The sequence below is a fragment of the Pseudorasbora parva genome, chromosome 21, assembly GCF_024679245.1.
Source record: "Pseudorasbora parva isolate DD20220531a chromosome 21, ASM2467924v1, whole genome shotgun sequence".
In the NCBI taxonomy this organism is placed as follows: Eukaryota; Metazoa; Chordata; class Actinopteri; order Cypriniformes; family Gobionidae; genus Pseudorasbora; species Pseudorasbora parva.
In genome coordinates, this window is record NC_090192.1 from 18,250,096 (window position 1) to 18,388,226 (window position 138,131).

Sequence of the window (138,131 nt, forward strand, 5' to 3'; positions counted from 1 at the left end):
CTAGCGGCAGCAAATTTAATCTGCCCGCAAGTGTCGTCTAGGAACTCTCATTACCCTTCTGAGCTGTATTCCCCTCACTTTGGACGGGCCAATCACATCGTGTATAGAGTCGGCGGGCGGGGCCATAATGACGATGGCCGAGTTGCGTTTGCATGCTTCTAGTAAACACAGAAACTGGCGAACGGCGGGGGTCTTTCGAATCAGCTTTGACTGCGATTCTGGAAGACTTGGAGTTAAGCTTTTCTCTGAGAAAAGAACAAAGAACGGCACTGAAGTCATTCTTAAAAAGGGAAGATGTGTTCGGAGTTTAGCCGACCGGATACGGTGAATGTTTAATCTATTTACAAGCTCTGTTTCACCTTCGTTGCTCTGGTTGGTTGTAGCGCTATCCTATTGCGTGCAGAGGGAGTTTGAAAGACAACCATTTATCCCGCCCCTCGGATTGAGCCCTGTCAATGGTGAGTTTCCAGACCAAACAGCTTGATGTGGGTCTGGCTTGTCAGGCTAATAAAACTAAAGACTTTTCTGAGACATGAAGGATGCAATACTACTCTATAGGTACTCAAGATTCACTTGAGATTGACTGAAACTGAGTGCTTCACCTCCCCTTTAACATGTACAATCTGGCAACCATATGCACGAGAGCTCTCTCTCGTGCGCGGATGATCTGAAAACATCAATAAACAAGTAGGCTGCATTTGAACTATCTCCATTTGAGATGTTCTGCTTAAAGTGTCATTCAGTCGGTCTGTGTTCTGTCAGGACGGTTTAGGACTCACAAGCCACTTCGCTGAACAACTGAACTGCTTTGTGCTGCTGAAATAAGCTAATCAGAGCAGAGCTCAACATTAATATCATAACTCTTCCAAATAAGGCAAAAACAGAGCATTACATCCTAGGGACAATTTATAGGGTTGTAAATGGACCCGTAAAACTGTATCTGGACAATTTTTGCCCTAAAATAAGCCACATACCCTCTATGAAGATATCTGAGAACTATTGTTTCAAATCATTCTAGGGCACCTTTAAGTATAAATAAATTAATAAATTAATAAATATGGAAATGCAGAATTAAATAAATAAATGTAGAAATACATAAAAAAATTAATTAATAAATATAGAATTAAATATAGAAATACATACATTTATAAATGAATGAATAAATAATTAATGAAATGCTAAAATAAATAAATAAATCCAGAAAAAACATAAATAAAGAAATGCAGAATTAATATATAAATAATTTTGTCAGAAGTATCACTTTTATTTGTACTATTTTTGTATCATTGAGTGTAATATTATATTTTCTACATATGTATTTCTATATTTATTTTTACATTCTAGTATGTTTCTATTATGAATAACCACGATTTACCACATGGCATGATTTACCATGATTTAGTCAAAAAAAGGCTAACTACCTCATCTTCGTTTCAAATAAACGGTTCTGACTGGTTTGTTTGAGGTTAGGACTGCCTATCTTATTAACATACGTACACACATAAATAAATGTATAAACAATTTTTTTAAAAAAACATAAATAAACGTAATAACAAAAATGATACAAAAAAAGCACAATTTAAAATTATGATTTTGACAAAATTATTTGTTTATGTATTCAATCATTTATGCATATCTGAATTTATTTATTTCAGAATTATTTATTATTTATTATATATATATATATATATATATATATATATATATATATATATATATATATATATATATATATATATATATATATATATATATATATATTTATTTATTTATTTATTTATTCATTTATTTATTTCAGCATCATTTCCCATCACTGGCGTTCTGATCACCTGTGCACCATCACCAGCATCACTACTCCTCACCTTCACACTCACTGTCTGGTCTTGCACCGATCCACCCATGACTACCTGTCCTTCATATAAGCCTTCACCTGTAACCCTCTTCATCGTCATCTTCTTCTTCACCATCATCCTCGTCTTCACCTCCATTGTCCTTCATCTGAGTGTCACCATCCGTGCGTCTCAATCAGCTCCCTAGTTCAGTTGTCAGGGCACTGATCAGGGAGTCAACCCATTGACTTCTTTCCTGATCAGTGCCCTGACTAGTGAACTAGGGAGCTGATTGAGACACAGGGTAAGTATCACCTGTGTCCGTTACCTCTGATAATAAACTTTGCACTTGTACTAATCCATCTGTGTCCTCGTGTGTGTCTGACAATTTATGTATTTCTATATTTAATTATGCATTTATTTATTTATACTTAAGTCATTTCTCGTCCTCAATAGTATGATGCATGCCAGATAAGTAATTTGGCAGGCATTTTGTAAAGAAAAAATATGCGCATGCGGCGTGCGCAGAAAGACACTTGCCTTTAGACTTAACGTGTATGTCGTCACGATTCACGTTTTTTTGAAGTTTACATGAAGATGACAAAGGTTTCAAAACTAATTCAAAACCTATTTCAAAATGTAAGTTTGATGCTATGTCATGGTATTGATGGGATCACTTGAACCAATGTCTGAAACGTGTGAGCACATGCCAATCTTTTGGTTGCAGGTGACATCACATGCAGCGGCATAGCACTACATTTTAGGCCCTGGATACAAACCATCTTGCTGGGCCCCCATACCTAATAAAATGGGTGGGGTATTACATTTTTATCATAAAAACACTTAAAATATAAACAAAATAAGCCATGTGTACATCAATTCTATACAAATGCTAGTGCATGTATATGTATGTATAGAAAACTGACTTCTAAGGGCCCCCGTCCCTGACTTGGGCCCTGGGTACTCGGTACCCTTTACCCCCCAGTCCAACGCCCCTGATCACATGCACATCGATGTGGTTTAAAAGGGCACATAGAAAACTCGTCATGAGGAGCCAAGCATCTGTACCTTGCAAGTTGTGTCCTGTAGCTACCACGGGGATGAGGTGACGATGGAGAAGACTGAGGATCTTCAGAGGGGTTTACCTTTGCTCTTTTATAGATATCTGTAAGGTTCAGCTTGACAGATGGGTAGCTGTGTTCTTTCCAGTTGGAAATCTCTGATTACTTCTCTGGGAACCAAGCTAAGTTTCACATCCAGCTATTGCAGTGTTACTGAGGGTACACTTTTGTTTTCCCTGATGCAGAGAAGCGTTAGCAATCAGCAATCTCTGTCCGTGAGATGATGCGGTGGGGGTTTGGAATTGAGCTTGCTCCCAGTCTCTCTGCTGTCATCCGGCACCCGGAGAGAGAAATCTTTATCACTGTGTTTCTTTCACATACATATAGACTGCTTTGTATGAGACAAGCGGTAATAGAATATCCCACTTTTTTTATCTGTTTGATTGCAGAGACTATGTGCTTCCTTTGTAATTACACACTATACATTTTAAGTAATTGCATTAACATTGGTGCTCTACTTTTTTAAAAATATTTGTAATGAAGATTGAGTGTCTTTTCGTATAGCAGAGCAGTTTGATCACCATAAAACCATTCTACTTCATTATCTTTGTGCTTTGTGTGTAGTGGGGTTATCTGCACTGATATGTCTCCTCTGTACAAGGGCTGATACAAATAATGGTAGAGGTGTAATTTAGACCACCCCCTGATCTCATATAACCCTAGTGGTGGATGGAGATGATATTGATGGGCTTCCCTTGTATCACATATCTATATAGCACTGGATGAGAGCGACATTACCACCCCTCGTGTCCCACTCTTTATTCTGCCTTCTTTCTAATACAGGGCTGTTAAAGGCACAATATGTAAGATTTTTAGATTAAAATATCCAAAACCCACTAGAAAATTGTTATATATTTTGTTTCGTTTTAACCAGTGTAATGGCATGTGTCATTGAGTCGCCTGTCAATGACGTCATACGTTACCTTTGATATCCACTAACACCATGGAATCAACAAAGATACTTCAATATTGCAGCAGAGTTCGTAGATATGGGAAGAGGTGGGAAGAAGCGGGAACCGGCGAACATTCAAAGACTTTACTCAAATCAATAAACAAAACAAAAGTAACAGGGGCAGCCCCTCATGGAGAGCAAACAACAAAAAGGTAAAAACCATAAACCAGTGGTGGAATGTAACGAAGAACAAATACTTCGTCACTTTACTTAAGTACATTTTTCACGAATCTGTACTTTACTTAAGTAGAATCAATAGTGCATACTTTTTACTTTTACTTCATTACATTGTGCAGCAAATATTTTACTTTCTACTCTACTACATTTCTACAAAGTTTCGTTACATTTTCGTTACATTTTCTGATCAGTTTCAGGGCTCGAGATTAAGGTTTGTTCGGATATTCATGAACGAACCGACTCAATGACTCACTCAAAAAAACCTGGTCTTAAAACTGCCGCCACCTACTGGTAGTTTAGTTTCATGTTTAAACATTCTTTCCAACGTTTATTATTGTATTAGGTCTGCTTGATTGTTCCTGATCGATTGCTCCTGTCTGCCTGCTGCTGCTGCCTGCCTGCCTCAGCGTTTGTTGCTCCAGCTGCGTTTGAATCTCTATTTGATATAGTTTCTTTGTTATCTACACTGTTAAATATAACTTACTCATCACCATATAGTGTTTAATATAGCCTATCAAGTTAAATTTGACATCCCTAGCTTTTAATCTAAATCACTACCACGCGTTAGCTTTTCGCTAGCCTGGTAGCTTTCCATCCCGGCATCTGGGTCTCCTGTTTTCTGAGTTCATTAGACAACTGTGGTGAGTTGGATTATTAAATAGACTTCATCAAACAACTGTGGTAAGTTTTGGATTCATCAACAAATACGGTAAGCCATGTCTTCTTCTCCTGTCATTGTCACCTGCACTGCATGCTACATGTTTAGCATATCTATCTCCGTTGGCGAACAGGGCTTCACATGTGATAAATGTAAGGATTTCAGATTTAGAGGCACGCATCCAAGCTTTATGTGAGAGTAGTGAGAATGTAACAGCTTTAGATACTGCTTTGGATGCGACTAGCTTAGTGAATACTCATTGTTTGGTTCCGGCTGAGCCCGCGCAGCAGGGCTGGGTGACGATGAGAAAGCATAGTCGCAGATCAAAAAAACACTCTTCCGTTCCAAATAGAACATCAAACAGGTTCTCCCCACTCAGTGACGCACTGAGGATCTTGTTGAAAGTGCCCTAGTTATTGGCGATTCTACTACACGGAACGTGAAAATAGAGACACCAGCCACCATAGTCACATGTTTACCGGGAGCCAGAGTGCCTGACATCAAAGCAAATTTAAAAGTGCTGGCTAAAGCTAATCGTAAATTCTCTAAGATTATTATTCACGTTGGCACTAATGATGTTCGACTTCGCCAGTCGGAGATCACCAAAATTAACATTAAAAAGGTGTGTAAACTCGCAAGTACGATGTCAAAGGCAATATTTTTCTCTGGTCCCCTCCCTGCTAAAAGGAGTGATGAAATAGTTAGCAGATTATCATCACTCAATGGCTGGTTGTCTAAGTGGTGTCTGCCAAATAACAGGGTTCATAGGCAATTGGAAAAGTTTTTGGGGCAAACCTGACCTGTTGAAGATGGACGGCATTCATCCCTCTGGTGCTTCTCTTCTCTCTAGTAATTTGGCACATAGTCTTAGAGCTAAACCTTGACTCACTGGGGCCCAGGTCAGGGAGCAGACAAACTGGCTAAACCAACCATTTGCTAGCTGTCTCACGTCACCAAAGTTAGCTAAATCCCAGCACATAGAGACTCTTTCACCTAGATATTATCACATAGAGACTGTGTCTGTTCCCCGAATTAGTAAATACAGAAAACCATCAAAACCATTCAACAGTAAAAATTTAATTGTTGTCCAACAAATAAACAACAGATATAAAACGGATGAACAATTGATAAAGCTTGGGTTGCTGAATATTCGATCCCTTTCTCCAAAAATGCTTATTGTTAATGATATGATTTAGGGATGGGACGATACACTTAAACTCACGATACGATGCACCTCGATATGCCAGTGTTACGATACGATACGTCACGATACGATATCAAATTTTATTTTTATTTTTTTCAAATCTGTGATTTTTTTTACCACCAAAGTAATGTACTTAAACGAAAGGTAGGATTTTTCTATTTTTTTGCATTTTGGTTCTATGTTGTTTAAAAAAGAAGAAGAATTTTTAGAAGTCCGCGACCACATCTTAAACAGGGGTGCCAATAATTGTGGAGGGCACTATAGGGCTGTCAATCGATTAAAATATTGAATCGCAATTAACTGCATGATTGTCATGAGTTAACTCGATTTTAAATCGCACCTTTTTAGCAATTGTAAATGTATCTTAAATTAAGTTTAAATTAAGTTTTTAATACTCTAATCAACATAGGTATGGACAAATATGCATGCTTTATGGAAATGTACATTTATTATTAGTGAAACCATACTTATTCAATAATAATCAATACAGTATGAAGACTAGACATATCAAAGGTCATAGATATGTTTATCTAAGAAATTGTTCTCTTAAGCCTAAACTTAAAAATAATGAGTAAGTAACTGTTAGTGATTTCTCTCATTTTAAGAATATAAAGGGAGTTTTTACACTGGCAGTTTAATTCAGAACAGGGCAAAGTTCGTATGAAAAATTGTTAATGTGTACCAGTGAGCGAACCAGAACCACACCATACCTGGAGGAGGTCCATATTACACGATTAGGAATATAGTACGGCCCCTTTAAGAGATCCGCATTTCCTGTTGAACTAACTGCCGGTATTTTGCGCGTGTGCGCTGAACTGGGCCGCGATTCACGTGGACAGTGTGAAGAACACGGACTCGGGAGCGCGCTTGTTCAGGAAAGTAACCTGTGCATTCGTTTTAGCCGATTGTAATGTATTTAGTTCAATAAAACAGGTGTACTGTAAGCGGTGATGGTGTTAATGATTTACCTCAGACATGAGTGAGAGTGAGCTGCAGTGCATCGCGCTCAGACTGCAGAGAATGTGCTCAGTGAAAAAACGCCCTTTTCTTTCTGGAGTCTAATAAAAGTTAAACAGAAAATATGGTAGTTTATGTAGGCAATAACTGCATTTTTGGTTTAGAATATTAATGCTAATGTCAACCCTTTTCTTTCCCTATTAATGTTTGCTGCTGCACCCCACCCTCATTCTACGCAAATCATGCAGCAGTGCCATCTATCTTTATTTCGCGATACATTTTTTTCGACCTCGATGCATTTCGTCACGTTTTGTATCGCGATATTTTGTCAAACGATATTTCGTCCCATCCCTAATATGATTATAGATCATAACTTAGATGTGCTGTGTTTGACAGAAACCTGGCTAAAACCTGACGATTACATTACTTTAAATGAGTGCACCCCCCGAGATTATTGTTATAAACATGAGCCACGTCAGAAAGGTATAGGGGGAGGTGTTGCTGTAATTTATAATAATATTTTCAGTATTACTCAGAAGTCTAGTTTCAAATATAATTCCTTTGAAGTTTTGGTGCTTTATGTAACGTTGTGTAGTGTAAATGATAAATCCCGTTTGACATTTGGGTTGGCTACTGTATACAGGCCACCAGGGCACAATACAGACTTTATCAAAGAATTTGCTGGTTTTCTATCAGAGTTAGTATTAGCTGAAGATAAAGTACTAATTGTTGGTGATTTAAATATCCATGTAGACAATGAAAAAGACGCATTGGGATTGGCATTTAGAGACATTCTAAACTCTATTGGAGTTAGACAACACGTATCTGGACCCACTCATCGCCTTAATCATACTTTAAATCTAATAATTTCACATGGAATAAATGTTGATACTGTTAAAATTCTGCAGCAGAGCGATGACATCTCAGATCATTACCTAATATCATGTATACTTAATTTGCCTAAGGCTGCAAAGCCATCCCCTCGCTTCAAATATGGCAGGACGATAACCGCTGCGACTAAAGATTGCTTTGTACATAATCTTCCTCATCAGTTCCATCTTCTCAGCATTACAGATAGCCAAGAGGAACTTGATGTTGCAACAGAAACTATTGACTCTCTCTTTACTAGCACTTTAGACATAGTTGCTCCCTGGCGCTTAAAAGAAGATTAAAGCAAATAATCCAACGCCGTGGTACAACGAGCACACTCGGGCCCTTGGAGCGAAGCTGGAAGAAAACAAAACTGGAGGTTTTTCGCAATTTGTTGAAAGAGAGCATGATTGCATATAGAAAGGCCATAAAAACTGCTAGATCTGCTTATTTCTCAACTCTTTTAGAAGAAAACAAACACAACCCTAGGTATTTATTCAATACAGTGGCTAAATTAACAAAGAATAAAGCTTCAACTTATGACGTTTCCTGCAACTTAATTCAGATAAAACAGAATTTTTAATTATTGGACAGAAAAGCTCCACAAGTAGTAACCGAGAATACTGTCTAACACTTGATGACTGCTCTGTCAAGCCCTCGTCGTCACTGAGGAACCTCGGTGTGCTCTTTGATACCAATCTTTAATTTGAAAGCCACGTTTCTAGCATCTGTAAAATCGCATTCTACCATCTTAAAAATATATTTAACAGCCCCCTGCTGCGCCCCATGCTGGCGAATGGAGAGGCACCTGAGGGTGTCAAGGCATGGGAGCATCGAACACCGCCAAGCACGCTCTGTTGGCACCCAGAGATTTTGGAAACTGCTCTTTTTGTGAAGTTTTGGGGACAGATGTGGGACAGATGTAATTGTCACAAGGGAGCCCCCCAGCCCTCCTCCGGGGGGAGGAAGTGGTGCTGCTGCTACTTCCTGTCGAGCAGGATCCTCCATCTCTGGGTGGCCCGTCTCAGGGTCTCTTATGACGACGCTTGCCACCTGGCTAGGCAGCGCCCTGAGCGGGCTGGGCATCCTTCCCGCGGCCGGCTCCATGCCTACGTCTGGGTGGAGGCTGCTGCTGGGCGGCGGGAGCGGGGGCGGCATCGGGCGGGCGCCCTCGGCGACGGGCAGGCGGAGGTGCTGCCGCCGGCGGAGGGTGGAAGGAGCAGCGGACCGGCGGGGCAGGATGGCCTCCGTCTGCTTCTGGGCGGCCGAGAACTGCTGGGCAAAGCTCTCGACCGCATCGCCAAACAAACCAAGCCAACGAAATAAGGAAGTCCAGGAACCGGGTCTTATCGGTCTCCTTCATATCGGCCAGGTTGAGCCAGAGATGCCGCTCCTAGACCACCAATGTGGACATCGCTTGGCCAATACTACGGGCGGCGGTTTTCGTGCCTGTGCTTGATGCACCTGAAGCAACGCCATGGCTTGCAGGGCGGACGCGGCCTGGCCACAGGACCTGTAGGCTTTCGCGGTCCGGCCGGAAGAGACTCTACAGGCCCTGGACAGGAGCTTCGGGTCCCTGCGCCAGCTAGAGGCGGACGTCGGACACAGTTGCATCGCGACGGCCCGCTTCACTGGTGGGAGACCCTCATAACCCCCGTCAAGGGTAGTGAGGAGGGAGGAGCCACTAGATCGCCCACGGGCGCCAAACGGTGCTTTCCACGATGTGGTGGAGGGTTCCACTCAAGCCCAACCTTTTCGGCGGCCCGGGAAAGCATAGCGGTCAACTCCGGGTCTGACTCGACCGTTACCACTCTCCCAGAGGGAGGCATTACAGCCGAATCTTCATCCCCAGAGGACTGAAACTTCCGCGGTTACACCACCAGTTGCACTGCTTGTGAGGGATTAGGGTTCCGCGGAGGCTCACTCGACGGGTTTGCCCTAACCGTGATCCTCAGGTCACCTCGGCCATCCGTCAGAGTAGGTCTATTCCTGCCCAGCAAATCGAGCTATTGGTAGGGGGACTCCACCCTCCCGAAGGTAGTGAGAACACGAGCTATCCACAAACGCCGCCTCAGCATGCTCTAAGCCCAGGCATGTGATACAGCACTTGTGACCGTCAGCTGGCGACAGGAAAGGACCGCATCCAGAAATGCATGGGTGAAAAACATCCTGAAAAGGACAGCACGTCCCCCGTGTAGCTCTTTTGTGAGAAAAATTTGCTCTTTTAGTGCTGAAGCACCCAGGGATCGACCGCGGCAGAATAACAGATTTTGTGTGCAGCCTGTTTCTGCTCTCACCAGAAAAGGAACACACCCACCGAACCAACTGTGTGTGGTGTGTGTGTGTGTAGTGCAATTTGCTCAGTTTATCAGTTTGCTGTGAAAACAGCAGCTCTCTCAGCAGCAGTGAGATCGCGGTCGCACTGTCTTGTGCCGTCTGGCCAACACCAGAGCAATTTCCTCCGGCACACGCTTTCTCTCTCTCTCTCGCAGATAGAAGGCAGTCAGATGCTTCATCAACGCTGTTCGGCTCCGAAGTGAATGACAACAGTGCGTGGCTATCGCTTCCGCTTTATACCCGTGCAGCGGAGCGGGGTGCGATATGCAAAGCACGCACGGCAATGTTTATTGGCCCGTTTTCTATATCTCAAAGCTGATAGGGGCTTCCAGAAGTGATCCCAATTCGTCGGTCACTCCAACGTACGTCGAACGTGACCGACTGAAAGGGAAATGAAGATTTAAATAAATCAAAGCTAATGAAAATGTTACTTCTGAATATTGATATTTAACTCTGCAGATCACCCTGATCTTGTGAGTCAGAATGTAAACTGGGCAACAGATGATACGCACAATTAGCCTACATTAACCCAAAACTAACTTAATTAAAACGCCACAGCCATACAGTTTTCTTCTTTTTAATTATTAGAATATAGACATTAAGAGAATAAATTGTTATACAAGTACTTGTTATACAAGTACAAGTACTACATGAATTCTGGGCAGGTTTAACATTACTGTGTAGTTTGGTCGTGTGACCACACACACTTATTTCTTGGTACTGCCATCTTAGCACAATGACAATGTGAAAGCACAGAAATGACAGGAAAATTTAATGAATTAATCAAAGTTAATTTTTAAATAGCTCATTCATTTTTTGCACACATCATCATGAAAGGGTCATCTCTACATACATATTGACATTATATGAATACATAGTTTATTCTGCTGTCAGGATGCAGATAAAAGAAGACGGTCACAATTGTGACCGGTAGTATAACACAGAATATGTCCCCTCTATGTCATTCTGTGTTATTCATATGAACTCACTCACAGATTGAACTGAAAACTATCCATTCGTCCATCCATCCATCCATCCATCCATCCATCCATCCATCCATCCATCCATCCATCCATCCATCCATCCATCCATCCTTCCATCCATCCATCCATCATACTTCTGTCTGTACTTCTGTCTGTCTATACCTTTGTCTAGCTATACTTCTTTCTGTCTGTCTGTCTGTCTGTCTATCTATCTATACTTCTGTCTGTCTAACTAACTATACTTCTGTCTGTCTATCTATAATACTTCTGTCTATCTGTCTATCAGTCTATACTTCTGTCTGTCTGTCTATCTATATCTATGAGATATACCTTATAAACCTTATAAGATATACCTTGTAAACTTCCAAATTTCGGATTCACCAATTGGTGCTTCAATGTTCAAAGTTGCTCTTCCTAATATTTAGGAGTAATAACTACATGTATGTGCCTAGATCTTTTCAAGGATTGTTGGTCACCTCTTCCCCTCTTTGGCAAGACACGTTATTCAGTGAAGATTAACGTGTTACCTAGATTTTTGTATTTATTTCAATGGGCTGCAATTTTCATACCCCCAATTTTTTTTTTATTGTGAATCATGAACAATAGAAATAGTTTTGAAGTAAATCCTAATCATATCTCATTCTTATATGTTGGATATTTTATTGTTATTTTAAGTTTCAAACCGGTAAATAGGTCTAATAGAAGAATTTGTATGAATTCTGTCTATGCTGTTTCCCACCGGTCACTATTGTGACCGAGTATAAAACCTAATATTTCACTAACTTAACCAACATAAAATCAAAGAAGGCATACCATTTGTGTGTTAGGGAGGTCTAAGGAGTAAATTGCATGTAAAAATTTGGGATTAAACGGGTTAAGTAGGATTGTCGTTGTAGTACTTCTACTTTTACTTAAGTAAATATGGCTCTGGTTATTTGTACTTTTACAAAAAAAAAAGTAGAGCTCCTGACAGAAATAATTTGACAAAACTTGTATTGTTTATATATGTACATCTGTACACTTAAAGTTTATGTATTACACAAACAAAAAGATAAAAACAGTGCAGCTCCTCACTCCACCATAATCGCTCGCCCAAAAGCCCTTTGAAAATTTTTCTAAACAATCAACCATTGTGTCCCTTTTTTTTTTAAATTCTCTTTTTCACATTTAAAGCTTTTTGGTGCCCCACATCCAGTTGATCTTGATGACATGGTCTGTAGGGTCAGACAAAAACAGATGGCGACGAAACGACACAAACTGCAAAAGAATTAAGGTGAAGATTTAAGTGCCCACTTAATACGAATCACAAGTGAATGTATTGTTAAAAAAAAAATAATAAAAAAAAAAAAATTTGGTTATGGTTTCAATCCTGTCTTGGCGTGCCACCAGCCCTGCAGATTTTGTACGTCTCACTATAGCTGACACACTCAGGTTTTGAAATCTCTACTAATGAGCTCATGAGTTGAATCAGGTGTGATTGATGATGGAGACATACAAAATGTGTTAAGTATAAAGTAAAGATCCTGGTGTAACCTATTAACAATGACTCAGTATTACCTAACCCTGCAGAAGACATTCCAACTTATTTGGAACATTATTCTAAAGCCATTACTAATCGGAAACTAGTGGTTCTGTTTCCCTAAATAAAATTTATTAAAGATTTATTCAAAATTAAACATTTGAGAAAGGAAATATTTCACTTAATGTGTACACTTTTATAATAAAAGCTAAAATGGTCCCTGTATGGCACTGCTCTGTGATCACAAAATAAACCAAATAAAATTGCTATTGTGTTGGAATTTTTAAATTTTGATTAGATTAAAGTCACATTAATTGTGTTCAAGTGTCAAAATAGCAATACATTTTTTTCAAGGGTGCATATTTGTGTACTATCTACCCATGTAATCAACCTTTGGAATTGACTGTGTTTGCACATGTCTTGACTGTGAATGAATTAGACCACTGAATAGCCCATTTTCCACCCATGTTCTCATTTCCCATTAGTGAACCAACTAGGTCCCACATGAAGAGCCCAGCTGGGTTTGCCCATGTGGGACCTACTTGGTTCACCCAAGTGGGCCCCAGATAAGATGCCCATTTTGAGCCCATGCCCACTCTGTACCCCTGTAGCCCATGTTTAATCCACGTGGGCCCCACATACACGTGTTGGCTGGGTCGCCTCGCTGCTTGCCACAAATATTTTACATGTTTTAAAAGACATATAAATGTTTGGATGCATTTATCAACAGAAAACTAATCATTGTCATATACTGTAGCTCAACATGGTTAGTCTTGTTTGAATCGTTTACCATGAGTACCATGTTCCCTTTCAAAAGCTACACTTAAAGGGTTAGTTCACCCAAAAATTATTTCATTAATTACTCACCCTCATGTCGTTGGACACCTGTAAGATCTTCGTTCATCTTCGGAACACAAATGAAGATATGTTGTTGAAAGCTGATGGCTGAGAAAGGCTTCGGATTGGCCTCCATTGGCATTCAGTACATTCCCACTCACAAGACCCATAAAGGTCTTGATTCCGCTGTCATTCTGGAGAAAATGGTGATGTTATCAGCTCATTTAAATTGATCATATAGTGACAATGTGGGCAGATCAGTAATAAAGTTAATTACTAGTAATACAGATAATTTAGTAATAAAGTTTATTTGGATATTTAGTTGAAATTTCAGACCACTCTGTGTACTAAACAATCTCTTTCTGAAAAAATCTCTACCTTTCAAAACTTTACTTGAGAACTTTGTTAGGAGTTCAACTGGCAGCGTGCAGATTTCTCACTTTTTCATTTATGTTGCAACATAAGTGAAAATAGTCAAAATAAATCTAAGTCAGCAGTCTAAGCATTGTGCTACCCCATGCTATTGCCCGATGGCAGATGTGTATACACACGATTACATGTAAGAGCATATGCGGTCGCTGTATTGGAGTCAGGCGAGTGCCAGCATTGCAAGCTGTTTACAGCCAAAAATGCTGCATGTTCATCTCGGCTACTTTAAATCCTCCTCGCCCACAATGCCATCGTGGGGCTCTAGAATGGATCTGGCTAATGAGATGGGTCCGCCCCTTTCACTTGCATGTTCACCACATCCACACATTTCCTCGCGTGATCTCGAAGCTCGCTCCGGTGCTTCTTCGGTTTCTTCTTCTTCAAGGAATTATTAGAGGTGGTTACTCGCACACTGGCCAGGATGCAGCTTGACTGGCCCTGTGATCCCCAAACACAGTAAGCTAGAATGGATACAAAATTCAGTTTATTCGTCGTCCTTCGTGTTTCAACGGCGTGGTCTCCACTTCTGTAAAGCCAGAGCTGGCACACATACTGTTACAAAAGCTACAAACTCTTCTGAGCAAAGGGGCCATATAACATGTTTCTCTTCCAGAGAGAGAGAGAGAGAGAGAGAGAGAGAGAGAGAGAGAGAGAGAGAGAGAGAGAGAGAGAGAGAGAGAGAGAGAGAGAGAGAGAGTCAGGCTATTACAGTAGATACTTACTGGTTTCCATGATGGATGAGGGGTTGTGTCTAATCTTAGATCTTTGAGGCTTAAAACTTTCAGTCAAAGAACTCAAGTTCAAGATGTTAACCATAAAAACAGTTGTGTCGCAAATTCAACGTCATGATTGGTTTGTCACCATTGATCTGAAGGACGCATAATTTATATAGATACTGCAACGACACAGGAAGTTCCTAAAGCTGGCAGTCAGCCAGTACCAGTGCAACAGCGTTCAGCCGAGGCTGGCCCAATCAGAAAAAGCCGGCAGTCAACCAGTACCGCTACACCTGCGTTCAGCCAATGCTGGCCTATTCAGAAAAAGCCAGCAGTCAGCCAGTACCGCTACACCTGCGTTCAGTCGATGCTGGCCCAATCAGAAAAAGCCGGCAGTCAACCAGTACCGCTACACCTGCGTTCAGCCAATGCTGGCCCAATCAGAAAAAGCCGGCAGTCAACCAGTACCGCTACACCTGCGTTCAGTCGATGCTGGCCCAATCAGAAAAAGCCGACAGTCAGCCAGTACCAGTACAATTGTGTTCAGTAGATGCTGGCCCATTCAGAAAAAGCCGGCAGTCAGCCAGTACCAGTACAACTGCGTTCAGTCGATGCTGGCCCAATCAGAAAAAGCCGACAGTCAGCCAGTACCAGTACAATTGTGTTCAGTAGATGCTGGCCCATTCAGAAAAAGCCGGCAGTCAGCCAGTTCCAATATAACTGCGTCGGCACGGGTGTGGCTCATTATCATTTCACCGATGCCGACAGTGGTGGATTTCAGCCAGAATCGGCCCAACTGTACTTGCTATCTAGGGCGCTATTGCGTTCAAACGTTCACTCGCTTTCCCAGCAAGTATATTTATTTTTCATCACCACGGCAACCGCGTGCACGTCCTTGATGAACGTACTTCTTGTATCTGTCTATACTGTAGGAACTTACGCAGAGGTGGCAAGAAAAGCTTAATGTGTGCCTTATACATCATCTTTAGAACAAGAACAAGAACTGTTTTTGTTCTGCCTGTTGCAAGTCTGTGCTATGTGCACTCACACTGTCCGGACACTGCTCACACAGCTGCCTCTCTCATCAATGCACTCCTTTATTAACAGAAAATCACTTATTTACGTTTATTAGTCGATTAGACATGTTAGAAGACATGTTAGAAGACATGTTAGAATCGCGATTGTGTATCATGGCAAATGACACAACAACATCTCGAGAAAAGCAGAATTTTTTTTTTTTTCCCATGAATTCGGATGGAATCTGCCTAAAAGGTAGCCTGACAAGCCAGACCCATATCAAGATGTTTGGTCTGGAAATTCACCATTGACAGGGCTCAATCCGAGGGGTGGGATAAACGGTTCTCCCTCTGCACGGCGTGCACGCAATTGGATAGTGCTACAACCAACCACAGCAACGAAGGTGAAGCAGAGCTCGTTCAAAGATTAAACTTTCGACGTATCCGTTCAGCAAAACTTAGAATACATCTTCCCTTCTTAAGAATGACTTCAGTGCCGTTCTTTGTTCTTTTCTCAGAGAAAAGCTTAACTCCAAGTCTTGCAGTCACGGTCAAAGCTGATTCGAAAGACCGCCTTTCGCCAGCTTCTGTGTTTACTAGAAGCACGCAAGCGCAATTCGACCGTCATTATGTTCAGCCCCGCCCACCGACTCTATACACGATGTGATTGGCCCGACCAGAGTTTGGCGTTTACAGCTCAGAAGTGTATTGAGAGTTGCTAGACGACACTCGCGGCAGATTAGATTAGCCGCTAGGGTGCGTGTACATTTCTAGGCTACCGAAAGGGAGTTTATGGTAGCGTATAAATATGAAATTAAATATATTAGCATTGTAGAATTTCTTCGAGCAGCGTGTAACCGGAACCTGCGGGAAATGCCGCCCATGCTGATAAACTCCCTTACGAAACAAAAATATATTCCAATATATTTAAAAATATCATGCAATATATTCACATATATGGGATTTAATATTTATATTTTCCAATATATTGCAATATATTGAAAGCGGCAATCATTTGTATATTTTGCAATATATTGCATGAATATATAATATATTTTATAATACCATCAATATATTATTCCATATATTAAAATATATTTTAAGAAAATATATTGGTAAATATATTTTCCTTTCGTAAGGGCTGTCAACAAAATGGACAGCTGCATATAGAGGGAATGCACGTGACGTCATCGTCAGCTGGAGCAACTAGGATTATGCCCTACTGAGTGGCAAAAAGACTGAGAGGCAGCACTGGTTTACAGCATGAATTGAGTGAAAACACAAAACCAGTCTCAGAGCCAGAAGGGGGGTAGGGGAGGCTTGTCCACATACCGCATGGACATCGCTGTTCCGGACTAGAGATGGACTTGATAATAGCGTGTAATTTTCTTATTCAAACCATTGCCACCTGTTACTGCTTCTGCTTTTAGAGTGAAAAGCTGCCCATAACTGCTTGTCTGTGATCTGTAATACTCTGTAAGAATTTGTAATAATAGCATATTATTAGCGAAAAGGAGCTAGCAAAAAATCCAGTGTGTATCTGTATTTGCACTCGTCAAATGATGTTTTTGCTTAGGATAGTAATGTAGCCAATCCCAGACATATTTTTAGACTTCTACAACGCAGTTGGCCAATCACAGGTGTTTAATTTGGAATCACTCACCGCTTCAGTTTGCCCAGGTGCTGAGTTCAGTTAACACATGCGTCAATCCTCTGTAAGTGCAGACATTGTGAAAATAAGAGATTAATTGTATACCAACTTCACTGTGGAACTTTGTGAGATTACGTTTATTCAATGAGTGACAGCTTTTAGTGAATATAAAGTATATTACCACCACTACACTCGCTTTAAAACACTGTCCCATCCGCATATGCATGCAAGGTTCACTCGAACAATGTGATGAGTGACAGTTATAAACATTCATGTCAAAATCTGGCTCATAAAAATGTCAGGAAAACACGATTCCTGGCTGCATGTCATTATCCATGGATCACTGAATCTTTGGTAAGTTGTAAGGATCATTTGCTCTACTCGCGTTTTCCTCTATTTAATCCAGTCAGCCAGCCGCTCTTCTGCCACTCAGCCCCGGCTGAGGGGGCGTGTTACGTCGGGAAAGTGATGATGAATTTGATGAATTCCCTCCATATATATATAGATATATACCTCTTTTGTTGATTAGCTGAGTACTCTCCACTTGTATCAATTATCTGAACGAGCTCCTCCCGAACCTTGTTTAATAAAAACATAATTTATTTATTTTTCTGTAGCAGCAACAGAGTTGTGCAAGTGTTTTTTGTTTGTTCCCTGCATTTCGGCAATTAATGTTTTATAAACAAGCCTAATTCGACGCTCTAGAGTTAAACTGCTTCAAATGTCTGTGTTGTTGTTGGCTATCGTAAGTAAACAAGAGAAGGACAAAATGCACCTCGTCTCATCTGCCAGGTTCTACTTAAGAAACTCCACTGTCACTGGGGAAGAGCAGCTCAAACCTGACCTAAATAAAGCTTATGCAAAAGGGGTGCCATATTTGTACTTCAAGACCCAACAGTAGTTGAGGAGGGAGGTAAACAAAATAGAGGTGAATCTCCATTGCCCACATAATTTCATTGACACAGCCTCAGCCCCTAAGGTGATCTGTCTATAGGGAGCAGGCTCTCCAACACCTTGAATGCAGGAGCATGCCAGTATAAATCATAACGTTTTATTGCCATTATCGTGACAGAGATGGTGAAGAGATGGTTTTTTTATTTTTTTTTATTTTTTTTAACATACACAAAATTTACCTTTGAGAACACAGCAAGGTTGCAATAAAGTTGAAAAATTCCAAACTTCCTCAAAATATGCAAAATAATACCTGCCCGCAGGGAGGACTTAACCCTCTGGTGCTCTTCGTTTAGGTGTTGCATTGGTTGTCTTTCTGGTCATAAGTGACTGGACACCTAAAAATAAAACTTCCTCCACCCAAGTAAAACCAATGCAATTTATTTTTCTTTAATAATATTTTTAATATTTAAGAAATTATGCAACCATGGGTGTAATCCTCTAGAGGTCTCTATGGAGGGGCTTGTCAATTCCCTAGTTCACTTTTAAACACATTTATTATTTTATTTCTTTTGATGGATTTAAAAAAAAAAAAAAATAATAATAATATATATATATATATATATATATATATATATATATATATATATATATATATATATATATATATATATATATATTATTATATATATATATATATATTATTATTATTATTATTATTATTTTTTTTTTTTTAAATATATATATATATATAATTTTTGTGTTTTGCTGATTCCTATATGGGGGTCATTTTTTGACCAAAGAGCACAAGTGGAAGTAATTTTTTATGACCACTTAGCATGCCTGAATCATGCCCTCAATTTTTCTGTGTGTTTACATATATGTATACCTACTGCTAGAAAAGTAACCAATTTTTACAATTTTCAGATGAAGCTGTGATTTTTCAAAATGTAAAAAAATTCAAAATGTGGTTAATAGTTTCAGTTTTTCATAGGTGTGTGTGCGTGCGTGTGAGTGGATGTGTCAATATCACACTCTTGATGTTTTAGAGTGTCACCCCTTTACTGCTGTGTACTTTTTCCAGCATTGTGGTCGAATTGTACACACAAATATTCTGTGAATTTTTGTGTTTTTGCCAATTTCTCATTATTTTCCTATAGTCAGTCATTTATGACCGAAAACAATGAACGCTGCTTTTTTTTTTTTTTTTTTACGACCAATTAGCATGCTCGAATCATGACCCCAATTTTTGGGTGTGTTTACATACCTAATGCTAAAAAAGTCACCAAGTTTTGCGATGAAGCAGTGATTCTTAAAATTTTAATACAGAAGATTTTCTGGTCAGAAATGACCGAAGAGCACCAGAGGGTTAAGAATACACATATGACCCGAGTACAAGATGTATATGCAACACTGGTATCCAGCCCACAGGGTGGAATGTTTACAGCTAACAACCCAAGGCAATTGACATGCCATATCTGCTGGGGTCCTGTCCAGTGCTGATTTAAAAAAAAATAATAAATAAATAAATTGGACGTTAGATGGAGTATTTCTGTGCCTTTGGAGATTTTTATTGCTTGTTCAAATCTGTGCCTTTCAAGATTTTTACTGCTTGTTCAAATTGCTTATTTAAAATGAGCTAAATCAACACAATTGCTATACATTTTGTCAAAACTTAAATTGATTGTGTTCAATCCACTTAGATATAAGTCAAACTGAAGTTTACTTAATCCATTTGTGTTGTGTTACATGAAGGATTTGTGTTGCATTAACTGAAACTGGATAGGGCTTGTTAGTTCCCAGCATGCTCTGCATATGGCTAAATCAAGAGAGAGTAAATGTTGTCATTTTATATGTAAAAGTGTTATATTATGTTGAGCAAGATGAGAAAGGGGGAGACTTGATAGACTTAATAGAGTTTAATATTCAGTTATGTTGGAATTAAAAGAACAATTTAAATTACAGTGGGTTACCATTGTGAATAAGAGTTGGAGCATTTGCTTAGGCTGTGGACTAATACAATTAATGTAAAGGTTTTAATGATTAGCATTTAAGATGCTAATGTGTGCTATTGCTAATTAAAAGTTTGTCAACTAGCCAGTGCAGTATTATAATTTAGTTGTGTAACATTAAAGTATATGGAATCGAAGTGGATAAATGAAAAATAAAATTGAATGTCTGAATCATGATAGGGTGACATATAAAATTCACTTTGAAACTACTTAAAGATGCACTATGTAGGATTTTTGCAGTAATATATCCAAAAACCACCAGGCCAGTGTTTTGTATATATATTTTGTTCAGTTGAGTACACTGTAAATTCTAACAAGTTCAGTTTACTTAAAAAAAAGTTTGGAAACCGATTGCCTTATTTTTGCAAAGCAAACTTAAAGGGAAATCTGAAGTTATTTTAATATTCAGCTAAAAGTAACGAAAGCTAACACCTCCCAAGTGAATTATGTAATACATATCAAGTTAGTCTAATGCCAATTCTAGTTAACATACTCTAGATATTTACTAATCTTACTTAAGATTTAATCGTAAGAATACTAGTTCCGTTTAACTAACAGTGTTATATTTTGTTCTACAAACATCTTAAATACTATTATACTCAACATAGTTTTAATCTGTCATTTTCAGATATGATGACTTAAAAAACTGTAAAAATCGTTTTCCACGGTTTCTTTAAATAAAGTGAACATATTTTTCACCTAGCATGAATGCGCTTAACACTCAATTAAGTAAGCTTAATTGCATAAAGTTGTTTTTACTTAAACCATTTGTGTTGACATAATTCTATCCATGATCTGAGGAAGTGTAATCCCAGAATGCATTGCAGCATGAATAAATTAATTGAAATGAAAAAATAAGTGTGTGTGTGTGTGTGTGTGTGTGTGTGTGTGTGTGTGTGTGTGTGTGTGTGTGTGTGTGTGTGTGTGTGTGTGTGTGTGTGTGTGTGTGTGTGTGTGTTTGTGTGTGTGTGTGTGTGTGTGTGTGTGTGTGTGTGTGTGTGACTTATTACTTCCTTTCCTTTAAAATCAGATGTGATTTCGTGTTGCATCGCTGAATCAAAACAAAGAGATTTACAATAGTATAAATAAAGTTTATTCCCAACAAAAGGGAACACTAATCACAATAATGGTGAGAAATTTTAGGAAATTAACATACATTTATGAAGTCAGCTTATGTGACGCTCTCCCAAAGTATTTAGTTGGAAACTGGAAATTGAGTGAATGCAATTAGAATGATGACTGCAGAAGTGGAGGAAATTAGTGAAAAGTCGATTAAAGGACAACTCCAGGGAATTTTTACGTTTATCTTGATCGATATACCTTTGTGAGTACAGTCTATAGAAGAAAAAAAATGAACCAGATTGGTGCTTGCAACACGGAGCTATTACAGTTAATGCCCAGAGCCCCCACTCGGCTAAAACTGCAGCTATGGGGGCATAAATGTAAAAGGTGTCTTTGTGCCTCTTAACAGACGCAAAATGTCCCTTACATGACAACGAGATGCGTTTAGCCACTTAGCTATTGTTTAAATTCACCTAAATAGTGTTTTAGATGGCTCTAGTAGTCTCGCGCTGAAGTCCCGTGGGAACACAGTTGTAGCTGGGAAAAAAGGCAAATAGTCCAGTTGGGAAGAGCGTTGTGTGTGTAAAGCATGATTATTTTATTACTGCACATCTTTCCTCAAGCCGTGTGTGCCAAAATGGAAGGATAAATAAAGTTTACATTACCTCCACAGTGGTTGCACCCGTCTTCGACCACGGAATGGCATTTTTCTTCAACCGGCCCACTGTGTTGTGTCTGTGTAAGTTAGTCAAAAGGCCGTCTCAGTGTGAATGGATTGCCAAAACAGAGAGAAAAAGCAAACAAAAACGTTTTATTGTGGACATGGCCTGATACAAGAATGTCTGCTTACTAACATGGTGAAGCACATGAAGATTCTCTACTGGAATTCACTAGTGTAATATTTTCACCCAAACATATAGATCAGTCAAAACATACGTTCCATATTTTCTGCTTTAAGATTGTCTGCTCTTCTGTGCCAAAGCAAGAAAGATGTGCATACTGAATCCGCTGTTAAATGCACTGAAATCTCACTCTTTGGTGAAAGCAGATCACTTTTATGACAGGATGGAAAGTTCATTAAGAAAGCAGTTTCACAGTCTCTCATATACATGCAGATGAAAGAATGCAGAAATACTTACTTTTTATTTGAGTCACTTTGGTCCACCACTTGTTTTCTTGATGGATTCAACTAATGATTCAGTCTAAAATAAAAATAACAATCATAATAAAGTTTGGAAATTGAGAGAATGAAAAAAGTCCAATTGTAATTATGCCAGTGATCTCAGTGAGCTTTCTCTAATTGGGATTTTAAAAATCCTGAATGTTTGACTGGCAAATGTCAGCTAGCAGAAATACGCTAGGCCCTTAGGCTTAGGTTGCTGATGATAACTGGCATTAAGAGACTTAATACTGAACACTGATGATTGACTATTCTTGTGCAGTGCTATATATTTGACTCTATGTGAAGTTTGATCTTTTTCAGCCCTGACCTTGAGAAGTGTTTCCAAATGTTTATTTAATACGGTACAGTAAAACACTGAAAAGAGCCTCAGTTCAAATTGTGGCATAAATGTTTGGTTAAAGATTAGGGGAGCCAGCACAGACATATAAATGCAGACAGCTGAGCAAATAAAGACACTAATTAGGCCAAACTGAGATGCCAAACTGCTTGCACAAGAGTACAACATGGTGCAGTTTACCTGCTTGCAAGGAAACCGGAGGAATACCTTTGATTAAAAAAAAAAAAAAGGCACTTTATTTGTATATCCATTCAATTTTGTGTGTGCTCCAATCTAGTTTGATCCATGGACCTCTTTCAGACACCCACATCACATCGCTCTACAGATTGAAAAATAAAAAGCCATAGCAATATCTAAAACAAACCAAGTGTAATAATATAATCCAAATGATAATTCATATAATTGAATATGGCATATATACCATAAAGTCTTTTTTGATATTTGAATTTATGTTAGTGTGCATTTTTTTATTTAATCAAAAACATACATTATATATATATATATATATATATATATATATATATATATATATATATATATATATATATATATATATATATATATATATATATAAACAAACATTTAAAAAAAAGATTAATAAATGATGTAACAAATATTTTGCTCATAGTTCATATTAACTAATGTAAACAAACGAGACATTACTGTAAAATGTTACCAGTGTATTCTATGTATATTTATAGACAAGCCTGGTGTATATAAAATAAATAAAGAACAGACAATATATAGAAGAAAGTCCTAAAATACATTACATTTTGATTGATATTTTCCAGTAAATGTGTGTATTATAACACAGCATTTTAACAAACAGTTATGCTATTTGGGTTGGCTATCTTGTCAAAAGCACCAGGCTGTATCACCACCAAATTTTTGTATTTTCCCTCCTCTGAATTCCCATTTATCTACTGTTCACCTTTGTGGGAAAAGGCAGCAAAAAGACACAAAGGTTCCAAAAAAAATCTCTATTGTGCAGATGGAGAATGCATTTGGCACAGGTATAGGAGAGACAGAAGAAAGATGAGAGGGCTCTTGGAAAAACTGACTGGCTGGCTATGACACAAAGTAGAAATCCAGAAGTGTTGTGACTGACCTTTAGAAAGTATAGAGAAATCCACTTTCATGAGCTCAGTCCAGGCAGTCTCTCTGCAGAGCGGTACATCTTTCAGAACATCAACTCCCAGGAAGCAAAGAAGTGTGAGCCACAGTCTGGTGGGCCTTTATGAACATGATGCTGTATGACCATCCCAGTTTAGAGACTGAGGAGTGATGCACGCACACACACGCACGTTGTGTTTTTGTGAATTGTGGGGACTTTCCATAGGCATAATGTATTTTACACAGTATACAAACTGTAAATTTTATTCCCCTACACTGCCCCTGCCCCTAAACCTACCCATCACAGGAAATGTTTTGCATTTTTACTTTTCCAAAAACATAATTTAGTGTGTTTATAAACCTTTTTACATTGTGGGGACTGCTGGTTGCTCCCCACAATGTAGGTGATCTCAGGTTTATATTACATTGTGGGGACATTTGGTTGTAATACCTGTGTCATACCCATGTCATTATACACATTTGTGTCCTCATATTTCACAAAAACACGCCCCCACACACACACATACACACCAATCCCTCATCAGTCTTCTAAGAAAATTAGATAGCTGACTCTTTTTTATGATCTTTTGGCAGCATTTTCTCCACGGCAGTGAAAGCCGAATCACTTGAAAAGTTGATGGATTTTGGCCATGGAGAAATTCTAGGCTTGGCAGATGAACCTTAGATGAAATCACAGAGAAAATATGAGGCTGCATATGTGTTGCCGCACCCAGAGCTCCACACACACCGCTGTGCAATAAGACCATTCAGGAGGGAAATAGAATTGAATCATCTGTAACACATTCAACATAATAAACACTGCAGTGTATTGTCTCTTTATCAGCTTTAAATACCATGACATAAGTAAGAAATCAAAAATGGTATATGGAGACCAATATCACAAATATTGTGTATTTTTCTTCTGAACAAAGACACACAAATACAATAACTCTCATATGTTACATACATTTCTAATCTCTATAGGAATCACCTCAGGGACTTAACATTGAAAAATAGAATATTCCAAGCAGCATTTGATGTTTGTCACATACAACATATATTTCCATTTCCAAATACTTTTCCAAAATAAAATATCTACAGGGCTTCTTACAAAAATACATATTGATCATTGCAGTACAAGGACATTCAAGGGTCTATTCTAAACAAATATTATTCAGCTTCCACTATTTAATTTTTCAAAGTCAACTTTTTTTAAATGTGAAAATTGCAAAACATATTTTTGTTGATCAAGATCAAATGTTTGTGATTATTTTTAAGTAAATTTGCAGGGAGATTTGTAAAAACATGGAAAAAGGGTAAAACTGGAAAATTAGGTAGTTGTTCCATGCTCAGAAATTCAAGCTTTATCTTTGCCACATGGCCTCTTTGAGGATAGTTGTAAGGCAAGGCAAACTGTATACGCCATGTGGTCAGATGCTGTCAAGTGTCTTTGGTGTAATATGACCAAATTAATATACTGTTTTGTGGCCCAGTAAATCCCTTAGTTCTATTTTACAATAATAAACTATATTTTCTTCCTTTGCTTTGACGTTTCTTTCTTTGGACTACTTGATTCAGGATTTATTCTGACATAAAACAGGCAAGCATGACTCAAAAGCTTTGATTCAAGACTGCAATTATGAACATTATACCCATGTTTCTATAAATCCGAGAAACTAAGCCAGAGTATTACAAATTGTGAGGAAGTTTTTAACTCATTACCTGCCAGCCATAAACCACAATAATGACACAATGGTAAAGCTCAATTCTTTCTCAATTAGATTGCCAGGGCAGTATGATGACATTGTAAAACCTCTATTCGATGTGTTTAGCAAAGTTAAATTCAACTTGATTTATATATATATACATATATTTATATATTAGGCACATATGCAGGCCACCAAAACCCTCAAAAGAAAAGGCTCTTTTTTTTTTGTGAGCACAGAGGTATGGCCTATAATAAATAAAACCCCTTAAGTGGGCAAAATCAAAAACAGACCTTAAAACCCTTAGAGGATGTTTGAAGTTCTGATCAAGCCCGGAAGCTTTAAACATCAGGAGCATCAGGAACATCAGAATTAAACCACTTAAAGTGACCTAAAAATTCAAATTCTCTCCTTCCTCTGTCCATGAAACACAAAAGGGAACAATTCTGTAAAAACACCTCTTAATAAACTCAATGTCTGTCGAAAGCTCTTCATAAGATGATATATAATGGAAAAGGCACTGCCATGTGACATTTTCAAAGGGAGCTACCATCATACGCAAATTGCTGAAGGCCTTTAAACATGACTTTTTTGTCACTTTGGTAAATAAACCACAACATAGGAAGAGATATAAATCACATTGTTGTAAATGACAATCTTTTCACAAAAAAACTACTGAAACTAAACAGACAGGTAGAGCACATCTTCAGAACTTGACGTCCATTCAATTCGCTGTCTGTTCATAAGATGAAAATAGTGCAGGGTTTTTCAACCTATCCAAAGTCAATGCGTGGTCGATATTCAAGTACCATTGGGTATACCTGGAGAAAGAGACATGTTATAGATGAGTGTAAACTTGACAGTTTCCTTATTGATCATATGCAAGCTTTAAATTCACATGACATGGTCTGTATTTTCAGATTTTGCTTCTTTATTGTGCTCTTCTCTTTATTAGATTTTTTAGGTTTTTTACTTAATGTGAATTTTTACCATTCATTTTCCCCATAGTGTTTTCCAGTAATATTAGAAAAGTTGTTAGGCATGAACTAAATCAATCAGCTATAACATTACAACATGGCAATGTTCCCGGAGCTATTCACATCCTCAGACAGCACTATCAACAGCAAAATGAATCTGTAGCAGTCAGGTGGTACAAGTAAGTTCTTAAGTAAGTTGTTAACGTTCATTATAATTGTAATGTTATGTGCTTTTAGACATGAGTTAATGTAACGCAGTCTCTCGTCATGCTTTGCAAAGTGTGCTGTGTGTGTTCATGTCTTTTGGAGGAGGCGTGGCTTTGAAAAGCAGTTTCAGGTGTGACAACAACCCAAAGATTAGTCTAAAGAATGTCCTGAAATTTTAACTAAACCACTGTCAACAGAGGCATCGTGTTTTGTTCATGCTTAGGCGGCTACTTTGCATAGCATAGCTTTTGGGCTCGCTGTATGAGCTTTGTTTAGTTATTTTATATATAACTGAACATTTACATATACTTTGTATTGTTATTAAAGTCGCCATGAAACGGATATTGCAATAGTCTTTTCTACCCTATTGTGACATACTGTCTATCTAAGTCAAACAATTTTTTGAACAAGAAAAAATATAGGGCGTAATAAAAATTATGAGGTCACATGAATTAAAAAAAAATGATATATGATATGGATAAATCGTTTATAATAAATAATGCCCTATTCCATAAAAAAATATAAGAATGATAAATTTTGATTTCATTGTGATTTCTTGTTTGCTGTTTTTTATAGCAAGATCTGGCGGCATGAAATTCAAGGCTCTTACATTTTTCCCTGTGGTATTCTTAGGCCGGAGACACACTGCAAGCGTGGCATGAGCGTGACGTTTCTGTTACATTTCAGCCGCGGGGCGCCTGCCTGGCGTATTCTCTGTCTTTGCACACCAGGAGTGTGTCTGATGCGGCGCTGCTGCTCATATTGATGTACACGGACGCCCTATACTTCATGGTAAATATAAATATATTGCCTATTAATACAGCAAAGACAACGTCGGCAGTAGACTATTGGCCATACATATCTATGGTGTTGACAACAAAATAGGCTACAGAATATTTTGTTCTGTATTGACACGTCTAATATTTCAAAATCAATAATTATGTTGTTTTTATTATTACAATTAGTCCTATATCTGCATTTATGTTAACCCAGAGACTTTCAAACTTGAAAATGTTATTTATTAATATGTATTTTTGTCAAAATGACATATAAACAATTTACCTATACTATTTTGCCAGGAAACGCTTCCAACACGCTCGCGTGTAAAATAGCGCGAAAATAGCTCTTCTATTTCAAGCATGCACGCGTTTTCCGCGCATCACGCAGCCAGTGTGCAAGCTCTAACCGGTTAACATTCATCACGTCTATTGCGGTTCATCACGTCAATTGCGGTCTCAAAACTCTGGCCAGTTGATAATACCTAGAATATCTAAATCAACTGCAGGCGGTCGATCAATTTCCTATTTAGCTCCTAAACTCTGGAATAGTCTTCCTAGCATTGTTCGGGAAGCAGACACACTCTGTCAGTTTAAATCTACACTAAAAACACATCTCTTTACTATGGCATACACATAGAACACTTTTAACTTTCATTATTCAAATCAATTGACTGATTGTTAGGCTGCATTAACTAGGTCAGCCGGATCCGGGAACACTTCCCATAACACCTGATGTACTCGTTACATCATAAAAAGAGTGGCATCTACGCTAATGTTAGTCTCTCTGTTTATCCCGAGGTTTATCCCGGATCTGGGCCCTGTCCGGATCGGATGGTGGACCTGCCTGGACATGACCAACGCATCCTGGAGGTTCTGTTGAGACCGTGTCAATTGGTGTCTCCTCTGAATTTGCCTCACTCACATGCTCAAAACCCGTCTTTGGCGCAATAATTCCGATCTTTCATGTATTCATACTCTTGTGTAATCGACGCCCCATCCTAAATAAACCCGTCTCTTGCGTGATACCCAGAAATTTTGAATATTACAATCTAATATGATTTCTGACCTGTAAGGTTGCCAGAATAATAATCTTACACGGTGTGTTAATAGGCCAGAGGAGAACTGGCACCCCGACTGAGTCTGGTTTCTCCATTCTGGTTTATTTTTCTCCATCATGCCCCGATGGAGTTTTGGTTCCTTGCCACTGTCGCCTTTGGCTTGGCTTGCTCAGTTGGGGACACTAAAATTATGAAATTATGAAGTTCTTCAACTAAATATACAAATTAAATGTATTAAATAGGTCATATTTAATTCTATCCAAATCAAACTAGCCAAATCAAATTTTGTTTTTGGTTTTTGATGTCTTATTTAATTCTATAAACTATAATACTGATCTCCCAACATTGTCTCTATATGATAATTTAATATAAGCTGATAACATCACTATTTTCTCCAGAAAGACTGTACAGCCAAATCAAATTTTGTTGCAATATTGTCCTGTTTAACACTGTGAAGCTGCTTTGACACAATCGTTATTGTAAAAGCACTATATAAAGAAAGATTGGATGGCTGTACCGCACAGACAAAAAGTCATACACATATCAACAGAGCAAACAGGGATCTTCATTAAGATGAGGTGAGATGCAAAAGGAGGCACTTTGGAATAAGAACAGTGGGGACCCTTTCGGTGGAGCATCTGTAACCCCATTCACCTCAACAGCGATTTATTACACCCTGGACCTCATTACGTCATACTCCATGACAGCCTTGTGTAAAAGTTAGTCATAATGCTAGATTAATGAAGCACCTGCTCAGTTGAGCAGGGGGTGTGGGACTGAACCAACATGTTTTGGAATAAACCTTAAAGTTTTATGACTGTCTTAGTGTATTTGCTCTTCATTGTAAATACCAAGAAGAGCAAGGCCACAGAACTTGCTATGAAGCTGCTTTAAGTAATAGGGTCTGCCGCACTGCTCATTCAAGTAGAAAAGATGAGAGGTCTTAGATTTCACACATGAGAGGAAAGGAGGAGATACTGGTATTCTCATAGCTTACATTTTCTCCCCGAAGCCTCCAGCGGGTCATGTAGATGAATTCCATGGTGTGGTCTTTACCCATGATCTCACCATTGCATAGAACATCTAGCTGCAGAAAAAGTTATCGATTATCAGATCTGTTTAATTGTATGGTAGTACAAAACAGCAAAGCAAGGATCAAACTAACAAAACATAAACAGCAGGAATATGCTGGCAGTGGTATTAACACATGCAATGAAGTAAAAGAAACACGCTTGAGTCCTAGAGTTTCATTTGTAGTATTCATCTGTCATAGTTATGTTCTGTTCAGTTAACCGTTTCCTTTCTTCAAGTTTTTAATCAATCATTATTTGCCATGGACAACCATTAATGAGCATACTTTTCTGTATTTAGTTCATCACCTTGTCTATTTAAGTTCCTCATTTCCTTTCTTTCCTTGTCCAGTATTGTTTGTGCCTTTCACTCTGTATCGTGTTGTTTGCTTTTGTTAAATAAACCTGGTTGTTATTTTGAACCACTCAATTTGCCTTCCTCATCATCACTGGACTTGAATCGTGACAATATCACTAGCAATGCCAAATTCATGTCTAATTACCATGTACTACTAAAAGTATAAGTTTATCACACTATAAGCACTATGCTTTGCATAAATGTGCCTGCAAAATGCATAACAATGTATTTATATACATGTGAGATTTAAACAAAATGTAAAGACAATATGTCATTTTTCAACAAATCATTCCATCTTTTTACTGGAAAATGGTAAAGACACAGACTAAAGATATCAAAACGTTACCTCATAAGAACTGGGAAGCTTTAACTTCAGACTTAAAAACTTCTTAATTGTTCCAACAGTCACTCTTGTTGAGCAGTGAATAAACTTTTTCATTAAACCCTGAAAAACAATGCAAAAAAAGGAAAAAGACAACAAATTCAAAAATGTGAATCCATCAGAATATTAGAATGAGAATTTCTGCTTTAGGGAAATAAAAAAATGACTACAGATGAAAATTAGCCCGTATGGCTAAATCTGACACATTTACATAGTGGACTTAAGTGATCATGTTAAATATTGTGCATGTTCCCTTTTAAAATAAAGAAATAGCATCAACCCAAGTGGTGTTACTGTGGCTGAGGATGCCCTATGCCCCAGGAGCCTCTAAAAATATTTCAGTGGTAACGCTGTCTTGCAGAGCTTAGATCGGGCCCAAAAAAAAATCAAGCCAAACCTACCCGAGCCTGTGCACGTTGTATCCGAGCCCGGCCCGACGCATTAATTGTAATTATGAGCCCAAGCCCAATTTAAAGCTCAAAGTTGGGCTTGGGCAAGTTTGGGCTCAGGGTCAAGTTTGGGCTCAGGCAGATAATCTAAACTCTTCTGTCTTGCACTACAGGTTCAAGCAGTTTATCACTAACCAAGCATAGTCCTGTGAGAGATGTGTTAATTTCGCTTGGCTAACTGGTCCGCCGAACACATTTCCTGCATGAATTACGGCTCAGAACTTCCCTCATGAAAATCTTTTATTGTCTTGGCCTGAAAGACAGCCATGGCATGCAGGACAGAGGCAACCTGCCCAGATACACTGTAAGCCTTCTCTGTTAAGAGATGTAGTATACTTATATATGACAGGAGGGAGCCTGGGACGATTTCGCCAGGTCAGTTCATCCTCATCTGAAGCCCACGAATAAGAAATTAGACATGCCACAGAACAAACCATCTAACTCCTCCATGAGCTTGACTAGAGATAAGCATGCAGAGTAATGGGAGGTCCATGATTTTGCACCCGGCAGAAATGCTTCCATTGGTACCCTCAGTGCTTGATGCTGAGGCCTCGTACCCGGAGGTAAAAGGACCAGGACAGGAAATGGGTGAGGTGATTCTCTGCCTTTTCGAAAAATTATGACCGAAAGTCATTACCGCAACATTCCCATGGCTGTGCTCTCGCAATGAGAGCATGAACCTCCAAATTCCACTAGCCAATTCTCATTGGGAAATATTAGCCCAACCTGGCCCGCGGGTCGGTTCGGGTCAAGTTCGGGCTCGGGCAGAGAATCTAAACTCTTCTGTCTTGCACTACAGGTTCAAGCAGTTCATCACTAACCAAGCATAGTCTTGTGAAAGATGTGTTAATTTCGCTTGGCGAACTCAGTTGCCGAACACAGTTCCTGCATGAATCCCGGCTCAGAACTTCTCTAATGAAAATGTTTTATTGTCTTGGCCTGCAAGACAGCCATGGCATGCAGGACAGAGGCAACCTGCCCAGCTACACTGTAAGCCTTCTAGGTTAAGAGATGTAGTATACTTACATATCACAGAAGGGAACCTGGGACGATTCCACCAGGTCAGTTCATCCTCATCAGGAGCCCACAAATTAGAAATTAGGCTCGCCATAGAATGAACTACCTAACTCCTTCATGAGCTCAACTAGAGATAAGCATGCTGAGGAATGGGGAAGGTCCATGAACTTGCACCTGGCAGAATGCTTCCATTGGTACCCTCAGTGCTTAATGCAGAGGCCTCGTACCAGGAGGTAAAGGACCAGAATGGGAAATGGGTGAGGTGATTCTCTAGCCTGACAAGCCAGACCCACATCAAGATGTTTGGTCTGGAAACTCACCATTGACAGGGCTCAATCCGAGGGGCAGGATAAACGGTTGTCTTTCAAACTCCCTCTGCACTCGATATGATAGAGCTACCAGTGCTACAACCAACCAGAGCAATGAAGGTGAAGCAGAGCTTGTTGATAGATTAAACATTCGCCGTATCCGGTCGGCAAAACTCCAAACACATCTTCCCTTCTTAAGAATGACTTCAGTGCAGTTCTTTGTTCTTTCTAAGAGAAAAGCTTAACTCCAAGTCTTCCAGAGTCGCGGTCAAAGCTGATTCGAATGACCGCCAGTTCACCGCCAGTTCGCGCCAGATTCGCCAGTTTCTGTGTTTACTAGAAGCATGCAAGCGCAACTCTGCCATCATTATGTTAAAGGTCCTGTTCTTCGCGCGTTTTCAAAGCTTTGATTACGTTTACAGTGTGCAATATAACATGAGTTCATGTTTCACGTGTAAAAACACAGTATTTTTCACACAATTTACTTATCTGTACACCGCTGTTTCCTCTGTCCTAAAACGGCCTGATGATTTCCTTGTTCTGTGAAGTCCCTCCTTCAGAAACACGTAATGAGTTCTGATTGGGCCAGCGCTTCCCGTGTTGTGATTGGACAGCAGCTTAGCGCACTTTGCCCGGAAAGGTCCCGCCTCTACCATAACGGGGAGATGCAAGCGCTGAATGCTCGCTCTTCTCCACATGGGAGAGCAACAAGACCACGCCCCCTTTTTTTGCGTGTTCTTGTGGGCGGAGGGTTAGTCAACAAGCGGTTCTAGTGACGTCATTCCTGAAGGAAGTGCAGGGGTGTAGTCTAAACCGGCCGTTTGCTGTATTCTTGGAAAGGGAACTTCTGTTAAATAAAATATCTCGCTTGGCATTGAACTTTGAGCTTTATAATTTTACAGGTATTATTTATGCTCTAACAGGAACATTTCAAACAAACTAAAGTTTGAAAGATGGAATCACGAAGAATAGGACCTTTAAGCCCCGCTCACCGACTCTATACACAATGTGATTGGACCGTCAAGAGTTTGGCGTTTACAGCTCAGATGGGTATTGAGAGTTAGATAAGATTTGATTTGCTGCCGCTAGGGTGTGTCTAGATTTCTAGGCTAGTGATTCTCTGCATTTTTGAAAAAATATGACAAAGTCTTTACCGCAACATTCCCATGGCTGTGCTCTCGAAATGAGAGCATGAACCATCCACAAAATCTTGCATACCCATGCATATCTGCAAACATGGATGAAAACAATGTCCTTTTATAGCCACATGTCCAGGGGATTGGCTGGCATGCAAATTCCACTAGCTAATTAGCCTTTTCTGATGTATCAGAGGTGTTTGGTAGCCTGGATGCCAGCTGAACTCAGCCTTGCCCACAACATTTGAGCTCGGGCAGTTCGGTCTGGACTTGATCTATAGAGGAGTAATTATGCCCAAACAGAAACTGTTCGGACCAATCAAATTGTCAGGGCGGGCTTTAGACGATGATGGACAGATGATAAACAGTAACGTAATCATCCACGTCATCAAATGTGCACCTTCGCTATTTCTCTCAGAAATTATGATCATGTTGGTTAATACTCTGTGTATCCTTAAATTTTTCTTTTTTTTTACAACACCGGCAAAGATCATTTACACTCATCTTTTTCTTCTTACGTTAAGTTACTTATTCCAGCGTGCATGGAGACAGGGTTGCCAAGTTTTTAAAACAAAACCTGCCAACTACTAGCCCAAAACATGCCCAATAGATTTTCGGCTTTTCGGCACCTAAAATGGCGTTTCGCAGTCTCGACATCAATGTCAAAGTGACAGACAGATAGGGAACATATATTTTAAACAATATTATTTTTTTACTATATTTTTTGATTAAATAAAATGGCCTTAGACTATAGGCATAAAATACTTCTTTTAAAACATTAAAATATATATGAAATAAAGCTGTATTTAGTTGCAAAGAATAAACATGTGACAACATACATGTTGTCAAAGAAAGAAAGAAAGAAAGAAAGAAAGAAAGAAAGAAAGAAAGAAAGAAAGAAAGAAAGAAAGAAAGAAAGAAAGAAAGAAAGAAAGAAAGAAAGAAAGAAAGAAAGAAAGAAAGAAAGAAAGAAAGAAAGAAAGAAAGAAAGAAAGAAAGAAAGAAAGAAAGAAAGATAGTTATTAGCAAGTGTGAAGATAATGGTAAAGTGTAAGATAATGGAAAGGATTGAACCTTGGAGTCTGATTGATAACAGGCTTTAGTAAAGACTGCAGATCAGCCTCATCTTTAATCTTAAATGTCAAACACAAGGATATTATGGGAAAATTCTGATCCCGGATCACCTTTCCCAAAGAAGGAATGAGGGGGCAAGACCAATGCAGAGAGAAGATAAAGGAAGCATAAGACATGGAGGTTTACTCAGAAAGGCTGATAGGAGGAGGAGAAATATATATACTGCACAATTCAAGATGGCTAACCTTAACATTGTTCTCTCCCATCTGCCCATTGTTACGCAAGCAGTCTAGACAGATGGCTATCTGAGGATCACTCCTGTGGTAGTCCCCATCACCTTTATCATCATCCTCTTCATCTACTCTGGCTTTCTTACATAAAGGGCCATCCTCTGGAAAAAGACAAAACAGTGGTGCTCATGTTAAAGGCTTGTCATTTAAATCGTTTTATGAAGGGTCTGAACTATTGAGCTTATTTACACTATTGTCTTTTATAAACTTGCATAACATAACATAATTGAGGATTTTTTTTCTTTCTGAAAATGAACACTGTTAATTTTGTGTGTGAAGCTCCTTTGAAACTACCTTTATTGTAAAAAAAAAAAAAAAAGAGCTATATAAATAAATTGTTAAAAACTATTTTTATTCCCAAATATTGTTAAGACACAAAATCCCTGTATTCAACAATCTACACATCTTATTGAAGATTTACTTGAGGAAAAAGCTCAACAGACTTCATATGGATTTCGTAAAAATTACTACAAAAATTAAATATGGGCTACATTATGAGCTTCTCTGACGATGTGGGCACAAAAGCAAAACATTTCAGACAAAGCTGAATAGATATGCAAAACAGCATCTGCATCTTTTTTCAGACTTTCTTTTATATGAAATAGATAATATTCAAAACGACGCTCTTAGGAAAATTATAAATGTGGTAATTATCTCATCATTAAGAACTGCTTACAGCTGCAAGCACTTACAAGTTGCCTTGGAGACTCCAACTATTATGGAAGTCTTTCCTTTCGACGCATACATAGATCATGCAGATTATTATTTAATTTTCAGCAGCCATTCACATGATCCTTAAAAAATATTGTAATATGCTGCTCAAGAAACATTTCTTACTAATGTTAAAAAAAATTGTTTTTGCTGCTTAATATTTTTGTGGATAGTAAAACAATATTTTTAACATTGCTAACAATGAGAAGCACAGATAATAAGTGAGCACCAATAATAATTGAATAACTGATAATTATTCAGAATATTAGATTTCTGAAGGATCATGTGACACTGAAGTCTGCACTGAAGTAATGACTTCTGAAAATTCAGCTTTGCCATCACAGGAATAAATGACATTTTAAAATATATACATAAAAATTATAATAAAAAATGTGTTAAAATAAATAAATAAATAAATCAATCAATCAATCAATCCTTGGTAAGCATGGTGGTGGTAGTGTAAATAACTAAACAGTTACTAATATCCTTAAGCACAATTAAACAATCTAAATTTGACAGTACTGTTACACTTTCTGCGAATCTATATAACCATTAAAGTCTATCAGTTTTAAAGTTGTAACTGTATAAAATAGCTGCAGAGTGATTCTGTGGTTCCCTCTGGAATCAAAGAAGCAGAAAGACATAGATAGAGTACACCTACACTGATGACTCACATCATTCTACCACCTGTGAGTCAAGGTCACAGAAACAGATTCTGGCACATTGTAAAGACTTTACTTGATAAGGACCAAAAAGTATACCAAAAGTCTGATGAAAGAAGTTTAAATGCTGCTGATACAGCAAAGTAACCTGTACCACGAGGTCACAGAGGACTGATTCATAGCCACGAGAGCATAATGTGTTGGATTAAAGGGATAGTTCAGCCAAAAATGAAACTTTTGGAAACTGACCCTCATGCGGTTCCAAATCCACAATCCCAAACACTTTTACTTTCTTTCTTCTGCAAACCACAAAAGGAGATGTTATGCAGACTTTTCATGCTGCTCTTTTACAAAGCACATACAATGAAAATGAATAGTGACTAGGGGCCGGTTGCACCAGCTAGCTGTGTGGTGCACAGTAGACAAAAAAATAGTGTGTGAAAAGAGTAGTATGGTTGAATTCGCAGTATTCATAAAACTGTTAAACATATTCATAAAAGTTCCCAGGCAACCTACTACTTCTTGCAAGATTGCAAGAAGTCTGCATCCAATGGATACTTCACAATCCCATGAGGCTATTGGAGGGGATTTGTGAATAGGCTTGTTCAAAATCCATGTATGACATCAAAGTACCGCGACTCAAGATTCAAAAAGCATAAGGAGTAGTTTGCTCTACAATTGTTCTCACGGTTTTCTCGCAATTGTCTTGTGGACTTACAATGGCCATTGCATGCGCGTGTCCGTTAAGTCCACAAGACCGTAGGGTGTCCCATTCATCATTTGAGCTTAAAGAAGGGTGCTCATGAGCTCCCCTTTGCGGCCATTATGTGCCTTCGATGCGCACTTCAGCTGAGCCCGCAAGTTTGCGAGCTATGCAGAGGACTTCTATACGGCAGTCAAAGCGGCATTACGTTGTGAAAGTGCGGACTCGGAGGAAGACCGTGAGGGTTTAGGGTGCCATTTGGGACAGGGCCTAAGTCTTCTAAAGTAGCACAAATTCAATTTGGGATATTTTTTGGTGCTTGACATCTTATTGTTTCCATTCACTTTCATTGTATGAAAAACAATAGTCAGCATTCCATTCAAATTCTCTCACATTTCTTTCAAGTTTGGAATGAGTCTCTATATGAATGAAAAATAAATATATTTATTTTCAGATGAACTATCCCTTTAAAATAGTCGGGCTCTGTGGTAACATGGCTATCACGTGAGTGCAGATCATTTGTGAGTCATTTACCATCAGGATTTATTTTCGATTTGTTTCTTCTCCAAAATTCAACCTCTTGCTTCTTTTCCTCTGGAAGGAAAACAAAAAAAAAATGGGGTAAGTAAATGCCAGTCGATATTTGTATCTATATATGACACACATGTAACTTAAAATGGCTCAGTAATATACATACTTTCTCTAAGACCAGGCACAAGTTTGAATATGACTTCTTCAAGAGTGTTGTCCAGCCTTTGGAGAAAAGAAATGTGAGCTAACAGAACACATGAGGAGAGACAGATTGTCCCTGTCCCTCTTTTAGCAAGTTCAAGACAGGCTAATGCTGCTCTAGCTCTTGTTATCATGTTATCGTTCTGTCTGGGGTTGGGGTGGAGATGCATCACTGGTGTGGAAAGGCAATCCTGCGCCGGGTCATTCGCACAGCTGACACTCGGGCTCCAGAAAACAGCCCGGCTGTTGCCTGGAATGCCTCCCAACCAGGATCAGAAATCAAGTAGATTAATCTGATTAAACCATATCATTGTTTGTATTGCGGTGTGCTCTACAATGCTGCACTGAATCAGATCCTAAATCACTTGAAACAGATTTGCTGAAGAGGTTTTGTCTTAGTAGTAGGATATTATGCATCAGTGTGGGTTACCTTAACATCTCCAAGGGATTTGTTTCATGAACCTGGATACCACATTTTGGGCAATCATTGCTGTCCTCAAAATGCTGGACTATACAGCTTTTACAAACTGTTCAGAAACAAGAAAACAGAAAACATTATTCTTAGAGCATTCTAAATCAAACTGCTCATTAGTGAGTAGGGGGTGGGGGTGGGTTGCCACTGCCCACACACACATAACACACTGATATTGATACACGACACAATCAGGTCATCACTGTGTGGAATAATTGGTTGGGTAGAGCTAAAATATAGTGCATAGTTCTAACAATTGCATAGTACGTTCAAAATACGGAATTCTTGTTATGCCATTAATGAACATATATATATATATATATATATATATATACACACACACACACACACACACAGTATATATATTAACTATCTGTACTAAATTCTACTCAATTAAACATTCTTGTGGTTTGCATATAATATGCCTCAATCAAGCAATGAAAAGCATAAATCAAAAACTGATTCAACAAAGAATATCATAGTGAAAATATTATGAGTGAAAATAGCTTATGCATTGAGGAGAACAATGGTGGTCATAGTGACTGATCAACAGATGACTGTGATACTGTGTTGGTCATGTATTTTAAAAGAGTGGGAGTACTCACATCTTGTGTACATCAATATGACGCAAAAAAAGGAAAGTATGTAATTGACGCCTGACTGTAAAATTACAATAAATTAACACAAAATCCTGATTTTCACATACTCTTTGTGGAAATACATAGGTGCCTAATCAAGCATTATGCAATTAAAATGTCCCTAAATCAAATAATATCTAATAATTTATAATAGCAGTTGTGTCATTTATTAGCCTAAAAAACAGAACAAATGCTGAGTTGTGTGTATTAGCGGACGCAGTTTCAGAATTAGGTGTGGCAAAGTGGCTCGATAGTGCCACCTACAAAATTTTAATTAAGCAACATTTTTGCAGTTTTTGCCATTTTCAGACATTGTGCTATAACAAACCCCTCCTGAAGATTTTATCTGACAAACATCATATTTGGACAGTCTAATCTAATTGATGAAGTTAAATTGTGAGGTTCTTGAATTTTTGTTGAAGGTTGTGTCTGTGGTGGCTGGATAAAATTCGATATTTCATTATGAAAAAAGCAAGTTGTTGTAACTTGGGCATACAATGTCTGCTCTTAAAATAATTTAACACTAGGCAAGTGCTAATTAATGCGATTAAAACCACAAAAGAGGAAGTTGTTGTAACTCATGCATACAATGTCTGATCTGTCCCAAACTTCATGTTTGATAGTCCTGAGCTGAAAGCAACTACACTGTAAAGAATATTGTTGCTTTAACTGAAAAAAGTAAGTAACCTGGTTGTCTTAAAAATTTTAGTTTATTTAAAAAATTGTTTTAGTTGATACAATGAAGGAAATTGGTTTAATAAATAAAAACTCAAAATATTATTGTATCTGAATTACATAAAATAGCACAATTTAGCATGTTTCACTGCGTCATCACAAATAAAAAACACAATTACCCAATATGCTTCTTTAAAAAAAATAATATTTGAATAATATTTGAATAAATGTTGTTGATTCTACAAAAATGTTCATTGTATTAACTTGTTTTAAAGGCGCCCTAGAATTAAAAAAAAGTATTAACTTTGCCATAGTGAAATAATAAGAGTTCCGTACATGGACATAACATACTGTGAGTCTCAAACACCATTGCTTCCTCCTTCATATGTAAATTTCGTGCATGACAAACACCACAGAAAAATAAGTAATTCTCAACATAAGGCCAACCGTGACACAAGGGTTGGGGATCATTTATATGTACGCCCCAAACATTTGCATCTGTCCAAACATGTTCATTGTCAGGTGGAACTGATGGAGCCGAATCATCACTTTAGCCGATGAATAAGCGACACTGGAGGATAGCAAAAACGGCAGCTCTAATGGACACAACTGTCCTGTTCAGGCTGTGCAGGGGACGTGAGGACTTTTCATATGTCAAAAGTCATGGTTGAGGTTTATCATAATCGCATACCACAACAATTTAATTCAAAATCGTTTGTTTGTTTGGCCCATTTCAAGCAAGCTTCGCTCAGCATCTTAAACTGAAAAAAGGGGCAACTATATTCCTGCAAGCAGTAAGTAGCAATTTTATCCACTTATTGGCTGTTTAAACAATTTCTGATTAAATTGAAAGTTTCTTAGAGAGACAGCATTGTCTCGATAACGCAAGATGCTAGTACAGTAACAGTAGGAAACTCCAAACATCATACAAAACTTAATAGTGTGTGTCTAATGTCAAAGGTTAATATTATTTTGTATTACAAAATACAACCGTAGATACGTTGCTCACAGATCGTTCACTCGATCCGTCTAGCAAACGTCTCCTTTTCCACCATATAAGTTAAAACGACAGTCATTTGATAAGGCTATTAATTTTGTAAAAATATAAGTTATATAGCCTTTTTATATTTTTGAGAACTGAAGTAAGTATAATGTTTTTGCATATTTCAGAGTACATCACAGTCACTGCGTAGCCTACATTGTGACTAACGTTATATAAACATGCAATATTGTTTTGAATTATTGAATTTGAATTATATATATTGATGAAAAAAGACAAGTCTAAAATGTAGACTGAATGGCCCTCATTTATCAAAAGTGCGTACACCAAATTTCCAGCGTACACCTTGCGTACACCCAAACCCACGGTGACTTTGAGATTTATCAATATGGACGTTGGCGTACGGCACGCTCAAATCCTACGCCAGCTCAGGAGGTGGTGTACGCACGTTTGAGTTAGTGGGAAAATGCGCAGAAAAACAATTCCTAACACCACAAAACGCACTGACAAGATATGCTATATGACCCACTGTTAAAAACCACAAAAACAACATTCATAGTTTATTTTTGTGCAACATGAACGTCAATGTTTAATTTTTGTGACTTTACCAAAGCGTTTGATTTGTAGGCATATGTATTCCTCCAGTCACGAGCCTGTGCGCTTTATCTGACGTTTCAGGCCCGCGCCTGGCCCAGCAGCTGCGCACGGACTGGGACTAAAATAATTCAGACTGACAAAATAATAAAAATGACCTTCTTCTTTTAAATAATAATAAAATCAATAAAAACAACATTCTTCTTCTAAATAACAAGCGTCATTAAGAATAATAATCATAATAATAAGCAGAGGTGTAAAGAGTACCTGAAAGCCATACTTGAGTAAAAGTACAAATACCTTACTGTAAAAATTACTCCACTACAAGTTACAAGTCACCAATTTAAATACGACTTGAGTAAAAGTCTTAAAGTATCCCATTTTAAAAGTACTTAAGTATTTTACTCGTGCTGAATGTTGGCTCAAATATGCAGTAGTTCAACACAAAGAGATATTGTAAGTCAGTGAAAAACAAGAGTTTATTTATGAGGTTTTACTTCCTAATATCGAAAAGAAATCGAACACCTCAGTATGTTGACATGACAGAACAAAAACACAGATTAAACAACTCTGTCCAAGTCAAACTCAAAACATTTTCAAAAAAGGTCTTTTCAGTAAAATGGACAAACAAAAAAGTCAAATCAGAGCTGACTTTGATATAATGTAGCCTACCTCTCAGTCTCAGAGAGGGGCAATATTTTTATTCAACTTTAACAAAAGTTGGTTCTCAAAGTTCTTGGAATTTATTCTAGCTCTTTTTGGACTGAAAATGAGGCCAGCAGTGCTAAAGAGTCGCTCGCAAGCAGCAGATGCAGGTAGGGGAGTGTTGAGCCTTAATGACAACTTTAATAGCGGTGGGAAGGTTTTCAGGACACCCATGTCATCACCAGCACACGTCAGATAGCCATCAAGCACTGCTGGGCCTTGTTGTGCCTGGGATGACTTCAATGGCTTGAAGAAATCCTCTTCCTCTGAAGAAGTGGCATCACTTGTAAGCTGAGAGGTCTCCTCCATATTTTTCTTTATGAAGTCAAGACCTACAATATAATACACATTTAGTAATGTTTCTGCAACAATTTAACTCAAAAGCATTTGTGCTTTTAAAATTTTAAAGCTTATATGTACTTATACAGTTTAAAATATTCAGCATTCCACAGCTAAAAAACAAAAACAAAAAAAACACTTTACTGATAACAGTAAATAGAAAATTCTCAAGTGTCCTAAAAATTATATGCAATACTAGAACACCCATTATTCCATCTAAAAGTTTATTAGTTCTAAAATCAGTTTGCGGTCAATTAAAAAATTTAAAACAAATCTGCACTAATAAGCATTTCACTGCTCTTCATTTAGTTTAAAGGTCTGTCAACAAACCGAGTTTGAGGATGGCAGCATCAGTTGTCCAATAAGTTTTAAACTTTGGAAGCAGGATTGCAGCCGCAATCAGCTCAGGATCATTGAGCATGTCACCAAAGCGTTTGGTCACACCTGCAAGGATTGCATCTACTAGGCTCTTGCACAGTTTCATGGATATCTCGGCTCGTTTTAGTTTGGAAACCATGATGTTGAGTGTTGGTACAAGCCAGCCCATGTGCACATTGTTTTCACCCTGCAAGATATTAATCGCTTTGGCAACAGGGGCCATAGCGGTGACATATTCCCCAAGAAAGGCCTTTTCTGCAGGAGTAAACCTATAAAAGAAAAACCTTGTTTAAGACTATTTAAAGTAGCTGATTACTGTAAAATATAGATGCTACTCAATCATTATAGACATGCATCATAAGACAGTAGAACATTTTGCAGTGGTTTGAAGTAATTTGCTGCTACCCCTCCTTCATCCCATTTTTGAATTAACATTAGAAAATATCCATTATTTTATCTGACAATTCAGGATGCCTTGATGGCATAAAAATATTCACTTTTGCTGGTGGAAAAAGGCATAAAGTTTTTGAAAGAAACTTTTCTTTTAAAGTCATTACATTATAACATTACTCACATGGGGATTTTGAATTCCGCACAGAGGTTCCGGAAAGCACCATCTCCCTTTTCCTTCATGATTTTTAGGATCCTCTCCACTGAAAGAAACAAAGAGTTCCATCGTGTGGCATTTGGACGAATTAACTGCAAACTACATTCCTCTTCCATCATCTCTGCAGCTTTGTTGGACCGGCCACTCTTGTTCCACAAGGCCCAACATTTGGAGAAGGATGATCTTGATAACCTTTTGTACGTTTCATCCGTTTGAGCAGCGTCAACATCCACGGCGGAAACCAGGTTCAGAAGATGGCAAGCACAACGCTGGTTTTTGGGCAAATGAAATTCAAGATCATCCAAGGCTAGAATTTCACTAACCTCAACATATTCAATCTCCTCACATTTCTCCTCATCTTCAGTGTCAGATGCATATTCATCCTCTGATGTGGTTGCTGTTGCACTTTCTGCATTGTTGCCATACTTGTTCTCACCGCCATAGACACGAAACGCTTTCAAAAAATTTGATCCATTGTCTGTTGTTATACAGACAACTTTTTCATGGATCTCAAATTCAGAGTGTATGTCATGTATCGCAGCTGCAAGTACATCAAATGTGTGAGACCCCTTTAACTGTCGACAGGCAAGTGCTGCAGAGCATCGATGTAGATTGTTAGGGTCAATCCAGTGTGCCGTCATACCTATAAAGCTGCGACGTCTTGAACTCCAGCAATCAGTGGTTGTACAGATGTATTCCACCCCTCTCATGGCTTCTGTTAAACTTTTCTTCATTTCTCCTGCAGCTTCCTCGATCTTGGCACAGATGGTTGATCGTGACCGTACAGCAGATTTAGGCTGCAAGTCATGAATCAGGCCCTTAAATTCATCTTTTTCAACCACGCTGAAAGGTTGGAGACCATATACAATGAATCGCAGTACAGCTTTATCAACGGTTGCTTGAGAAATGATCTTGGTCTCTCCAATTTTGAGTTGTTTTGTTAGGGGCTCCATGTTTTTGCTTACATTCTTTCTCTTCTGAGAAGTCGAGGTCAACTCTGAGTAGTTATTTAAGTGATTTGGATGTTTTCTCTGTAATAAAATGAAAGAAAGAGGAGCAGTGTTATTTTTCAACTTATTAAAATACATATAAATTCACTGATAAATACAGTCACAAATTCACAGCTAAATACACCTGATGCACAATTTATAATCGGTTAGCAGACTTCCCATACAGATCATTTGATTTCAGTGACTACATTCATTCACCTTGCACTCAAATTTTAAACTAAAATAGTCATGTTGCAGTGTTTTTGTTTAACAATATTAGTAACTGTATTAACTTTTGGTATTGCTAACAAACAGCAAACTTATGTTAACAAACATTATGCTTAAAATACCATTGTAAAGTCAAACATGATCTGTATAGATTAATTTGGCTAAATTGGCATTAAATTGACTCTTACCTCAATGTGTTTCCTCAAATTTGACGAGGAATTCTTAAAAGCACTTATTTTCGTGGTTCGTGGCAAACAAAGTAGACACTGCATCCTGTAAGAGTCATTCTGTACACCGGCAAATGAAAACATTTCTTTCAAATAAGGCCAGGGGTGGTTATCATCGGTGCTGACATTGCATGAAGTGCTGGCTTCGGCTTCATCAGTGGCTGCAGCCATCGCTAAAATGTGAAACACCTGGCGTTCGGCAGGCTGCTAATTCACGTTCACAACGGAGTAACGAATATAGGCAAATAGCATCCAGTACCTTCAATAGCCTGCAGATGGCGATATCGCCTCTTACACCCAAGAAATAAGCCACGACTTGACGGTCATGGATGACGTGCACAAACACAATGTAGCGAGTAACGGTCAGTGTCAGTTCAAATGTAGTGGAGTAAAGAGTACAAATATTCAATCAAAAATGTAGTTGAGTAGAGAGTAAAAGTTGCTTATATTTTTTATACTCAGTACAAGTACAAAGTAGCCAAAAAAATACTTAAGTACAGTAACGAAGTACATTTACTCAAGTACTTTACACCTCTGATAATAAGAAGAAGAATCTTACAAATTGTCATGTAATTATTAATGTGAATGAATCTTACTCCACATCACATCATCATCACTATTGTACCCCAATACATGTGCCGTGATACAAAATTAAATGCTAATTTTTTCAAAACGTGCTGTAAAATAATGCAGTGATGGTAATTTATCATCCAAACAGCTATTTAAACTGCTGGAGTGCGCTTCTCAATCTCCACACTATTAACAGTACTCGTTATTTGTGTCCATATTTTGTTTTTGTGGGTGCCTTTAATTCCACTCTTTAAACTCCCAAATAAAACAATTTCGGGTTTTTTTTCCACTTCCCTGGTGATCTCGATGGGCGCGCGTCTCAATCATCTCAATAGGATCGTCAGTGATCAGGGAGTCAGCCCATTGACTTATGCCCTAATCAGTGCCCTGACTAGTGGACTAGTGAGATGATTGAGCGCGCCCGATCTCCACGTCGGAGAAGTTTCGCTTCTTTGCCGTCTTCTGTTTGTCCATGGCGTAAAATGAGGGTGCGGGGGAGGCGGAGACTTGAATATATAGGGGCGTATTATTCTAATGACGATCGTTTTCAGCCGCCGCATTTATCAAGGGCAGGTATTGCGTACACATGGATTGCAGAGGTACGCACAGCTTCATAAATCAGGCGATGAGAGGAGTGTAAGCATAATCTTACGCCAACATATACACCAGTTTCTACGCAAGATTGATAAATGAGGGCCAATGAAACTAAAGCAGAACATCTCTAATGGAGATTGCTAAAATACAGCTTACTTCTTTATTGGTGTTTTCAGATCATACACACGAGAGAGAGAGAGAGAGAGAGAGAGAGAGAGAGAGAGAGAGAGAGAGAGAGAGAGAGAGAGAGAGAGAGAGAGAGAGAGAGAGAGAGAGAGAGAGAGAGAGAGAGAGAGAGAGAGAGAGAGAGAGAGAGAGCATATGGTTGCCAGACATGTTTAGGTAAAACACAGGATAGTGTATGTGTTCTTTTCACAGAAAAGCTCTGTTTAGGGGATTTAAATTACTGAAATCTGGCAACCGCACACACGAGCTCTTTCTCGTGCACGGATGATCTGAAAACACCAATAAACAAGTAGGCTGCATTTTAGCAATCTCCATTTGAGATGTTCTGCTTAAAGTGTCAATTCAGTCGGTCTGTGTTCTGTCAGGACTCACGAGCCGCTTCGCTGAACAGCTGAACTGCTGAACTGCTGTGCTGTGAGCTGCTGAAATAAGCCAATCAGAGCAGAGCTCAACATTAATATTCATCCTAGGGACAATTTCTAGGGTTGTAAATGGACCTGTAAAACTGTATCTGGACAATTTTTGCCCTTAAATAAGCCACATACCCTCTATGAAGATCTCAGAGAATAATTTTACATATTGTTTCAACTCATTCTAGGGCACCTTTAATTAGGGATGGCAAAAACTAAACATTTTCTTGACCAACCACCGAGCATCATTAGCCGGTTGAAACCGGTTGAAACCGGTCAACTGATTAATTTAAAATATGCTGCGCTCCTTGAAATAACAGTCGCGAGCCGCACCTGCAATTTCGCAAATCTGCCCCTCTGCCTCCCGCTCTCACACGCACACTATCCCGGCGCTGCCGCCTCCCTTCCACTCACGTCACTTTTTAAAATTCCCAACAGCGCGAAACATTAGTCCCGCAACCACGGCGCCGAGGAGCTTGTTTGTAATCAAATGGCAAATGGCTCCTTAGTTTCGAAATGGTTTGGGTACAAGGTGATCGCGTTGAAAATAAAGGAATTTGTCTAGCGTTAGAAGCTCATTTGAAACATTGCCGCGGCTCATTTAAGAAAATGACAGCTCCAAAGAGATGCCGCTTTAGTTCGAGGTATTGCTAACAATAATAAAAAAGATGATTAATAAATTTGATTTGTATATTTAGTTGAATAACTTGGATCATAATTTTAGTGTCCCCAACTGAGCAAGCCAAGCCAAAGGCGACAGTGGCAAGGAACCAAAACTCCGTCAGGGCGTGATGGAGAAAAATAAACCTTGGGAGAAACCAGACTCAGTCGGGGTGCCAGTTCTCCTCTGGCCTACTATTAAACAGTGTATAATTATTATTCTGCCAACCCTGCAAATCATGAATCATATTAGATAGAAATATTCGAAATTTTCGGTATCACGCAAGAGACTGGTTCATTTAGGATGGCGCGTCGATTACACAAGAATATGAATACTTAAAAGATCAGAATTATTGCGCCGGAGACGAGTTTATTGAGGATTTAGTCATGATCAACACCTTATGTGTTACCACTGAAATGTAGATGTAATATACCGGTATTTCCAAATGTAAGCCCATCTTATGCGGAATGCACGCTTCATACTGGCTCTATCCTCGAGTGTTTTAGCCTGTTTACTTTTTTCTTTTTTGCGCGCAAACCCAAACGCTGTGACCTCGCGCCAAATGTTTTTATTGGTATATTAAGTACAAACAGGCGAGTTATGAAAAATTGAGTGTGAGGGATTTGTTCACTTCACACAAAAAGATTTTGGAATGAGATGGCCAACCGTAGTAGCGTTTAGTCCACTGTCTATAATAGCCTAATTTAGAGATCACCTTTTTTTTTTTTTTACCGACAACCGACAACTTTGATCGGTTAACATTGATACGGTCAACCATCTGTCAAACGGTCATCGGTTAACATCCCTACCTTTGATAACATTGTATTAATTGAAATTAACTCAAAATTTTAAGGCAACCAGGTAACTTATTTTTAAAATATGTTTTTACAGTGTACATGCCAATATTCAGTTATAGCCAAAGCTCCACCTGCTGGCAGCAGGAATATTCTTCTATATTTAATATATTCATATTTAATTGCATATTGTACACTATTCACGGTTTTCCTGAGGCCACCGGGTGGCAGTGGCCCCCGGGAGCGAGAGCCCTTTCATCACTGCTTGCAGCTTTAATCTGTTTTATTATTTGTTAGAATTGCTTTTAGCACCTACTGTGCATCAAGCAATCAGAACATACCATTCTGGGTGAGGGCCCATTGGATGAGAAATCATCAATAAACATTTCACTAAACTTTCACAAAGACTAGATACTCACATGTGTGCAGGCACTCTGTCACTGTGGTGGGCTTAATCAGGTACCCTTTACAGACATAACAGGTGATGAAATGGTTGAAGTCCCTCACCAGGTGTTTCCTATGTGATGTCATTGTCAAGGGGGGATGGAGGGAAAACAGATGGTGTAAGGATGAAGGAAGAATGAAGAGTCAACCACTCTGTGGCTCAACTGCAGTGTTCTGCTGAAGGGCCCCCGGCCTTCTTGTCCTTCATGACATCATGGGTAATTAAACATGTCTTTAAGACCTGTGGATGTGGATTCAACAATTACGCTTTGAAACAAACATTTTATACATATTTATTTTAAATACTTTTATTGCTTTTGAACATTATATCATTGTGTGTGCGTTTTCAAGTGTGTTAAATGTGCATTCAGTAAGGCTGAATTCAAAAATCTCAGAGTAGGAACTTCTTTTAAAAAACACTTATTTTCCGACTGTGGAAAAGTATATTCTATATAGTATGAATGTGTATAGTAGGCCTATAAATGTAACCCGGATGTACTACATTCATCAACATGTCATTATTGTAGTTATGCGACCTAACAGCGTCAGTTGCATCACTTCATTCACAAATCCTCTTATGTGGCCTCATGGGATAGTAAAGTGTCCATCATATGCACAACTCAGAATCACCCTAAGTAGGTGGTCATGATCCAAAGGACTTTTCACTTACTGTTTATGAATTCTGAAATACTCTTTTCACATACTAATTATGAATTCTGAAACACTCTTTTCACATAGGCTGTTTATGTTGTACAGATGTGATTTTTGATGATCCCTAAAATTGTTTTAATCTCTTATTTATGCCAAAAGTACTGACACTACTGGCTTTACTGAAGTATGTTTACTAACTGCACACAGATGCTTTCCATCTTTCTTTTGTGTCTTATTATACTACTACTACTACTACTACTCCAACAACACGTTTATATAATGGACATTCCTCAATTCATTTTTTTTTCCTGTATATTTTCCTATATGGCTCATCCTTGATCTGTAGTGTGAGAGCTGCTTGTTTGGACATTTATTTTTCCACTAGGCCGGTTAATCACACATATACTGTTAAACCACCACTCTCTGGACTATGACTCTGCCGCCTAGTTGTTTAGGCCTATCTATATTGTGTTTGTTGTTATATTGTCATGGTTTCCTTATCTTAGGTGTTTTTTTATATTATGCTTTATACAGAAAACTGACTAAAACAGCAATATAATTTGAAGACATGATTTATTATTATCAATAATTCTGAGTGCACCTTTAATGCTTCAGAAACTGCATGGTTTACATGTCTGAGCGATCTACAGGTGCATCATGACCATAGACTGTGAAAAAATATGGACGAAGCGTCCGTGACGTCACCCATAGGATTCTGATAAGCCGTTCTGAAGCTTAAAGTATGGCCGAGCTGGGCGTTGCCATCTTGTGAGCGAGTCAACGCGTGTCACTCCCGGATAACAGAAAATGGGCAAAAAGGCGGGATGTGCGCGGAGCTGAGGTGACGCAATGACTATAGACGGCGGATAAATGGCTATCCACTTGTAACCACGCCCTTAATTATGCGGAACCTTAAGGCTTTATATAACGGAAACGAATGAGTTATAAAAAAATTCACCCTCCTCAGAGTTGTCATGAAGATCAAAATTAGCCTTATAAGCCAAAACCACAATTTGTACCAGGCTGTAAACATGTTTTTTTCTGCTTTAAAGTTGAGAATTTTAACATGGGGCTCAATGAGATTCTGCTCCCTTCTGGAGCCTGCCCCTAGTGGCCAGTTGAGGAATTGCAGTTTACATTACTTCCGTATTGGCTTCAAGAGAGATCGCGGGAGGTTGCCGCTTGATCATGACACATGCGAATTAAGCCCCGCCTACTGCTTCAAAGCGAAACCATTGGATTAAAGTATACAAAGGGGACTTCAAAAATCAGCCTGCATTTCTAACTCATTCAATAAATGTCTAACTACGTTTATCCTTACTAAAAATATTGTATAAAGTTGCGGAACTCGTGTTATTTTATTATAATAGCCCTCAACCGACACAAAATTTGGGCCCGTGAACGTATAAGCCTATCGTCTTATTTTATATTAGTTTGACACCCCTTATGTTGGAATCAAACGTGAAAGGTTTTGACAGATTAAATGCGGGTTTGTCATAGGCTACTCAAAAGTTAATTCAGCTAACTCAGTCCTTATTAGCTACGTCGCTCATCATGACATCTTCACGACAATACGTGTTTTTTATTTTGAATTCTACTGTCAAAACTAGTCGGTATTCTCACTTGGTCATCGTCAGTGTCATTCTCTGCGTCATCTTCCTGTAAAACCACTGCGCTGCGTTACGTCGATAACGAACAAACGAGGAATCAGCACTGTAGGCTACTCGTTTTAACTTGCTGCCATTTGTACAAGTGTCCCTTTCCGTAAACGAGGGGCGATCGTATTAACGTCCACCAGTGCGCACTAAATAACCAACTGTACCCTGACAACTATCCTACAGAGACATAGACATGCTGACGAACTTGATATATGACACGAGACTGCATTCCCATCCCACCCGAAACTTTACGATGAAGGGAGAGCGTGAAAACGACACGCAACTGCAGACAGACAGCAGGCTATCGACCGACCGTCTCTTACCTTCTTCACATGATGGGTCCATGTCGATGATGCGCATTGATTTTTACAAACGGGCTTGAACGAATTTGGGCTATTGAAAGTGATGGTTGTAGTAGCGGCACGGAATACGGAACTGCTTTCATTTGAGATGTTATGGGGAAGGGGGCGGAGGACTTTCCAGTTCTTGTTTACGCATTGCTGTTTTATTCATCCATGGCAGATTGTCTCTGATTGGACACAAACTAGGGCGCAGCCTTCAATTACCAGCTAGTCCAGTAACAGTTTAGAACCAGTTTATCAATGAAGACACAGACATGGGGCAGTCCTGTCAAGCTGGTGGATTCATTAATATTGCGACCTGTACAAGGCAGGTGCTATTATAACTAGGCTGGCAGTTCACATCAGACTGGTTTGCATTAATAAGGAGAGGCATGAGTGATAGTGTTTTAACATCGTCCTGCTCAAGCCCTCTACATTTATTTAAATTGCCATGTTAATTCACAGCATCACAGAATAAAAGATAAAAGATATTTCAGGTAGGCAAAACATATGGGATGAGTAAAACAATTACTATACACAGTAGCCTACACACAAAACAAAAAAGGATAGACTTATAAATTAGTGTTCACGTGTGGACATCACATTACATTTCTGACAACATGGAACTATAGACCTAGAAATGTGTTTATTAAATTTCCACAGTTGATGGCAACAGGAAATTGAAGATTTACAAGAACTAGGCAAGAAATGCATTTCAATTAATCATAATATGGCCCTGATATGTCACTAGACATTAAGAAATCATGGTTATTTTAAATACTTATATCACTGACAACAGTCTGGCAAGCTCTACAGTAATTTGAAAGTGATTGCGGTACCAGTTTTGGCCACAATCTTACATACACATCCTTTAATTCCACAAAAGTGCATAAAACCATAATGGAGCTGCAAATGTGAAAAATAATTTAATTTCTAAATTAACCAAATCTGATAAAGAGCAGGATTTATGCACAGTCCTTAAATCACATTTAAAAATGTGGCAATGAATGATCATCTATTCCACTTAATTATATACACTATATTGCCAAAAGTTTTGGAACGTCTGCCTTATTAACTTTAATAACATCCCATTCTTAATCCGTATGGTTTAATATGGAGTTGGCCCACCTTTTGCAGCTATAACAGCTTCAACTCATCATGGAAAGCCTTTTTCCACAAGGTTTAGGAGCCTGTTTATGGGAATTTTTGACCATTCTTCTAGATTTCTAGCATTTGTGAGGTCAGGCTCTGATGTTGGACTAGAAGGCCTGGCTCGCAGTTTCCGCTCTAATTCGTCCCAAAGGTGTTCTATTGGGTTGAGGTCAGGACTCTGTGTGGGCCAGTCAAGTTCCTCCGCATTAAAGTCGCTCATCCATGTCTTTATGGACCTTACTTTGTCCATTGGTCTACAGTCATGTTGGAACAGGAAGGAGCCATGCCGTAACTCTACCCAAAGTTGGGAGCATGTACCTTTTTCCTGGATTGCCAGACAGAGAAACGTGATTTGTCACTCCAGAGAACGCATCTCCACTGCTCTAGAGTCCAATGGTGGCGTGCTTTCCACCACTGCATCTGACACTGGTTATGTAAGGCTTGGATGCAGCTGCTCGGCCATAGAAACCCATCCCATGAAGTTATCTACTTACTGTTTTTAAGCTAATCTGAAGGCCACACTAAGTTTGGAGGTCTGTAGGTATTGACTCTGCAGAAAGTCGGCAACTTCTGCGCACTGTGCGCCTCAGCATGCGCTGACCCCACTCTTTGTGATTTTTCTGTGGGGTGCTGTTGTTCCCAATTCCTTCCACTTTGTTATAATACCAACAGTTGACCATTGAATATTTAGTAGTGAGGACATTTCACAAATATATTTATTGCACAGGTGGCAACCTATCACATACCACGCTTGAATTATTTCCCAGCTCCTGAGTGTGACCCTTTCTTTCACAAATGTTTGTGCAGCTTGATTTTATACACCTGTGGCCACGGAAGTGATTGGAATACTGAATTCAATTATTTGGAGGGGTGTCTTAATAATTTTGGCAATATAGTGTATATTTATTGCAAATTAATTTTTAAATCCTAACTCCTAATCGTAATGACAGACATGGAATTGAAAAATGATGAGAAGTATTGTATCATGTAAATTAACAAGCTGTAAAAACAGCAGTTTAGCTTTGAAGAATCTGAGCCTAACTGTGTTCTATGTTCTTTCTAACTAACTACTTGTTGGCAGACTGATGTAGAGAAAGTTCTCTGAATCCCTCTCTGCGGCACTGCTCATTAGGAGGCATACCACACATTCCAGTCCCACTGCTGTCTTGCTCACTCAGCACCTCACATCCATCACACTGTGGAAATACAATTACAACCATCAGACAGTACAAATGTGCACATATCTGTTACTCGAAAGAATTGGCCTACCTGAGAACTCAAAAGCACACTAATGCAGAAATTATCAGATTGTTGTATATTGTATCATAGAAGAACACTTTGCATAAATAGAGTACAAAAGAAGACCTGAAAAATGAATGAATAGGTTGCATGCAGAAATGTGGGACACAGCTAAATGTATAAATCTTACATCGATAGAATTTAATTTAATTTTAAATTTTTTGACATTGTGGTAGGCTATCATTTTAATGGCTGAAACTGGGGCAGGACAAAAACACAATTTAAAGGGATCAAATGAGAATGTTTCAAACTGATTGAATGCAATTCCACTCATATTTGGTCTTCCTCACTCTTAGGCGTGATACACAATTTTCCTTTATGGGGACAGGAGATTTCACCAAGACATAATCGATTCATTATTATAAATAAATGTAAACAATATACATTTGAATATTCAATATTTACTGCGTAAAAATGTGCTGCTGTCATTTCTGCTACAAGCAACACTTTTGCTGGTCTTAATTTTTTTTTTCTTTATATGTTAATATACTTGTTTACAGTGTCTATAAAAAAACTGAAAAATGTTTAGTCAAGCTGTATTTTATTCAAATGATGCAAAAAGTGAATATTATAGGCTATTTAAGGCAAAAAAATTACCTGTATTTATATAAATAGAATAAATAAAATGCTATAGCTATTAATTTAGCCACATAAGATGAGATGTAATGTTCACTATTTGACATTATTATTAGAAAAATGATGACCGCTAGAGTGTGAAAAAAAAAAATCACCTGTTTTAGTAAAGGATCATCTATCTTCACAAGCTGCAGTCTCTTCCCACTCAGCTGCTTTCAAGGGTCTCATGTGTTTAACACAGGAGGCTCGTGACTTGTTGCTCAGCCGATTACTCAAATGCTCCACTTTTCAGTAATATGACTGTTAAAATGTCATGCATCAACACTGAGTAATATTTTATTTGACATTAAGTGTCAATTAATGTGATGAAAGGTTTGAAAGCCTGTCTTGCATACAGTATCTCTAATATAAACATGTATCAGCGCGAGGTTCATGTTTCATATTCCATGTTAATATTGCTGAAGGTATGCTGTACCAGAGCTGGGTGGTGACAAGTTCAACACACACACGTGCCATTTAATAGATAAATCAGTCAGAGTACCACCTGACTGAGAACTCAAAGCATGAAGTTCACGTGAGACATGCCTTCAGATTAAAGGAACACTAAACACTGCAAAGAAAAGGAGAAAAGTTGTTAAAAAGTTTCGTTTTAAAAACATGTTTTGGAAATACAATTACTGATTAAAAATACTGTTTAAAAAAATGACAAAAGATGACCAACAAAATCACACGGTTTAAGAAAAAGACTAAAATGGTAACGCAAAGCCACAGATCATTTCACTCTTTACTGAAAAACTGTTTATAGCTTTGCGTGTGGCTGTCAGACTGGAGTCATTAAACAGCAGGTAGAAGTTGTTACGTGGTCCAGAAATGGTTGCTGTAGGTATTCAGGCAATGTGTTAAGTTACAGATCATCTTTTACAAGCATTTTAATAACAGGACAGATAAAACACAAGGCATGAAGCTTCACTTCACATATCAGATATCTGACCTATGGCCTAATTACAGTAACAAATTATTAGATAAATGTAGAAGTTTCATTTTTATCTGATTGGATTGATTCCCTTAATGAAACCTCAATTTCACTCAATTTTAAATGCTTTGTATGTCTAAATGTGTAAATATACGTAAAATTATTTAACAACTGAGACAGGAACACATTTCACAGACATTTGACAAACAGAAATGGAAGGGGGGAGTCGATTTCAAAAGGAGCATGCAGTCAGTAAATGGAGTGGCCACCAGCTGCTTTAAAGCACATCTCATCCTTATGGACTGCTTTGCCAGTTCTTGCAGTGAGATCCACTCTTCCACCAAGGCACCAAGGTGTTTTTCTAAGTTATTGTAACCTTAATCGCCTTCCGTCTGTAAACATTTGGTGTGAAGACTGCTCAACAGGTGCATGTACAATAATTGTTGCCACATTATTAAATTATTCATATTATTGAGGTAAATGCTGGGTAGATTCAAGACCTTATTTAAAGTGAGCATGAAACAAAAGTAGCGATAGTCTTTTCTTTCCTGTATGTAAGGTATTGTGAGGTACATCCTTGTGAAAATATTCCTTGGATCATTGTTATTTGCTATTGCTCGTCAGAGAAGAGACACGTATCATTATTTTGATTAAAGATTACAAGGGTTCATGATAAAAGAAAAAGAAAAAAAGATGTGCACAAATAATTAATTTATAATGAAATATTCAATAAAAAAGTCAATTTTGATTACATGTTGATTTGAATAGATGACGGATTAAGCAGTGAGAAAATTAAATTCACAAATGTTTTAGTTAACAGCCCTAAAAAAACATGGTTATAAAATACATTTTTCTTTTCTCTCAAATTACCTGAATACTCCCTTTTCTGTAGCACCAACATTATAATTTTACAATGTTCAACCTGATTTAAAAAACATAGGGCAGGGTTCTTAAATTTGTATTTTCCTGAGCTGCCATGAGCAACATTTCTAAATATCACACAGACATATCACACTTTATTTCTTGTCGATGCACTCTCAATTTTAAATGAATAAATGAGATGCATAGACTCCAATGACAATATTTTGTCCTCTTCAGGATGCTGATGATACAAACATTATGGATGGATCTCTCTGGCTAACACCGTTGAAATAATCTGCTTGTTAAAATATGCTATATGTAGAATCCCACAGTGCTTATGATAACTTTGAAAATGGTACTCAATTAGACATGGTACAATGTCACTAATATTAATTTTAACAGATGCATTCTTTACATCCTGCTGCATCATTTCGCAGGTTTATGGACCCTGCATGTGGAGAACTAGTAAAATGGCAGCTGCCATGCAGTCAAGCACCCATGTGACTCATTACTCTAAGTGATTCATGGACAGCTCCATTAAAAATAGTCACAGGGTGTGACAATTTCACCTGCTCTCATAACAGAAGTACTGTTAGTGATGAAACCCAAGAAGAAAATAGCCTCATAAATGAAGACAACTCCCCTAATATATGAGACAGTCAAAGCTGATTATGATGTTATGTCTCCATATAACTTCATAAACATGTCGTGTCATCTTTTGTGTGTTATGTGGAGTGGCGTTCTGTGGTGTCAGCTCTGTGGCCATGCAGCTGTAAGTCATCCTTAGATAGACAAGAGGCTCTGTGGCGGCACCTCGAGTTCCCCTCAGGTTTCATTTCCATTTCGTCAAATGTTTCCCAAAGGCATTTGACTTCTGAAAATTGTGCTTTTTCCATCCTCAGTACATCCCGTCCCCCCACCCTACCCCCCCAACCTGTGTCATCACATTGACATGGGACACATCAGATGTGGGAGTCACTGAACAACAGGACCATGACCTCCTCCTACTGTCGCAACCACATATATAGGTGATGCTTGGCTCAGATGCTATAGTTTTGACACAAGGAATTTTCAGTTTAAATCATGGGAATCCTACAGGTAGACGAACTGGTAGGCGCTTCTAAATGTCTGTTGAAAAAGGAATGTTTTTTTTTTTGTTTTTGTAAAGTTTAATTTGATTTGATTTCAGTTTCTTTTGTGCATCTTGAAATTTTCGGTCCTGCTTTCCTGATATCCCTGCTCATTTTTGCACAAAAGACAGGGCAGTTGTTGCATGTGTGTGTTCACTACTCACTGCTCATAATGCACTTGGATGGGTTATATTCAGAGGACAATTTCTGAGTATGAGCTATCATAGTTGCCCTTACGAAAAAAGAAGTATAAGTTAAGTTCAAGTTAATTTTATGAAGTAGTCTTCAGTAAAGTTCAAGTATATTTTATGCAATGAGTAGGCCTACACTAATATTAATGTACTAGTGGTAAACTTGTGATTGCACTATTTTTATATAGCTTGGGACTGAATTGAATTTATTATTTTTTTGCACTTTTCTATTTAGGTATACATTTTTATAGGCCTATACAATTTACCTTTAAAGTATAATGTACTTTAACTCTTTCCATTTTGAAAACATTTTATTCTAGCTTAGTGCATAATTTTGTTTTATAAAAAAAAAAAGTTTAAACCCAAATCAGAGAAAAATCTAATCTTTTTGACAAAGACTATGTCAATAGTCTTTAATAGTCAATAGTGAAGATGATCAAAACATAGACGGAGTAGATTAAGTCCATCAACACCCCCAATCTTCACAATAGTTTCCTTTTCATGGGTTCTACATTTCAATTTGTAATATTAGGCAGTTTTGATTTATATGCTGTTTATTGTGTGACATGGACTGGCCTACACAAAAGAATTAGGAACCAGTGTTGGGAAGTTACTTTTATAAGTAATGCCTTACAAAATTGCATTACTTCCTAAAAAAGTAACTAATTGCGTTACTTTTTATGGAAAGTAATGCGTTACTTTTTCTCACCTGGGTGCGCTTGCTTGTTTATATTTTCTATTTTTGGCAAATGTTAAAGGGTTACTTCAGCGATTAAGCATATGGCTTTGTATCAGTAGAAACCCTATTCAAATTATTGTGCATGGTTTTAATGTAAGATATAGATTTGTCAAGCATGTATTTTCATATCTCAGCAATTATGTGAACTGTATTTTCTTTGACATACTGAATACATTTGCAGACTGACAACAGCACAAATGACCTCCAGGAGATTCTACAAGGGAGTCAGAAGATAGAAAGCAGTACACCAGTCTACAAAGCAGAGTCGGAACAAGAGATAGTGGTAAACAATGGTCATTGTGCTTCAAAATAATTATTATTAATAAGAGATTTCAAACCCTAATCATATCTCACGTCTCATAGAATGATTTTGTTGACGAGGATGACTTCCTGAAGGCTGCGGTGGATAACAAATTGCCAATGATCAAGAGTTACCTCGCCAGAGGTGCAGACCCAGATGCATGTGATAATGTGAGTTTCTTCAACATTTGAATAAAAGTCAACTGGTAGCACTAAAGGACTAAAACACAAAATACTTTTTTTCCCCATAGTTCAACCGTACAGCTCTACACAGAGCTTGCTCACAAGGAAATGTAGAAATTGTGAACGCGCTGCTAGAGGCTGGGGCTTCAATTGAAAATAAGGACAAGGTATAGCCTACTGAATGATGTTTACATGTAATTTTTCTATGGATATAAACGCACATTAGTGCTTGATAAAAGTGTGCAAGACAAAGACATGGACAAATATTTTAACAATGCTGCTTAAAATCCATGGACCAAGTTCTTAGATTTGTTTTTATTTGTGTCAGTGTTATGCTTTTGAAAAACTTTTATACCATTTTAAAGAAAAGTCTGACATGGTGTAACCAAGTAAAAGTATGCCATTTTTTCCTTACTCTTGGAAAAAAACATGAATGTACACATCTAGTATTCACATTAGTATTATTATTATAAATCTAATTTAAAAGTATTTTAACAAATATTATGCATTTTTAATCCATAAACATTCTGGCCACACTTTAGATTAAGGTCCATTTCTCCCTATTAACTATGACTTTTGCCTCCATAAACTCATAATTACTGCTTATTAATTGTTAGTAAGGTAGCAAGGGTTTATGATGTCACCAACCCAGGAAGAAGCTCGTTGTAGTCCAAACCGAGCGTTTTGCAATAAACTGCCATAACTTTAAAAGACAAAATCTGTTTGCATTGAACTTTCAGCACTGTAACTTTGCAGATACTGTTTATGCTCAAGCAGCAACATTAGACACTAACTAAAGTTAAAAGAGTGAAATCGCATGCCACCAGTCCTTTAACATAATATGGAGGATCACAATTTAGTCAACTGTTAATCATAATATCATCAAAGAAACAACAAAAATAGAAAAGAGGAAGTTCTATAAAAGAGTGTGTGTGTATATATATATATATATATATATATATATATATATATATACATTTTGCGCAGCAAAATTTGCAAAATATGGTGAGCAAAATTTTAAGGGCCTAAATATATAATTAAATATAAATAAAAATAACTTTTGAGCCTCAATTATCTTTGTCATGGGGGTCAAGGGTCTCACTATTATTTCACTTCCTGGTTTTTCCAAACTGTTTTCAAAATGTATATTTTCAACAAAACTGCTTATATAAATTTTGATGCATTTTATATATATATATATATATATATATATATATATATATATATATATATATTCATTTTACTCCATTTTCATTAGGTGTATGTGTTAATTGCATTTATTATTATTATTATTATTAGGATAATGTCAAACTTCTTACTCTCATGATTGTGTTTAAATAGCTTCAAGAATCTGAAGTTCACTGGGCTTGTCGTGGCGGCAGTTTGCCAGTGCTGGAAGCGCTACTTAATCACGGGGCAAAACTGGATTCCAGAGACAAGGTAGAAGTTATTTGACTGCAAATGTGTTTTAATAATATAGCTGGTGTGGTCTGACATAATGTAAATGTTTTTTATTTTCACATTTGACATCCTCAGCTTCACAGCACTCCCCTTCATGTGGCAGTCAGGACAGGAAATTATGAATGTGCTGAACATCTCATACACTGTGGCGCAGACGTCAACGCAAAAGACATAGTAAGAAACATGGCAACATGGACTTTTTTTGTCAGTAAATAGTAAATTAACACTTTACTTTGAATGTAATTTTGTATCAGGAGGGTGACACACCAATGCATGATGCTGTCAGACTGAATCGCTTCAAACTCATCCAGCTTCTTCTGATGCACGGAGGAAACTTAAAACTCAAGAATCGTGTAAGAATTCTTAAATGTAATGTTTAGCCTATTGTATACTATTATTCTGTTGCTGATGTATTTGGATGCTGATACTGATTTTGGCTACTATAATGTACTGTGTGCAGTGCCATCTTCTGGTAATTATGTAAACATTAATTTTACTAGTGGGGAAAAGCTCTCTAAAATTATATTAGCTGACATTATATTAGCTGATATTAAATAAAGAATTTAATTTAATTTTTGTGAAGTCTTTTTACTATTGTTTGATCACACTTGTCGTTGCTTTGTCTTCTCCAGGAGGGAAAGTCACCGATGGACAGTGTTTGTGAGTGGCAGAACGGAGCTAAAACAATCTTTGAAAACTTTAAGGATGGTAAAAAATAGAAGAAATACTTTGACCGGCAGTAACACTTTGAGCTCAAAACCTGGATTTTTAGATTACCTGCACATAAGAACATAATATTTAAGGAAGGTATATTATTGCGATCTAGATTATATATTTGTAAAAAGTAAAGTTTTCTAAGAGTTTTGGAAAGCAAAGCCCAGCATTTTTATTTTTATTTTATTGAAGTATAGATAAGGCAGAAAGGAATGAGAAATTTGAAAATAGAACAATGCTCTCTTTTTCACATGGAAATGCATCACCAGAAATATCTCTGTTGCCAAGATTAATACTTGCCTTCTTGCTAAAGTTCTGATTATGACTGATTTTATTTCTGAATGTATTTAGTAAGACATGAGCAATTTTGTACTTTTATTTTTATTATTTTGCTTGCACTTCTTCCAAACATTGATGAAATAAATGATTTTTTTCCATGACTGTATTCATTTTTGAGTAGATTGCAAGAATTTAAGGAACAGAAGAAAACATTATATATACAATTTTTTTTTAAACTAGTTACGGTATTATACTTGAATACTTCAATTCTAGTGGAATTACTGATACTGGCTACACTAATTCAATTTTGGCCTTTTTAGATGCTGGAGTTTCCTCTTCTTGCTTCTCGGGAGATTGTGGTTTCTTCATAGTGTGAACAACACCAAACGCAGTAGCTCTCGTCTCTGTAATAAAGAATCATGAAAATCACCTATGAACATTCACAATTTTAAACAAATGTAATATCACAAAGAGATGGACTGAAAGATCAATAAAACCGCTCTCATGCCGACCAGTGTAAATGCATACTCTAAAATCAACGAGCAATCTAACTGCAAACCGGACAATGGTCCATGTAGCATACTTATAGCCTAGAAATTATAGTTTCTTAGCACCATAGCGGCAGCAAACCTAATCTGCCGCGAGTGTTATCTAGCAACTCTCAATACACTTCTGAGCTGTAAAAACCAAACTCTAGTTAGGCCAATCACATCGTGTATAGAGTCGGTGGGCGGGGCTGAACATAATGACACCAGAGTTGCACTTGCGTGCTTCTAGTAAACAACTGCAGTCTTTCGAATCAGCTTTGACCGCGACTCTGGAAGACTTGGAGTTAAGCTTTTCTCTGAGAAAAGAACGGCACTGAAGTCATTCTTAAAAAGGGAAGATGTGTTCGGAGTTTTGCCAACCGGATACAGCAAAAGTTTAATCTATCAACTAGCTCTGCTTCACGTTTCTCTGGTTGGTTGTAGTTCTAATCCAATTGTGTGCAGAGGGAGTTTGCAAGACAACCGTTTATCCCACCCCTCGGATTGAGCCCTGTCTATGGTGAGTTTCCAGACCAAACATCTTGATGTGGGTCTGGCTTGTCAGGCTAATAGACTTGCTTATACAAGCTCTTTCCAATCTATTTACCTCCATGGAGCAAGACAGATCGACAGTTAGTAGAAACGGCAGCTTTGGCATCTCCCTCAGACAGGCTGAACACAATCCCCCTAAAATCTCAATGAAGGAACATCCGGTGCCTTGAAAGTACCTTGACATTGTCAGACAACTTATTCATATATTAATTAAAAAAAGGATACAAATTGGCAATGTCATATGGGCCCCTCAACTCAAGAGGCTAAGGAAAAGAAAAACAATAGATGGCAACGTCATACAGACTATACAATACAGCAATATTGAAAATATATTTAATAATGAACAAAATACTTTTTTACCTTTTCTGCTCCACTGGACACTATAATATTCTATGAGAGGGGAAATGCAATTTCAGAATGGGTGTAACATGTTATAGGCATCTATGTGTAAAAATGAACAACATACTTTTCCTTTGCAGATTTCCATGAGCATGAAGGCATTGGATATGGTGTATCTTCTCATAATGCTGTCTCTGATGGCTGCTGCATAACAGATCTCAAAGAAAATCCCCCTGTCAATAGCCTGAAGTGACAAACAATATAACAGGGAGATAGTTCACACACAAATTACAAGTCACTTATTTCTGAATGCTCATGTTGTTTAGGGCGAGTTCACACTTGTAGTTCGGCTCACTTGGCCTGGAGCAAAAAAAACTAAAATTTAGTCTGCTTAGCTTTCACATTGGCAGTTTAATATTAAACCTAAAGATATGCCCCTAAGGCACAGGGATGTGTTCACAATCTTCTTGATCAGCTTTTATTACATATATTTCATGAATAGTTTTTAATATAATATTGTTGTGGTGTGTTGTATGTTGTGTACTATTGCAGCTTTGAGCCTACGACAAATTTCCTGAAAAGGCCAATAAAGTTTAGTAATAAATCTTGGTGAGAAATATGTCCTCTGTGATAGAAATATTTTATATAATGGCATCAGAAGTCGTAAAAGTGTTATTCAACATGAAACTATAGAAAAATACAGACTAAGGAAGCTCAGGTCAAAGACTGTAGACCAGGGGTCCCCAAACTCGGTCCTGGAGGGCCATTGTCCTGCAGTTTAGCTCCAACCCCAATCAAACACACCTGAAACAGTTAATCTATGCCTTTATAGGACCTATGCTATACGTCCTAAAAGTATGTACTCTTTTTGTGAAGAAAGAGTATATACTTTTGAGTGTGTAGCAGAAAAGTATGCAAGCTTCAGGAAATACTACTTCGCCATCTTTAACGGACTCTGTCGTAACTCTGTAACTACGCTCGTAACTCTGTATGTTACGAGCATACCGTCACCGTTTAACTGCCCTCCTTGTAAGGCATCTTCAGATTAAGCCCCGTTTCCACCAAAATTACCCGGAACAATTTGTACCAGGAACTTTTTTACAGGAACTTTTCTCCCCCCCAGACCTGCAGCTGTCTGCGTTTCGACCGCGATAAAGTTCCGAGAAGATTAGGCAAATTAGTCCGGTGATGTAGGACTCGCACGACTGCTCCTCCAAATCAGTGAAGGACATGTAATCATTTTTAAGTGTACCGATTGAAAGGACTGTTTACATGAGACGTTATCTAAACCGATCTGATGTTTACATGTGATGACTTTCAATCGCAATCATTTTGTCACATGCAGTTTGTCTGCCGCATCAAAAATGTCAACGCTGTTTTCTCCAGCAGCTGAATGTGTTTACTGCAGCCATAGCAACTCTTAACGGCCACCAGGACTAATACAGTATTATTTATATCTATTTGTTGTAAAGTGTAATAATCATCCCAGAGAAAAAATTCTTCTGTCAGGCGCAGTTAAAGTAAAAACTGCCCGGGGCAATATACGTTGTGTCATTACTCCAACATTATCTTCATAACTTACGAAATAAAAAGTTTACCCCTCAGAAAAATGTACTTTCCTCTCTTGTCAACATGAGCGCGGCACGCGCCGTCACGTCATGTAAGGACACACACTTAAAAGTAATCGGTCAGGTCGTTTACATGGTGAAAAAAAATTAATAACGAGTATGGAAGAGTGCTGCTTTTGCTGGTTATGTATAGGTTTACGAGGTAATTAACAACGACAGAAAAGAGCACTAATATGCAGATTCAGCAGCATGCAGCATATTCAGAAAGCTTGTAAAGCTAGATTTAAAATGACAATATATTATTTTTAGCTATTACGGACATTGAACGTGAGATGGCTGAGACGACCGCGCGCCACCAGACAGAGAGCAAGACAGATATTTATTGAACGTAGAACGAACCTCACAAAAGACTTTTAAAAATGCCTGTTGAACTTAAAAATGCTGCGTGAGCTCAACCAATCAGCATGTTCAGCGCCCAAGTCCCGCCCTCGAAAGTTCCTGAACTTTGAAAAAGTACTACCTCGCGAGCAGGGCCGTTTGGAGGGGGAAATATTTACCCGGAACTTCATTTATACCCTGGTTCCTGCGGTCTAAACACACGAAGTACCACCCAAAGTTCCTAGTTCCTGGGTAAAGTTCCTGTGGTGGAAACGGGGCTTTATTAGTCAAAGTTCAAATCCTCCACATTCAGTTTAATCTCCTACCGTATTGGAGAGAAATGTAGCCGCTTGTTGATCTGCCATTTGTTAAATGCAGAGACTCTCCTCATGTGTTTGCAGTTGAAATATAATGATGCATTTAAAGTTAATGGTCAAATGTGTCGTTATAAAAGTTCACAATGCTGCTGCATGTGAAATATAATGAGGACAACACTGAATAAATATATTTTTGTCAGGTTAAATATTGATAGTTGGTCACTCAAACCCCTTTATCTAAACTTCTCTACTTAACCGTCAGACTCGCACATCCGTCATGTTTGTAGTTTTTTAACTCTTTTTATCCGCGTTTGTAGTTCTAATCGAATGAATCAGCTGGGGACCCCTGCTGTAGTCTAGACCAGAAAGTGGATTCCCCTTGCATTCCCTCAAGCATTAATCACGCTTTCAATGCAGGGAGCACTCTCCCCATGCTTCCTATGCCCTGCCTCTCCCGCTATTAATGCAGTAGCCTATGTAAGAATGAACCATCTAAAATGCTTTGAATAATCGTACTACTAAAATTAAATGTGATCTGGTGATGTAAATTCACAAATGAGTGCCGCTTTAAATGGTGTTTGCGTTTTGACTTTGGCGGAGTGTCGCTTTAAATAATGTTTTTTGTCTCACTTTGATGAGCACCATTCCGGCAGCGCGCGCACTTCAGATGATCAATGCAACCGGTCACAGTTCTAATCGCAAGAAACTGTGTACCGCTCTCAAACTGTCAATGTTTAGCTCATCCAAGCATTTTAATTCTGCATTTACTCCCTTTTCTCGCGTCACGCAATCATCTGAACATCCGTGTTTACTTCAGTATGTTTGTCGTGTTAAAGCTACACTGTGTGATATTTTCCCCCATCTAGTGGTGAAAAGGTATACAGGGTATATACAGCAATCCTTAAGTTAAATTTACTACTTTTTAATACCTTTTTTACTACCTTCAGAATATTTTTTAAAACCATCATGACACTGAATTGCAAGTGTTAATCAGCGACCTTTCTATTATTTACACAGATTTTGACATATATAACATACAAAAAAGAATAGATTTAGAATTGACACCAGGAGGAAATAAGGTTATAAGTTAATAAGGAGGTTATACGTTATTATTCTGATACAGTAAAATAGATCTCAACATTCACAAAGGTTGGTTAAGGAGAAGCATTACTGCATAAACATTTGATTTCAATTAATAATTGGTAAATCAGCAATTCAATTATTTAGTGTTTTTTTCCCAACAACAAAACCTGAGCCAAACATTACATTTCTATAACTGTGATAAGTTGTTGAATTTAACAAAATACTAAAAACTAGTGCTGTCAATCGATTAAAAACTTTAACTAGATTAATCACACATTTATTCTGTGATTAGTCGCAATAAAAAAAGAAATGTTTTTGTACGTTTTTAATATATTTTTTAATATAATAATTTCAGTTAATCAAAATAATATAGAAACAACATAAAGACAGTATATTTTAAATACTTGTTTAAATGGCATCTTTTTATGAATGAAGGCCAGTATTACTGATATTAATACAGCTACTGATTTTTTTCATTTTACATTTATTATTAGGCTTCAAAAATATAACAGTTTTTAATTTAAGTAAACTTAAAACAATGCTAACATAAACCCATAATAAATACCATGTTTACTCCTGCCGTTCCTGTCTTAACAGTTAGGAAATATACAGAAATTTAATAAAGTTATCAAAGTTACATGCAGTCTCCACTGCATAAACTATAAATTAAATAGTTAATCCTTATTAAAGCTACAAAAGTTATTCAGTCAAGAGCAGCGAGTCATTTTCTCTGTTCCCTTTGTTCTTTAACTTTACTGACAGGAAGCTTTATTGGCTGCTGTCCCTTTAAGAGCAGACAGACACGCGGATCTCCCTGTTTATATGGATCGCGCCTCATTCTCTCACAACTCTTTTTGTTCATTTTAGACTTTATATAAATCATTTAAGATTGCTCTTATGGGGACAGTCGTTGAAGATATGCCTTGAAGCAAGTCTAAAATAAAACGTAAGCCAGCCACTTCTGTTGAGCGCGCTGTGCTCTGAGATGATGCCGAACGACCGCTGAATATGACGTCTGCATCAAACATACGCCGAGACGGAGACGAAAGATCTTTGATTATGTCCCCAGATGTGCTAAAGCCCATATTTAAACGAACTAACGCGAACGCAGATAGAATTTCAATCAATCAGAATAGGACACCTGATAGTCTGAAAAAAATAATACCTAATTTGGAAAAAGTAATACCTCTGAGACCACATTTAACACTTTTAATGGCCTTAAATTTGACAATTTTGATTTATCACTTTTTAATACTTTTTAAAACCCCGCGGACACCCTGGTATATGACCATCCAGTGAAAATTAGTTTCTGTTCCTCTCAATTGTGATTTCGTTTTAACTCCTACGGTGGACAATTTAGTCCAAGATAACAAGGCAATCCCCCTCTTCACATTCGACACGGTGCCATCGAGTGTTAAAACGTGAAAGGCGAAGCTTAAATTTACAGGTATGCCCCTCTTTGGCTACTGTACTTTCAAGATGGAGAGGCAACATGGCGACCGACATCCGAACCCCTCACCCGTATGTATTTTTAATGGCATATTATAAACTTACGAGAATACTTTATTACTTGAAAGAAGTAAATATACATTAATGAGCACATATATTTTTGAAAGAACTAAGTGTTTTTAGCTAGGAATAAACTAAAAAAGTTACACAGGGTTTTTCCTACATTGAAATTTTTTTGCCGGCCGCCAAAGCAAATTTTGGTCCCGCCAAAGCCTTATTTGATGGGTTATTGTGATTTATAAATTGATGTAGATTACTAACGCGCATGACTCTCTGCTCGTTCTGACAGTTAACGTGCGCCCTCGTTAACTGAGTGAAGGAGAACGAGCAGAGAGCCGCGCGCTCTCTCTGTCTTCAAAACCATCACCGTTCTCTTTCTTTCTCACTCATGCATATCAATCAAAATCAACAGAACTGACAAAATGGTAAAAGGTCTGAAGACTGAATCCGTGCACCACGTGGCGCGTTCGCACAATATTTTCCCTGAATTACTGCTGGATGTGAATTGTGCTCAAAAATCGCACCTCTTTTAACAGACGTTTTGCACACGCAGCTGACATGAACCATACTTTCAAATAAACGGAAAAATATCCTTATGAAGTATTTTCTGTGATCAGTCTTTTGCGTTGTTTTAAGAGTCTGGGTTCACACATAACGTGTCCGCTTTTGTCCGATTCGCGAACTAATGACTCATTTGAACCGATTAATTTGAATGAACCGATCTGTCCAACACTGAACTCACGAATCGTTGTGTAATCATTTACTCACAACACCTCTGAAATGATAATTAAGTGTGCTTACCCCATTAAACATGAGGGGTTAGTAAGAATTAGTCTTAATAATCCACAGTATTTTCATGTATTTATTTTGAGTATTTAAATTGATAATGTGTAATAAATTACCACAAATTTTTTTTGTTTAGACTGGAATAAGGTGAAAGCAGAACTACACAAGTTAAATAACTTATGGCAGAGAATTAGACTATTTGTTATTAAATTTTTAATGCTGCTTTATAATAATTTTTGCCAAAATAATGAATCAGTAAACCATGCAAACTGTGTAAAAATGAGGAACTAAAGAAACAAACATCAAGACATCATACAAAATGAGATATCAAAATTAGATGAGCAACAAAAAGCAAAAAAAAAAAAAAAATGTTTGCATTTATTTTACATTTATTGTCAGTATTGGGCTCACAGATCACGCGGGTAGGTACTTTTACTGTTGAGGTGTGTGTGCGTGTGCATGTGGATGACCATGACTGGTCAGCCACCACCGAAGACCATTTCTGACCCAGGAAAAACCCTGTTACACAGTGTAGCTTTAAATATATTCATCATATAACGCCATTGTGTCTCTTCAAAAGACTTGAAGACTAAAGAACATTTGGATTAGACTACTAGTTATTTTTACGATGACTATTTGGCATATTTCCATCTTTTAAGTTGGAGAGGAAATTTAAAAATGGAGGAATAGAAATCTCTTAGGTTTCATAAAGAATGTCTTCATTTGTGTTTGGAAGTTATGATGGTGAGTACATGATGACAGAATTTACATTTGTGGTAACCTACATGGTAACCTACATTTGTTAATTTGTGTTTGAGTGAATTATACCTTATAAATAGGCATACTACAAGTTGAGCCTTGGATAAAACAACTATATATCGCGAATCATGTCGTTTCCATCAACGATACATATCGTCACATTTTCATATCACGATATATCGTTTGACGATATAGCGTTACACCCCTAGCAACAACAGAGCATTACATCCTAGGGACAATTTCTAGGGTTGTAAATGGACCTGTAAAACCGTATCTGGACAATTTTTGACCTTAAATAAGCCACATATTTAGATATCAGAGAACAATTTAATATATTGTTTCAAATCATTCTAGGGCAGCTTAGGAATAGAAGTACTAAAAAAGTACTCTTAGCTCAAAATATCACAGCAGAGACAGTGATAGTGTTGGAAGACAATAGTGCCATTCTCAGGGTGGGCTGTAATACTCAAAGTTAATATCAATGATCCTGCAGAGACCAGCGTACACCTGAGAAGAAAGGAAAAATTGTATAGATGCTAAAGACCTGTGCGTTCATGTGTCTTTGAGATAGTGATAGTAGCTTCTAGATGGGACGCAGTCACCTTACTTTGGGAGGGGAATTACCCAAAAGTATTGAATTGTATTAGAATTTTCCAAGAAGGGAATTACCTTGAGATACTGTAGTAATATATTAACAACTGGGAGTTGTTTTGAATTACCCGTGATGAAGTCAGATATTCGTATTGAGAATTTCCACGACACCTCACATTCACACATTGTTGTTTTGATTATTTTATTACCAAATACCGGTATACTTTAAAATAAATGCCAAATTGCTGCTTGAGATCATCTGGTAGATATGGATATAAAATCAAAACTCACCCCATTAACTGGAGCCCTTTTAAAATGGAAAGGCTGTTTTTCAGTCACTGCAATGCAGATAATGTCAACATCAAAAGTCATGCAGGCTGCCTGGCTCAGATGAGGGAAAACATACAGACATTTTAATAACACAACTGTTGGTTTTCATCAGAAATGTAAAGAAAATAAATAAACTGGAGCTAATTCAGAATTGCAATTTCACTTACATGAAAGAGTTTTTCTGTCTTGGGGTACACCGCTACAAGATCAAAGTGTTTGTATTCATTGGTTGGTCTCTAAAGAGAATAACAAGAAGAGAATATAGATCTCACTATATGAATACAAATGTAACAAAAATGTTCCCTTTACTATACTTACAAAATGAGATGCATCAGAGGCCACAATGGTCAATCGATTCAGTACTTTAATCTGTGAAGATTTCCCCTACGAAGAGAAAAAAAAGCAAAGACTATTCTTTAAAAAATATCCATCAAGGTTAATTTTGTTCTGGAAACATACTGAAGTAATTTACCTGTACTATTGGAAATGTATCAAACATGTCTGACACACTCTGTGGCTTAGGGATTTCCTGTAATTCAATAAAATAAGAGCATCATCACCACATGAAGTCTCTCAAAGTGTAGATATGTGTAACAGCTTTATATCATACCGTTTTTTTCTTTTGTGGTTCAACTATATAGTTTATTGCGACTGTTGAGTAGCCAACTGAAATATAAAGGGTAAAAGATAACAGCATTAAAGGTTTCTCTTTTTTAAAAGTAACGTTACAGCAGACCTATGCTTTTGTTTTTAATGGTTAGAACGACTAAGCCTACACAATCAAAATTATTTATTAGTGAACACCTTATGAGTTAAAGTGTTGTTTTTAAACAACAGTGAATATAACTATTACCACTGACACTTACGGTGAGCAGCTGTCTCGATGATGCTTTTGAGTCTGTTCTTGTCATTACTGCTGATGATGTTTAAATCCACAAACAACGACATCTTTCTTCCACTGACCAACAAAGTTTGTACAAGCGCAAATTAATACTTTACTTCTTATTACACAAATCTAAACCATTTCAACTAACCTAGCCACATGCAACACACTTGACTAGTACACTGAAGCGTGGACCACGTGAGTGTAGCGGAGCTTTGTGGGCTATGTAGTTCAAATATGCAATATCTTGCCTTATTTTGCTAATCCAGTCACGTACCAGAACTACAATACATTTACTTCCTTTTTGGAGGCGGAGCTACGTCGATAGCGAGCTTTCCGATTGGTCCGATTTGAACAGAGAACCGCCACGGCAGGAAAGAAGCATGTTAGCAACGTAAAAGGGATAAACAAAAGGAAATAAAAACAAGTAAGTCAAATTAGCGATAACGAAAACACACAGGGAATACATCTATGTTCTTACCTGTAATTCAAAATTGCTTCTTTGTTTAATAGGATAATATCTTAGTTATGAGCTCATTTAACACGTTCGACGGTCGATGCATATTTATTGTTTTAATTTAGCTTGTAGACGCTTAATTACATCTTTATTGTCATATAATGACAAAATGTTTAGCTAAACGTCAAATATTTTAATAGGCTTTCTCAAGATGATGGAATCGTGTTTAAATAACAAGCCTGAGAGAGTTGGATCTATAACGGTTGAAGACCTCAAGAAAGATCTCTTCACCGAGTTCTCCAAATTATCACGGGTAAAGTTAACGTTTAGTTATTTATTATTACCAGACTTTATTACCATTTTTTTTTTTTGTGGCAGTAATTATAATTTTATTTAGCATATTTCTGTTTCCAACAGGACTCGGTATTGCTGGAAAAAGAGCATTTGCAGGTCTATCTCCGTGTACGTCCATTCACTTCTACAGAGAGAGCAGAAGGGGAATCACAGGTAAAGCCTTAATTACAATTAACGTTACATTTAATAACATTTTATCTTGGTTTGGAGCAACATCATTCATGACAGAATTATAATTTATTTTCTTCGTGAACTGTCAGTTTACCTCCGGTTTCACAAACAAGACTTAAGCTAGCCCAAGATTAAACTGGATATTTGAGCTATTTTAACTAAAAAACCACTGATATATCTTAAAATATGTCAGTGCCAATATTTTGTCTCAAGATGCACACCAGTAATATTTTTTTCTAAGACACATTTATAAAAGCGACTTAAATGTATTAATTTAACTAAGGCCTAATCCTGGCTTAATCTAAACCCTGTCTGTGAAACCGGGACCCTAATGTGTTTTTTTTTTTTTTTTTACTGATTATAATCTCTACAAACAGGAGTGCATTTCAATCGAGCCTCCAGATACTGTGATTCTGAAGGCACCTAGAGCGTCTCTGACAGCCAGACAAAGTGAAAGATTCGGCCCACAGCTGGCACAAAGATTTCAATTCTCACAGGTATTAGGGCAGCCACAGTCCCCTCTAGCATTATCATTTATTGTGAACATGCTTCAAAACATGTAATGTGTTTTCTGCTGTAACAATGCTGAATACATTTTTAGGTGTACGGTCCAGAAACAACTCAAAGACAGATATTCGATGGAACAACTAAAAGCCTTGTGAAAGAAGTCTTGGAGGGAGGGAATTCCTTAATCTTTACTTATGGAGTTACCAATGCTGGGAAGACGTTTACTTTTCTTGGTAAGGATTTTATATGATATGTTTATGTATGTATAGCTGTCTATTAATACATTTTAATGTCTATTTATTCTATTTTTATGTTATAGGCCCTGAATCGGATGGTATTCTGCCCAGGTCATTGAATGTTATCTTTAACAGCATAGACGGCCGAATTTATTCTCAAAACAACATCAAACCTCACAGATGTGTCGACTTTACAAGACTCACTAAAGAGCAGCAGGATGAGGAAGCTACAAATAAGAGAAACCTTCTTCGTCGATTTAAAGATGTACATTTTTATATTTTTTTAAATATTTTTATATATCTTTTTTAGTACAGAGAAGAACATTACTAATACTTATCATGACTGTTTCTTGATGTTTATCAGAATGACTCCCAGAAAACTCTGTCCAGCATGTCCAGCTCTAGTTGTTCGTCATTTGACAGTAAGCGTTATCAAATGTTTTATATTTTTCTCTTTGCCTTTGAGCATTGTGCCAGTAAATGTGAGCTTACACTTAACATTGATTTCTTGTTCCAGGCTCCACTTCTAGTGATACAAATGGGGACAGTATCTGTTTGGATGAGACCTCTTATGTTAAATTCTCAGTGTGGGTCTCTTTTTGTGAAATCTACAATGAAAGTATCCATGATCTGCTTGATCTTGTTTCAAATGGCTCTCACAGAAGAAGTGTTTTGCGACTAGCCCAAGATGTTAAAGGCAATGCTTTTGTCAAAGGTAACCAAACAGCTTAGAAGACAAAAAGTTCACTTGTTTTGGTGTGTTGAAAATGTAAAAGTGAATTTTTAAAATAATAGTTAAATATTTACATTTCAATATTTTTTCAGTTTTTAAAATATAGGTTCTTTAACAGGATATCTTTATAGTTGTACGTCTATAGCTATTTGGTTATTTATACATTTTATCTAAATATTTTTTCCCAGATCTAAAATGGTTTCAAGTTAACAGTGCAGACGAAGCATTAAAAGTTGTGAAAATTGGAAGAAAAAATCAAAGTTTCTCATCAACCAAGCTCAACAACATCTCAAGCAGAAGGTACTTCTTTTTTTAACCACTTTAGCATATTTGTGGAAATACTTTATTTTACAGTGTCCTTGTTACGTAACAGTAAATTATGCATAATCACATGCAACTAACCCTAAACCAATTCCTAATCCTACCCTTACCAGTAATTACATGTAGTTAATTTTTATTAAATGTATAATTACACTGTGTACAGTGTGCATAATTTACTATTATACTACGGGCCGTTGAATGTTTAAATCTGATTGGCTGATGAACTTTCTGAGGTGTGGAGTTATTTTCTGAGAAACGCACAGCGAACGTAGTTCTAGGCAGCTCTCTTGACCGCATTACAGTTCCATATCACTTCGCACTTAGTTAGCTGTAATAACTGAAAAGTACAGGACAAAAAAAAAAAACATAAAGTAACTTAAAGGCTACAAATATTTTTTTTTTTACTATTGAGGTAATAACAATAGATAGGTAATAATAGAGATGCACAGATGTAGCCTAACTCAGACAAGCTCTCTCTCTCTCTCTCTCTCTCTCTCTCTCTCTCTCTCTCTCTCTCTCTCTCTCTCTCTCTCTCTCTCTGTTTGTGTCTCTGTTGCTCTCACTCTCTTTCTAATAACTTAATTAATAACTGCAGTAGAATGCTATCAACGGCTCAAGCCAGCTGTTACCAGCTTTAAAATGTAGTTTCGGAACTAGCAAAAGAGCCTTTGGATGAGACGCAGAAGAAACTGTCCTACTCACAATAGCGATTTAAGTACAAATCCCTTTAAATATATCATCGGATTGATGTCTTGAGGTGTGGTAACCGTAGTATAAGCAGAATAATTGATTCCGGGCCGTTGAATTGTTAAAAAATATCCATCACCACCTCGGGTGTGCATTATTTTTCTAATAATTTAACGGCCCGTCGTCAATTATTCCTTACTTATGTTATGCCAAGTATATGTAACATGTAATAAGGACAGTTTAAAATAAAGTGTTACCTTACTAATTAACTATATATATATATATATATATATATATATATATATATATATATATATATATATATATATATATATATATATATATATATATGTATATATATATATATATATAAGAATTGCATTTTTAAAGTGATCAACAATTAAAATATACATTTTCTCCATAGCCACAGTATATTTTCCATTCGAATCTTGCGGATTGAAGATGTGGGTGTTCCTCGAGTTCAGACAATAAGCGAGTATGTGACCTTAATCACACCACTGTTACCTAAACATAGAATCAGTGATTTATTCATTAATTGATTTCTTTTTAAAGGTTGTCATTATGTGATTTGGCTGGATCTGAGCGATGTGCAAAGACACAGAACCGAGGAGACCGTTTAAAAGAAGCTGGAAATATCAACACTTCCTTGTTAACTCTAGGAAAATGCATCAACGCTCTGAGGCTCAACCAAACACAATCCAAGTGAGGCAATGTTCACTTTTAAAACAATTAATTTGTTTGATGGGCTGCACTGGATGCAAGTTTCCTTGACATTGAACTTTTTGTGTAGGTTTCATCAGCATGTCCCCTTCAGAGAGAGCAAGCTCACACATTATTTGCAGGGTTTTTTCTGTGGCCGTGGAAAAACCTGCATGATCATCAACATAAACCAGTGTGCCTCAATGTACGATGAAACCCTGAATGTCCTCAAGTTCTCAGCGGTGGCTCAGAAGGTCTGCAGGGACCATTAATCTTGTTTACACTGACAGCTTCAGATTATTAGAAGCACTGATTAATATCATTTTTTGATTATTTGCTATTTATTTATTTTGAACTTTGACTTTGTTCTCTTTTAGGTAGTGGTTCTCAACCCCAAACCAGCTCCTAGCATTATGCTCAAGAGATCTGCCCGAGATGTGTCCATGATGATCAATAATGCTGACAAGAAGGATTGGACTAGGAGAAGCTCACTCATGGGCTGGGAGATGAGTCTAGAGGATGTGCAGGAGGATGAAGATGATGACGACGATGATGATGATGGTGAGGAAGATGTGGAGAGTGGCGATGACAGCATGGAGAACAACACTGTGCTAGAGGCTGCAGAAAGTCAAGAGCTGTGTGAGGTATTCAAAGTCTCTCTTCAGTTTTAATGAATGCATGTTCATAGTGTCCAGTGTTATTTTAAACTATGAAATACTAATATGTTATATTCGCCACAGCTTCAGGTGAAAATTGAAGAGCTCAAAGAGAAGCTGTCCAAAGAGGAGTCTGAAAAATTAACAATGGAATCTCGTATTCGTGAAGAAGTCACCACAGAGTTTATGGAGCTGTTTTCTAATATGGAAAAAGACTACAAGTAAGTCAAACACTGTTTTATTATGGTGAACTGATGAGGTATCACAGATGTAGCATTCAGATTGAGCCTGCGAGTTGGAGAATTGTACAGCGCAAATTGCTTTCAGCAGAGATTTTATTGCAGTGCTCATTCTTTTATTTGCATAATTCTTTTAGTGCACTATAACAATCCAGACCGCACAGAACTGTCATGCAATTTATTTTGAGTAAAATTCTCTAACTTGAAAATGCACCAATTTATGTTGCTGTTTTTCAGTGAACGTCTCCAAAGAGAGAAAGAAATAGTTGAGGAAAGAGCAGAAAGGAGGCTGGATATACTGAAGAATCTGGTGAACAGAACATTTGGGGAAATGGCCGCTGTTAGCACTGACGAGAGTGCAGCAAAGGTGAATGCAGATTGTTGTCATATGAAAGAATAAGAACAAGTGCCATTAATATCCACTGTTACGCCTGTGTGCATTTTCCGTAGAGCTATATGATTAATCATTAAAAGATCGTAATCTTAATTCAAACACCCACGTGATCTTATTCCTAAATGACAACAATTCCGCTGTCTTTTACTCCTGTTTCACATCGCAAGCGTCAGCAGAGCATGAGCAGCACATATTTTGTTGCTGTCCATGTTAATGAATGAGAGGGCCAGCCATCACTCTTCCGATGTGAATGCGGTATATTGAGTTCGTACAATATAACACTTTTTTTTTTATAGACTGTATGAATTTAACAAGGTTATATCGATATACAGTCGTTTTATATTAACACATCTGAAAAATAGTGGAGGATACAATGTGAGCAGCTGTGTGGGAAAGGTAGAGGTTTTCCTTAGAGATTTGTGGTACCTACATCATTTCCAAACACTGACCTGTGTTTATTTCTGTTTACCTCTATCATTTGGTTCAGGGTCTGAACTTTCTTTAGCTTACTTGTAACCCAGGATCTTCAACCCAGATGGATCTAATGGAGTGGGTTTTTAATAGCTTATGGTTGGATTTTATGACTCAATCTTCTACATTGCAAGTAAATTTTCACTCTGGGCGACTGAATAATATCTATCATTAGCCATTGGCTAATACACGCTTAGATTTTACTCACTAGTGTGTGAGTCAGGGGATAAAAATATGTTTAGCATAGATATGTTTTCATTCGCTGAACACTCAGCGAAACAGTTTTGCTCTGCGTAAACCGATCTATTTCAGTCCAGCTCAACAGTTGCACAGCGCTCCTGTATTTGACGCACAACCTGTCGCATTACTGAGAGTGCTAGCTGCTAGCTGTCTCTCTCTCTCTCACTCACACACACACACACACAAAAAGAGACAGAGATAAGCACCCTTTCACACTCCGATTCCGGCAAATACACGGATAATGCGACCCGGCATTTGTTCCCGGGCCGCTAGATTTGGCCTATTCACACTGCCAGCGAAATACCGTAATATGTGCGCTTTCCGGCGCTTTCACACACAACCCGTAACGTTCCCGGGTCGAGTTGACTCGTGACATCCTGATGTGACGTATAATGGCGAGCGATCTCAGCTTCAGCGCGGATAGTAAGGAGTTCCGTGGTCTCGACTGTCCAGTTTGCGCACATTTCTGCTTGTTTAATTTTAGTTTCTTTTGTATACGAACATTCTGCGTTTAAAACACCGACTAGCTGTTCTGGCACTGCAGGGTTGTATTATTGAAAAAACAAGCTCTAGGAGTCGCACGATAACTACGTACACGTTGCAGCATTAGTTTTGGCTTTTGTTCACACAGCGCTCGTCCCGGGTCGAATCCCGCAATATTACTAGGTCCCCGACCCGGGTCGAATTCGGTAATCAATCCCGGGACGTGGTTGCTTTCACACAGAAGGCGACCCGGCAATGTTCCGGGAATATTGCGGGTCCGACGTGCAGTGTGAAAGGGGCTACAGAGACACATAAGCCCCTTTCACACTGCAATTCCGGCAAATACACGGATAATGCTACCCGGCATTTGTTCCTGGGCCGCTAGGTTTGGTCCATTCACACAGCCAGCGAAATGCAGTAATATGTGCGCTTTCACACACAGCGCTTAACGTTCCCGGGTCGAGTTGACACGTGACATCCTGATGTGACGTATAATGGCGAGCGATCTCAGCTTCAGCGCGGATAGTAAGGAGCTCCGTGGTCTCGACTTGTGTCCAGTTTGCGCACATTTCTGCTTGTTTAATTTTAGTTTATTTTGTATACGAACACTCACTGCGTTTAAAACACCGACTAGCTCTTCTGGAACTGCAGGGTTGTATTATTGAAAAAACAAGCTCTAGGAGTCGCACGATAACTACGTACACATTGCGGCATTAGTTTCGGCTTTTGTTCACACAGCCCTCGTCCCGGGTCGAATACCGCAATATTACTAGGTCCCCGACCCGGGTCGAATTCGGTAATCAATGCCAGGACGTGGTTGCTTTCACACAGAAGGCGACCCGGCAATGTTCCGGGAATATTGCGGGTCCGACGTGCAGTGTGAAAGGGGCTAGAGAGAAGAGAGAGTCGAGTCTTAAATACCATGCAGAATCGACCCACCACATGTAAACCATATTTTTGGTTTACAGCTTTTAAGAACAAGCAGAAGATATACTAGTGTCTCTGGTAGTGGGCGGAACCAATGCGCAAACTGCAATCTCATTGGCTGGTGCTCATCTATTACCGTCTCTGTTTTGATTTCAGCAAATCACTTTGAGCAACGCTGACAACGTGATTAATATTCATAAACCCAGCAGCTCATCAATCCTTTAGTGCATTGTATATTGTTCTTAGTAGTATAATTAGTAGTAGTATTATTATCTTATTAATAATTACTATTAACTATTACTATTATCATTTTTTTTACAGAAACATTGAATGACCAACAATATCTTAAGCAACAACACAAGTCCTCAGTTCAATTAAAATATCAAATATGCATTCATACACATAATTATGTATATTTGAAAACACACACATGCATGTATATTTTTAAGAAATATTTGCATGTACTGTATATATTATTTATATTATATTACATATAAACATATAAAAGTGTGTGCATATTTTTATACACAGTACAAACACACATATTATGTAAAGAAACTTTTATTGTTGATGTGGTTAATCATGAATAATCAGTTTGACAGCACTAATACTTTAGTATGTCATTCTGGCGCGACTATAAACAGACAGCGTACATTTCAAAATATAATGTTTTTCTTCTTAACATTCTAGGAGGCTAAGATTGAGCTTTTGGACAGCATGATCGAAGCTATGCGAGATGATCTAGTTAAGATAAAGGGAGATGCAGAGGCTGTACACATGTGTCTGACGAATGTCCCTGAATCACCTGGAACAGTCAGTCGTCTGAGGACACAGCTGGAGGAGATGAAAGAGGAGCTTCTCAAAAGCCAACAACTTCTCGGTCTTAAAACTAAAGGTGTGTTCATTTGCCTTAAAGGGGAAATCTCTTTTTTATGACATAAGTCTAATTATATTTATCTTTTTAGAGTTTGAAGCGATGTGTGTTCAGGCACAAGAATCAAATGACCAGCTGCTTCAAGCTAATAGGGTAATATGAACTTAAGTTTTCTTTTAAATATCTGAGGTTATTGTAAATTGATTATTTATACGTGGTTTCTGCTGTGTGTTGATTTTTTTGTTTGTCTCTTTTAGAATTATGAAAACCAGAAAGTGAGATGTCAGGAACTCATGTCAATCTGCCAGGAGAAAGATGGCATGGTTTCCATTTTACAGACTGCTTTGGACCAAAATGTTGAGGCAGCTACTAAAGATGTGAGTTTATTTACATACCATTTTTACACTTCCTTTATTTTATATTCTTGGTGAATAAAAATATTAATTTCTTTCAAAAGAAACAAATCTTACTTACCTAAAATCGTGCATGTTGACTTGTTCCAGTTCAGTCAGGCTTTCTCTTCATGGAATAATCTCTGAGATAGAGTGGTGCTCTTCAAATGAAACTAATAATTTACTGATTTCATTTTAAACCTGCAGGCTGTTTTTTCTGTGAACACAAAAGGAGAATGAAATTTTCTTTTTTCAACCAACAAATAATACAAGTGGATAAGATATGAGCATGGTGAATTATCCATTTATTTAAAAGAATTGTTTGAAAATTCTTATATTCTCCTCTTGTGTTCCAAGGAAAAGTAATATCTTTCCTTTAACTTTTATGATATCGAATATATATAATATATATTAAGTTATAAATTGGCACTGTAATGACCCATGTTTTTTTTGTTTTGTTTTGTTCACATGTACAGAGGGCCTTAATTAACACTATCAAAGAAGAAATCCTACATTTCAAAAACAACTGCAAGTGTTTGCTGAATGAAGATTCTGAACCTAGAGGGGAGGAAATGACAAGTCAGGAAACTCAACATCTTTTGAAAGAACTGAAAATGAAAGATGACCAGCTGAATGAACTTAAACTTGAGAACTGCTCACTTGAAAAAACTGTGTGTGATATCTCTGATAGACTGGCAGAGCTGACTGATGCACATGAAGCCAATGTGGCAAAGGAAAGAGCAGAGGTCATCAAAGTTACAAATGAGAACAAGACTCTTGCCAATGAGTTACAAGTACTTCAGCAGGCAGCTAATGAGATGAGCTCAAATCTCAAAACTATTCAGATGGAACTGAGCACTCAGACAACGATGGCCAATGATCTTTCAGAAAAACTTGATGCAGCCAGAGCACTGATTAAGGAACATCAGGCAGAGTCTTGCAGTCAGTCCAAAACCATTGACTCTTTAATGACGGAGGCAGATCATTTACGTCAGGAACTCAGTACCTGCCAGCTCTCGCATGACAAAAAAGAAGAAGAATGCAAGAGGGTGGTGGAGTTATCTCAGGAGAAGAGCAGACAGATCAGTGACCTGGAGCAGGAGGTCACCCAGACCAGAGCAAATATTTGCCAGCTGAAAGAGCTCTGCGGTAGTCTTAAATATGAGCGAGATGCCCAGGCACAGGAATATCAGAGCCTACTGAGCCGTTATGAAGCTCAAAAGCTTGTTATGGCCCAAATAAGAAGCAACTCTGAGCTGCTGGGAGAGCTGACCGCTCTGAAACAACAGCAGGGGAGAATGGAAGAACAAGAGCAAGACTCTAGAGATGATTGCTGGAAAACTCTGCAGGACAAACTCATGCAAACGCTGAGCAAACTAAACCAACATGAGGAGGTTCTGAATGTAGTGAGAGAGATTGTAGAGAATGAGATCTCTAAGGCAAGAGATGAGGCCAAGAGGAGAATATCTGCGATGGAGAAAGATCTGTCTCATAAAGATGCAGACCTAGAGACTAAAGCCCAAGAGCTTTTGAAGTAAGTCTTATCCAAACTTTCTCATAACACAAAAAGTAGGTCCTCAATTCTGTCTTGTTTGATATGCACTAGATCTTACACAATACTCTTTCTTTTCAACTGTTTATTTCTAGTTGCTAGAGCACGGAAATGAGAAAAATGGTTTATTACACAACAGCTGGTCTGAATTACCTTTTGGTCTTTTTACAGGTCAAGAGAACTTGTGACCGATGGACTCAATAAAATCAAGACCATGAGTTGCAATTTGCAGCAGGTGGAGAGGGAGCGATCTGATGTCAGTGACCAGTTATGTCAGGCTAACTTGCAGAAAGAACAGTTAGAGAAACAGGTCACCACTTTTGTCCATTGTTAGTGTGCCTACTGTGATTTAAACAGTTTTTTTTTAAACAGTGCTTTTTTATTCCTTCAGATTTTGATCTTGAGTGAAGAAAACAAAATGTTTCTGCAGAGACTATGTGAAGCAGAGGAGATGAAGGATCAGGCCGGACACAGTTTGAGCTGCACAGAGCAAACTATTGATCCAATTAAGACTGTGAGTGCTGCTCTTTTCCTCAGCTTTGTTCAGTTTGTGATGCTATCATGTGTGGATTATTCCACTTCTTTTCACTCACAGGTGCAGTCAGACCTTGCAATAGAAGAACACATAGAGCCTTTCAAAACAACCTGTCAAGGTAACCTATGTGTCTTTTCACTTATACCCTTTTTTCCACAATACTATTTGGTGTTAACAAAATCAGCTTAAGTTTTGTGCTCAATAAGATTGATTTTGCTTCCAGGCCTTTTGGCAGAGCAGAAGCTGATTGAGGAGACGTGTGTTAACTTAAATAAAGAGTGCACACAGACTGATGAGGAGGAATTGCTGGAGGCCAGGCTGAATGAGATTGAAACCATAACTGAAGGTGACTGAGTCTGTTCTAATTGTAATTCCTATAAATCTTTCCTAGGCAGCACATTGTGAGAAGTCAGTAAAATCCAGTGTAGGATTTCAAAATTATACTGTTTATTACTGTAATTATTTTATTACCAAATGAATACAAGAATAAACTTCTTGAACTAATGTCGTTCTTCAGTATTTGCAGAATTAATTTATAATTATACTAATCAAATCTGTTAATATTAATTAAAGTTAATTACAGATTCATTTTCAGATTCATTTTTCCAAAAACACCTAGAACAATGTTATATAATTTTTTGACCTGTGTTTTACATTATCGCAAATGTTTACCACTTCCCTTAGTCACTGCCGTTTGGGGTGTGTGCAGTGGGTCATGTAGGTTGGTAACAAACCGGAAGGTTGGTGGTTCAATCCCTGGTTCCACCTGACCAAGTGTTGAGGTGTCCATGAGCAATACACCTAACCCCAGCTGCTCCCGTCAAGCTGGATGGTTTACATGGCCTTACATGTCTGTGTATGAATGGGTGAATGTGAGGCAATATGTAAAGTGCTTTGGATGGCCATAGGTTCTATTGAAAGTGCTATACAGTCCATTTACCGTTTAAATCCAGAGAAATCCGCTAGTGTAACCAGTGTTATTTCGGCTATTTTATATAAATAATGGATGTTTATATTATAACTGCAAACAGGTGTAGCGATTAGCTCCATATAAAATGATAAATATAACATGTTTTAACATCACCATATGAATGAAATCCCCATTATATCGTGACAGGAAACTAATACAAACACTTGATGGTGGTCTAAAGGGAAATATAGAGTGAAGGTGTAATTTTAATCTTTTAAATTGTGTTGTGTAGTTTGATGCTAACTGAAGCTCTAATGTACCTGTTGGACCAGGAGCGTTGTCTATTTTGTTACAATAATTCACATAATGTGCTTTTAGTTTAGTTTTTTCTTTTTCTTTTAGAAAGACTAGATAATATCGACTACTAAATGAAATACTGCACTGTTAATGGGCCATTTAGGCAGGCATACATGTTATAATGGATTTGAATAATGGCTGTTAAAAAAACACAAAAGATTCATAACAAAAGAATAATGAGGATTACGTCTCAGACATTCAAAAATGTGAAACGGTCATCGAGTGAGCACATTGAAATATTGAGCTGTTCTCCTTGCCACATAAAAAAGACAAGTCTGCAAACGTGTCTTCAGGCCAACAAACTTATTTGATAAAAGCATCTAAAAAAATAATTCAGACATGGTCTTAGAAAATGTTTTATAAAATTCATAGTTTTGGACATAACAGCCTCAGATTTTAAATAAAGCATGACCACACTTGTGCCTTCAATTTAGTTGTTGTAAGTTGTTATACTATATTCATATAATATTTTTATACATGAAAACAAATATTTAACATTTTTATTTTTGTTTTAGCGTATATATCTCTATATTAATAGATATCTGAGTATTCAGCTGTAAACTCTCAAGTGTTGGCTTTCTAAATATATATTGGTTGTGTGTATATTCAGAATAACTTATGAGCAGCTGTCTTTTTACTATGAGTATGTCTAAATGCTCCATTTGCCAAATCGGGGGGGTGACAGGCAAGAGGTTAAAGTGCATTAGGCATTAACCGATCATCTATGCTAGATTTTTGTCCCTTACATCGATTTCGTTTAACATGTAAATGTATTCAACCTGCTTTCTGTCAGCTTATTGAAGTGCATATTTTAATGTAATGTGCTCTCACATGGCAATTTAAAATTTTAGTCCATGTATGTAGCAAATAACTTTCATAAAACATAAAATTTATATTTAAATCAGGTTTATTTTTTAATTGCAAGCTGAAATAATCAGTGGGGGAAATTGTGAGTTAAGCTTGAAACATACTCTGCAAGAACAAAGACATTTGTTCGTTTTCTCAAGGTGGCAAGAACGTTCTTGCCAGTACATTTCATACTTCACGAGAAAAGCAGGTGCCGATCATCTGCGTTTCTCCGCATTAACCACGCCCACTTTAAATGTATGACCAATCACACAAAAGTTTTCGGACACCCGCAAGAAAAAAGTTCTGCTCAGGCGATGTGTCGAGAACAAGCTGCGAGAACTACATACCAGGGCTGCGAGAACAAAATTACGGCATTTTGTTCTCGCAGCCCTGGGAGCGAGAACTTTTTTTCTCTGTTCTTGCGGAGTATGTTGTAGCCTTTACTCGATTCTGATTCTTAAGTGTATTTTTTAAAGAGAAAACATCCTTTGACATTAAAACAGTACAATGAATGCACCTTGAAAAGAATGAACTCTGCTTTTTTACATAAAATTGTTAATGTACAATGCTTTAAAACCTTTTTTAATTAAACGCAAGAAAACCTCTACAGAATTAGTAGTTACCAGATTATTGGTTGCTTTCTCAAATATTGCATGGCTATATTTTTAGTGCTAGCAGTCAATAAAAAAAGAAAAAAAGAAATAGACCAAGAAATATTGAAAGACTGTTAGTGATATCATGTTTTTTTGTTGTTGTTCTTACTGAGAATCATCCATAAAAGAGTAAGCTGCATTTTTAATTTGCAGGGTATAAGGTGGAATAACAATCAAAGCATAATACTCACTCTTGAGTACTTTTAAAAGGGCTATTTTTTACTCCTACTTTGAGTAGTATGTAGGACTTTTACTCTACTAGAACTACATTTTTTGACAAGTAACAGTACTTCTACTTGAGTATGCTTTTTCAGTACTCTTCTCAACACTAAGTAGTGGTGGCTTTGGGAGTGGCCTATAGGGCAGCGAAGCAGTCTGGGAATTGTTGTCTTTCATCCCCATGAGACAAAAATAAATGTTCTGCCTTTTCTCAGTCTAGAAAGCACCAAATTCAAAAATAATTTCATATTTCTACTACATTAATGACCCAGTTTAAATACAGATTCATCTTCCCAGTGCTGAATTACTACCCCTTTAAGCAGTAAAATTTGATAATAATAAGAATTATAGTAAGAGATGTTTCTTGAGCTTCAAATCAGCATATTAAAATGATTTTGAAATCATTGAAGTATTGAGAACTGAGCTGGACAATTGCATCACTATTTCTGCAGAACTGCTCTATAGATAACAATTAATTAATTTAATAGTAGATTAATTAACACTGAACTGACCTCAGCTGAACAGCTGAGATGGTGTTGTACTGCCAAATGGAATTCTTGCATAATTAAATAATTGTCCTGCTTTTAAAAACTATTAATATTGTATGGTGCTATATAATATTTTTTTAAACAAACAAAAAAACTAAAACTTAATACCACAAACATATCTTTGTTCTTCTCAGATTTTGCTAACCATCAAGAGATGTATCGGAATCCAAGTGTTGGTCTCTCTGATAAACCCCAGCAAGATGAACAGAGAGCCTGCAAACCTGCAGAAAGCATGAAGGTAAGAACCTGGAAGTCTTTAATCTCTTCGACTTTTTCACAACTGGGGTTTGCCAGCGGTAGAATGATTTCTTTTGATGTTTCTGCAGCCTAATGAGGAGCAGGCTGATGATAAGCAAGAAAAGGGGCAGGGAAAGAGGCTGGATGGAGCAGCCATGAGGGAAGAGGAAAGAGTGGCTGAGGCAGCAAGGCAACTAGAAGGCGACCAACAGGACAGGCTGCAGCTTGAGCTGGTAATAGGATCAGTGTTTCCATCTCTTGTTATTTTGCTTGAGGGCATGATTTAGCTCAGAATAGTACTTTATTTACACAGCAGGTTTCTGAGTTAATATCACTTCTGTGATTCGAGTGGCTTGCCAACAGGAGGAATGACAGGACTCCACAGGTGTATAAAATCAAGCACCTAGTCATGCAGACTGCTTCTACAAACATTTGGGTCGCTCTTTGCAGCTCAGTAAATTCAAGTGTGGTACTGTGATAGGTTGCCACCTGGTCATTATTTATTTGTGAAATTTCCTCACTGCTAAATATTCTACAGTCACCTTTAAGTGGTATTATAACAAAGTGTATGCAATTGGGAATAGCAGCAACTCTGCCACAAAGAGCAGGCTGAGCGCGGTCAATGCATGCTGAGGCGCACAGTGTATATATATATATATACATACATACATACATACATACGCACGCATGCACACACACACACACACACACACACACACACACAAGTTAATCTAGATGAACTATAATGATTTCTATAGTCAATATTGTTAGGAGAAGGTTGGCCGGTACAATAATAGATGAATGCAATATTTGCTCAAATTCACTAAATAATAGTAAAATATCAGTAACACTTTTCAGTAGTTAATGTATTAACTAACATGAACTAACCATGAGCAATACATTTAGTTATTAGTTAATAACATTAGTTAATAACAAATACAGCTGTCTATGGTTTGTTCACAGTGCATTAACTAATGTTAACAATATTTTAATAAAGTTTTAGTAAATGTTGAAATGAACATTAACAAAGATACATCAATTATTTTTAGTTCATGTTAACTAATGTAGTTAACTAATGAACCTTATTGTAAAGTGTTGCCAAAATTGCACTTCTCTGATATTGGTTTTTGGAACCATAACCAATAAGAGGAATGACCATTTTATTTGGTAGTTGGTGAGTGTTATTGACCAAAGCCTATTCATTTCAAAATGATCAAATACTGCCTCGTTGATCATTCTGACCAGTGTAACAGTCTATCACTTCACTTGTTAGGATGTAGTATATTTTATTACTTTAAATCATCTGCAATGTTTTGTGGTAGTGCTATAGTATATTGAAACATATTTTTCTCTTCCTCCACTTCCATGCATATTAATTACAGGAAATGTTAAAGCAGCAGCTGGTTGAAAAGCAGGATACCATTGTAAAATTACAAAGGGAAAACGGTAATTTGGCTGCTTCTCGGAAAATTGGCAGTCGAAAACAGACTTCAAACGAGAAGACAAATATTGAAGACGATTCATTTAGTTCAACACAAGAGGTCAGTAGAGTGATATTAATGTAAAATGCATGCCACTGATAAGAAGTATTAGCACATGCAAAATGGGAATATTTCTGGTCTGAATGAAAATTGGTTACTGTGCATATATAATATGTGTTGGCGATCACTCAAAGCAGGTTGCAGTACTGGAGTCCTCTGTCCTTTCCACAAAGAGTCTCAGAGATGAGCGCTTTCCCAAACCTGAGCTAGAAATCAGCTTTACACCACTTAAACCTGACAGAATGAATGTCAGGAAACCGGGAGAAGAAGAGTCGGTCACAATCAAACTCCGACGTACAGCCAGGAAGCGAAAGAGCCCAGAGATGCAGGTATACAGATACCATTTCTAAACCCGTTGTTGTGATTTCCTAATCCAGGTTCTGACGGTCCAGGAAAACTTGGAAATGTTAGTGAATTTCAAGTCGTTTTGTGAGTGAGAAAAACATGGACATTTACTGGTTAGAGCCTTTAACTAGTCCTGCAATAATTTCCTAACTATATATTCATTTATATTTTAAAATACATATAATTAGAACTATTAATTCATTACAAATTTTAATAATTTATCATTATACTTTTTACTTTTTAAAGTGATTTCGTAATTCAATGATTCTTCATTCCAATGATAATTATGTTTCACAATCAAAAGGATGCAAATAATTTTACTTATGTTAAATGGTTGGATTTATAAGTAAATTGTGAAGAAGGTCATTGTGTTGTGTCTACTGTTGAGATAAACTCCGAAGGTTCCAGTCAATTCTCAGATATTACATCCTCAAATTTAACAAATTTACTTCAAATTTAATGGCATTAATGACATTTAAAAATGAACTGCGAAACAAATAGAATTAAATCATGTGCACTAAAATATTTACTTTGACATCCTTAGCCTTACATGTCATGCAACACAATGTCATATAACTTATATGTTTGTTGTTCTAGAACTCAGTGGAGTCAGAAAATCGGAAAAATCGTCGGCTGAGGGTGAATAATTGGGATAACATGCAGTCTGTTGAGGTGACTTTTTTCTGTCAATTGACACAAGATACCTGTGACATCTTAAATCTGTCTCTGTAATGTTTGTTTGTTAATATTTGTTGCTCCTTACCAGACACCCACAGTGCAAGGAATAAAGTTGAGTCGATTAAAGCAGAAAGACTCTCCTTCCAGCCTGAAAGGTAAAAAAGACGGAACCCTCCAGAAGATTGGTGACTTCATACAGAGCTCTCCAACCCTCTTTGGAAGCAAAGGTCAGCTCTGGCTCTTAATTTTACTCTTAGTCAATAGTAACGATTGGAGCTCCCTGCCAAAAGTGTTTTATAATATAACTCAGCATGACCAATCCTTTAACTTCCTCCTCAGCCAAGAAGATCATGAGCATGGTGAACGTTAAGTCTCCTGTTCTGGCAAATGATTCTGAAAACAGCAAACCCAAGAGATCCAAACGAAAGCTTTTTAAAACTCAGGTTTCCTCCCCGCTGGACATTCCCTCTGTAAGTATTGTTTCTTTTGCGTAATTCATGGATGAATTAATCAAATGCATGTAGGAATGAATGAGAAGCATGCCTTATGTTATTGGTAATGTTACGACAGCTATGTAACATTTAAGCCCCCAAGAGACAAAGCTTTGTTTGAAAGCTTTTCAGTGTAAATATACAGTGCACTAGTATTAAATTTATAAAATCATTTTACAGGTCATTGGAGGCTGTGAAGATGATAAAGAGAGTGATCATCTCATAATCAAGAGAAAACTCAGAACAAGAACTGCCAAGAGATGATACAAACATAAATTTGATGGCCAGGTGTAATTTAAGGCCAATTGTATGGCCAATCCAAATTGTCATATTTTGTTTGTCTAATACCTTAATTTTGGTGGACAAATTCATAGTTGTTTTATTAACACTTGGAATGGTTGTAAATATTTTATGTATGTGGCTTTTTTCTGTGGTCATTGGACAAAATGTAAAAAAGAAATTAATAAAAAAATTACCTAAAAGCAGATATTATTTGGGTTTAATTTCTTATGGTTAAGAGAGAAATATTATCTGAATATGCTTAAAGCATTACTGTCCCTTCCTGTTGGATTTCACATGATATCCCTGTAAAAAAGGCTCATATGAGGAAGGCAGTTCCAAAGAAGCAAGGTGAATGGGGATGAAGAGAATGTTCCAGATGAATGTTTGGGGGGTCAACTTGTTGTATGATACTCATTTATTTCCACTGTCAGTAAATGGAGGGTGGCTGTCATCAGAGAAGAGTAAGTAATACATTTTACCTGCACCTTGTGATCTCGGCACTAACACAGGTCACAAATGCACTTCTCACACTAATACACAATTTCACTGAGGTGAAATTAATGTGACATTGAAAACACACCTTTTGTGGGTGTTTGCTTACATGTCATCAACGTAGCAAATTTCAAGTTGCTTCATGGCATTCGGTTATGAAAGTTTTCTGTCCTGTCCTAAACGCACACGATGACGTTTTGTTAAATACATGTAGAAAATACGAAATACATTTTTTTTGTGATAGTCTGACTTGTAGGTCAGGACATGTTTTTGTCCATCAGGAATTGATTGCATTGTTGGATCAGTGTGGTTTACTATTACTCAAGTGGCAACCTCCCCAGTTTCTCTTGAAGCCATTACGGAAGTAACTTAAACTGCAATTCATCGACTGGCCGCTAGGGGCAGGCTCCAAAAGGGAGAAGAATCTCATTGAGCCCCATGTTGAAATGCCCAAGGGGGTAATCTAGCGCTCGGAAAGCGTTCCCCCCCTAGGGGCTACCATTGCTAACCAAGCCATCACCTGCTGTTAGCATCCCATTGACTCCCATTCATTTTTGAGTCACTTTGACAGTGAATAACTTTACATCAGAGGCGTTTAAAGACTCCATTTGTCTATTGTTTATTTCTAAAGAAACACGACAATGCATAAAAGGCTCCATTACCTTGTATCTTACACTATCGCCCCGCAGAATCTGTTTTTGTAAAAATAGGCTAACGATTGCGTTATAACCAATGCGACTGTCGCACAGTTGAGAAATTACCGTATAGACCTGAGGAGGCGCTCGCAGGCAATCTTTTACTGTCTATGAGGCAGTCGGGGGGACGACGTGGAGACATAAAGTCTGATAAAGTCAAGGGGGAAGAATGGGGAGAAGCCCATAGTGAGCCAAAAGCAACGGGAGAAAATATTTAAACAACGTGATTCAGCTTTCACTTTCCACAACTACTAGAAGACCTACAGCTGTCAGACAGGAGGCTCACGTCACATCTACGTCGTCAAGCTCAGTCTGAGCCTGCGCAGTTCGCTCAGCCATCAGGAAGTGAGTGCCCCTAGGTTGACTTCATTTTTTCGCCATTGACGTCAATGGGATCGCTCTGTCCATTGCTTTTACTGTCTATGGAAATGCCCAACTTTACAGTAGAAAAAAATAAAACCCTTCCTGACAACTGTGAGGGGGCGAATCCTTTTATAACTCATTAGTTTACATTATATAAAACCTTATATATAAACCTTATATAAAAAAGTTCTGCTTAATTAAGGACGTGGTAATCTGGCATACCGGGCAAAATTTTATTATTATAGTTATTATTATTATTTGAAGGCATGCCGCAGGGAACTGCAAAAGGTGAATATCCGCACACACAGCTGCTGACAAGCGTATGCTGCGTTTCTGCTGCTCTATGAACGGAACTTTGACTCCAAATTTTGTTTTATACAATCGTGTGAAATGGGAACATTAATGGGAACTACAATGTACCTTGCAGCTAACAGTGAAGAAATACGGTGTTTTGGAAGAAACATATTTTTTAAAAGTGTTTCTATTATTACTTACATTAATATTGCGGAATATTAATCACTTTTATACCTAGAGGCTGTTTTCGTATTTTCTACATTATTTATAATTTTTTTTTTTATAATTCAATAGTTTATTATATATGGTTTATATATTTTAGAACCCATATAGCCATGGTAATGAGGAGCATACCTGTGACTACCATGCCCGCACAGTTAAATGAAATTGGCCTACAGTTAAACTCCTACGGTTAAAATGTCATTATAATTCAATAAAATAGCTTTAAAGCCTGGATCCCACAAATTAAGGACAACGCTTTTTTCTCTAAATGTTTTATGAACTTTTTAATACATCTAATGACATTTAACTAAATGGTATTTTAATGAGAAACTCTTGAAAGATACATATCATTGTCTTACATAAATTAGGGGTTTACTCTTGAAAAATATGATTGTTTTTAAAGGGGTAGTTCAACCCAATGTGACCATTTACTCATCCTAATGTCATTCCAAACCTAAATGAATTTATTTCTGTGTAACATAAAAAAAAATTAAAAAATTTAAGTCTGTTTTTTTTGTCCAAATAATAATCAATGGTAGCCTGACCAAAATGGCTTGGTTTCCAACATTCTTCAAAATATCTTCTTTTGTGTTTCAGGAAAGAGAGAAAGTCATACAGGTTTGGAAGGACGAGATGGAGTAAATGATGAAAGTATTTATTTAAAAGCAGTAAATTTACTGCATCCTTGCTCAAAATCAGTGCTTTACTGTCAAGTGCATTTCTGTGTGACAAAAGTGCAAAATTATTAAGTTTGTTATCTGCATTTGTCCATTGTCACTTATTGGAGAGTGACACACGATGACGCGCTGCCAAGATGGCAACCTTGACCCTATTTTACGCTTCAGAACTGCTCTTCAGAATCCTATGTGTGACATCACGGACACTACGTCAATATTATTTTTACAGTCTGCTATTACTGCGATTTCATGTGAGTGACAACTTGTCCCGCCCTTACACATCATCATCAGAGAAAAGGGATGAGGCAGTTCATTTGATTAAAGATTACAAGGGCACGAATGTGCAAAGGATAAATTGTTTATAATAAATACTGCAATATTAATTTTAAAAAGTCAGTTTTAATTTGATGGTGCTTTAAGTTGCAATGAAACAGAAGATCTTTTAGTAATGGTATTGACCAACAGAGGGGGCAGCAGCCACTACCGCTACTTTATGCAACATTTCAGCTGGACGGGAGCAGAGAACTATTATGATTATTTATGAAAAGAGACATTGTGATTAGTATCATCAAACAGTCACATACCTTCATGGTAAAGTAATGCTGCTTGTATATAGCCTACTATATAACAGGGCTAAGCAGGTTGCGAGAATAATTGTTTTGCAAATAATTTTAAATGCCCTTACAATCACAATTGCACAAGAGATACAGAACTTTTGAGATATACAGAAATGTGGATTTAGAATCGTGCACGTTATAAATAGGCATCGATACAAAAGCAGCGACCTTCTTTACACCAAATGTAATCGGTCATACTCGACCCTCTCAGAGTGAGATTTGAAACAGTGTTTCCGGCGTGGGGGCACTAAAAAGGAAGCTAAAGACTGCTTCCTGTTAATGAACCCACCTCCCACAAAGGAGGCCTCATTTCAACTCCTGCTCGGAGCAGTTACCATTTGGTGTAAAGCTAAAAGGCAGCTTTAGGCTCCAGGCGGTTCTCCATACATACTTTATCCAGACACAAAGTAATAAAAAAAAAACTTTTTAACAACTTTATTGCTGCACACATTGAGCTCAGCTCCGGCATTTGACGTGTAATTTCTAATATCTAAATTCTAAAGCCTGTATAGGATTTTGGTCAGACAGCTGGCGAACATATACACATCATTTCTCTTCTCAGTTAGCTAAGCTATCCTCTTATTTGTCAGCTCTCACAAGATGGTCCTCACCTCAGAACACGAAATCCAGGGGGCATGATTGGATCCAGACCCAACTCAATATCCCTAAACCTATTGTCTACTTGCCCGCTGGACCTTTAACCATCTCTACCCCCTGGATCTGGATCCAACTCCTCCCACTTTACATATCCCTAAACCTACCTGTCTTCACCCCCTGGATATCATGTTCTGCTGTGAGGGGCTACTGGCTCGCACACCATACGGTATACATATCTGAAGCATGCACCCAGAAAGCGGCTTATGACAATGCGTGATTCAGTAGCGGCTCTTGACCATAAATTTAGTTAGGTCTAGGTCTTAGCATTAGTTTATGATAACCTATTTTGTCAGCTTTATATTCTAATCAGGAATAGGCTCCTTGCATGGGTAAAAAAAAGCTAATTTCTAATGTTCAGAAATTAGTTCAGTCTAAAGTTGCCTGGTCATTCAGCCACTTGATTTTGGTACAGACCCCTCTTCGGCTGAGAAGCTATGTCATCTGCAGTGAATTTTGCCAGTTCAATATGTGATTTTGTGGCTCTAAGTGTCTTATGGCTGTAAATTATTGTTTTTTTGTTTTGTTTTGAGCAAAAAGAAGTACAAGTATAGTTTATTTATTTACAATTATATTAAGCACCTCCAAATTGCAAATTTAAGTTCCATTTTTCACCACAGATTTACATTGGAAAATGGTGGGGCGCTGGGGAGGGCTCAGGAACCCGCTGCCATGCCTGGTATCTTAAAGGGATCCCATGGTGTTGAGACTTGTATGGCTTAATATAACATAAATGATGTCTCTTACTGAATTATGTGGTAGAAAACCCATGAAAGATCTACGTTATTTAAAAAATCGATTTTATATTTGGACCATGGGCGGCGCCATTTTGTTTGCGTTCTAGGTTGATGACGTAGAGTGGTTGAACTCCTCAATCAGCTGGCGTTACCCGTTGCTATTTTTACCACAACGCAACTCGAAAATTGTTTCAGAGTTAAACAAAACAAATGAATTGCTTTGTAATTGTACTTAAAACACATTCAAACATACATGTGCACACAAACTCACCTACACAAGTCACAAACAGATCGGCGGGCGCGCACACACACACCTCTGACAGACTGCTCTGTCTCAATCGCATGCATCATCACCAAAACATCCTGCCTCTCTTCCTCACGTTACTTTATCCCATCGTCCTACCTAGATATTTCCCTCTGCTGGTCACATTAGGCATTATAGTTAATCTACTATCAACAGTCTATCTAGGGAACAGGATGTGTTGAACAGGATATCAACACAGGGAATAGATTGAGGGTTATGTATGCGCGCACGCAGTGCGTGCGTGTGTGTGTGTGTTCGCGCCGATCTGTTGGGGTGTGTGTGTGTTCGCGCCGATCTGTTGGGGGATGTGTGTGTGTGTGTGTGTGTGTGTGTGTGTGTGTGTTCGCGCCGATCTGTTGGGGTGTGTGTGAGTCTGTGTGAGAGAGAGAGTTTGTGTGCACATGTATGTTTGAGTGCGTGAAGTCGGACAGCTGTTTGTAAATCGGCTTACACTCGTTATTGCAGTGGAACGTGAGACTGAATGACTGCACTCGAACATGTCCACTATGGTGTCGGACAACACTACAAATGTCCGTCCCTTCAAATAATGCCCTATTTAAGGGTATAGGGTCGATTTCAGATTCAGCCCCTGTCGTGGAGACTGAGCAGCCCAACATCTCGATTGAGACAGAGCCTGTCGTGTGCGCGCCCGCCGATCTGTTTGTGACTTGTGTAGGTGGTGAGTTTGTGTGCACATGTATGTTTGAGTGTGTTTTAAGTATAATTACAAAGGAATTCATTGGTTTTGTTTAACAATTTTCGAGTTGCGTTGTGGTAAAAATAGCTACGGGTAATGCCAGCTGATTGAGGAGTTCAACCACTCTACGTCATCAACCTAGAACGCAAACAAAATGGCGCCGCCCATGGTCCAAATATAAAATCGATTTTTAAAATAACGTAGATCTTTCATGGGTTTTCTACTACATAATTCAGTAAGGGACATCATTTATGTTATATTAAGCCATACAAGTCTCAACACCATGGGATCCCTTTAAGACATGCTTTCCAAAGCCAATTTAATATATCCTGCTCACTTTGCGACTTAAAATAGTCTAAAAAAATCTGAAAAATATTTGTTGCAGAATGCTGAACAATTTACAATTTATTATTGATTCAGCTTATATAGAGGTCTATGTTTTGGATGAATATGTCCCCTTGCCCATTCAGATGAACCACGCCTAACATGAATACTGAATTAAGATCTCTTTCACATCTTGCTAGTAACAGTTGGTTATGCCTTGAGTGAATGTAAAGTCGAAAGAGAAAACTCATGTGTACAATATATGCTCGATCAGTGTATTGGATCCGTGCATTATATCCCTAAGTGACAGCAGCCTAACAATCCTGCTACTGCCTGTGTTTTTTAAATGTTAATCAAACAACAGACTTACTGCAATTTCACAATTCGCTTTTGACTGAATAACTTTTGTAACTTTAATAAGGATTCAATTATATTTCACTTATATAGTGAAACTATTATTTTACATTTGATTACTTTATTTGATGTCTGTACCTAACCTACATAAAATAAACTACATGTACTCAAAAAAGAAGAGCTAGTCAGTTCTCAGGTGTGTAGAACAAAAGAAGTTTCAATCAAGTATAACCAAAGGTGTCTGCACACTGAAAAAATGCACTCAAACCAAAAAAAATTCTACCAGAAATGTATTTTTATAATTTAATTATGCATGTGAAAATTGTTTTCAGTGCTCATAAAACAAGAGCAACATTACTCTTTTGTAAGCACAATTACAAATTGTCACCAGCTGAGCTTAATCAAATTGGGGAAATACCAAAACCAATTCCAAGAATGAAAAAAAAAAGTATTTTACCATTTAAAGTATTTTATTTCCAATAGGAGTTAACGACTTCATCTCAAACTTCTAAAAAGATCTTTGTAATAGTTTTTTGTCACTGTTACTCCTTCTCAGACAGAACCCTCTCAATGCCCAGGGACTTGAAATCAGAAAGATAATGTTTTGCAAACTCAAAATGGCAGAAGAGGTGTAATCTTATCTCCTAATGACTCTCATGTGCTCTATAGTTCTAGCGCGCAATGCACTTTTTTTTTTTTTTTACCAACGTACAGGAAAGGGCAAGGAGGACTAATTATGAATAGCACGTGTGTAGTTTGACAATCAATTGCTTAATTGTGTAAGTTTTGCCAGAAAGTGAAAGATTGCATTTTAAATAATAAAAACAGGAAGTACAATTATTACCCGGAAAGTTTTTACCTGGATCTGCACGCATGAGATCCGAAAAAATCTCCAATGAGATCACAGTTACTAACATGACCTAACAAAAAGTAAAAATTGAGGATGAGGTACTGCTCATTTAAAGTGCATTGTTTATTATAAATTATTTATCAGTGCACATGATAAACATGGCTTATCGAACAAAAGTAGGGGGGGGGAAGACATTTAATTTAATATATTTATTAATTTAATATTTAATATGCGACAAAACGAAAGAACAGATGGTCATAATTTCTATTTCATGCTGCCTGCAATAAATGTTCTTCCTAAAGCTTTGTTAAAATCAAATCAGTAATCTGAGTTGTAATTGATTTGTTTACATTGTTTCATACATGCTTGTTGCAATTTATTAATGCGCCTCTTTCTTTCCTTTTCGGTCCACTGCCACTTCACTTTACGTTCTCACTCTGTGTTCCAACTAGACATCAGTTTGATGTTTGTGACTATCACCTGAGGTAGAGAGCTTCAGTGACTCACTGAATTCCCTGCGTTTTGCCAGAAAGGTGAGTGACCTCATGTAATCGCACGTCAATGTTTTTATTTTTTGAGAATTATAACTATATTCACACAGTCTATAACTAGTGTTTGCAGTGTTGCAGGTGAACGACTGCGTAATCAATTGCATATTGTACTTCAACTTGTAAAAGAGATCAATACCATTTTCATTTAGGCACATTGTTGGAGAGACCGAGGGTGCAAGGTTTGTTCTCTGCAAATAGAGTTTGAGGTAAATAAATAATTTTGCAATGTGCTGCTGTGTTTCTGTTTGATAGAATTGTAAATATTTCTATTAAAGCTACACTGTGTAACTTTTTTAGTTTATTCTTAGCTAAAATCACTTAGTTCTTTCAAAAATATATGTGCTCATTAATGTATATTTACTTATTTCAAGTAATAATGCATTCTCGTAATTTTATAATATCCCATTGAAAATACATACGTGTTGAGGGTTCGGATGGCGGTCGCCATGTTGCTCCTCCATCTTGAAAGTACATTTGCCAAAGAGGGACATACCCTTAAATTCAAGCTTCGCTTTTCGCGTTTTTACACTCGATGGCACTTTGTCGAATGTGAAGAGGAGGATTGCTTGAGGCTGCTATATGATGATGGAGGATCACTCTAAAGGGGGTCGCACACCGGACGCGGAGCTCGGCGACTCGCCGCGCAGCGTCTCAAGTATCGCACACCGGACGCGCACATTCTAAAAGGATTTTAAAAGGCTACGTTTATTATACATTTCCCCAAAATATGTTTAGACTTTATTCAAGCTGTTGAACTCAGAATGGAAAACGTCTCAGGTTACGTATGTAACCCTAGTTCCCTGAGGGAACGAGACGCTGCGTCGAAACGCTGTGAGAACGCCTCTGCGTTAATGCGTCGTGAAGCGCCTGTAGAACCATTCCATCGGAAAAAAGATCGATCGTCGGCGTGATGACGTCATCGACCGGAAGCTATAAAGCGTCCGTGAAAACAAACAGGAACTAACTTCTGATAAAGCCTGAAGTAAGTGATCACGGACACGCCGGGAGTATGGCAGAGCGACGCAGCGTCTCGTTCCCTCAGGGAACTAGGGTTACATACGTAACCCTATGATGTAGCGTGGGCAGGGATGTACACACCTCTTAAAGCTGCTTTCACTCGCCATTTTACTCTATCTATTTTATTTTCTCTATGTTTGTTAATATATACTGCAATATTTAACAAAAGGGTGGAAAATCTCTGGATATAGACAGACAAAAACACCAAATAGACAGACAGGTTCACACAGATCGCTTGCTGAAGGCTCAGAAGCTAGTTCCTGTTTGTTTTCACGGACGCTTTATAGCTTCCGGTCGATGACGTCATCACGCCGACGATCGATCTTTTTTCCGATGGAATGGTTCTACAGGCGCTTCATGACGCATTAACGCAGAGGCGTTCTCACAGCGTTTCGACGCAGCTCGAGTTCCCCGAAAGGGAACAAATGTGGCTTGTAGCAAAGGGTGAAATCAGTATACCTTAACGATAATATACTTTTAATATAAAGCCTTGAAATGGCGCTCTGTGGCGCGGCAGGATTTAGAACAACTTCCTGAGTCGCCGCGGACAGGCGCCGAATGCCGCCACCGGTGTGCGTACACTCATTGAAAACAATGTGTTCGAATTTTAAAGACGTGGCGCGCCGCCGAGCTCCGCGTCCGGTGTGCGACCCCCTTTAAGCCCCTTTCACACTGCACGTCGGACTCGCAATATTCCCGGAACATTGCCGGGTCGCCTTCTGTGTGAAAGCAACCACGTCCCGGAATTGATTACCGAATTCGACCCGGGTCGGGGACCTAGTAACATTGCGGGATATGTATCAGAGTCGCCAAGGAAGCGGAAAAGAGAATTAAGACGGCAACGCAACGGGCAAATCAACAAGACAAAAGTAAATATTGGAGTGGCCTTTCCAAGATGGAAAGAGCTCATGAAGAGCACCGATTTTAAAAAGAACGCCGACGTTGCCTGCTTTCTTCTCGACAGGTAATATTAATTCAGCCTATTTGTGTATATTGGAAGTTTTATTGTTGCTTGGCTAATTATATCATGGTGTGCTGTGCACAACACTAGAACGACGTCTAGGATAATTTTCCTCGCATCAATGATGAAAAAGTATTGTTTACCTTATAACATAAATCCGTGTTCTATGACGTATAACATGAGATTAATATTTTAATTGCATTATAATTTGTTTGCCTTACGCTAGTGATGTCGTACAATATACAGAATAACGATAGCACTGATAAAAGTTACTTTACTAAGATAAGCTTGCATTCGTCTGGGAACCTGATAGCTGATGTTAGCAATGAAATGGTAAAAAAATAACGAAAACATAAAACTATTATTCATTTTACATAGATTAATTTGATCATAGAGCATTTGGCAAATTAAATAACTGCAAATTATAATAGTTTTCAAAAGTAACCTCATCACTTTCAAAAGCAACACTCACCGAAGAGGTTGAACTGGAAGCCATGACTAAATCGGCCACCGTAGGAGTTGAAACAAAATCGAAATTGAGAGGAACAGAAACTATTTTTCACTGGATGGTCATATACCTTTTCACCACTAGATGGGGGAAAATATCGCACAGTGTAGCTTTAAAATACTGATATTCTGGTCTACAACTCTTCCCTGAACCTCCCGCTGCCCTGTATCTCACTCTCTCATTGGCTATCGCCGATGTAATTTTCAGTCAGAACTCATTTCACACTGCAGAAGTTTGAATCGCAGACAGGTCCAGATATTTAGCATGCTAAATATCTCACGGGCGTCGGCGACTCGTCAGCGATTCTCTCTGATCGCATCTTTGATCATTCACACTGCGTGATTGTCACACGGCCCGCTCCTGAGCGTGACGTCGTGGTGGTCAGCCTCTGCCTCGAGGTGCAGGTCTGTTGGGGTGAGAGGCATGGAAGGTTTTTCCATTTTGCATCTGTGCAGGGCTCGCTGGAGTTGGTGGTGAGCAGCGTCCCAGACCCTCTCGCTCTCTCGGAATCAGTAATCAACTGCTGGAACATCCAACGGTTCTCCGGACCACTGGTTCCAGAAGTTCTGGTGGCCATGGCAGAAGGTTAGGAGGAAGCGGCCGATCTCCTGGATCTTCCTCTTCATCTGCCTGTCTGTCTGAGGGTGGTATCCAGAGGAGAGGCTGTTGGTCACACCTAGGAGAAACAGGAAGGCCTTCCAGACCTGGGAGATGAACTGTGGCCCTCGGTCAGACACAATATCCTCTGGAATTCCGTAGTATCTGAAAATCACATTAAACATTAATTCAGCAGTTTCCATGGCCGTAGATCGTAGATAGATCTCTAAATCTACCCCTAGTTGTGACCATGGCCGGTTGGGAACGGATCCGGATGTACCAGGAGGGGAGCATTGGTGAAGGCTCTCTTGAGATCCTCAAACGCTTTCGTGCAGGAGTTGAGTTAATGGACAGGAGATGATGCTGTAATTGTAAATGAATCTGAGGTAGAAATTAGCAAAACCTAGGAATCTCTGGAGTTCTTTGATGGTTGAGGGGGTTGGTCAGTTCTTGATGGCTTCCACTTTCCCCTTGTCCATCCGGATGCCACTTCTGTCGATGTTGTATCCAAGAAACTGCACTGAGGGCTTATGGAAGGAACATTTTCTCGGCTTTGAGATAGAGCTGGTACTCCCTCAGGCATTGCAGGATCTCCACAGCGTTGTGGCAATGTTCGGCCAGGCTCCGGGAGTAAATCAGGATGTCATTGATACAAACCAACACAGACTTGAGAAGGATCTCCCAGAGCACCTCATGGATGAAGTCCTGGAACACAGAGTTGGCCAGGCCATAGGGCATCACCAAGTATTCATAGTGGCTGGTGGGTGTCACAAAGGCGGTCTTTCTCTCGTCCCCCTCACGTATCCAGATGAGGTTATACGCGCTGCGGAGGTCCAACTTGGTGAAAACAATGGCATCACTGAGATGTTCCAGCGCCGTTGGGACGAGAGGAAGAGGGTAACGGAACTTTACTGTTATCTTGTTGAGTGCACGGTAGTCAATGCTCCGTTCTTCTTGGCCACGAAGAAGAAAACTGACGCAGCAGGTTGACGTGGATGACCGGATGTAACCCTGGTCGAGTGCCTCCTGGATGTATTCCTCCATGGCATTCTCCTCCGGTATGAACAGGGGTTAAATCTTCCCCCGAGGCACTGGCTCAACCGTAAGCAGATCAATGGCACAGTCCCTTGGCCGGTGAGGAGGCAGCTTGGAAGCGTGGTGAGGGCAGAACACTTCACTTCATGTAACATGTTGGGACTTCCACCGAACGATAGGACTCTATATGGACGTGGCACACACAGGAATCTTTCTGGAACGAGACATGGAGGGGACAGGGAGAGCAGAAAAACAGCTTGGGAAGCAGCTATCGCCCCACTTCAGGATCTCACCGGTCTTCCAGGAGATGACAGGGTTATGCTGCTTCAGCCATGGGTGCCCTAAAATCACGTCCGCGGTGGATTCCTCCAGAACCAGTAGATGGATTTGTTCAACGTAAAGTAGGCATACTTGTAGTTGAATGAGACCGGCAATGGAGTGCACCTGCCTTCGGCTTAATGGTCGGCCAGTTATGTGTTCAATTTGGTAGGTGGATGGAGTAGTCGTTTTGAGCTTGAGCTGACGGCGGAGGGCGCCGGAGATGAAATTCCCAGCGGAACCGGAGTCGAGGAGGGCAGAGACTGGCACGGAGACATCGGCAGTAATGAGGTTCACAACAGTGGTTAGAGGTTGACTTTTGTAGTTAGTAGGATAGATCACACTCACCAGAGGACGAGGAGGACGTGTGGAACACTTGGCAATGTAGTGATCCTGAGCGCCGCAATATAAACAAAGGCCCTGACTAAGCCGTCTCTGCCGTTCCGCTTGGGTTAACCAGGTGTGTTTCAATTGCATGGGTACTGATACTGGTGGTTAGGTGGTTAGTAGTGACTGCTCGTTCCATCCGAGGTCAAGGTCCGAAACTGCAGGGCATACTCATTCACAGAAATATTATTTTGTTTTAAATGATACAATTGCTCACCCACGGAGGCATCTCAGGCCGGCTTTCCGAAGTAATGAAAATCGTCATCGAATGCACGATTAGATTATTCTGGGCCCACAAGGTTTCCGCCCAGCGCAGGGCCTTGCCGTTAAGTTGGGACACGATGAAAGCCACTCGGGAACGATCGTCGGGATATAAGGGGGTTGCATCTCCAGGACCAATGAGCACTGCAGAAGGACCCTAACCCTAATCCAGCCATCGGATTGCCAGAAGCATGATTAGTCAGTCTAGAGAACACGTCTTCACTGTTCTAGAGTCCTTTACACCACTGCATTCGAAGCTTTGCATTGCACATGCTTATGTAAGGCTTGGATGCTGCTGCTCGGCCATAGAAACCCATTCCATGAATCTCTCTACACACTGTTCTTGAGTTAATCTGAAGGCCACATGAACTTTGGAGGTCTGCGGCTTTTGACTCTGCATAAAGTTGCCAACTTCTGTGCACTGTCCCCCTCTTCATGCGCTGACCCCCCTCTGCGATTTTACATGGCCTACCACTTCATGGGTGAGTTGCTGTTGTTCCCAATTGCTTCCACTTTGTTATAATACAATTAAAAGTTGACCATGAAATATTTAGTGAGAAGGAAATTTCACGAATGAACTTACTGCACAGGTGGTCCCAAAACAGGGATGTCCCAATACTTTTGGCAATATAGTATACACAAGGATGAATTGTTCACAAATAAGATCTATAAAATAGATGGCAAAAAGAAGGTGAATTTTCAATTCATGCCAACATTAGTTATGGTGCAATGTGAGTTTTAATGTGTTTAAATGTGATTGCAATGCTCTATGGTGTCATTACATTTAACACCATCAAACATAAGAAATGGATTATAATTGGCCAACCTGAAGAGGGATTTGCTTTGGTGTCTGCCCCTGCCACAGTGTGATGAATTGATTGACATCTTCACTCTGTCATGGCAGTTCATCAGCCCACTCTCTAGGCAGCAAGTGGTCCAGTAACAGAATTTGCTTATGTTTTTGACCACATTTTGTCCATACCACGTAACAGAGAAAGGGCAACGCTGCATGGTGCCGTTTGCTAATATGGTCATTTGAAGGTTGAGCCGCTGGCTAATTTCAATCTAGTCTGACTTTCATTTTAAATAAATAAAATCAGTGTGACTTTTCTTGTAACTGCTGAGGATTTCTGCAATAATTTCAGTCATCGGGTATTGTGTGATGATTTTGGTTGTCTGTGGGTGATAAATGTAAGGGAAAAACATGGTTATTAATTCAGAGAAATGGTTTTGACAATTGGTAATAGTAGGAAAAGCTCATCTACATCCATAAATCTGACAGGATTTAACAGTATAGTGAGCTCACAATGCTTTCATGTACAAGGCACTTTGGTGCCCTAATGTAAACACTGTCCGGATGCCCAATTTTAGAGACAGCAGCAGGCGAAATGACTTATGAAAAGTGCCATTAAATATTGAAATCGGTGCTAGCATGTCAGCTTTCGTTTTCTACTTCATTTGTTTCAGAGTGAAAATCTCATACTGCTCCCAGCCTCCTTCTGAATGTTTTCAGCAGTGCCATATTGAGCTTTATTACTCCCTTATTGGACGGGTCACTGCACCAGCCCAACAGCTTCACTCATCAATTACTGCAAGATCCCTCAGCAAAACAAGCAACCCAAGCTTTTTAAATGCAACAGAATATCTAGTATTTATCCTTGTTCAATATTACGTAAGCAACTGTACTGATTATCATTAAAGCATGTGATATTGCTTTCATACGGTTCTGTAAACAAGCAATTACCATTTATCCATCCTTATAATTTAATTTATAATTAACCTGTTTACTGTCAACCCTCTTTTTGAGCATAGGCGTGAAAATGCAGTTTAATCCGAACTTAAATGTTTGCGATAAATTGTTGCTTTGGAAGTTTGGTCTCTATTTAAAGAAGACACTCAGCAGATTATTGCCAAAAAATCATTGGAAAAATGTAGACTGTAATAACTGCAGACTGATAGGCATATTCAAATATGCCTACATTTAGTTAGCAATGCCCAACTTCCTACAATCCAATCAATTCCCAAGGATAAAATTTACCATATTTGGTGTGAAGTTTGCATGATTAATCTTGTTCTTTGTTGTATAAATCACTATATGAATAAAGGTCACTCAACTTAAAAGTTAAGTAGAAGAAAATATCTGTTGCTACTTATGTTTCATCGTAAACAGCTATTTGACCACTGATATGTACTTAATTTAAAATATCTAAATATTATATTTTTGTTGTATTATATAAATGTTTTGGTAACTTAAAGTATTTATGCATAATGCTTTTTAAAGGTATTCATAATGTAAATTAAAATGTATTACCTGTATATTTTTTATAAACAACTAACCCATGGTAAAATGCATTATAACATTTGCAGATTCCTTGTTACAAATTTGTCATGTGTTTTAATACATATTTTTAAAATTATTATACATAATTATAATAATGAATAGATAAGTATTATAATGTATTATAACTGTAGTTACAATTATTAATGAGACCATACAACGTTATATGTTACATGTTATACGGTTCATTTCAAGGCATAATTAATGCATTAAAATACTGTTATGATTTATTATAAAGTCTTTAAGTAAAATGTTACCATTTTTCCCCTTTGTGGAATGGAGAGAAGTGGCAGAGAGAATCACAGAGTCACCAACTTCCTGCAGAGTCAATAGCTACAAACCTCCAGACTTTGTGTGGCCTTCAGATTAGCTCAAGAACAGTGGTAAAGAGCTTCATGGAATGGGTTTCCATGGTTGAGCATCCAAGCCTTACATCAAGTGCAATGCACTTCTTAATTATTTATGCACTTATCTTAATTATTATAAACCATCACTGGAATGATCTAATTTTTACGAAGAATGTTGAAGCATCATAATACGCCTGATTCTGTCAGTATTTACCTGTATTTAAATGTTTTTTTGTGATAGCTCATAAATTATTACCTAATAATAACAAATAGGTTACTTAGGCTGTGTGCTGACAGGACACTCTTCATTCTTGTTAGCTAATATGCATATTGAACACTTTTTTGATGGAATGGCACCAAACAAGTACGATGCAATGAGGAGAGCATGTTCTAATAGGCAATGCTGAAATTGAATTAGTCTGCGGCTGTATGCCACACTGTTCTTGTGCATGAACATTACTGAGAATTCGTTTTAGTTTTGCAACCTCAAATGTCAGCACATCACCTCTCTAAAAAAGCTGAGACAGCAGGCACCAAGGTTTTTTCTGAATTTCTGAAAGAAATAGATTTAATCAGTTTCAGTATGTTTTTGGTTCAACCATTGGCCATTTGAAATGAGGGTCTCAGCACTGCAAGGGTAATTGATTTTAATAGAAATGGTTTCCATTCATTTAGCTGCTGCACAATCACTGAACTGCCATTAACCTATATTTTCCCCCCATAATTACCCATCCAAAGTAATCAATTACCACTCGCCAATAAAACCTCTGATGAAAAGGAGCTCAAATCACATCATTTATAAATTAATAAAGTGATGTTAAAAAATTAATCTCTGGCATTGCCTAATTTATTTCTTAGAGTGCAGCAGTCTTGCCTTAACTTGCCGTCTGCCTTTGCTGAAGTTCAGAGATTGACTTACATAAGCATCTATGAATAATTTTTGAGCAGTACATGACTATGATTCTTGCCGTGAGGTCCATCCTATTTAGATGTAAAATACAGCGAGAGAGGATTGTTTGACCCAAAGCATCAGTCAGTACTGGGAGGTTTCAAATGAAAATAAAATCTAGCCTGAAGCAAGAAATTTGTTTTGCATATTGCGAACAAAAAGATCCTCTGATTTTAAATGCATTTTGTCATCAGGGAGCTTAAAGTGATGGAATTGACGAATAAGATGTAACCTTGAAAAGACAAAGGCAACTGTGTCATTTGATTGCAATTTGCACCCTGTGTTTCAGTCTGGCACCCCATACGTTCTGACTTCAATCATACCTCTCACACATATAAACAAAGACAACCTGCAAGAATAAATAATAAGAAGGTACAAGGATCCTTATTTACCAAAAATGTCTCAACAAACAGAGCCAAGTTGAATTTCAATGATAAGTCGCCCGTTGATTGATTATAGATTGAGCCTCGCTGAAGTAATGCATGTTTGAACACCGAAGAAAGCTTGTAAGATGACCTCTTTAGTATTTATGGCACTGCAGGCTTCATTGAAAAACATGATGTGAATAAATCTTCTGAGGAATTCCAATTTAGACAATAAACCTGACACCTGACATGCTGTCCAGAAACCCTTGGCACCTTGCTGCCTGATGAAGGGCCCTTGAAATGTGTTTCCCTGGTGAATAACTGTATGTCAGCAGAAGGGTATGCTCTGCACGTTTATTATTTATTATGAAATTGGCCATGTTCTATGATCACATGTCAACTAAAACCTGAATTTTTCACCCATACCTTAAGTTTTAATTAAATTGTAATTTAGAATCTATAGAACAGTTTAAAATCAATTAATGTAAGTGTTTACTTATTATAAATCATTTAGTGTGTATTCATTACTAAAAAATACCAAGATGGACAATTTATAAATGACATGCAGTCATGTTACATAAGAAATATTTACTCACTACCTCAAAACAATAACGTGTGGTTTGCATGTGAGAGCTATGTCTCTAGGTGAGATTAATACAATGGTGAAAAAAAAGTGAAAGTGAAAAAAAAAATGTCATAGAAGTTTAGTTTACTGTAAAACTATAATTCTAAAATAAACTAAATGAAATACTTTTATTTTATGGTTTTCACAAGATGAATTTTGAGTATTTTCGAATTATATAATTTATGATGATTGCTATAAAATATGGCAATAAAAAAGCATGCCAATTGTCTTGCCAGAACCTCAATTGTCATGCCTGAACCTCACTTAATATTTTATTAAATATATTTAATGAATTTTTCAGTGCACTGTTCATGACATAATTTTATTTATTTAAATATAAATTATGTTAGCCTTGCAGGACAACATTTATTTTTTATACTATTATTATTAGAAAGTATGGAGAGAATATTAATTATGTGTATTTGTTCGAATTCCATGTATGCATGCACACACACACTTAAGTTATCGATCAAAAGACAACTTAGCTGAAATGCAAAATACATTGCAACGTTTCAACCACTAGTGGTCTTTGTCAGGCTGTTCACAGCCATTGTCACATGCATCTAAGCCTTGCTTCTTTTTTTTTCTTTCTTTCCTTACCCCCCTGCTGCTCCTGTTCCTGCAGTGACATTCCCATTGGGAACATTTGGAAACATTTCACAGTAACTAGTAAATGAATGGCATTAAACAGTTGAACAAATCAATAAGCATCTACAGAGTTTGTTCTCTCACTTTTATACCTGGTCCTAATTGCTGTCATCCATTAATCTATTACTTCTTGTTAGTAATGGTACCTGCTATGGAGAAATCTCTGGGGTGTTATTCCTGACCGATTGTGAAGTTCTGTTAAGGATTTTGTCTGATTGTACCAAAGGGCAATACTTGAATGGCCAGGACAGCTGGTCAATTACAGCTCCAAATCAAGGAAGGGCTCCTGGAAATAGATTCTGCTTGTCAGGTTAACTGTAACATTCATATTTTTAAAAACGTCCAAAACATGCAAAGAGGGCTTAATGAGAATTTCGTGTTAGCCTGTATACGTCCAGTTTGTGTGCCAAAGCCCCGATGATGTCAGGCTAATAATATCGCCTCCTCTCACTTTCAGCGCGTTTGGGACTGTCCTTCAGGACTGTGTGATTTATTAGTCTTGAGACTTCTTTGTTTCAGAGGTAGCCACGGAGAGCATGTTCACATGGAGTGTGGCGTATTGTGTGAAAGCTGCTCGGGGCTTGCGGTTTATTGAAGTACAACAGACGGTAGGTCCTAGCACTGGCAGGGTTATTCTTACTTTCCTTTGTAAGTTTAGGCTGCAATTATAAGTGATGCCAGATGGAATTAGTGTCATTAAAGGGTTACTTCAGCGATTAGCATATGGCTTTGTATCAGTAGAAACCCTGGAGAATATTCAAATTATTGTGCTTTCCCCCCTCATATCTCCCTGAGACGAGAGATTTATGCATTTTATTTCTGGAAAAATTCCTCCTATGATGCAAAATGACGATTTTTGCATCATAGGAGGAATGCTTGCCCAAAGGCTAAAGACTACAGCCAGCAGAGGGAGCTATTTCCGCATGTTTTGAACTCGCGCATGGGGGATGGGAGATAACACTCAGCTGGCAGGGAGAGCTCAGCTTGCAGACAGGATCATTTAAACGGAGCTATGGTGAGCAATGTAAGTCTTTTAACTTCTCAAATTCATTTCTATGAAAGTTAAGCTTGCAAAGGCATGAACTGAAACGCGTGCCAGACTGAACTGGCGTTGTGAATGTATGCCGCGAATGTAGTCGCGATTACCTCAGCTCTCATCACTCGTGCAGTTAGTGCTCAGGGCTGTGACACTCGCGCGGTGACTCACTCATTATATTGAACAGACACGTTCAGTTTTTAATTATAGTGTCTTCTCTAACTCCGTCACAGTAATGAAGTTGGTGGTGTTGGGAATGGCCTCACAGGGCAGCGAAGCATTCTGGGAATTGTAGTCTTTCATCCCCATGGGACAAAAATACATTTTCTGTCTTTTCTCAGTCTAGAAGGCACCAAATTCAAAAATAATTTCACATTTCTACTGCATTGATGACCCAGTTTAAATACAGATTCATCTTCCCAGCGCTGAAGTACCCCTTTAAACTAGTATTCAAAGACATCAGGCTGATAGAGCTTGCTTATATGATAAACCAAACCAAAAGAAGCAAAGGTAGTGTGATCAGCAGGATGTAAAGCATGAAGAATGTAGCTTCCCCAGCTCGGTAACCATGCAGAAGATCAGTATCTGAAGTATCTTTTCAGGCTGGTAAACATCACTCTTTCCTTCTTTGTACATGGTGTAGGTTGAAGGACATGTTTCTCTGATTAAACCGATATGTGTGCCGGTGCTTTTGAAACTGCTAGCAATAGATTAACCTTGAAATCTTCTCTCCAATGGGGTGTTGTAATAAATTCCATATTTATTTATGTACTTATTTGTTTGTTTGCAGATGGCCGAATTTAAAATATGATGCAATACGTGATTGGTAAGTTTTCTTGTTAGATTATTTAAAAAAGATAACACTGTGAGCCATGGATTAAAAACATAAATATTATATGTTCCGCAATTAATAATAATCGTATTATTAGTGGTCACATTTATTTATATAGAGCTTTGTACAATACAGATTATTTCAAAGCAGCTTTACCCACTGTAAAAAATTATATGCTCAAAAAGTTTTGACAACATGTGTTTTTACATTGTTATAACTCATCAAAATAAGTTAAGAAATGTTAAACTTTGTTATACAAGATGAAACTATTTTTTTTAAGTCAGTTTAACATAATCTAAGGTAAAATAACTTAAACATCCAAGTCGATTGTACATAAAATTTTCAGGCTGTGACTTTTTTTTTTTTTTTACAGTGTAATTACAGCTTGAAAGAAGTGTGTTTGAAATCTTTGACAATGTCTTAAAGATAAAAATAAATCACATCACAATGCCATGACTCTCAAAATTGAGCTCAGGTGTAACCACCTATGTTTCTACAACTTGATTGGAGTCCACCTGTGGTAAATGCAGTTGTAGACCTCCGAGACAGGATTGTATGGAGGCACAGATATGGGGAAGGGTACAGAAAATTGTCTGCAACATTGAAGGTCCCAATGAGCACAGTGGCCTCCATCATCCGTAAATGAAAAAAGTTTGGTCTGGTCACTCTGACTGAGCTCCAGCATTTCTCTGTGGAGAGAGGAAAATCTTTCAGAAGAACAACCATCTCTGCAGCACTCAAACAATTAGGCCTCTATAGTAGAGTAGCCAGACGGAAGCCATTGCTCAGTAAAAGGCACATGACAGCCCTCCTGGAGTTTGCCAAAAGGCACCTGAAGGACTCTCAGACCATGAGAAACAAAATGTTCTGGTCTGAAGAAACAAAGATTGAACTCTTTGGCCTGAATGTCAAGTGTCATGTCTGGAGGAAACCAGGCACTGGTCATCACCTGGCCAATAATATCCATACAGTGAAGCATGGGGGTGGCAGCATCATGCTGTGCGGATGCTTTTCAGCAGCAGGAACTGGGAGTCTGGATTGAGGGAAAGATGAATGCAGCAATGTACATCCTTGATGAAAACCTGCTCCAGAGACCTCTGGAGCTCAGACTAGGCTGAAGATTCACCTTCTAACAGAACAATGACCGTAAGCACACAGCCAGTATAACACAGAAGTGGCTACAGGACTACTCCGTGAATGTCCTTGAGTGGCCCAGCCAGAGCCCAGACTTGAACCTGATTGACCATCTCTGGAGAGATCTGAAAATGGCTGTGCACAAACACTCCCTATTCAACCTGATGGAGTTTGAGAGGTCACGGTAGCCTCAGGATGAGGAAGAGACAGACTTATATTAGCATAGATGCAGATTAAACCGACAGTGTTTCTGCCTCCCGAATAACTAAATAGGAAAAGGATCTACCTCCTGCAGTTGATTTTGATATTCTCAGTTAATTCGGTCCAGAATTATGCAATAGGAGCTTGCTCAAGTAATAAGCAGCTAAACTATTCAGGACTTCATGAGTAATGAACGAGATTTTAAAATGTATACAATATTTAATAGGGAGCCAAATGTCAAAAATGTGTTTTTCAAAAGAAAGATTGCTATAAAAAAAAGCACACCCAGGTTCTTAACAAATGATGAAGAGGGCAGGGCAGGGCAGGGCAGCCATCAAGTTTTAACCTGAATTCTAGATTACTATGTGTGGAGGTTTTTGTTCCAATGATTAAAACCTCTGTTTTGTTTTCATTTATAGTAGTAGGAAATTACTAGTCCTCCATTTTTATAGAATTAACTATGCATTCCATTGGGGCATTAAGAAATATAGAGCTGAGTATCATCAGCGTAACTGTGAAAGCAGATGCCATATTTCCTAATGATATTTCCTAAGAATAGCATGTACCTCACAGTGCTGAATTTGTGATCGATATGATTCCTCTTCATTTACTGCTAAAAAATCATGATGGTCAGATAAGTATGATTTTGTATGATGTCAGAGTCAAATCCACTAATTCCAACATAATATTTGAACCTATTAAAAAAAAAAGTGTGGTCCATATAATCAAATGCATCACTAAGGTTTAGTTACAGTAATCCAACCTTGATCAGATGATAAGAGCAAGTAATTTGAAACTCTGATGAGAGCGGTCTCAGTTCTATGATACGGTCTAAATACTGACTGGAAATTTCTGCAGTAATCTTCCTCTAGGAATGAAAACCGGATACTGATTTTTCTAGTATTTTTAACAGAAAAGGTTGATTTGAGATTGGGCAGAGTTAACTAATTACTTAGGATCAAGCTGTGTGTGTTTTTTTTTTAAATGAGAGGCTTAATAATAACATTCAGCTTAAAAGTTCCCTTTCAAATGGGAACTTGCTCAGTATATGACGATGCTATGGGGAACATTTCCACGTGACCAGTGTCTGAAGCACTTGTCAAACTATGACAATAGCATTGGCAGGCGACAGCCTATGACATCACCACTAATGCAACATTTGTCTTCAGGGATCATTTGTTAGTGACATGTTGAAGTGTTAAAGGCGACTATGGATAGCGCTAGTGTGAAGCATTTCAGGTAGTGTGTGCATTACCCCTTTTCCACCAAGCTAGTGCTGGTGCTAGTTTGGAGCCAGAGCCTAGTTTCAAATCTTTTTGTCTTTCCACGTCCAATGCACCAGCTCCAAACCAGAAAAAGTGGTTCTTAAGTAGCACCAAAACAGAGCTGGGCTAGAAATAAGAACAGCTTGCATCAGTGGCTGGGGGCGGGGTTACCATGACCAACAAGACGAACACAAACTTGTGACCCCCATTTTTTTAAATAGCAGCTAATCAAGCTAACAGCTGCTCGATTGTAATCTCCGTCTATACAAATCATGGTGAGCTGCATGAATGCATTGGATTTGCGGTGTTATTATGCCGACGTAGAATCATAAAGTCATCAGCAATTGTTGATGGAAGGCTTGTTCGAGATGCATCGGCGTGCGCTGTGCAGATCGATCGCCGTATGACCTCAAAGTACAGCGAGAGCAAACGACTCCTTATGCTTTTAAATCGCTCACGCAGTATTTGATATCATACGTGGATTGGTCCATGCAGCACTATGCATCTCAAACAAACCTGGTGTATATGTGTTTCCCACTGCCTCGCTAGCGTTGCTGAGAAAGACGTATACAGTGACGTAAGACCTGGCTCTGTGGTGGCTCTCTAGCCTGTGAAAAGCCAAACCGTTTCTTAAAGGCTTGTCAGTTGAACCAACTTAGAACTGACACTAGCGCTGATTCTGAACTAGCACCTGGTTCATTCTGGTGGAATATGTCAGCGCTATCTAACACATGACAACCATGACCTGTGTGTTATTTGCATGGGTGAGGAGCATGCCTGCTGAGTCCTCAAGGGGGCTGAATCCGTATCCTTCTGGGCTCATCTTGATGACCAGATGTTCATCACTCCTTCAACGGGAGGGTCAGACTTCTCTGGAGATGACTTGTCAGCCCAGGGAGCTCCTTCAGGGAAATCCATTGTGCCCGATACGGGTCTGGAGATGATGGCCATGCTTTCCTGGGCTGCTGAGAGAGACAGGCTTATGTGGAACCCTCCACCACTTCCCTAACCCTCAAGGCTGGATTATTTATTTTTTGGGGTGGCTCATCTTGGTTCTCAAACCCCCACCCCGGTTCCTTTCTTCCCGGTACCAAAGGTCACGACGGGTGGGTCATGCGATGTCCATTATGGTGGTACAGGAGTGCCATCTCTGGCTGTGTCTGGCCAACATGAGGGAAACCGACAAAGTCTTAATTCCCCAGTGTCCGTGCCTTTTTGGCAACGTGGTCCAGAACTTCGCCTAGCAGTTCTCAGCCACACAGAAGCAGACTTAGGCGATATGTCACATCCTGCCCTGCTGGACAGCGGCTGCATCCAACTTGCCACCGGCAGCGCCTCCCCCTGCTCGTCGCTAAGAGTAGCAGTCTGCGCAAATATGCATTTCCCCCAGTGAGCCTACTTGCACAAACCCTGTGCGGAAGATGAGGAGCAGGTCTTGTCGGTGGAGCCGTACTGATTCACATGGTTGTGATAAGCAGATATTGCAGCAACATAGTCCTTGTGTTGCTGCAATATCTGCTTATCACAGCCATGTGGAAGGTAAGACGGTTGGGAAGCATGACCTGGTAGTCAGGTTCCTCAGGGGGGAGAGACGGTTAAATCCTTCTCAACCTTCCTCTTTACTGTCTTAGGATCCTGCTCTGGTGCTCCGAGCATTTCAGAATGCCCCATTCGAGCCTCTGCAGTCGGCAGAGCTAGAGACTCACACAGGGCACTGGAAGGGGGCAGAGGCCATGGTGCTTTGGTAGGGTTTCCTATTCATTAGTCTCTGACATGGTGTCAGAAGTGACAGACTGAATGGGAACATGTTGGTTCAGTATGTAACCCTCATTCCCTGAAGGAGGGAATCAGACTCTACATTATGTTGCCATGTCCTCTGTAACCTGCTGGGGGGCCAGTTCACCTCATCGGCAAAAAACTGATTTGACGCAAGCACCTGCTACTCATTTATAACCACACTGCGTGGCATTAGCTTGTGATATTGTTGCATGATGTCCTTTTGCTCTTTTAGTTACACTCATAGTAGACTGGCTCTCGTTAGCAAGATTACTATTCGTCTGTCTCCGACGTGGCATCTCCATTCCCTCCTTCAGGGAATGAAGGTTATATATGTAACCAGGACGTTATTTTTCACTCACAACCAAAAACAATTCTATAGTGACATTGTTGATTACATGGTCTAAAAACAAAATGACAGCTCTGCTGACCGATATCGGTAGTACAGGGCCATACTCTGGAAAAAAATGTTTCTTGAATCTTAATAGAATCCTGAATAAGTGTATTTGGAACAGACATACTGTCAATATTTTTTTTATTTTTTTGTTGACATGTTTAGCATGAGCCAATAAGTTTAGCATATTAATCTTTAACAGTATAAATGAGTCAGAATGCATGAAATAGCATTAGACCCACCTTTAAAGGGGTGGTTCCGTGTTTTTTTCTAGGCTTGGTTGTGTTTATGGGGCGCAGTATAACATCTATTAATACTTCTTTTTTTTCTTATATTTTACCTTTATTCCACACCGCTGTCTCCACTGTCCTTTGAACGGCTCATTGCTTCCTGCTTCTATGAAGTCCATCCCAAGCACAGGTTGTCCAGAAAAGCCACGGCCCTTACCGTTACGGGCAGAAGTCACATCTGGGGCAGTGTTTATGTTAATAGCAAGGGTTTATGATGTCACCAACCTGGGAAGAAGCTTGTTGTAGTCCAAACCGGCAGTTTTTGTAGGCAATAAACTGCCATAACTTTAAAAGACAATATATCCGTTTGCATTGAACTTTCAGCGCTGAAACTTTGCAGATACTGTTTATGGTCAAGCAGCAACATTACACACTAACTAAAGCTAAAAGATATGAAATCGCATGCAACCGGCCTTTTAGAGGATGCTCACAAAATTGCTTCATCCATGTTAATCATGATTGTGTTTATTTTTTCTCCCACGATCTCCTGTGTGTTCCAAGTTGACTGTTTCTATTTTTTTTACTTCTTCATTGTTCCTCTTTACCATGCATTGTGACAATTTGTAACAAGGATTTGATTTTGCTGTCTTGCCAAAATGGGGAACACATAAAGCTAGATAATGATCTGAAACGGCATCACTCTACTTCAGTATTTCTACGCCATCAACATCGATTTCATGTGACAACATTAAATCTAAAGTATTATTACAAAAAAGAGTGGCTCCTTATGAGTATGTTGATCTATTTTGTCTTCATTTATTACCAACATACAGGTCCTTCTCAAATAATTTGCATATTGTGATAAAGTTCATTATTTTCCATAATGTGATGATAAAAATGAAACTTTCATATATTTTAGATTCATTACACAACAACTGAAATATTTCAGGTCTTTTGTTGTTTTAATACTGATGATTTTGGCATACAGCTCATGAAAACACAAAATTCCTATCTAAAAAAAATTGCATATTTCCTTCGACCAATAAAAGAAAAGTGTTTTTAATACAAAAAAAGGCAACCTTCAAATAATTATGTTCAGTTATGCACTCAATACTTGGTCGGGAATCCTTTTGCAGAAATGACTGCTTCAATGCGGCGTGGCATGGAGTCAATCAGCCTGAGGCACTGCTGAGGTGTTACGGAGGCCCAGGATGCTTCGATAGCGGCCTTAAGCTCATCCAGAGTGTTGGGTCTTGCGTCTCTCAACTTTCTCTTCACAATATCCCACAGATTCTCTATGGGGTTCAGGTCAGGAGAGTTGGCAGGCCAATTGAGCATAGTAATACCATGGTCAGTAAACCATTTACCAGTGGTTTTGGCACAGTGAGCAGGTGCCTGGTCGTGCTGAAAGACGAAATCTTCATCTCCATAAAGCTTTTCAGCAGATGGAAGCATGAAGTGCTCCAAAATCTCCTGATAGCTAGCTGCATTGACCCTGGCCTTGATAAAACACAGTGGACCAACACCAGCAGCTGACATGGCACCCCAGACCATCACTGACTGTGGCTACTTGACACTGGCCTTCAGGCATTTTGGCATTTCCTTCTCCCCAGTCTTCCTCCAGACTCTGGCGCCTTGATTTCCGAATGACATGCAAAATTTGCTTTCATCCGAAAAAAGTACTTTGGACCACTGAGCAACCGTCCAGTGCTGCTTCTATGTAGCCCAAAAGTGGCTTGACCTGGGGAATGCAGCACCTGTAGCCCATTTCCTGCACACGCCTGTGCACGGTGGGTCTGGATGTTTCTACTCCAGACTCAGTCCACTGCTTCCGCAGGTCCCCCGAGGTCTGGAATCGGTCCTTCTCCACAATCTTCCTTAGGGTCCGGTCACCTCTTCTCGTTGTGCAGCGTTTTTTGCCACACTTTTTCCTTCCTACAGACTTCCTACTGAGGTGCCTTGATACAGCACTCTGGGAACAGCCTATTGGTTCAGAAATTTCTTTCTGTGTCTTACCCTCTCGCTTGAGGGTGTCAATGATGGCCTTCTGGACAGCAGTCAGGTCGGCAGTCTTACCCATGATTGCGGTTTTGAGTAATGAACCAGGCTGGGAGTTTTTTTGAAGCCTCAGGAATCTTTTGCAGGTGTTTAGAGTTAATTAGTTGATTCAGATGATTAGGTTAATAACTCGTTTAGAGAACCTTTTCATGATATGCAAATTTTTTGAGATAGGAATTTGGGGTTTTCATGAGCTGTATGCCAAAATCATCAGTATTAAAACAATAAAAGACCTGAAATATTTCAGTTGGAGTGCAATGAATCTAAAATATATGAAAGTTTAATTTTTATCATTACATTATGGAAAATAATTAACTTTATCACAATATGCAAATTTTGTGATAATCTGGATTTCATTTGTGATAATCTGTAAATCGGGCAGCACAGTGGCTCAGTGTTTAGCGCTGTTGACTCACAGCAAGAAGTTTGCATGCTCTCCCTCTGTCACTGTCGGTTTAAAAGCAATCCGGTTTCCACCACAGTCCAAAGACATGCAGGTTAGGTGAATTGAGAGTCAAAATTGCCTGTGTGTGTGATAGCCCTGTGATGGACTGGCCATCTGTCCAGGATGCTTTCTCCTGCCTCTGGTCTAAGAAACTGGGATAGGCTCCAGTTCTATGACCCTAGAAGGTCGTATAAGTATCAATTAATTCAACTGTAAATCTGGGGCAAGAAAAATATAAACCTCACCACGAAATTATGTTTAAAACTGTTTACTAATAATGTTTACTGTGCAAAATTACATATTTCTTAATTTGCCAATCAAACTAGATTTGCATTCCCTTAATCAAATACAAGTGCTTTAAAAAGAGTGCTTTTAACAGGTTTAAAGTTAGTGCAACTTACAATTTGAATTCTGGGACCTGTTGCCTATAACTGTTATGTTTGACCAACTAGCAGTTAAACAAGAGGTAATCAGTTTTACTTTTCTGTAACATTTTTATATAACTGACTTTGAAAAATTAGGACCAATCTTGAAGAAAATAAAATAGTTAAAGAACAAAAGTCAATGGGAGATTTTCTTTAAATATCTAAAAACAATGGAACAAAACCTTATCTAAATGTTTGAGAAATATCACAACAGTGCTGCCTTAATTGCAAACATTGTTATTGTTCAATTGATCAGACAATTTTTGCCAGACTACATGGAGAACAGACTGCATGGAGAACATCAAAAACAATAAACTATATCAAAGTTCATTTAATAGTGATGACTTATTGTTAAATTTACCATTTCCGAACAATGCTATACATAACTACAGGAATATAGTCTTTAACCGCATAATTATAACAATATTAAACTGACAGATATCATCTATGAATAAAGTACATAGCTATTTCTTATCACATTGAAGCCTTAAATCAGAATATATTTGCAGGTACATTGATTCCAAAAAAGCCCCCTGGGAAATGCACCGTAAGCAGCTTCATGCTGTGCTTCCGTAGATTGAAAAACAAGTTTGAAAGACTCAGCAGGGCAGCATGTCGCTGTCACAGCATTCAAAGAGGTACAATTTATGGATCAGTCATTCATGTTCAGTTCATGTATAACAAAACATCTTGCCTGGTCTATATTCTAAATCTCTTTGAAAGTCTTTCTCGTTTTTCTTTTTTCTTTTTTTTCTTTTTATGCAGACCAATATAACTTATTTTCTACTAATATAGCTATCCTTTGCTTTTTAGTGTTGGAGGTTCAACATTTACACTTCCGCATTAATTTCCCCTTTTGTTTATAGAATAAAGCACAACATATTTCACATTATATGGGTTGCATGCAAGCCATTCAATTCAAAACCTTTTAAATGCAATGGCAACGGCAAATTGTCATTGTGAATGAGCATCAGATAAAAAATAAATCCTTGCAAAACCAAAACCTTCTCCCAAAATTAGCTTCTTATATAAATCCAAAAAACATATGGTTGAAAAAGAAGAAGAATTGTTTTGTGTCTCTTTGGTGCCCTCAGCATCTTAATTATACATTTCCATATTTTCTCTTTCAGGCCTGTATTTCTTTTTTTAGATTTTTTATGATATCTATCAATACCAGCTGTTTATTTCATGTTTAATAGTATATTTCAGTATACTATTTATTGCTAATTAACCATAACAGAAACATGACTTTTATTTTGGAAGTTATTATTATTATTATTTTTGACAATTTATTACATTTTCATTACATTAATTTAGTTTTAATAGTTTTATTGCAGCAATTTTGCTATGTTTTCACTCAGGTGGCCCCAATATTTCTTTCACTAATGAGTTTTTTACCACATGACATTTAATAACCTACTTTAACAAACTCCAACTTATCATTCATGTCCAGTACCTTTTTTTTTCTAACAAAATTAATTGTAACTTCATATGCATAGATGTTTCATATCCAAAAAGCGTGGTCACTAAAATGCTTGATGAATACACAGGGCCACTTAGTGTTGATGTATTGTTTACCATCTGTTGGCCAAGCATGCTGACAGACATTAAAGGCACCTGCCCACCCCTGCCTTTCTCACAGCTAGAAGACAATAAATGCCTTGCTTCTAATAATACAACTATGGGTGAGACACACTCAGCTTGCTGTCACATTATTAGTGGCAATCACTGATGGTCAAATCTGGTGACTGTTTGCGGGGCAGAAGGACAGGAGTGCAGCATAGTGAAGTGTTCATCTTTATGATTGCTTGTACACTGCATACTTTATTCTAGTGTTCTAATATCCTTTATTAATTTGCTTTCTACTTAGAGATAATTAACCCAATAATTAAAATGCTGTCATTATATACTCACTTCATATCCATATGAATTTCTTCTGTGGAACACAAAAGAAGATATTTTAACATAAAGAGGGTTTTTTGTCCATATAATAAAAGTCAGAGGGGTCCAATTACTTCGATTGTATGGATAAAATAAAATAAACTATATTTTCTTAAGTCACAGATTTTTTTGAATGACATGAGGGTGAGTAAATGTTGACAGAATTTAAGTTTTTTTGTGTGAACTATCCTTTTTAATATATGACAAAATTTAACTTCCATGGAATTTTACATACAAACAGCACAACATATACTGTATGAAATACAATGTGATACTGGAGGATTCATCGCTCACTGATTTAGATTACTATTTTTTCTCTTTTATCAAGCACATTTTACAGCAATAAGAGCTATTATAGCCTTTTATAAAACATTTCATGAAGCTTTACAACAGTTCCAATTTCACTTAATTGAAGTCATTGTGATTTGACTTAATTGAAGTGACCAAAAAGCTCCTCTGCGAGAGCAGTAAGGAATTCAGCATAAAAAAGTCTTTCAGCCTCCGTGTGCCTGCATCATTCCCTAGAGAGACATGAAGGGTACGGACAGCCTACAGCACCAGGTCAGGTCTCTCAGCTAGTTTCAAAGCCTCGTGCATGCTGGCTGCCGAGAGCTTGCGGTTGATGTTCCGATAGCGGCAGCGAATGAGGTTGTGGTAGGTGGTCCTGAGGTCCCTGTTGAAGAATGCATAAATGAAGGGGTTTATGAGTGAGTTGGCATATCCTAGCCACAGCAGCGTCCTCTCTACCCACAAAGGCACGCAGCTGCATTTCACCCCACAGATGAACGGACGCGCCGTGGAAAGCAGGAAGAAGGGCAGCCAGCACACAGCGAAAGCCCCCACGACAATCCCAAGGGTGGCCGCCGCCTTCTGCTCCCTTTTGAAGATGGAGATGTTTTTACGATCACTTTTGAGAAGACGAGAAAAGCTCACGCACTCCTCCACCTCCCTCTGCAGCTTTAGGGCCGCAGTCACGCAGTTCACGCTTTCCTCGTCTTCTGCTTTTGGAAAGCCAGCAATTGTGTGCTTGGCAGCACTCACCTTCGCCACCCTGTATATCCGGTAGTACATAATGAGCATCACGGACATAGGAATATAGAAGGCCACGGCAGTGGAGTATATAGTGTAGCCTAGGTCCTGGCTGATCAGACACACGTTGTCATCGTTGACATTCTGAGCCCATCCGAACAGTGGGGGTAGAGTGATGGAGGCAGAGAGAAGCCATACAGACAGCACTATTTTGGCCATGCACTTTCCACTCTGTCTCATGGGATACGTCAATGGCTTAGTTATGCCCAGATACCTGAGAAAATGGAATGGAGAATAGGAAAAATGCAAGAATGGGAAGAAAAAATAACTTTTAAAGTACATTAGTATGAAAGAATGCATAAAGGTGGGCACTTTTACATTGACTTTGCCCTTCTTGAGAATATTACAATCCAAGCTTGAAATAACTTCTTGAAAAGAGACCCTGGCTAATTGAGGGCTAATAAAGGGCTAAATCTCAGCAGATATAAGGTTCTGACTGTTTTTGTATGGTGGTTTGCAACATCTAGTTCAAATTCATACATTTTAAATTCTGTTCTCTAAACTAATATTTCAAAATTATATATTTAAAATATTTATTATATTTAAATAACAATGAACATAATAAAAAATGAACCTGATTTAACCAATAAAAAATATTTTTGTTGGTATTTATGTAATAATATATTTTGTTTACTTGAATACCTGCTAATTTGGGTAGGCATATTCGTTTTTCAGTGTAGTGTATGCTGTAATTTTACTTTTTATTTTTAATTATTTAATCTATCTCTTTCTTTACATCTTGGCTGATTTTATCCATTTTGTTTCACAATTAGATTTGTCCGAAAAGCTATAGGCGGGTCCAACTGTGACAGCAACGTAGGTTGAATAAACTGTAGTTTATTCCTGGTCAGTAATGTTGAAGATGTTCTTGAGGTATATGTATCTATACAGAAACGGACTTTTAAAAATAAACCCACCCTTAATAAATTTCCTCTGGAGTAAAAAATGTGACAACTTGCCCCGGTCTCCTTCACATAAATATTGACTGAATGAGACATTTAATCTGAATTGATTAGTTTAACCAATTTACTCTTGTCCTCCTTCTACTTGGCTAGCTTTATATCATACAGCACTTACCTGTCTATGCTTATGACACACAGTGACATTATAGAAGCGGTGCAGCACATCACATCCATGGCGATAAAAACATTACAAAAAACACGACCAAAGATCCACTGTCCTCCTATGAGATCAGTGATGCTGACAAACGGCATTACGACCACCGCCACCGACAGGTCTGCAACGGCCAGAGAAACGATTAAATAATTAGACGGCTGCTTTAGTTTCTTCACGAAACACACTGATATGACCACCAGCAGATTTCCGCAGATTGTTAAAAACGTAAGCAAGGTCAGAACTCCTCCGATGAGCACTTTCTCAAAATGCCCGTAACTCAAAATCGGCTCTCCGCATCTGGTGTCGTTGTCCATAAAAGTTGCCGTCGGAAAAGTTGTAGTGGTGTCGTGCATCTTGTTAAGAAATCGCACATCCATCACTTCAGATGTCAAACTGGTCATGAGTGCCTGCACGCGATCCTTCGTCAGCGCCGAGATCATATTGACTGTTGAGAGCTGTCCGTGGTTCTGAAAATATGTTGCTCTCATTATCCATCAACTATCCGAGTTCGAGTTAGATACATTATGTGTAATCACACACCTACTACACTGATTTTCTAGCTCTATCTGAAAAAATAGAAGAACATCCCAGCTACACGCGAAGAGCCACACAAAGCATGTCAAGATAACTCAATGAACGAATCGCGCGCTTTCACGGCTTTTATTTTATTGACTGTGCGTAATGACGAGAGTTGCTTATGGGCGTTAACTCTTTTTAAAAAAAATGACTAGTGCGGGAATCGTCTGTTTGCAAATTTGCACTGTCGTTTTTTAAAAGCTAATGTAAAAATAAAAAATAAAAAAGTAAAATTGCAAAATTCTTTTGCAAACAATATTTTCCGAAACTTTGCTTTAAAAAGAATGTTCTCTACTGCCATCTCATGGCTTACATATAACGTCGATTACTAATTGTCTGATCATAGTGGTTTTTACGCTTATATAAAATGTAAACATCCATGTGGTGCCAGTTAAAAAAATATTTCATTGCACTTATTTGATCAGTATCGAGTTAAAATAATCTTAAAACTATAAAACTTAGTAGAATGTACTGTGGTTATAATAAGATGTTATAATGTGTAATAAATTTATTATTATTGTAACACTTTATAATAAGGTTTATTAGTTAACATTAGTTTACCACATTAGTTAGCATGAACTAATAATGATCTGCCCTTATAAAGCATTTATTTCTTTGTTGATGTTAATTTAACCATTTACTAATTCATTATTAAAATCGTGTCAGCATTAGTTCATGCACTGTGAACTAACATGAACAAATTAACATCTGTATTTATATCAACTAACAATAACAACGATTAACAAATATAGTAACAAATAATAATAATAGATGTTATGTATAACGCACTTTTCATTCAGAAGAATCTCAAAGTGCTAAATATACTGCTCATCGTTAGTTAGTCAGTTAATACATTAACTATTGTTAACTAATGACACATTATAAAGCGTTACCAATAACTTTTATAGATGTTCTCTTTAGATAATTTCCCCTTAGCATGATTAGCAAAACTGTTTTGTTAGATTTTTCTTAGATTTTAGAAGTAGTGTAGGAAGTGGAATTTAAGAGTTATAATGTTCTATGACTTTAAATAGGATGTGGGATAATATCGCGAGAATGCGCCCCGCGATTTAGATCGCGGGAGAAAATCAATCTGGGCAGTTGTGATAGTACAGGGGAAGAGATGAGATGCACTCTTTAATCTGCTGCGGCCATTCTCTGAATTGTTCAATAAACAAGTTTTGTCATCACCGGAGCTCCTTGTCAGTGTCCTCCCTACAGTGGTGATAACCCAATAAAAGGAACGAAGCCAAGAACCCGCGGAACAGCGCTGGGTAAGAGAATTAAAGATAGAGGATACCACACGCGCACCACATTTTTCCCCCCGTATTGAACGACGTGGATATCGCCGCATTAACCTGCAGAGCCGTTTAAATACTGTTTAATTTTTTTTCACGTGCTCTCTTTTTTTGCAAGTTCGGATTACGTGCACACACATCCCCCCCCCCCCCCCCCCCCGCGCGCGTTTAAAATGGCGGACGACGAGAATGACGCAGCTGCAGTGCAGAGAGACAGACACGCAGCAGATGAAGCAAGTTCACATTTGCCATTTAAAATTGATCTTCCTGCTCACTTTTCTGGAGATGGTAAAGAGCCTTTTAGTGCATGGATACAGAGATTTGAAGTAGCGCTAAATGTCTCAGCTGTACCACTGGATAAGGCCAAACTTCTCCCAGTAAAGCTTACTGGTTCAGCATTTGCATACTGGCAGTCCCTCTCTCCTGGGGTGAAAGCTGACTATAATTTGACTAAAGCTAGTTTGAGCACTGTTTTTGGACGTACAACTTTTTTGGCCACATTTCAGACTTTTTTGAATGCTCGTCCCCGTAAACCACAAGAACCTCTTGAAGTTTATGCTGCTGAGCTCACAAATCTAGTGATTGAAGCATTTCCTCAGTACGATACAGCAGCACGGAATTGTGAAATTTTTTGCAGATTTGTGACTGGCTTAGATCCATCACTTCAACTGAAAATTCATGAGCACGGGGCTGTAACTTTAGACAATGCCTTGAAAGTGGCCACTCAATGTGAACGTGCTCAGTTGGCCATTAGTGTTGCTAACCCTTCACCTGTAATGCCTGTGACAGTAAATTCACAACCATCGGCCAACACAGTGACTGCAACTCACATCGCTGAACTAGCATCAGCCATTGCTGAACTCCGAACTGACCTGCATTCCTTACGTCAGTCTCACCTGCGACGAACTGATGAGCGCATGGACCAGCTCTCGCGGCGGATTTCCAGCCTTCAGGATGATGTGACATCTTCCACACACTCTCCACGTCAGACATGCGCAGCTGTGGACTACGACATCACCGCACGCCATCGCCAGCCTGATTGGGACGATCATCATTACCGCCGGAAGGATCATCACTACCACCAGGACTGCTGCTGCTCTTCACAACGTACACAGCGAAGTCGACAACAACACCCTCAGGATGACTGCTGTCCTCCACGAAGCTACCATGGCCGTTCAGAAAATGATCGAGCACTTCCTAAGGATGACTTCTCCTGCCAAAGACAGTGCAGCTACTCCCCTTCCTCCCGCAGTCGTGAGTCACAAGTTTCTCACACTACACAATCTGACCAATACACCCCCCATAAACATCATTATGGTAGCTCTAGCTCTGACCGCTCGCCTACACGAGGCCGCCGGCCTGAATTAGAATATGAACACAGAACCCGTTATGCTCGTTCACCCTCACCAAGGCCACAGTACAGAACTTCCAGTTACCACAGACACAGCTCTCCATCGCCACCCCCCCATTCCCAAAGTTCACCCAGATCACCTACACGACATGTACATTTCTCCCAATCTCACAAGGTGACGACCCCTTCCTCACCACATTGGGGAAACGAGTAGAAGCTGTCATTGGGGACCAAATGCCAGCTTCATCCCAAATAATGGTCCAATCTGGTACAGTCAGTCTTAAATCTACTCCACCTACACCATTCATTCAAATTGCACTGGCGGGTAACGAACTCCATGCTTTGGTTGATACTGGGTCAGGTCTGTCCCTCATTACTGATGACTGTCGGAGATCGATTCCAGTTTTGTCTACCCAGCCTATCAGTAAGTCATTTGTGTTAGCGTCATCTGTAACTGGACAGTTATTAGACATAATTGGCTCTGTGGTAGCTCCCATACATATTGGAGATGTAAAATTTTCTCATGTTTTCCATGTGGTACGCACAGCTACGCATCCTGTTCTAATAGGATGGGATTTCTTAATTGAACACACTGTCACTATTGACATACCACATGCACGTTTACAACTGTATAACACATCAGTTCCTCTTTCACCACCCCAATCACTGATTCCAGTACAAAGTTCTGCTGTCAGCGTCGCTCAGGTGACCATTCCGCCTATGTCAGAGATGGCAATCCCAATTTCTGTCAGAGACAATGGTGTAGCGAATCCTTTCACAGACATGTATGTTGGTATACTGGAACCTCAGCCCCCTCCAGTCGTGACTTTAGGCGTTGCTCGAACACTGACATCGGTTCAAAAGGGAAGGGGCATTGTTAGAGTGGTTAACCCGACTAACGAAACGGTCTCTCTTGAGGCTGGATGTCCATTAGGTCAGGTTTTCTCTGTCACTGGCTTACACTTGATGAGTATGCATTAGTCTCAGCTGTGACTACTTCCACAGAAGCTGCCCATCCAGTGCCTGAGGTGCATTTGGAGGATACACACTTAAACACGGAAGAACAGGCACAGCTTAAAAGCCTGCTGACAGAGTTCGCTAACATTTTTAGCTCACATTCTCATGACTATGGGAAAACCAACCTGATTGCACATAGTATCAACACGGGTGACGCTACCCCAATAAAACTGCGCCCTTATAGAACGTCACCAGCTACTCAAGCAGTATTACAACAAGAGGTGTCGAGGCTTTTGGACCACAATATCATCGAGGAATCTCACAGTCCGTGGTCAGCTCCGGTTGTGCTTGTACGGAAAAAGGATGGCACACACCGGTTCTGTGTAGATTACAGACGTCTCAATGACGTCACGATCAAAGATTCACACCCTCTTCCTCGGGTGGATGATACCCTCGATAGACTTTCTGGGGCCAGAGTGTTTAGCACAATTGATTTAACTGCTGGGTACTGGCAAATACCACTCAATCCTGACGACAAAGAAAAAACGGCTTTCTCCACTGGTACAGGCCTATATCAATTCCGTATGATGCCAATGGGAATTTCAAATGCCCCGCCCAGTTTCCAGCGCTTAATGGAGCTTGTACTTCGGGGTCTGCACTGGAGTATTTGTTTAATCTACTTAGACGATATTATTGTCTACAGTGCTGATTTCCCACAACACCTTCAGCATCTGCGTGAAGTTTTTCAGCGATTCCGTACTTCTGGACTCAAACTTAAGCCGTCCAAGTGTCATCTGGCATGTTCTTCTGTTACTTTCCTGGGCCACCGTGTTTCGAGTGCTGGTGTTGAGCCAGACCCATCTAACATAGACAAAGTCAAGACATGGCCAATTCCAACATCAGCCACGCAGGTCAGGGCTTTCCTGGGTCTGTGCTCATACTATCGTCGATTCATTAGACAGTTTGCACGCACAGCTGAACCCTTGTACCATCTCACACACAAAGGAGTATCATTCTCTTGGTCGACAGAAGCAAACGAAGCTTTCAGTGTACTGAAGCAGGAACTGACGTCACAACCAATTATGGCATTTCCAAATTTTTCAAATCCCTTCATTCTTTACACTGATGCTTCCCTTCATTCACTGGGTTCTGTTCTTTCACAACAAGTGGAAGGAAAGGAGCATGTCATTGCATATGCCAGCCATGTGCTGTCTGCCTCTGAAAGAAAATGGTCTACCTTTGATCGGGAATTGTATGCCATTGTGTGGTCAGTCCGTCATTTCCGGCACTATCTTGCTTGTCACCCATTCACCATCGTTACTGATCATAAGCCTTTGGTCGGTCTCAAGAAACTTCCTTTAGATCATGACCCTACAGGTAGACGAGCGCGTTGGGCTATAGAATTGGAGCTTTATGACTGGCATGTCATTCACCGTAATGGAGCTAAACACCTTAATGCAGACGCTATGTCTAGGCGGCCAGAGACTGATCCTTTGGAACTGGACAGGTATCGTCAGAGCGATACATCTACTGTCTCGGCAGCAACTCAGACCACATCAATAGCTTTGGAGGCAAAACCGATGTCAGCACACTCCCAAACACTGCCCACGGACAAAAATGCCCCTTTGCCCATGCTTGTTCCAAACCACACAACATCAAATCTAGTTCAAATCCAAAGTGATTGGAACGTCATGGGACAACAAAAGTCAGACCCAGATTTAGCTGTAGTTCTCTCTTGGATGGAAACAGGACGTAGACCCCCCTTATGGAGGCTACGTGACGCCTCATCATACCTCAGAAAACTCTGGGCACAGTTTAGTCGCCTCGTCATTCATAATGGAGTGTTATGCAGACATTTACGCAATTCTTTAGGTGACAATGCCTTGCAAGTTGTCATTCCTACATTGCTGATTCCTGAGATCCTCAGTCATGTCCATGGACACCCTTCAGTGGGTCATTATGGTTTGGCCAAAACGTTGGACAGAGCCATGCGGTCCTTTTACTGGCCTTACATGTCGTCAGACATTGCTAAACATTGCTCCCAATGTGCTGCTTGTCAGTCAAGGCGTTCTCCTGTGCCCCGACCACAGGCACCACTCATTCCAATCTCTCCTGACCGTCCATTTCAAATAGTGGCCGCAGACATAACAGAGTTGCCAATTTCTACCAAGGGTAACCGTTATGTTCTAGTAATGATGGACCTGTACACAAAGTTTGTCAACCTCTACCCACTGAAGGATCAAACGGCTGTCTCAGTAGCAGGCTGCATCTTTGACCACTACATTCCACAACATGGTGTCCCTGAGGCCCTACACTCTGACCAGGGCAGACAGTTTGAATCCGACCTAATAAAGCACCTTTGTAATTTGCTATCAATTAAGAAGCTTCGTACGTCCCCTTATCACGCCCAATGCGACGGGGCCGTTGAGCGCTTTAATCGTACTCTGAAAGATGAACTTTCCAAACATCTATTTGCGTCGGGCACAGAGTGGGACGAACACCTCCCGCAGGTGGCATTGGCTTATAACACCACCAAGCACACTAGTACGGGATTGACACCCTTCTTTTTGGTTCATGGCCGTGAGGCACGCATTTCCCTGGACACACTGCTCCAGGATAATAATGCTCTTAGTACAGCGACAGCGGGCACGCCAGCAGCATATGCTAACAAGCTGCGCAAAAGATTGACCTCTGCTTACCGTTCTGCAACTGCTTACCGAGACAGGGCGCAAGAACAACAACGCCTGAACTACGATCGTCATTTAAAATACACTCCTTATAAACGTGGTGACTTGGTGCTAGTGGATGATCCTGCCCACCGACACAACAAACTGTGTCCACGTTGGGTGGGCCCCTATGAGATTTTACAACCAATATGCCCCTCTGGTATTTCCACCCCTGTTAATTTTGAAGTACGGGATGTATCCAGACCTTGTGCAAAAGCAAAAATCATTCATTACAATCGCATGAAACCTTACATCACAGACTCGAAGAACACACACGCCCTTACTCCCCCTTCCTGCCCTGTTAAGCCGAATACCCTGAATACATTATCAGGACTCCTCCCACCTCACACTACACTGGTGACACCGGGACTCCCTGCACCCCAGGTTCCATTGGAGTCCACACCATTTCCCCAGTTGCAACCTCACATTCAACAACCCAGCACCCCACAACCCTCCAGCTCTACTCAAAATGCACAGGACAGCCATGTTACCCTGAACCCTGAACTGCTTCCTCTAACACTGTGCACACCTGAAGCTGGACCATCAACAGGTGCTTATGAGGTTCCTGACACTCCAGTGTCTACTCGGGATCTGCTCCCCAGGACACGCCGGCTGCCTTACCATTTGAAGGACTTTGCACTTTACTGATTTGCTAAATGTTCTTTGTTATCATGTGTTCTTTATATCATGTGCAAAGTTGAATCAATGGGAATCTTTATTTAGAGCATGCTTATGTGTATATGTATGTATGTGTATATATATATATATATATATATATATATATGTATATGTGTATGTATATGTATATATATAAATATATATGTATATTGATGCTTTTAGGGGTCTATTCAAGTTATATGTTTTAGTATTGCTAAACATGTTTTTGTTAATTTCAACCCCCCTTTGATACAGATGTTGGAAAACATTTTATTAAGAAAAAGAAATGGTGGTTGTCTTAAGGACTATGTTATAGAAATGAGGACATTTCTTGTTGGGTAAGGGAGTATTATGTAGGAAGTGGAATTTAAGAGTTATAATGTTCTATGACTTTAAATAGGATGTGGGATAATATCGCGAGAATGCGCCCCGCGATTTAGATCGCGGGAGAAAATCAATCTGGGCAGTTGTGATAGTACAGGGGAAGAGATGAGATGCACTCTTTAATCTGCTGCAGCCATTCTCTGAATTGTTCAATAAACAAGTTTTGTCATCACCGGAGCTCCTTGTCAGTGTCCTCCCTACAGGGGTGATAACCCAATAAAAGGAACGAAGCCAAGAACCCGCGGAACAGCGCTGGGTAAGAGAATTAAAGATAGAGGATACCACACGCGCGTTACACTAGCAAAATAGGTGAATGAAACATTGAGAAATAAGGAGAAAATGATTAAAACCTGTAAACTACAGTGTATAGCATTGTGTAAAATGTGTTAATGCAGAATCAATTTAAATAATTTACATTTGCAGAGAAATACTGGTGAATAAAATTTCTAAAATAAGATGAACACTGAGGCACAGGTACAGTATTTGGCTTCCAGTCATTATTAACTCATCGAGGTAAGGATATGATGGTGCCTTCTGTCTTTACAGAATGACCCCTCAACGAGGGACAATGGCAGTCAGAAAAACCCTCCAGGAGAGAAATAAAGAGGTGAGGTCATGTTTTATTCAAGAGGAGTAAAAAAAAAAGGAAAGCAAGGGACTGCAAGGAAGGTAAGAAAAAGAGAGGGATGAGTGGCGAGAGAACAAGGAGAGAGGGAAGGAAACATGGAAAGAGGCAGTAGATCAAGATAATGACAGTAGAGACATTATATGTATGTTGGTCATTGTATATTCATAATTTATGTAAGTCAAACTGAAAGATGACTTTTATTAACCGATATTGTATAATTAACATGGAGCCATGTGAATTACTTTTATGATGGATAGATGCAATTTTATGGACTTCAAAAGAAATCAGTGATTCACTGCCACTATAAAGCTTGGAAGAGCCAGGATATTTTGGATGCAGTACCTCAAAAGAGGCGGAGCGCCATTGCGCATTCCCCAATATAGTGGTCCTCCAGCTGCAAAGCAGAGGGCTGCTTCTTTTGAGGATGATCATTGTGGCGACCTGAGGGTGACTGTGCTGTCCGCTGCGCCGGTGGAGCTTCCAGAAGGGCGCACTGGAATGGTACTGCACGAGGGTAGTTCTGACCAGGGCGTTATGCAGGAACTGCGTGTGGCGACGGACCTCGCCCTCCAGGCAACGAAAGTGACTGCACGCTCCCGGGGTCGGGCGATGTCCACCTTGGTGGTCCAGGAACATAATAGACGAACCTGGCAGACATGCGTGATTCCGAAAAGGTCCGGTTTCTCAACGCCCCTGTCTGTTAGGCCGGCCTCTTTGGTGACGCCATCGAGAGCTACACCCAGCAGTTCTCGGTGTCCCAGAAGCAGACGGAGGGCATAAAAAACATCCTGCCCCGGCGACCTGCTGCTGCCTCCACCCAGTCACCAGCTGCAGCACTTCCACCTGCTCGTCACTGAGGGCGTTCCCCTGCATCCGCCTCTGCCCCTGCTAAACCCAAGCAGTAGCCTCCATTGGAGAAGCAGGGTGCCGGACACAAGAGAGGCGCCCAACCTGTCCAGGGTCCCGCTAAGCCGGCCGGCAAGCGCAAGGGGAAGCGGCCCTGAGACGGGCAGCCCAGGGAGAACAGGAGCTGCTCTGAGGGAGATGATGTCCGCAACACTACGGGCCGCCCGAGTCAGGCCAGACCACTCCGCCATGCTGCCTCACCCCAGGTATGTCTGTGGTGCCGTTGGTCCCCCTTGTTCAGTCAGTGGAGGCCTGGTTGCAGCTCCCCAGACCGTCTCACTGGCTCATCCGTACCATCACACTAGGCTACATGATTCAGTTCACTCACCGGCATCCCAAGTACAGGGGGATCCTCTTCACCTCCATGCGAAGCAGCGATGCTCAGGTCTTGCGGTTGGAGATCGATGTCCTACTGCCGAAGGACGCAGTCGAGTCGGTTCCACCAGCCAATATGAAGTCAGGGTTCTACAGCCCCTACTTCATTGTACCCAAGAAAGGGGATGGGTTACGGCCAATCTTAGACCTGCGTGTCCTGATTCGGGCCCTGCACAAGCTCCCGTTCCGGATGTTAACACAGAAACGCATTTTCAAATGCATCCGTCCTCAGGATTGGTTCACAGCGATCGACCTGAAGAATGCCTTCTTTCATGTCTCGATCCTTCCTCGACACAGACCATTCCTATGCTTTTTGTTCGAGGTGAGGACATATCAGTGCATAGTCCTGCCCTTTGGGCTGTCCCTGTTGCCTTGCGTCTTCACGAAAGTCGCGGAGGCAGCCATTGTTCCGCTCCGAATAAGTGGCGTTCGCATCCTCAACTATCTCGACGACTAGCTGGCATGCTGTGCTTTTCATGGATGCCTCTACCACGGGCTGGGGGGGCCACCTACAACAGGCATGCAGTTTCAGGTCTGTGGATGGGACCTCAATTGCATTGGCATATCAATTCCCTCGAGTTGTTAGCAGTACACTTGGTACCGTTGCATGTTCCTTTCTCAGGGGAATGGGCCAAGCTCTTAGGGGAATGTGCCACTGTATGGCACCCACATCCAGACCTCTGGAAACTCCATGTCTGGTCCCTGGACGGGACGCGGAGGTTCTAGGTGGACTACCCCAGGCAGAGGTAGACACCATCTCTTCTGCTAGAGCCCCCTCTACGAGGTTTCTTTTCTGCAAGATGGGTTGGAGCGAAGGTTGTCTCCCTCCACCCTCAAAGTGTACATCACAGCAATAGCGCCGTATCCCGATGCAGTTGAAGGTAAGTCCGTAGGGAAGAAGGACCTAATTGTCAGGTTCCTCTAGATCAGGGTTTCTCAACCTTTTGCCTACTGTGACCCACTTTTTTTTTTGTATGCCAGTCATACGACCCACTATGGCTAGAAATAAATAACATACATTTTAGACCTAGGCTAGTTCATAAAAGTACATGTTATCCTTGGTTTGTTCATGTTAGTTCACAGTAGAGGATGGATACCCGACCCGAGCCCGACGGTAGGCTACTCAATGGGCCGGGCCGGCCTGGGTTCGAACAGATATTTAGAAATGACGTTCGGGTTCGGGTCGGGTTTGGTCACATCAGCGTGATAAGGCATGGACCTTTTAAATTTAAAGCGGATTATTATGTAAGTAGCCAATGGGCCTGTTTAACTTGATGCAATGGTTTGTTTTTGTGATTAAAATGAATGTACATTATTACCCTAACATCCGTCTTTCTGTGTGTGAACATTTTTGTTTATGTCGCTGTGACAACTACACGCAACACGTGCGTACGTATTGCTCGTGGCATCCTTGTCATTCCAGCCAGCAACAGGAGCAATGTTGTTGCCACAGTCCTTTTTCTTCATAAAGCCTTGATTAGCCGAAACTTTGATGGATAGATTATGTAAATAGATCCCATGTTGCAGTTTAACCATACGGGTTGAGAAAAATGGTAAGAGTGACTTTCATTTCAATAAGCATTTCAGTTGTCTTACGTTAATGTTTTGTTCTGTCAGCTTGGGCCATTTTAGTAGACCTTTGCTCATTTCATTTCAGTTGGCTATTTGATTGGGCTCTGTGTAACGTTTGATGCCCCATGTGCGTGCTGATGCGCTGGTCTGTAAACATTTCAGAAAGCCTTCCTACAGTTTAATAAAAGCGGGCTTTCCACACAAACAAATGTAGGCCTACATGTGTCATTAGTATATGTGAAAAAAAAAAAAGATTTTAACTGTCGGGCTAGGACATAATTATCTTAATGCCTGTCGGACGCGGGTCGGGCTCGGACAGAAAAATGCGGACCGATCCGCACTCCACTCTAGTTCACAGTGCATAAACTAATCTCAACAAGATTTTAATAATGCATTAGTAAATATTTAAAGTGCAGTTCATTATTAGCTCATGTTAACTAATGAACCATATTGTAAAGTTTCACCATTAATTCACGAAAACACTTCTTTTTTTTTCAATAATTAGGCAGACTATGAGGCAAACTGATATTTATTTTTACTCACATTAATGTGACATTTGAGACTGCCGCTCTGAAACGATGATATCCAGACGCGGTGGAATTGGGGAAAGGGCCACTCGTAGTTTTGCACTCAAAATAGCTATTGTCAGTCTATTCCTGCTTTTTGTTTTCATTGCAGTCACTGTTGAAAATCCCGACTCACAAAGATAGGTGGTGCTGAATGGCAAGAGAAACTTTGTTGCGCGATCTGCGAGTTCTGGATATTCGTGTCTGGTTTGAATCCAGAAGGAATTCAGATCTCAAGTAAGTAAGTAAGTAAGTAAATCATAGACAGAAAAGTTACTGTATAACAGCAGGTGTATGTGTAAAGATTTTTTAATTTAAAGCCTCACAAATTAAATAAAAAAAGCTAAATACATAAAAAAGTTAAATGTGTGTTAGCCTAGACAAGCATTACTCACTAATTGTTTGCTCTTTTTTCTTATTTATATGAATTAGGGGAGTAACAATTTGTTTTAATAATGATTCGATTTGTATCACGATTTGAGGTTGTCATTGCGATTCAAGGACGATATTGGTTCATTTAGAACGATACGATCCGAAACGATTCAGTGACTTGAAATCGATTCAGTAATTTTTTTAGCCAAAAATTTTAATACGTGCAGGTAAAGTTTCCTAGATTCCTGTTGTTTATTTTAAGGGAACCAGGTAACAATTAATTATGGATATAAAAAAAACAAGTAAACAATGAATGGCAAATGTGTTCACATTTTATTTAAATAAAGTGCAACCAACAGTTTAGGTTGAATTAACAGGAAGTTAACCTTTTCTGCTGTCATTTTCAATAAAAGTACAGTACAACCAACATACTACTGATACTTCTGCATGTTTTTTAAAATAAAAAAAATTACAATATTAATATCAAAAATAAAGTACAACTAACATCTCTTCAGGTTTAATTAACATTATTATTTTTTTAACATAAAAAATAATACAAATATAATATTAATATCAAAAATAAAGTGCAACCTGAACCTGCTACTACTACAAACAGCGAGCGACTTATTTAGAACATCTCCGTCTTTTCTAAAGCCAAAGTGTTTCCAAACTTTCCGCGCACTGGACCGAAATGGTGGCTTGATAATTTCTCACTCGTTGTCTTCTCCTCTGTCATCCACCATGTTATGTTTTGTTTTCTTTGTGCTGCTGCTGGCGTGTGCGGCTGACATTACATATAGGCAAACGGAATAACGTTTAGCGCCTTTATCATTAAAAGTGCTAAGAAAAAACATCCAGATAAAGTCTGACGTGCTTAAATCAAATGCGTTATTTCCTATTATCGATACAATCGATTCATTACCTTTTAAAACGATATTAGATCGATATGTCGTCCGGAAGGGCCAACTTGCCGAGCACAGATCGATGTAGTTGGGTCATAGGAATATAAATCGATACATCGATGTAGTAGATGAATCGTTACACACCTAATATGAATGCATGTAATCAATCTGGCACAACAACTCAGGCGATGTATTACATTACTCAAACGATTCATTGTTTTTAACTGTGAACTGTGAACTGACTGTTGCAGTTAATGCTTAACATTGTAACTTCCTTATCTTTTCAAAATAATCCATGAAACCGTTTGCGATTTGAGGAGTGTGCACTAATACAGAGGTCAAAATTAGAGAGCAATATACAATTTCCTAAATTTCAAGGTCACTGCTTAGTCCTTTATGAAATTATCCTAGCAGGAGCAGTTTTTTAAACATAGTTCACAAGTTAAATATATTCTGAAGTAGAGTATATACAACTTAAATAAGACAATTGAAAAATAACACTAGTCAAAATTAGAGAACACTTTTAGATACCTTCAAGTTTTGGGTGTTAATCTGGCACTTGGAGCTAATTTCTGTAATAATCTGGCAAACACTATTTAACTTAAAGCAAACTTTCCAATTTACACTGACTTTGCAAGATGGCAAGCCACTCTAAGGTGACTGATACCCTACGACACCAGGTTGTCTAGATGAAGGCCAAAGGGATGACCCTTTCAGCTACTGCAAAAGAAGTTGGTCATTCCAAATCTGTAATTTCTAGAATATTGAATCTTTACAAAGACACTAATTCATTCAAGTACCCAAAAAGGTACGCAAGACCAATGCACGAGAGGACAGGTAAATGCGGAGACTTTCAATGTGGAATCAGTTCAACACTGCTGCTGGAATTACTCGCCAGTTCAGAGCTGAACACAGTAAGGATCTGTTTTGCCATGCAGTTGTCGCATTATTCATTCAAAAGAGATCAAGCCCATTCCATGTCAACCAACTCTCTTTATTTTTTCTCTTCTCTCCCCCAAATGCCCCTCCTTATTCTCCCTTTATTCTCCTCCCAGCCCCTCTCTCAGTGCCCTCTTCTCAGTGCCCAAAGAAGTCAGTGAAAGAGGGAGGAGGAAGTGGCATGGTTTTGGGGATGTTTCTGCAGCCGGAGTTGGGCCTATTATACAGCTACATGGCAGAACCTCAGAACCTGTTTATCAGAACCTCCTTCGGCAACATGTGGCTCCTTCACTGCGAGCAACTCCCAATCAGCCAGCAATTTTTATGCAAGACAATGCCCCCATCACACTGCAAAATGGGTAAAGCAGTTCCTTGAATGTGAGAGCATCGAAATAATGAAATGGACAGCCCAGAGTCTGATTTAAATCCCATTGAAAATCTATTTAAAATCATTTACGACAAAGTTATGGCTAAGAAACCAACTACAGTTACCAAACTGTGGAAGAGAATGGAAGAAGAGTGGACCAAGATCACACCGGAACAGTGTGAGTATCTAGTGATGTCCTGTGGCCGCAGATGTGCTGAGCTCTTTCAAAGCAAGGGCCTCTATAACCCCTAATTTTTGACTGCTGTAAGCATCACATTTTAGTTGTAATGTTTTTCTTTGTGCTGCAGTGGTTATTGTTCTCTAATTTTGATCACAGTGTCATCATAAAAAAGATCTGTGCAACTCGGGAGTCGGACCCGGGACAAGATGACAGCTCCAACGAAATTTGACATTTAAGGCTAAACAGGAAGTTTCTGAATAGTTGGTTAACGTAATGTCACTTAGATCTATCTTTATGTACTGTTAGGGTGATGTTAGCGCGAATGCTTTGTGTTTACTTTGTGTAGGTTTGTTCATTAACAGATTGATGTTACACCTAATGCCAATAAAAACTTTTTTTTTCTGTTAATATTGGTTTGTCAGTGATGTGTAACATTATCTATGCATTGTAATAACTGTTACAACACTATTTTTTTTTACAGTAACAGACACCGTTATAAACCATCTAACGTTAGATAATTAAGCTTAACGTTAGTGTTACCACGTCCACATTAACTTTAAAACCAGCGTACACAGTTTGTAATAACACAATAACCACAACCATAAATCTCACGTTTTTAATGAACAATGCAGGATTTATTGAGAATGTCATACATAGAAAGCATGCCGTAATTTAACTTACCCTGTAAACTTTAGCTACAGTTCAACGTGAACTGGTGGAAGGGGTGAAAAGAGTAACAAAATATTCTACTCAAGCAAAAAGCAGTGGCGTAACTTACCAATGATGGGCCCCAGTGCAGGCTATTACGACGGGCCCCTGGGCTGCACAGGGGAGGCTCAGCCTATAGTTAACTTAGCCTAAATGTAATACTTTATGTTAGGTTCCATTTCTAGGCCTATATTAGGATATCTGCTGTTTATTATCACTTATAAATAAAATATGAATGCCTTATTCTGTCACCACAATGCGGTCTCTATAAGAAACTTTCAATTTAATCAGAAATTGTTTAAACAGCTGTCAATAAGTGGATAAATTACTTAACATACTGCTTGCAGGAATATAGTTATCCCTTTCTTCAGTTTACGACACTGAGTGAAGCTTGCTTGAAATGGGCCGAATGAACGATTTGTTGTGGTATCCGATTATAATAAACCTCAACCATGTGTCATGAGAGCCGTTTTTTGCTATCTTCGAGTGTCTTGTTTACCATCAGTAGATTCAACTTGTTGGACAGATGCAAATGTTGGGGGCGTGCATATAAATGATCCCCAACGCTTACGTCATGGTTGGGTTTATGTTGAGAAGCACTTTTTTTTTCTGTGGTGTTTTTGATTCACGAGATTTACATAAGAAATAGGAGGCAATGGTGTTTGAGACTCACAGTATGTGATGTCCATGTACTAAACTTATTATTTCACAATGGCAAGGTTAATTCAATTTTTCATTCTAGGGCACCTTTAATCGTAATAAAGACATGCTTTTATAATCACTGAGTTATTTAGGGGGTTATTACTGCAACCCTCTAGCAGGATTTTGTTTTGTTTATGCATCATTATGATTCCTTAGACAAGCGATTTCAACTATTAAATCTGTATTATATCTTTTAGTTTGATATGTGACTATAAAGTGGCAAAATACACTTTATTCTGTTATTTATTGCTAGCCTAACTTTATTTGGCTAAGTTTAGTTGGTTTTTGTTGGTTTAACTTAAAAAAGTAAGTAACCTGGTTGCCTTAAAATTTTGAGTTTATTGAAATTTAAAATTTGAGTTGATACAATAAAGGAAATTTGTTTAATAATTAGAAACTCAAAATATTATTGTATCTGAACCACATTAAAAATTTGATAAATCATGAAAATAGCACTATTTGGCATGCTTCACTGTGTCATCAGAAATAAAACCCACAATTACCCAATATGCTTACAAAATCTTTTAATAATATTTTAATAAAGGTTGTCGAATCTCAAAAAATGTTCATTGTATTAACTCAAAATTTTAATTTCAATGAACTCAAAATTTTAAGGCAACCAGGTAACTTTTTTTCTAAATAATTTTTTACAGTGTACTGTGTGTGTGTGAAAGAGATATACCCAATAATGTCAGATCGCACATTGTTAAAATGACAATTACGATATTATTGCAGACGCACAGCCCTATGTTAAAAACAAATCTTCAGCATTAGATAAAGGCGCAGTCTGGAACTGTTTTTCTTCGCGGACGTTTTGCTTGAGAGCTAACAAAATATTTAAACTCAAGACAATATTGTCTAATTTACTTGAGAAAAGAAGCCATGTAATAAACGGGATAATACATCCAGACTAGCCTGGATTCCAGCCGAACTTAGCCCCGCCCGCAAAATGTTTAGGTCGGGCAGTTCGGTCTGGCCTTGATCCATAGAGGAGTAATTATCCCCGAACAGAAACTGTTCAGACCAATGAAATCATCAGGGCGGGCTTTAGACGATGACGGACAGATCTTACGATGAACAGAAACGTAATCATTGACATCATCAAAGGGGCTTGGATTATATTTGTTCGAATCCTAAACGTAGAGCTTGTTTGTATATGCATTTACCTTCACAACGGAGAGAAATGTAGCCGCACATTGATCTGCCATTTGTGGGTCTTAAATGCAGAGACTCTCCTCATGTGTTTGCAGTTGCAATGATGATGCATTTAAAAGTTAATGGCCAAACATGTCATTATAAAAGTTCACAATGCTGCTACATGTGAAATATAATGAGGACAACACTAAATAAATATATTTTTTGTCTGGTTAAATATTGATAGTTGGTCACTCAAACCCGTTTATCTAAACTTCTCTACTTAACCGTCGGACTCGCACAGCTGTCATGTTTGTAGTTTTTTAACGCTTTTTATCCGGGTTTGTAGTTCTAATCAAATCCTTGTTCAACTTACAATGGGTTGTGGGCAATATCAGCCGTTAGAGTGCGCATTCATTGATCCGTACTTCAAATTCGGACCGGAAATAGTAAACCATCCGGGTATCTTTGGAATACTCTTTTCAACATACGATTTGGGACATACTAATTCTATTTTCGAATACTATT

The 138,131-nt window shown here is 38.7% G+C and overlaps 6 protein-coding genes across 8 annotated transcripts; 2 read left to right on the forward strand and 4 right to left on the reverse strand.

Moving 5' to 3' along the window:
• Positions 1-24,752: 24,752 nt before the first annotated feature.
• Positions 24,753-50,801, reverse strand: pcgf5b (polycomb group ring finger 5b). 2 transcript variants are annotated; one of them, XM_067429537.1, is made up of 9 exons: positions 50,617-50,801; positions 47,960-48,225; positions 37,904-38,000; positions 37,439-37,494; positions 37,276-37,335; positions 34,621-34,766; positions 30,356-30,454; positions 29,579-29,668; positions 24,753-26,381 (listed from the first exon to the last, which is right to left on the reverse strand). In XM_067429537.1, the coding sequence occupies exons 2-9, from the start codon at positions 48,069-48,071 to the stop codon at positions 26,334-26,336; spliced, it is 708 nt and encodes a 235-aa protein (XP_067285638.1). In that variant the 5' UTR covers positions 48,072-48,225; positions 50,617-50,801; the 3' UTR covers positions 24,753-26,333. The 2 variants fall into 2 exon arrangements, with proteins under 2 accessions (XP_067285638.1, XP_067285639.1); XM_067429538.1 differs by lacking the exon at positions 50,617-50,801 and adding an exon at positions 50,259-50,520.
• On the reverse strand, positions 41,457-44,848 carry LOC137056105 (zinc finger BED domain-containing protein 4-like). Its single transcript, XM_067430074.1, has 4 exons — positions 44,287-44,848; positions 42,849-43,912; positions 42,227-42,543; positions 41,457-41,889 (listed from the first exon to the last, which is right to left on the reverse strand). Exons 1-4 carry the CDS (start codon positions 44,494-44,496, stop codon positions 41,534-41,536), a joined length of 1,947 nt encoding a protein of 648 aa, XP_067286175.1. The 5' UTR covers positions 44,497-44,848; the 3' UTR covers positions 41,457-41,533.
• A 4,076-nt stretch (positions 50,802-54,877) lies between the features above and the next one.
• On the forward strand, positions 54,878-60,271 carry ankrd1b (ankyrin repeat domain 1b (cardiac muscle)). Its single transcript, XM_067429581.1, has 8 exons — positions 54,878-54,979; positions 57,737-57,838; positions 57,919-58,026; positions 58,107-58,205; positions 59,380-59,478; positions 59,575-59,673; positions 59,754-59,852; positions 60,132-60,271. The coding sequence occupies exons 1-8, from the start codon at positions 54,878-54,880 to the stop codon at positions 60,216-60,218; spliced, it is 795 nt and encodes a 264-aa protein (XP_067285682.1). The 3' UTR covers positions 60,219-60,271.
• A 108-nt stretch (positions 60,272-60,379) lies between these two features.
• rpp30 (ribonuclease P/MRP 30 subunit) lies at positions 60,380-70,338 on the reverse strand. 2 transcript variants are annotated; one of them, XM_067429535.1, is made up of 11 exons: positions 70,098-70,336; positions 69,842-69,897; positions 69,704-69,760; positions 69,550-69,615; positions 69,399-69,467; positions 69,193-69,282; positions 62,038-62,154; positions 61,932-61,961; positions 61,797-61,834; positions 61,627-61,706; positions 60,380-60,896 (listed from the first exon to the last, which is right to left on the reverse strand). In XM_067429535.1, the coding sequence occupies exons 1-11, from the start codon at positions 70,177-70,179 to the stop codon at positions 60,784-60,786; spliced, it is 798 nt and encodes a 265-aa protein (XP_067285636.1). In that variant the 5' UTR covers positions 70,180-70,336; the 3' UTR covers positions 60,380-60,783. The 2 variants fall into 2 exon arrangements, with proteins under 2 accessions (XP_067285636.1, XP_067285637.1); XM_067429536.1 differs by lacking the exon at positions 61,932-61,961 and having other exon boundaries at positions 70,098-70,338.
• Positions 70,339-70,434: 96 nt separating this feature from the next.
• Positions 70,435-88,370, forward strand: kif20bb (kinesin family member 20Bb). Its single transcript, XM_067429429.1, has 31 exons — positions 70,435-70,541; positions 70,772-70,884; positions 70,989-71,078; positions 71,474-71,593; positions 71,698-71,836; positions 71,923-72,104; positions 72,204-72,261; positions 72,357-72,554; positions 72,761-72,872; positions 74,005-74,076; positions 74,154-74,303; positions 74,392-74,554; positions 74,678-74,944; positions 75,041-75,177; positions 75,433-75,562; positions 78,401-78,605; positions 78,676-78,737; positions 78,842-78,961; positions 79,453-80,510; positions 80,700-80,838; positions 80,920-81,042; positions 81,124-81,181; positions 81,287-81,409; positions 84,734-84,837; positions 84,926-85,069; positions 86,219-86,377; positions 86,512-86,706; positions 87,320-87,394; positions 87,489-87,627; positions 87,740-87,870; positions 88,072-88,370. The coding sequence occupies exons 2-31, from the start codon at positions 70,783-70,785 to the stop codon at positions 88,153-88,155; spliced, it is 4,839 nt and encodes a 1,612-aa protein (XP_067285530.1). The 5' UTR covers positions 70,435-70,541; positions 70,772-70,782; the 3' UTR covers positions 88,156-88,370.
• A 30,276-nt stretch (positions 88,371-118,646) lies between these two features.
• LOC137055911 (5-hydroxytryptamine receptor 7) lies at positions 118,647-120,907 on the reverse strand. The gene is made up of 2 exons (XM_067429826.1): positions 120,264-120,907; positions 118,647-119,400 (listed from the first exon to the last, which is right to left on the reverse strand). The coding sequence occupies exons 1-2, from the start codon at positions 120,788-120,790 to the stop codon at positions 118,647-118,649; spliced, it is 1,281 nt and encodes a 426-aa protein (XP_067285927.1). The 5' UTR covers positions 120,791-120,907.
• Between the last annotated feature and the right edge of the window lie 17,224 nt (positions 120,908-138,131).

Bases quoted from the DNA above. Each gene is read 5' to 3' on its own strand.
- LOC137056105 (XM_067430074.1), bottom strand. From the start codon at position 44,496: ATGGCTGCAGCCACTGATGAAGCCGAAGCCAGCACTTCATGCAATGTC. The intron at 43,913-44,286 runs GTAAGAGTCAAT...ATTTTATTACAG, and splicing joins ATTTGAGGAAACACATTGAG to AGAAAACATCCAAATCACTT. The intron at 42,544-42,848 runs GTGAGTAATGTT...TTTCTTTTATAG, and splicing joins GCGGAATTCAAAATCCCCAT to GTTTACTCCTGCAGAAAAGG.
- pcgf5b (XM_067429537.1), bottom strand. From the start codon at position 48,071: ATGACATCACATAGGAAACACCTGGTGAGGGACTTCAACCATTTCATC. The intron at 37,495-37,903 runs GTAACCCACACT...TTTTCTCCAAAG, and splicing joins AATCCCTTGGAGATGTTAAG to GCTGGACAACACTCTTGAAG. The intron at 37,336-37,438 runs GTATGTATATTA...TTTTCCTTCCAG, and splicing joins TGTGCCTGGTCTTAGAGAAA to AGGAAAAGAAGCAAGAGGTT.
- ankrd1b (XM_067429581.1), top strand. From the start codon at position 54,878: ATGCAGTCAGTAAATGGAGTGGCCACCAGCTGCTTTAAAGCACATCTC. The intron at 54,980-57,736 runs GCACCAAGGTGT...ATACATTTGCAG, and splicing joins AGATCCACTCTTCCACCAAG to ACTGACAACAGCACAAATGA. The intron at 59,853-60,131 runs GTAAGAATTCTT...TGTCTTCTCCAG, and splicing joins ACTTAAAACTCAAGAATCGT to GAGGGAAAGTCACCGATGGA.
- rpp30 (XM_067429535.1), bottom strand. From the start codon at position 70,179: ATGTCGTTGTTTGTGGATTTAAACATCATCAGCAGTAATGACAAGAAC. The intron at 69,898-70,097 runs GTAAGTGTCAGT...TTTATATTTCAG, and splicing joins CATCGAGACAGCTGCTCACC to TTGGCTACTCAACAGTCGCA. The intron at 61,707-61,796 runs GTATCCTTTTTT...TTGAGATTTTAG, and splicing joins CCATATGACATTGCCAATTT to GGGGATTGTGTTCAGCCTGT.
- kif20bb (XM_067429429.1), top strand. From the start codon at position 70,783: ATGATGGAATCGTGTTTAAATAACAAGCCTGAGAGAGTTGGATCTATA. The intron at 72,873-74,004 runs GTACTTCTTTTT...TTTTCTCCATAG, and splicing joins AACAACATCTCAAGCAGAAG to CCACAGTATATTTTCCATTC. The intron at 86,378-86,511 runs GTCAGTAGAGTG...GATCACTCAAAG, and splicing joins CATTTAGTTCAACACAAGAG to CAGGTTGCAGTACTGGAGTC.
- LOC137055911 (XM_067429826.1), bottom strand. From the start codon at position 120,790: ATGAGAGCAACATATTTTCAGAACCACGGACAGCTCTCAACAGTCAAT. The intron at 119,401-120,263 runs GTAAGTGCTGTA...CCATTTTCTCAG, and splicing joins TGTGTCATAAGCATAGACAG to GTATCTGGGCATAACTAAGC.